Genomic DNA, 121,896 nt, shown 5'->3' with positions numbered 1-121,896 from the left:
TAGAGTTACAGCGCTAGGAACAATGGAAGCCAATGTTCCTCATCCCCAGTGGCTCCTCGGATGCCGGGGTTCAGGGCATATGCCACTCCAAATGGCCTTCAAGCTGGGCTTAATGGTATATCATGGAGATGTGCTCTTCAGAAGTCTTACCCAAAATGGCCTTCTGAGTCCCTTCAGTCAAGGCCCCCCCTAGGGAACCACTGCCCTAGAGAACACATAGCAAGGGGGCAGCGGTTGGGGGTGTATAAGTGACCCCTACTGGCTGAAGTGAGAGTGGGGCACTATGAGCTTGGGGTGGGGGTAGGAGCTTGACATTAGCTGGGGGGCTGAATGAGACCATGAATTCTGTGAGAGCAAAAATGGGGGGGGGGGGGGGGTAACTAAGTGCTGCCCCCTCCCTGACCCAGAGCAGAACCCCTTTGTAATTAGGAAGGAATTGTTTTGATTTTCTGAAAATTTCTTATGAGTCCAAATTTACTCAGTTCTGAGAACCAAGTGCCCAAAGCCACAAGGACCCCAAAGATGATGGTATCAGGGGGCATCACCCCCTACTTACTGGCAACATTCTCAGCACTTACCCCCATGTCTACAACTTTCCCTGCGCAGCAATACAACAGCGCCCCCTACTGGGAATGTACCATGTGACACAATGAGGGGAGCGGCCTGTCTTATGAGAACACACGGACAGAGGGGGTCAAGAGCATTACTTGCTAACAAGACCCCACTAGGGATAATAAAATTATTGTTGGCCCCCGATTTGCCCCCAGCCAATCCCCCGGGGGGGATCATAAGATCAGGTTTCTGCAGGCTCCATATTTCCCAGGAGTGCGGTGTGTGAATAGCGGATCCGCTTGCAGTGTGACCAATGGGGGCCTATAAGTCACTCATTGCAGGGGCTGCGCTAGTGGCTCAAGCCTGTTAGTTCTAATCCTACAGACCCGCTATGAACATGGGCCCTGGGATCTGCCTTGGGGGGGGGGGGATTGTTATGTGAGAACAGAAATGCAGTTTGGGCCAAGTGCTGCCCAATATCTCATTCATGGGGAACAGCATGGCTGCTACGGTGATACTGCTCAGCCGGTTCCGCTCAGTCTCGTTACTTTCTGTGTATTTGGGTTGGGCAGCAAATGTCCCTGTGTGGAAAACTCCCAACCCCCCCATATTGGCACCGTGCATGCTCTGTCACTGGGTCAGGATCTCCCACCTCCCTGCAGGTATTTCCTCAAGGCCAATCACATGCTTTGGGTCTCAGTCTCTCAGCTGGAGGGACCAATGGCGAATGAATGTGCCCCAGGAACTTTGGACCCAAGTGGTGGCTCCATCATGGCCACATTAGCCACTAGAGAACCAGACCTGATGGTCCGGGACCAAAAGTAAATCTATTGCAGATCTCCTATCATTCAGTGAGGGACCTACAAGGGATCTCCAGCCTCAGTTCCACGTTAGGGGGAGATCCCAGAAGATTTCATTGGTGAAGGAATTGATGTTTTACTCATACAGAGAATGTGAAGCCTCGTCTCAATTACCCCCTGCCCCTCTATCGTTCCAGAGCATAGAATGGAACATTCTGAAGATACTGAGATCCCACATCAGGTTCCACCCAACCATCTCTAGAAGATACGTCCTGGCTGTGTAACGTGTTGTAGAACTCAACCCAGCAACCGAATGCTGAACTGCCCAGAGCTGCCCCTTTGGTGCAGTCGCTAGAACATTCCACAATAAATGAACCAGGAACTGGAACATCTGGAATAAAAGAAAGGCCCTACTGGTTACAGCGGGAAGGCACCGAAGGACACCCCAGAGTCACCGATTGTAGGTCTATTTATCCTTATTTATCAAACTACAATACACCTTATTACTGAGCTCTAATCCTTCATTTCCACAGAAATCGGCCATTTTTGCACCTTGAAATCCCGGAGCCCAGAGTTGTATTGTTCCCCCTTATCCCAGGAGGCAGTGACCCCTCAGGGAACATTAATGATAAAGGTGATTGTGGGTGTAAAGCAGAGGGGGGCGTAGGAGCAGGACAAACTGGCCAACCGGAAACAAATTAACTGCCCAAGGCTGCTCTTTCCCTCCTGTTGTTGGGCTTCAGCTCCTGGTGCCTATCAGTTCTGTTGGGTTTCATCGCCTCATGCCTACCAGTTCTGTTGGGTTTCATCGCCTCCTGCCTACCAGTTCTTTTGGGTTCCATCTCCTTGTGCCTACCAGTTCTGTTGGGTTTCAGCTCCTCGTGCCTACCAGTTCTGTTGGGTTTCAGCTCCTCCTGCCTACCAGTTCTGTTGGGTTTCAGCTCCTCCTGCCTACCAGTTCTGTTGGGTTCCATCTCCTCCTGCCTACCAGTTCTTTTGGCTTCCATCTCCTCGTGCCTACCAGTTCTGTTGGGTTTCAGCTACTCCTGCCTACCAGTTCTTTTGGGTTTCAGCTCCTCGTGCCTACCAGTTCTGTTGGGTTTCAGCTACTCCTGCCTACCAGTTCTTTTGGGTTTCAGCTCCTCGTGCCTACCAGTTCTGTTGGGTTTCAGCTACTCCTGCCTACCAGTTCTTTTGGGTTTCAGCTCCTCGTGCCTACCAGTTCTGTTGGGTTTCAGCTCCTCGTGCCTACCAGTTCTGTTGGGTTTCAGCTCCTCGTGCCTACCAGTTCTGTTGGGTTTCATTGCCTCATGCCTACCAGTTCTTTTTGGCACCTCATTCCTACCACTTATGTTGGGTTTTGGTGCCTAACCCAGTGTGTCATTCAGTACCTTGTGCCAGCTCATTGGTTTGGGGTTCAGTGCCACATTGTACCCTTTAGTTTGGGGTTCGGTGCCCACATTGTACCCTTTAGTTTGGGGTTCGGTGCCCACATTGTACCCTTTAGTTTGGGGTTCGGTGCCCACAGTGTACCCTTTAGTTTGGGGTTCGGTGCCCACAGTGTACCCTTTAGTTTGGGGTTCGGTGCCCACATTGTACCCTTTAGTTTGGGGTTCGGTGCCCACATTGTACCCTTTAGTTTGGGGTTCAGTGCCCATTATATTTGGATTTGCCACCTTGTGGGCGCTTATTGCATTGGAATTCATACCCCCCCCAGTTCTTACCTGTCAGTCAGTGTGGGGGGCAGTGCACCCCATAACAGTACAGAACCGGTGCTGGAACGGTCTCATACATTTATTGGATAATTTTATTTGAGGGCGTCGGCCAATCTAGGTCTAATCTGTAAGTGCTCAGCCTACATGGGAACCTGAACATCACATGGACAATGAGCCGTCGGTGGGGAACCCGGGGTTCAAGCACAAATGGATCGGCCGATTAATATTCTCTCCAGTGCCACCGGGCCCGACCCGGAATGGGCCTCACAGTGTCCCGGGCCTCTCGTTCATGGACGGGATGAATAAATTAAATAAAGCAGCAGATTTGTTCAACATTACAAAAGCCTCATCAGCCGCACACTCACACTCACTCTCTGTGGTTCACAAGCGCACACTCACACTCAGTCTGGTGCATGTTTGACACACGCCTTCTCTCTCAAGCTTCTTCATGGGCGTGGCAGGATCACGACGGCAGGATGTCACACCGAGATCCCAGCATGCACTAACAAAGGTACAATGTCTGTGCCCTTCTGCCCGAGCCCGTCTACCTCACCGGCTCCGTCGCCGCCGGATGGCGGCGGTTGGAATGGTTTCTCAGAAGTACATGGGGATTTTAGAAGTCACTGTGCCTGGGAAAGAGAACAAGAGTGAGATGAGGGCACGGCCCTACGGCGAGACCTACAGAGACAGCCTTCTCCTGAGACCTACAGAGACAGCCTTCTCCAGAGACCTATGGAGAGAGCCTTCTCCAAAGACCTACAGAGACAGCCTTCTCCTGAGACCTACAGAGACAGCCTTCTCCAGAGACCTACGGAGAGAGCCTTCTCCAAAGACCTACAGAGACAGCCTTCTCCAGAGACCTACAGAGAGAGCCTTCTCCAGCCTCCATCATGGACCTCCCAAAGCTGCTATAACAAACGTTCCTTGCCAACATCTCTGTTACTGGCTCGGCCTCGTACAGTGCAGATTGGACACCCCCAAAGTCCAACACTGTTATATAAGACCTACAAAATGGGAGGGCACTATGACAGGGTTTAGCATGTGGGGGTTGAGTAAAGAAATTGCTAACTGGTTGAGGATGATTGGAGATGAATTCTGATTGGACGCTGATGCTCTGTATGTTGATGACCAAGGGACCAGAGTGGGATGAGAAGAACCAGCGGATCCGCACTTCCTTGGATCACCCTTCTGGTTCTGGATAGTGCCCATTGCTCGGGCAGCTCTCCTGTACTCTGGGAATCAGTGCCCGTAGGTGGCGCCACTTTGGCCAATGATCCATGCAGGAGAGAGACCGCCCTGTGTATTCACTGCTGTGGCCCCACATAGGCTCTAGTCCCCCATATTTATATCTATACAGTGCAGGAAGGGCTGAAGCTCCCACAGAAGGTGGAATTTCTGGAAGGATCCGCCCATAAGGACTTGGGTTTTACTGACCCAGTAACAAAGCCTGAAACACCGATAGATCCGGAGGAACTTGCTGGGGTCACATGATCACTGTTGGCCAATGTACCGGATCATTCTTTGGGGGGGGGGGTGACTTATCATTGTTACAATGGATAGATAGATTTGGGGTTCAATATCAAACCCAACACTGGGGGGCCTGTAACTGGACAGTGGGGTCACGGCTGGGAAGCTGAAATCAATGGAGGATTCACAATGGACACAAAAGGGGGGGTAACGAGGGAGGGGGGGCTAATTGGGGTCGTTATGAGTTGAATTAATGGGGGTCACATGGTCTCTTCTTACCGCGATCTTTCCCATTCTGTATCTTTTCTTCCTCATCATCGGCGCCTTCCTCAGCTGCAACAGAAAGAAAGGGGTTAAACTCATAGATACTGGGGGCATTTATAGGCAGTCCTGCCCCCAGGGGGGACGGTAGGGGAGCCAGGGGCAATTACCTGAGTGCAGTTCCTTGACCAGCGAGGACATTGTGTTGGTGATGGAATCGGCTGCTACTAATAAGTCGTTGCGGAGGTTTCTTCTTGTACCTGAGGGACATGGGGGGGGGGGAGAGTGGGGTAAGTAAGGGGCCCCCCATGTGTCCGTACTCACTAATCTCATTCAGCAGGGGGCAGCACTCACCTTGTGCAAAGGCATCTTGTACTTCTCCCAAACCAGCGAAGGAATCCTGAGGTACATGGGTGGGGGTGGAGCCGGCCGAGGTGGATCTGACGGGCATGGGCATTGGCCGATTGGAACCGTGACTTGGGGAACAGTGAGGGGATCCCGTGGCCTGTGCCTGCGAATGAGGAGATAATTACTAACTGGGACCCCGGGTACCCCTAAAACTAGTACCCCAATGTTTCTATATATCTGTAACCTTGTTATGGGCTAAGGGGGCCCAGCCTGAAGGCCAGTTAGGGGGGATTTGGGGTGAGTGCTTATTTGTGCCCTGGGTACCCCTGGAACTATAGCGGGGTGACTGTTACCCCAATGTTTCTATATATCTGTAACCTTGTTATGGGCTAAGGGGGCCCAGCCTGAAGGCCAGTTAGGGGGGGATTTGGGGTGAGTGCTTATTTGTGCCCTGGGTACCCCTGGAACTATAGCGGGGTGACTGTTACCCCAATGTTTCTATATATCTGTAACCTTGTTATGGGCTAAGGGGGCCCAGCCTGAAGGCCAGTTAGGGGGGGATTTGGGGTGAGTGCTTATTTGTGCCCTGGGTACCCCTGGAACTATAGCGGGGTGACTGTTACCCCAATGTTTCTATATATCTGTAACCTTGTTATGGGCTAAGGGGGCCCAGCCTGAAGGCCAGTTAGGGGGGGATTTGGGGTGAGTGCTTATTTGTGCCCTGGGTACCCCTGGAACTATAGCGGGGTGACTGTTACCCCAATGTTTCTATATATCTGTAACCTTGTTATGGGCTAAGGGGGCCCAGCCTGAAGGCCAGTTAGGGGGGATTTGGGGTGCTTATTTGTGCCCTGGGTACCCCTGGAACTATAGCGGGGTGACTGTTACCCAATGTTTCTATATATCTGTAACCTTGTTATGGGCTAAGGGGGCCCAGCCTGAAGGCCAGTTAGGGGGGGATTTGGGGTGAGTGCTTATTTGTGCCCTGGGTACCCCTGGAACTATAGCGGGGTGACTGTTACCCCAATGTTTCTATATATCTGTAACCTTGTTATGGGCTAAGGGGGCCCAGCCTGAAGGCCAGTTAGGGGGGGATTTGGGGTGAGTGCTTATTTGTGCCCTGGGTACCCCTGGAACTATAGCGGGGTGACTGTTACCCCAATGTTTCTATATATCTGTAACCTTGTTATGGGCTAAGGGGGCCCAGCCTGAAGGCCAGTTAGGGGGCACCTCCCCATATAACCCCGTAGCTCCTGGCACTGATGGGGGGGCCCCAGATGTGGGTCGGCCATGATGCAGAATGTGGGCCAGACAGGCCGGCTCAGCACTTTAGTTATGGGGGGGGGAAGGTTCCCCAAAGCCCCCAGTAAACTCCCTGGCGCAGTCGGTGCTCATGGAAACCCCATGAAAGGGGCAATTTATCCGGGAGGGCGTCTCCCCCGCACATGGAGCGCAGCCAGGTAACAGATGGTTCTGCAGGACAATTGGGCCCATTCTGCTGCCTGAGTGGGAATAAGGCCCATCCTCGCAGGTTATTAAGCTCGGCCGGGGGGAGGATAAAGGTGCTCTCTGCCCCCCCACCTCCCGGTTTAGTTCATTCTGGGAGGCGGAACTCTATTCCCAATTCCTGGCAATGGGACAGGGGGACTATTTTAAGCTCTTCTGGCTGTTTGGTCTGTGAGCGGCGCAGCTGTTTGGCCCGGGGGGGGGGGGGGGCGGTTCTGCTGAATCCACATATTTACTCTGCGCTTTACTCCCCGGCCCACACGGCGGCACCCCCACACCGGCCTGAAAGCTGCTTGAGAGATCCCCCCCCATGTGGGGGCCCTCCCTCCGACCCCCACACACTGTGTCTATAGGCTGCGCATCTCTGTGTTTCCCGACTCATTAACCCCCACCCCCATTGGTCTCTTCCTACAGCCAAAATATTTGGCAGCCGGACCTTTCTCAGCGTTTCCTCTGCCAAACCTTCCCCTAGTAACCCCCCCCCCCACAGTCACAGGTCCCCCCTTATGGTTGCCATGGCAGAATAAATAAAGAGAAACTTGGAGCCCCTCCTTCCACTCATGTACAGGTCTCAGTATATTCACTTAGTGTGGGAAAAATTCATCTTCTAACCCCCCCTCCTGCCCCTCCCCAGAGTCCTCCTCCTCCTGCCCCTCCCCCAGAGACCCCCCTCCTGCCCCTCCCCAGAGACCCCCCTCCTGCCCCTCCCCAGAGACCCTCCTCCTGCCCCTCCCCAGAGACCCCACTCCTGCCCCTCCCCAGAGACCTCCTCCTCCTGCCCCTCCCCAGAGACCCCCCTCCTGCCCCTCCCCAGAGACCCCCCTCCTGCCCCTCCCCAGAGACCTCCTCCTCCTGCCCCTCCCCAGAGACCTCCTCCTCCTGCCCCTCCCCAGAGACCCCCCTCCTGCCCCTCCCCAGAGACCCCCCTCCTGCCCCTCCCCAGAGATCTCCTCCTCCTGCCCCTCCCCAGAGACCCCCCCCTCACCTCCAAACTAGGGATCCACCAAATCCATTATTTTGGGGCTCAGTTCAACCCCGAATCCTTTGTGAAAGATTCGGCCGAAGGGTTAAATAGAAGCACAAGCTTAAATTTTTTTTGACTTCTGTTCTGTGAAGAAAAAGCGGTTCCGGAAGAGAAGAGAACGTGGTTCCGGAAGAGAAGGGAAAGCGGTTCCGGAAGAGAAGAGAAAGCGGTTCCAGAAGAGAAGGGAAAGCTGTTCTGGAATAGAAGAGAAAGCGGTTCCGGAAGAGAAGGGAAAGCTGTTCTGGAATAGAAGAGAAAGCGGTTCCGGAAGAGAAGGGAAAGCGGTTCCAGAAGAGAAGGGAAAGCTGTTCTGGAATAGAAGAGAAAGCGGTTCCGGAAGAGAAGAGAAAGCGGTTCCAGAAGAGAAGGGAAAGCTGTTCTGGAATAGAAGAGAAAGCGGTTCCGGAAGAGAAGGGAAAGCTGTTCTGGAATAGAAGAGAAAGCGGTTCCGGAAGAGAAGAGAAAGCGGTTCCAGAAGAGAAGGGAAAGCTGTTCTGGAATAGAAGAGAAAGCGGTTCCGGAAGAGAAGGGAAAGCGGTTCCAGAAGAGAAGGGAAAGCTGTTCTGGAATAGAAGAGAAAGCGGTTCCAGAAGAGAAGGGAAAGCTGTTCTGGAATAGAAGAGAAAGCGGTTCCGGAAGAGAAGAGAAAGCAGTTCCAGAAGAGAAGGGAAAGCTGTTCTGGAATAGAAGAGAAAGCGGTTCCGGAAGAGAAGGGAAAGCGGTTCTGGAAGAGAAGGGAAAGCGGTTCCAGAATAGAAGGGAACGCAGTTCTGGAAGAGAAAAGCGGTTCCGGAAGAGAAGAGAAAGCGGTTCCAGAAGAGAAGGGAAAGCTGTTCTGGAATAGAAGAGAAAGCGGTTCCGGAAGAGAAGGGAAAGCGGTTCCAGAAGAGAAGGGAAAGCGGTTCCAGAATAGAAGGGAACGCAGTTCTGGAAGAGAAAAGCGGTTCCGGAAGAGAAGAGAAAGCGGTTCCAGAAGAGAAGGGAAAGCTGTTCTGGAATAGAAGAGAAAGCGGTTCCGGAAGAGAAGGGAAAGCGGTTCCAGAAGAGAAGGGAAAGCTGTTCTGGAATAGAAGAGAAAGCGGTTCCGGAAGAGAAGGGAAAGCGGTTCCAGAAGAGAAGGGAAAGCTGTTCTGGAATAGAAGAGAAAGCGGTTCCGGAAGAGAAGAGAAAGCGGTTCCAGAAGAGAAGGGAAAGCTGTTCTGGAATAGAAGAGAAAGCGGTTCCGGAAGAGAAGGGAAAGCTGTTCTGGAATAGAAGAGAAAGCGGTTCCGGAAGAGAAGGGAAAGCGGTTCCAGAAGAGAAGGGAAAGCTGTTCTGGAATAGAAGAGAAAGCGGTTCCGGAAGAGAAGAGAAAGCGGTTCCAGAAGAGAAGGGAAAGCTGTTCTGGAATAGAAGAGAAAGCGGTTCCGGAAGAGAAGGGAAAGCTGTTCTGGAATAGAAGAGAAAGCGGTTCCGGAAGAGAAGAGAAAGCGGTTCCAGAAGAGAAGGGAAAGCTGTCCTGGAATAGAAGAGAAAGCGGTTCCGGAAGAGAAGAGAAAGCAGTTCCAGAAGAGAAGGGAAAGCTGTTCTGGAATAGAAGAGAAAGCGGTTCCGGAAGAGAAGGGAAAGCGGTTCTGGAAGAGAAGGGAAAGCGGTTCCAGAATAGAAGGGAACGCAGTTCTGGAAGAGAAAAGCGGTTCCGGAAGAGAAGAGAAAGCGGTTCCAGAAGAGAAGGGAAAGCTGTTCTGGAATAGAAGAGAAAGCGGTTCCAGAAGAGAAGGGAAAGCGGTTCCGGAAGAGAAGGGAAAGCGGTTCCGGAAGAGAAGGGAAAGCGGTTCCAGAATAGAAGGGAACGCAGTTCTGGAAGAGAAAAGCGGTTCCGGAAGAGAAGAGAAAGCGGTTCCAGAAGAGAAGGGAAAGCTGTTCTGGAATAGAAGAGAAAGCGGTTCCAGAAGAGAAGGGAAAGCGGTTCCGGAAGAGAAGGGAAAGCGGTTCCGGAAGAGAAGGGAAAGCGGTTCCGGAAGAGAAGGGAAAGCGGTTCCGGAACAGAAGGGAACGCGGTTCCGGAACAGAAGAGAAAGCGGTTCCGGAAGAGAAGAGAAAGCGGTTCCGGAAGAGAAGGGAAAGCTGTTCCGGAATAGAAAAGAAAGCGGTTCCGGAAAAGAAGGGAAAGCGGTTCCGGAATAGAAGGGAACGCGGTTCCGGAATAGAAGAGAAAGCGGTTCCGGAAGAGAAGGGAAAGCGGTTCCGGAAGAGAAGAGAAAGCGGTTCCGGAAGAGAAGGGAAAGCGGTTCCGGAAGAGAAGGGAAAGCGGTTCCGGAAGAGAAGGGAAAGCGGTTCCGGAAGAGAAGGGAAAGCGGTTCCGGAAGAGAAGGGAAAGCGGTTCCGGAAGAGAAGGGAAAGCGGTTCCGGAAGAGAAGGGAAAGCGGTTCCGGAAGAGAAGGGAAAGCGGTTCCGGAAGAGAAGGGAAAGCGGTTCCGGAAGAGAAGGGAAAGCGGTTCAGGAAGAGAAGGGAAAGCGGTTCCGGAAGAGAAGGGAAAGCGGTTCCGGAAGAGAAGGGAAAGCGGTTCCGGAAGAGAAGGGAAAGCGGTTCCGGAAGAGAAGGGAAAGCGGTTCCGGAAGAGAAGGGAAAGCGGTTCCGGAAGAGAAGGGAAAGCGGTTCCGGAAGAGAAGGGAAAGCGGTTCCGGAAGAGAAGGGAAAGCGGTTCCGGAAGAGAAGGGAAAGCGGTTCCGGAAGAGAAAGCGGTTCCGGAAGAGAAAGCGGTTCCGGAAGAGAAGAGAATTTGGGCCGAGAAGCACAGAGAGGTGGAGGTTCATATGGTTCTGGCTGCGGAGGTGCCAGTTGGGCTCAGTAAGTGCCATGTGTCGGACCCTGGAGAATCTGGGGAGTATTTACTAAGAGGAACCAGAGCTGCGGTTTGACCCGCTGTTTCCAAGCAGCCAATGAACTGGGGCAACTTCACCCTACTTATTTACCCCCTGCCCCACCCCTCTCATTATATCTGCCACAGCTGATTGGACAAGTGCCCCATATTAGACCTGCTGTACCTGTATCTGTGATGTCTCCCTGGGGGGCCGCGCTGATGCTGGGGGGCTACGCCAAAAGGGCCCTTATAGCAGACGCTGAATGTTTCTCTGGGAGACAGAGGGTTAATGGTGCCACAGAGACAGCTGCACGGAGCGAGACCGGCCCGAGACTGCCCACAGCATGGACACGGGGGGAGAAGAATTTGGACCTAATGTACCCCCCTACTGTAAATGATAAGGATATTAGCAGTCACTGAGGGGTTCTGTGCCCCCCATATAAAGGCACAAGGCTGCAGGCTGAGTTATACAGGGAACTCTGAGTATCACTCATGTATTATAAGGGATAATGTACCCCCTACTGTAAATGATAAGGATATTAGCAGTCACTGAGGGGTTCTGTGCCCCCCATATAAAGGCACAAGGCTGCAGGCTGAGTTATACAGGGAACTCTGAGTATCACTCATGTATTATAAGGGATAATGTACCCCCTACTGTAAATGATAAGGATATTAGCAGTCACTGAGGGGTTCTGTGCCCCCCATATAAAGGCACAAGGCTGCAGGCTGAGTTATACAGGGAACTCTGAGTATCACTCATGTATTATAAGGGATAATGTACCCCCTACTGTAAATGATAAGGATATTAGCAGTCACTGAGGGGTTCTGTGCCCCCCATATAAAGGCACAAGGCTGCAGGCTGAGTTATACAGGGAACTCTGAGTATCACTCATGTATTATAAGGGATAATGTACCCCCTACTGTAAATGATAAGGATATTAGCAGTCACTGAGGGGTTCTGTGCCCATATAAAGGCACAAGGCTGCAGGCTGAGTTATACAGGGAACTCTGAGTATCACTCATGTATTATAAGGGATAATGTACCCCCTACTGTAAATGATAAGGATATTAGCAGTCACTGAGGGGTTCTGTGCCCCCCATATAAAGGCACAAGGCTGCAGGCTGAGTTATACAGGGAACTCTGAGTATCACTCATGTATTATAAGGGATAATGTACCCCCTACTGTAAATGATAAGGATATTAGCAGTCACTGAGGGGTTCTGTGCCCCCCATATAAAGGCACAAGGCTGCAGGCTGAGTTATACAGGGAACTCTGAGTATCACTCATGTATTATAAGGGATAATGTACCCCCTACTGTAAATGATAAGGATATTAGCAGATTCGTGGGAACAGAAACACATTTTCCAGGTTAATAATAATCAGGTATCTTTGCAGGGAAGGAGCTGATTGGGCGAATCTATAACTGGGTTTTGGCGCATGTATTGGGGGCAGGGCGGGGCTGATGGGAACAAGATGCGCGGCTGCGGTTACGGCGGCTCCGGTACGACAGAAGCTCCGTGTTTATACAGAGCTCGTTATTTTCCCCTGAATATTAATTAAAACACCAATAAAAACGCCGCAGCCCCAGGGCCCCACTGTGGTTCCCCATTAAAGAGCCAATTAGAAGCAGAGTTGGGCCGGGCCGCCATTGTGGGACACAGCTGCCCATTCACAGGGTGCCAGCCAATGGGGATCCAGGGGCATTATATGCGCTGTTTGGGGCCATTAGAGAGGGGGGGGGGGGCAATACATCATCGTTACTGAAATAATAACAAATCTACTGAGCGACTTCTGTACAAACATGGGGGGTAAATGCCTTCATGCCGGGCTAACTGCCCCAGTCCTGTAACCCATAGCAACCAATTACCAAGTGGTTGCTACTATCGAGGGCAGTGCCAACGAACCAGTAGGTCAGACTGGGCTGGTACTGGGAGAAACCGCAGTGGGCACAGGTGGGGGGGGGTACTTTTGGTACTTTGGGCCCCTAAATGTAGTATTAGCCGCCGGGGCAGGTAGAGATAATGGGGCCGGTGCTCTGGCATCGCTACGAGGAGCTGACACTCCTAAAATCTGAATTAAATGATTTGTTAATAAAAAAAAACTAAAAATGGAGCAGGGAATGAGGGCCCCAGAGGATGCTGGGAGGTACCAGACCTGCCGTAGGTGTATTTATACTTTATATATTTATGTCAAATTTATATAAAATCTCCCACAATGCAGCTGAGTTGGTTCTAACTGACAGTTCATGGTGGGAATGAATGGGAAGGAAAGCGGAGAGCGCCCTCTGCTGGGGGTGGGTGGGAAGCGCTGTTTATTGCTGTATGGAGGGTTTGAGAGGCAGAACCGTGCAGATCTGAAAGCAGAATAAATGGGGGGGGGGGGGGGGGTCGCACAAGGAACCCCAGTAAGGGCCCATCACTCTATAGGGGACCCGGGGGCTCCTGCTGAACCTTCCAAACATATTCCTGTTCCAACAGCAGCTGAAATACAACAAATGCACCAATTACAGCCCTGCACCCCCCCAGGCCTGACCGCCCGGCACTGAGGGGTCCCCAAGATCCAAACCAAGCAGAACCTACCAACCTGACTAAATGGTTATGGACTGCCCCCCCCCCCCCCACTGAGCCTCGGGGGGTGCTGGGCAGGAGAAAGGGGGGGTGCCGGGCAGAAGAAAGGGGGGGTGCCGGGCAGGAGAAAGGGGGGGGTGCCGGGCAGAAGAAAGGGGGGGGGGTGCCGGGCAAGAGAAAGGGGGGGGTGCCGGGCAAGAGAAAGGGGGGGTGCCGGGCAGAAGAAAGGGGGGGTGCCGGGCAGGAGAAAGGGGGGGGTGCCGGGCAGAAGAAAGGGGGGGGGGTGCCGGGCAAGAGAAAGGGGGGGGTGCCGGGCAAGAGAAAGGGGGGGTGCCGGGCAAGAGAAAGGGGGGGGTGCCGGGCAAGAGAAAGGGGGGGGTGCCGGGCAAGAGAAAGGGGGGGTGCCGGGCAAGAGAAAGGGGGGGGGGGTGCCGGGCAAGAGAAGGGGGGGGTGCCGGGCAAGAGAAGGGGGGGGGGGTGCCGGGCAAGAGAAAGGGGGGGGGGGTGCCGGGCAGGAGAAAGGGGGGGTGCCGGGTAAGAGAAAGGGGGGTGCCCTTTACCCGCCCGCAGGGCTCCCAGTTACTGTCACTCTGCCAACTCCCAGAATACAATTAGCTCGGGGTAACTGTCGGCACGTGAGCTCCCAATCAGAAACCCAGAGACACCCCCCCCCATACAGTAAGTTCTACAGAATTCAGCGCCAACGAGGAAACGATGCCCAGGCAACGTGGGCAGAGAAGGAGGCGGAGTTTGAGGGATTATGAAATACAGACTATAACTCAGGCTGCTGATTGGTGCATGCAGTATAACACACGCGTGTCCTACACACGGCTTCTGCCAATAAACAAGGCATGTTCTGCGTGTGGCACAGCGACTCCTGTGCAAGCTGCCATTTTGCCAATAACTCCGCCTACTATTAGCTAGTGGAATGCAATTGGCTGTGCAGATCATGTGACTGTGTGCAGAGGGAAAACGTTACAGCAGTGGGAGCACAGATATACAGACTGGTGGGCACGGCCCCTTCCTTTCATTCCTAGTGGTCTGACCAGACGGCGGCCATCTTGTTCCAGTCATAGAGAAAAGAAGAGCAATTGCAACGTTACTCACAGAACATTCCATCCAGAACCAACACTTACTGCCTGTTTGTGTTCCTCCTCCTTTAGCAGCAGAGACAGAGCGAGAGCAAATGGGAAAAGAGAAAAGGAACAACAGTCACAAAGTGAATCCCACAGCGAGCAGCCCCCCAACTTCTACTGTCCCCCAATACTCACTGCCCACAGCGCTACTGTCTCCCATACACAGTGACTGAGCTGATAAAGGGAATGGGCTCAGTTATGGGGAAAGGCTGGCCCAGTTGGGATTGGTTACACTGGGGAAGGGGCAGTTAAGGGGGGGGGGGGTCACTATATATAAATATGTAAGGGGGGATGCCCCCAAGGGAAGGGTGCTGCTGGGGCTCAAGGCGATGATGGTACAAGGAGTGGTGCAAGTTCTCAAGAAGACCAACATCTAATCAATAAAGAGCTTATGAGCAGAGAGGGGGCAGGGAACCGGTGATGTGGTTGGGCACCCAAGTTATGACTCATACAAACTACACACGTGTGAAGCCTCCAATCCTACACTCTGTAACAGACTGGCATATGAAGGAGGTATTTATTCTTCCTTTGCCAACCAATAAGCTCCCATCTGTATGGCACGTGTGTGATTGGACATACACACTCAGAGTCCATCGGTGGCTACTGAATGAACTTCAAGTTCAGCTTGAGTAGGAGGGACACAGCTGTGGAAAATGACAGTGGCCCACCAAGAATCGGAAGAGGTCCAACTCTCTTCTCCACCATGCTTGGGTCTGTCACTGAAGATGTAACAATGACCAAGGGGGGTTCTAGTGATGCCCAGCTACGAGATCCTCATCCCTGAAGGCACCGTTGGTGGGCGGTGTTGCCTAGAGGCTGCCCCTTCTGACTTTGGTCGCTAAGTCCCTTCTCACCCCAGGCCCTGGGTTCAGTCTTTTCTGCACCACAAGAATGACCAGTCATAGAATGAGTTGCAGTTGGATAAGATATTGCTCTGGCCAGGACCAATAAGATGCTGTGTTACAAGTCAATGATAAATCTGTCTTATATTCCAACTCCAACCTTTTTTCGAATGAGGCAATCCGTGATATCTCTACTGGAAAATTCCGAGAGATGTTCTTTTCCTGTGTCGGATACGGAATCATGGCGGCAGTGAGAATGATACTCGCCACACTACTCTGGTCTCTGTACGACTGCCAATATTAGCGACAAATGCCCCCAGTGCACAAAAGGCCCAATGCCCCCTGCTGGATCCGCTCAACGTGAGGCTCTTTCTGTATCTTCTGCCTCAGAAACGTATTGAAGAGAAAAGTAAATGTTGGTTGTTTTGGGAAACAAAAGGATATTTGGAACAAGAGGAAGAATAAGTGGGGGGGGGGTGCAGGTTTCCATTCTACTTATGTGCAGCTGAATTAAGACTGGCCAGAGGGACCCCACCATACCGAGCCTGCCCTGGGCATTGAGTGTTGGGTTGGGCAATAGATGGGGGAGGCCTTGGCTGGAGCTAGAGGAGGGGATGAGAAGGTAGGAGGAAACCAACACTCCCATAACAGCACTTTATCCTCCATAATTGTCCCATTCCATACAGGAACTTTGTATTAATAGCCTGCCTAGCCGAAGGTAAGATCCCCAGGCCCTGGGGGAAAAGACCCTCTTATCATCGGGCCTGGCGTATATTCTCATTGGCTTAGTGAAATGTATCTGGAAGCCCGACCCGACGGTCAGTTAAGGTTCAGTTTAAGGCCATATCCTGGGATTATATAACAGGGTGACTGACATGGAACTCATATGAGGTATGTTTGTGACCTTCCCATGAGATTTAGGGGGGACCCAAACTGTCTGACCAATACTGGTGTAGAACAGCATTGGACTTGCCTTTGTTTGCTCCATAGAACAATATACACCTATAACATTTAACACAATTTACATAAAACTGTGGTGAGGTTCTCCAGTAGGCCTTCGGTCACTTTCTCCAGTGGGCCCTTGGTCAGCTTCTCTAGTGGGGCCCTTGGTCAGCTTCTCTAGTGGGCCCCTTGGTCAGGTTCTCTAGTGGGCCCCCTGGTCAGGTTCTCTAGTGGGCCCCTTGGTCAGGTTCTCTAGTGGGCCTTTGGTCAGGTTCTCTAGTGGGCCCTCGGTCAGGTTCTCTAGTGGGCCCTCGGTCAGGTTCTCTAGTGGGCATTTGGTCAGGTTCTCTAGTGTGCCCCTTGGTCAGGTTCTCTAGTGTGCCCCTTGGTCAGGTTCTCTAGTGTGCCCCTTGGTCAGGTTCTCCAGTGTGCCCCTTGGTCAGGTTCTCCAGTGTGCCCCTTGGTCAGGTTCTCCAGTGTGCCCTCAGTCAGGTTCCCTAGTGGGCCCTCGGTCAGGTTCTCTAGTGGGCCCTCGGTCAGGTTCCCTATTGGGCTCTCAGTCAGGTTCCCTAGTGTGCCCTCGGTGAGGTTCTCTAGTGGGCCCTCGGTCAGGTTCCCTAGTGGGCCCTAGGAGGGTCAGTCTGACACTGGTAGGCAAACATTATGCCAAGTAGCCAACCAGAAGGTCTGATTGACCTTGGGATTATATAACAGGGTGACTGACATGGAACTCATATGAGGTATGTTTGTGACCTTCCCATGAGATTTAGGGGGGACCCAAACTGTCTGACCAATACTGGTGTAGAACAGCATTGGACTTGCCTTTGTTTGCTCCATAGAACAATATACACCTATAACATTTAACACAATTTACATAAAACTGTGGTGAGGTTCTCCAGTAGGCCTTCGGTCACTTTCTCCAGTGGGCCCTTGGTCAGCTTCTCTAGTGGGGCCCTTGGTCAGCTTCTCTAGTGGGCCCCTTGGTCAGGTTCTCTAGTGGGCCCCTTGGTCAGGTTCTCTAGTGGGCCCCTTGGTCAGGTTCTCTAGTGGGCCTTTGGTCAGGTTCTCTAGTGGGCCCTCGGTCAGGTTCTCTAGTGGGCATTTGGTCAGGTTCTCTAGTGTGCCCCTTGGTCAGGTTCTCTAGTGTGCCCCTTGGTCAGGTTCTCTAGTGTGCCCCTTGGTCAGGTTCTCCAGTGTGCCCCTTGGTCAGGTTCTCCAGTGTGCCCCTTGGTCAGGTTCTCCAGTGTGCCCTCGGTCAGGTTCCCTAGTGGGCCCTCGGTCAGGTTCTCTAGTGGGCCCTCGGTCAGGTTCCCTATTGGGCTCTCAGTCAGGTTCCCTAGTGGACCCTCGGTCAGGTTCCCTAGTGGGCCCTTGGTCAGGTTCCCTAGTGTGCCCTCGGTGAGGTTCTCTAGTGGGCCCTCGGTCAGGTTCCCTAGTGGGCCCTAGGAGGGTCAGTCTGACACTGGTAGGCAAACATTATGCCAAGTAGCCAACCAGAAGGTCTGATTGACGGAAAAAAGTCTATAAATAGTGCCTGTGCTAATGACAAGGACAGAAACTCCCCCAACAGAAATGGCTTTTAATTGGGCAGATGTTTAGGGTCTATGTTACCTTCAGCAGCTTCATGAGTCCTTCCAGCTGGACCATAAGTTCTCGCCGGCTCTCCTGCAGCGCTGACATCCTCTGCTCCAGCTCATCCTTCCGTTGCCTAATAAAATAAAACAAGGTTTACAGACCTGCAGTCTATACAGAGATAGAGAAAAACTGGGGTGTGCGGCGACCCACAGACCCACCTCTCCTGCCCACGGGTCAAGTACCATCCGAAACCCAACCGCCCTTGACGTCCAATGTCCTGCCCATTTACTGTAATGAGATCAGCACAATGGCTGCAATCAGACTTACAGGAAAGCAGCAGATAAAATGACGAGTCCCTATTGATCCGATCCTTTTTTTCTGCCAACAAGATGCGCCTACGGATCATATTCCGCCCCACCTTGGCTCCCCCTCCCAGCGCATTTTCCATGTCAGCATTTCATCAGCTTCTATTGCAAGATCGGTGGTCCTCAACCTTCCTAAAGCCGTGACCCTTTAATACAGTTCCTCGTGCTGTGGTGACCCCCAACCATAACATTATTCCTAAAACCATCAGAAATATGTGTTTTCCGATGGTCTTAGGCGACTCCTCATTCAACCCCCAAAGGGGTCCCGACCCACAGGTTGAGAACCGCTGCTGTAGATAAACAACTGGACTGTAAGCTCAGAAGTCTCCTTCCTTCTTCTGGATTCCTGGCTCTTATACTGAGGGGCAACTTTAGGATGAGAAAATATTAAATCAGGCCAATCAACTCCTTCGTATCTAATCTGTTTGAGAGTCCGACCTTGGAGTTCCACAGCTAAGAACTGGGCCAGTCCAGCCTATAAACAGGGACCAAGGGCAGAAGAACAGAGCTCTGTGCAGGGAACAGATGTGCGTGACCAACGAAGGTCGAGCCCAGGACCTATATTTGTTCTATTCTGAGTCAGCAGGAGGAGCCACCTCTACCGTCATAGAGCGTCCTTGGCATATCCCGCTGATCTGCTGGAGCCGGAGCTGGATACGGGATGCTCCACCAATGATTAACTGTCAAGCTGACTTCCCACCAGTTGAAATGACCCCTCTAGGAAAGACAGAACATGGCGGGCGTGCAGCTGGCTTTGAGCCCATCAGAGACCCCTGTGTACGAAGGGCAATGAGCCCAACTGCATTCTGGGAAATGTAATGATGCAATATATCATCATAAATAATAGAGACATTAAGGTCTCATGTTCATCCTTGAATGAAACCCCCCCAACTCAGCGATGCTTCCCGACCATCTGGGGCCACACTAAATGATTCTAGGGATGCACCCAATCCTGGCCTTTTTTTAAGGATTCAAAAAGGACACAAAAGTAGTGAGTTTGGGGCATCCATAAATGATTCTAAAAATGTGTCTGTTTGGAGTAGAATTGTATGTTAATAAACAGAAATATTTATCTGGGTGCGAGTGGCTAAGTAATGGGAACAAATACGGGGAGCACCCCAGGGAACTCGGGGAGCCTCCTGCAACGGAAGGAAAGGAGCTTTAACTACTAGAAAAGGAAAGAGCTCTTCGGGCAAAATAAGGTCAATACGATGCCTTGTTTGGTGGTGGAAAGGGCTCGTTCTGTGGATAGAGTTAACTAGTTAATAAAATACTACTGGTTAATAAAATACTACTGGTTAATAAAATGACTATTTTGGCGGCTGAAGTTGCACAAGGTTCCTGATGCAAAGAGAAACCAGATTGACCCGTTGGGTAATTGTTCAATATAAATAGACACGGGGTCCATGTTGGGTTGAACTTGGTAGCCTCGTGCCTCTCCGCACCCCCACCTGCTGTTAGTAACTCATTATGAGCCCCAACGGAACATCAGAGTGGAGAATCGGAGGTCGGCATTGGCTACGCTGCTGCCCGCCCATCACTTACAGCCCATTAAAGTCAAATTAAGGAGTTTGCCTCTGTGTCAGGCCCGCTGACCTTCTAAATGGGGGTTTTATGTGAGGGTTTATGAAGAGCTTAGCCGCCTTCTGTCTGAATTATACACGCCTCTCTTCTTCTCTGATTCCCCAGGAAGGCGCTTGTCAGTTAGAATGCATGTGACTCTCATTAATACAGGACGGCCATCTTTAATTAGCGGAACTCTGCTCCTTCCCCGGAAAGACTAGAAGGGAGTGCGAGACTGACATTTGCGAGGGGCACATAGCTGTGAGCCGGTCTGGGCTGCCATAGAGGAAATATTGCTGTGATTAACCTTCCTGGGGTCGTACCACTGACCTACACTCAGCAGATCAAATGAGCAAACCATTAAGGGAGGGGGGGGGGAGATGTTCCACCAAAGCACAGCCACGTGCAATAATAATGGCAGCTCCCATTACACGGCCATTCCAAGATTCCAAGATCTCCGAGATTCCCTATAAAACACTCGCTGAAGCTTCTAGAAATCCGAGGAACCTACTCACCGCAGAAGCCGTAACTCTGCCAGAAGGGTTGGGTTCTGTTGGGCCTTCTCTGGTGTTGGCTGCGAGGCCTGCTCATGCTCTAACCTCAGGCGCTGGATCTCTTGCAGTATTTCCCTATAGGAGTAATCAGGACATTAGGTTCAGGTGAATTGGGTTACAACCTGCATATTATTGTGTTTCCCCCTATAATAAAACCTTTCACTTCATCAATCATTCTTCCCAGGGGGCAACAGCATGAAGAACATGGAGTAGGACCTATACATGGGTGACACCTAGGCGAGTAGGTGCTGTGCTGTAACCCATAATACCCCCAACCCATGATACACCCAACCTGAAGTTCATTCACAATATAAGATACCAACAAACTGGTCAATGTAGGTACATGAAATCGATATCGGGTCTAATTAAGATGTTTATATGTATATATATATATATCCCTATTGTGTGTGGTCTACCTGCAGCTTGTATGCACCCTATGGTGGCACCTATAGAACCCACCCAGAACCTGCATCTGGAGCTATCAGCCTTCTCTTAAAGCATCAGTCCCAGGTACTATGTTCCTACTGTGGCTACCATAGGGCCAAACCCTGGTACTACTGTAATATAAACCCAGCCGTGCATTCGTACTGCAGATACCCTCTAGACCAGCGGTTCTCAACCTGTGGGTCGGGACCCATTTGGGGGTCGAACGACCTTTCAGAGGTCGCCTAAGACCATGGGAAAACACATATTTCTGATAGTCTTAGGAATAATTTTATGGTTGGGGGTCACCACAACATGAGGAGCTGCAGGGAAGTGATATAAGGAAACCGTAGGAGGGGGGTTCATAGCAAATCACTCACCTGTTCTTGTTCTCCAGCTCGGCGATGAGTTGTCGCTGTTGCTTATTTGCATCAAAGTTAAAGCTGAGCTCGGTTGGAGGACGCGGCTGGAAACAGAGCAGGCAGCTTGTTAGTAACGTGACTGTAAGCTCTTTGGGTGAGCATTTGTCTAGCTCGGGCTCATGTTTCCCAGTGGATCTGTAGCCATGGGGAAGGAGATCCATGCTGAACACAAATGCAATATTAACTGACTCCCCGCCCAGTGCAACAGAAGACTCACTGGCCAACTTCTAAGTAGGAAAACCATAAGAGCCTCACCAGAGCGAGGCCTCACAGTCTGAGAGATAATATTGTATAAAACTGATGGACGGGGCACTACCACACAGTTACTTAGTGCATTATGGGAAGCATAAGCCGGGGCAGGTAAAGTGGTTGGATTGGTACCTACCCCCTACCTCCTTCTTCCATACTTCCAGGGGCATCTAAGTAACTGATCCCATCTTCTCTGAAAGTCTTACCAGGACCTAAACATCTCTGTGGGGCAAATACCCATTACAGGTACTGCATACCCCTAGGGCCACCATGTTCTGTAACCCAGTACTCTGCTACTGGTGCTGCAACGAAGGGCCTGAACCTGAAACCAGTAGAGGGCTGCTAGGCCTACAGTAAGGCACTTCGACCTGTCCACGTGGCAAACAGATCAGTTGAAGATAGGGAAGATCCAAGAAGCCCAATTAGCTGTAGGCGGCCCTTATGTACACACCTACTGGGCTTCACTGCACTTAACCTAAAATCAGCCCTCCATTTTGGATTTTGGATGCCACAAATACACAGGAGGAACCCAAAAAGAAGAAAATGGGCAGAGGGCCCCGCACTTGGGACGTAACTCACTGAATTCCCAGCTTCTGCTGCTAACCGGGCGGCGTATCTGGCAATCAACCGATGTTCTTCATCCAGTCGGCTGGGACTGTCCAACACACTGAGAAGACAAAGGAGCAACGTCAGGCCACAAGGTTACAAGGCTGCTATAGGCAAGGGGAATCATACACATCAGTGAGCTCCCTAATGTTCCCTCGGGAGAGTCACAAGATCCCACAGAAGGAGGGTCACGAGGAGTCACAGACCCCACCGTCATGGACATGATCCATCTCAACCCACAGGAGATGGTGCAAACCAGGATATTCCCATCCAGCTGAGCAGGAGATATCCAGACACTTACATGCTGGAGGAGCTCCACTAGTTGGACTGGAGGAGACGTGGGGCAAGTACTGGGATATGGATGGAAGAGTATGGGATGTAACCCACCCGTGTATCTGTTCCCAGCCACAGAGGGTGCATAGGAAGAACATCAACAAATATGCCCAGTGGCATAGAGAAGATTGAGGGATACTCAGTACAGCTCTACACCATGTGCTTATATACCCATGAAACAATATTTTAACAGACGCTACGCATAAAGTATAGGGTTTATATATATATCTAAACCACCCAAAAACCATGTATTGGGGGGACCTCATTGGCTGCTATGCCCTATAAGCCTGCTGTGTTACCTTAAAAACTCATTTCAGTGCCAGCCGGGGAGCCCCATTCTCTTCTACTTCATTATAAACATTATTATTGTAACTGCTACCGACTGGGGAGTCTCCTATACTCAGTATCCCCAATGTCTCTATATCTGTAACCTTGTTATGGGCCAAGGGGGCCCAGCCTGAAGGCCAGTTAGGGGGGGATTTGGGGTGAGTGCTTATTTGTGCCCTGGGTACCCCTGGAACTATAGCGGGGTGACTGTTACCCCAATGTTTCTATATATCTGTAACCTTGTTATGGGCTAAGGGGGCCCAGCCTGAAGGCCAGTTAGGGGGGGATTTGGGGTGAGTGCTTATTTGTGCCCTGGGTACCCCTGGAACTATAGCGGGGTGACTGTTACCCCAATGTCTCTATATCTGTAACCTTGTTATGGGCTAAGGGGGCCCAGCCTGAAGGCCAGTTAGGGGGGATTTGGGGTGAGTGCTTATTTGTGCCCTGGGTACCCCTGGAACTATAGCGGGGTGACTGTTACCCCAATGTCTCTATATCTGTAACCTTGTTATGGGCTAAGGGGGCCCAGCCTGAAGGCCAGTTAGGGGGGGATTTGGGGTGAGTGCTTATTTGTGCCCTGGGTACCCCTGGAACTATAGCGGGGTGACTGTTACCCCAATGTTTCTATATATCTGTAACCTTGTTATGGGCTAAGGGGGCCCAGCCTGAAGGCCAGTTAGGGGGGGATTTGGGGTGAGTGCTTATTTGTGCCCTGGGTACCCCTGGAACTATAGCGGGGTGACTGTTACCCCAATGTTTCTATATATCTGTAACCTTGTTATGGGCTAAGGGGGCCCAGCCTGAAGGCCAGTTAGGGGGGGATTTGGGGTGAGTGCTTATTTGTGCCCTGGGTACCCCTGGAACTATAGCGGGGTGACTGTTACCCCAATGTTTCTATATATCTGTAACCTTGTTATGGGCTAAGGGGGCCCAGCCTGAAGGCCAGTTAGGGGGGGATTTGGGGTGAGTGCTTATTTGTGCCCTGGGTACCCCTGGAACTATAGTGGGGTGACTGTTACCCCAATGTTTCTATATATATATCTGTAACCTTGTTATGGGCTAAGGGGGCCCAGCCTGAAGGCCAGTTAGGGGGGGATTTGGGGTGAGTGCTTATTTGTGCCCTGGGTACCCCTGAAACTATAGCGGGGTGACTGTTACCCCAATGTTTCTATATATCTGTAACCTTGTTATGGGCTAAGGGGGCCCAGCCTGAAGGCCAGTTAGGGGGGGGATTTGGGGTGAGTGCTTATTTGTGCCCTGGGTACCCCTGGAACTATAGCGGGGTGACTGTTACCCCAATGTTTCTATATATCTGTAACCTTGTTATGGGCTAAGGGGGCCCAGCCTGAAGGCCAGTTAGGGGGGGATTTGGGGTGAGTGCTTATTTGTGCCTTGGGTGCCCCTGGAACTATAGTGGGGTGACTGTTACCCCAATGTTTCTATATATCTGTAACCTTGTTATGGGCTAAGGGGGCCCAGCCTGAAGGCCAGTTAGGGGGGGATTTGGGGTGAGTGCTTATTTGTGCCCTGGGTACCCCTGGAACTATAGCACTGTTACCCCAATGTTTCTATATGTCTGTAACCTTGTTATGGGCTAAGGGGGCCCAGCCTGAAGGCCAGTTAGGGGGGGATTTGGGGTGAGTGCTTATTTGTGCCCTGGGTACCCCTGGAACTATAGCACTGTTACCCCAATGTTTCTATATGTCTGTAACCTTGTTATGGGCTAAGGGGGCCCAGCCTGAAGGCCAGTTAGGGGGGGATTTGGGGTGAGTGCTTATTTGTGCCCTGGGTACCCCTGTAACTATAGCGGGGTGACTGTTACCCCAATGTTTCTATATATCTGTAACCTTGTTATGGGCTAAGGGGGCCCAGCCTGAAGGCCAGTTAGAGGGGATTTGGGGTGAGTGCTTATTTGTGCCCTGGGTACCCCTGGAACTATAGCGGGGTGACTGTTACCCCAATGTTTCTATATATCTGTAACCTTGTTATGGGCTAAGGGGGCCCAGCCTGAAGGCCAGTTAGGGGGGGATTTGGGGTGAGTGAATGTACAGCGCAGGTGGTGCTTTATACATAAACCCTATAAATATTCTATTCGTTGGGCAGAAGACAAGTCTATAACACACGGAGGAAGATGGGGGAGCGCAGATGAATTAATCAGTGGCGGCTAAAGGCTCATTTACATTGCACATAATAATATCGGGGAAGAAAGACAAATTGGCAACAAATAAGCGAATTGGCGGATGTTTTGCTACAGACGCGCAGTATTTATCAGTCTGGCACAGACAGGGCTAATAAGTCATGTGGGAGCCGCAGTGCGAGAGGATTTCCTTTCCCTATTAAATTCCAATCCCGGCTGTCACAGCTGATTGATGGCACCGAGGCTTCAGCCCCGGCTCCTCTCCCCCCAGCACTTAAAGGGTTACACTCCCTGCCCAATAAGATAAACATGATACCCTGACAGGCCAGCCGGGGACTGAGACAAGCGGCAGCCAATAGAGAGCAATGAGGGAGTTATTATGGGCCACAAACACAGCACGACATTGGGGAAGGGTTCTGTATCTACATGGCCGGTGTATTAAGACACACTGAGCTGGAAACACTACACTGGGCCAGACACTCTCTCTATACAGACACACAAGGAGATACACTCAGGCGTTGAGTCAGGGGACATGAACAATATGGCTCCCACCATTCAAAGAAGACTTTCCAAACCTTAGGCTTATGGCACAGGGAGTTTTGCCCAGTGTGGCTCTCTGAATAAGAATCACAGTGATCAAAAAACCCAGTTTACGGCAGTGCTGGGAGATAACATACAAATGGCTGACAATCTAAAACAGACCCTAATATGATCTTGGGGGAGAAGAACTAAATTTGGGCCATCAGCTTGGTATGGGAATAGTTAAGCTGGCCAAGGTAGAAAGTATACAGAGAGAATACTAAGGGGACTAGGACTGAGCTTAGAAGACCTCAGTTACTTTATTGTAGGCGACACCAAAACATCAATTTAAAAGGTAAGAGGAAAACCAGGAGATGGCAGAGGCATGAAGAGCAAGACTATGGAGAGACTGTAGGTTACTGATGGTAGTAAAGCTGCTAAGAGATGAATAAGTATAAGGACTAGTGATTTTTTGATTTTGTAGAGTGCAGTTCATTGGCGAGTAGAGTAAAAGTAGAGTAAGAACACACTTTAGGGCTGGAGGGACCAGAAGAGAGATTTCTATGGGGGTAATTAGTCCACGTTTGACTCCAGGAGAAGACTCCAGTTGAGAATGAAAGGAAAGATCTGTTAGAGCTTTGATTAAACATGAGAGATTAAATTGCTTGGTTTTAATTAATTCATTCAGGTTCCATTCCTGTAAGTGTGAAGGACAAGGACTTACCCACCATGTGTACCAACCCCAACCTATTGGCAGATTTATCTCTTCATGGCCACCTCTAAGGCAATGTCAATGTGGTAGTTCCAAGTCTCATCCAAAAGAAATGATCAACTGCTCTGGTGTCTATCTGCCTTCACTTGGGGCAAGAAACCTCAGGGTTATACTTGGGCTTGGACTTATCCTGCACTGGATCACAGGGGCACCAAACTGGTTCTGAGCTTGATGGGTGGAAGATTTGTCAATAGGAGAACGATGAAGAGTATATTAAGCAGAAGGAGACATGGTTTTGCCAGGGTTTCCGGTATAGAGAAGATCAGAGATCAGAAGTAGAAGAAGCTGAGGGGTTGCCATGCGCAGATTTCCTTTATTCAAAGAGCCGCTAAAGGGATTTGTAGAAAGGAGTCCCAGAAGCCGGGACTGAGAAGAAGATAATGTGAGAGTATTATTATTAATGTGCCAGGGTTACAGACTGAGTGGAAGAGGAAAACCAGCAGCAGAAGGGCAGATGTTGGCATAACCGGCAGGAAAACATGGAAGAGAGGGGCTTGTTACAAGTAGGTTACAATGGTCAGGGTGGGAAATCCTAAGAGCAGAACCTCATTTACAAGTAGATGAGAAAGTTTGGAGGTAGAAAATCACAGAGTGCCAGATATTTGTAGTAGAAGAGACTTGAGGATGTGGAGCAATAAAGAAGGAAAAGGGCATGTAGATGGGGGAGTAAGGCAAGGAATAGCCAAAGGGACATCATCTCATTTCCAAGCAGCGCCGAGCTCAAGGTAAGGGCAGAGTAAGGTCCTTGCTCAAGCTCTGTCTGTAGCAGTTGACTCATATATACTTATCAATAACACAGCAACTTGTAGGCGCGGGCGGCCATTTTGGTCTGAACTAAGGTTCCTAACACTAACCGTGTGCCGAAGCGGAGTCGTGCCACATACTCTGCTATCAGCGCGTGCTCGTCTGGTACCCGACTGGCCGTGTCTGCACTGTTGTGCAACCTAGTGACAACCAGGGTAAAGAAATGGAAGAAAATGTTACAATGAATGGAGCCATCGCTTGCCCGTCGGCTGTACCTGCAAAGAAAGAAGATCTACAGATGGAGCAAACCTGTTGGCACCACAACGCCCACCCATCAACGAAAACAGACATTTACATGGAGAGATACGGAATAGAGTTTGCTCCATCTGTACTGCAGAACAACCAGTCGGCAAAGGACAGAACAACGACACAAATGAATAAAATGATTAGACATAATGAAAAGCAGATGGAGCAATTCTGGGGATGGACTTACTGAGGAGCAATGACGTTTGGTCATGGATTCTGTATTTACTGAAGATAATAATAATAATAAGAGGCACAGGAGGTACCGAGAGCAGTTGGGTAGGCCTGGGATTTGCTGATAGGCTACACACAGGCTGAATATATCTTCTCCTTTGTGCCCCCCGGAGATGTGCCCCCCGGGGTCCTGCCGCTCACTATGGCTTCCTCACACTCCATATTTGTATTCCATGCGTATATACAATACATCTTCCCACGAGCAGGCTCCGGCCCATCCCCTCCATGGAGCAGATGGGAATCATTTGTTTGTTATGAAACTGTTTTCGGAGACATCTGCTTTTGTGCAAGCGATGAAAAGGAACAGCGGCGGTTCCCACCCCCGGCCAGGGAGCCAATGGTGCCCGTCTCTAGGGATACAGCCAACTAGGGCAAGATACTCACACCGCTCACACTGAGCTGACGCTCTACGGGTCACCTAGGCTTACTTTGATTTACCCCGCTGCGCTTCCCTTCCCAAAATATTACCCTGAATTATACCAGAAAAGAAATAAATAACAGTCCATGCAAGGGCGCTGTGTGCTGGGTGGGCTAGTACAGGGGGAGGACAGTAGCCAACAGCCATCACTAATAGTGGGAAGAACAAGGAGGGTTCGTTGGAAGGACCGGAGCCCAAGGACTATGCTGAGACAGCAGAAGACGACCATGGGAACGGAATGTCCCTTAGTGGCTTGCACTTGGCTCAAAAGAGGAGTCCACAAGAGGCAGAAAGTCAGCAAGTTACAGTGGTCTCAGGTTGGGATGGTTTAGATCAGGGAAAAATCATTAACCCCCTAGAGCAGCTCAACTTATATAAAAATACTCAGTAAGCTTTATCAGAAATACAGCCATAAGCACTCACAGAAACGCTGCACTGCGTCCTCTATCAAGAGAAACACGGGATTTCTTTCTTTTGTGTCACATGTTCTTCTGTATCAGACTTCCTGCTCTCAGAAATATCCTTCAAGGAACGGCACAAGTCTGCACAGCTCTCTCCTCTCTCCCATCTCAACTCACTCCCCCTTCCATCTCTCCTCTCTGCCCCTCCCATCTCAACTCACTCCCCTCCCATCTCAACTCACTCTCCCTCCCATCTCTCCTCACTCCCCCTCCCATCTCTCCTCTCTGCCCCTCCCATCTCAACTCACTCCCCCTCCCATCTCTTCTCTCTGCCCTTCCCATCTCAACTCGCTCCCCTTCCCATCTCAACTCGCTCCCCCTCCCATCTCAACTCGCCCCCCCCCTCCCATCTCAGCTCGCTCCCCCTCCTAACTGCGCTGTGTAATCTGAGCTACCAGCAGCCAGAGCTGCAGCAGGAAGCTACTGAGACCAAACTAAAATGGGAGCTGCTATCTTAAACAAACAAAGGGAGCTTCTAGGGGAGGTAAAGTTTTCTGCAAAATAAATATAGGGTTCTAGCTTGCACTTTTGTGGTGAATCTATTGGTAGTAAAATGCCAAAATGCCTTTCCTTCTCCTTTAACTTTTATTTAAAAAAACAAAAATGTTTGGTGGGAGGGAAAAGCATAACTGGGGGAGAAGAGAGTCACCTTCCACAGAGACTTTCTAAGCTAATGTCTATCCCAAATTGCCGAGCAAACAGGCTCCAAGTCAGAATGGTGGTGTATCTACGTGTCATGATGACTGAGGATTTGGTTTCTCTGCTATTATTAACCTTTCTTATCTACCTCCCATGGCTCCTGTCTGTAACTAATAGCCAATGAAACGATACAGGAGACCGACCAATGGAGGCTCCAGACTCTTTTCCAAGAGCTAAAGACCTGAATAAACAAAGGTGGTTGTCAAAAGCTGCCATTTTTGTAACCAAATAGGCCAAACCATTGGCAACGTGATAGGTGTGAGCATATAAATATATGGAAAATGGTTTATGTTTATCTATTTGTTCTGGGCTTAGGTCTAAAATCATGTAGCACAGAAATCCCTGTTGATGTTATGGTGGTTATGGTCCTTGTCCGGCCTGGAAGTGCGAAGAAGAAGACTTCTCCTGCAAATTAAGATGGAGATATTGGATGTGGGCAATGTGACTGCACTCCATGGGTTAGCCCAGAGGCGGCGTATAATGGACAGCACAATCATTGGCCAATGAGGGGTCACATGTACGACCCCACGACAGGAAGGAAACAGATAGAACCGTTTGCTCTACTAACATAAAAACTCCCCTACACCTGTAGGTGTCTCTTTTCCCTTCTGGGATCTCCATCTACAGAACCCCAACATTTCCCTACAAAACCTCTTTGGATATAAATGAACCTCAGACCTGGAAACAAATGATATTACTGCAAAGAGTTGTCCTGAAACAGATGCAGCAACTGAATCCTGGCGGGGCCAGGGCACATCAATGCAACATGTCGATAGGTCTGCCGTACCTTTTTGTGGGTGTGGGAGCACCGGATGATATGTGAGTTACCAGGGCATCATTCATGTTGGTTAAGGGCCGCGCGGGGCTGAATGGAGACAAAACAGAGAGAAAGGCCATTAGCACAGAGGAGAGGAAGGGCTTCTCCTTGGCACAGACAATATGGCGCCCGTCCTGTAGCCTGAGCCGAGCCCTGAGTCCTTGACCCGCGCAGGAAATGTACCAGATGGGATAGGATAACAAAATCCTAATAAAACTGCATTCTCTAATCACAATATTGATTGTATGGGAACATTACGCGTGGGCTCTGGGTGCCATTAGATCCAAGCGCTTTCCTGTTGTCTTAGCAATTGATTTACCTAAAAGCAAGGGATATAAATTACACTCAATCCCTGGCAAAGCCGTATTGTAACTCTAGTAACCTGCGCTGTGTGCACTCAATGAGATCTTGCCTTTACCCACACACCCCCACCAGGCACCGGGGCACATACCCCAGGGTGCAGGGCAATTTACAGACCAATTGCAATTGCTGGTGCCACAAACCTACATCTCAAACCTCAGGTCAAGCAGGTCAATCAATTTGGCATTAAATGGAAAAATGAACAGAGATCTTGGCTGCGTAGGGTCAATCTATATATAAGTGACGCTATACTAACATCTTCCAGATTATATTCCAATTAAAATGAAAAATTCCACTACAAAATGAATCACATTGGCAACTGGAACAATCAAACCACCCAATCACAGACCTCGAGGGATAGGTTATATGGTATCTAGGGTTAGAGCCACTGTGTATGTAGGACATGGTATAGGGATAATGTGTAGGGAATGTTGGGGGAATACCCTCAGGGGATGGGGAGGAATACTATCAGGGTTGGGGTAGATTAGTGAATACCCTCAGGGGATGGGGAGGAATACTATCAGGGTTGGGGGAGGTTAGTGAATACCCTCAGGGGATGGGGAGGAATACTATCAGGGTAGGGGAGATTAGTGAATACCCTCAGGGGATGGGGAGGAATACTATCAGGGTAGGGGGAGATTAGTGAATACCCTCAGGGGATGGGGAGGAATACTATCAGGGTTGGGGGAGATTAGTGAATACCCTCAGGGGATGGGGAGGAATACTATCAGGGTAGGGGGAGATTAGTGAATACCCTCAGGGGATGGGGAGGAATACTATCAGGGTAGGGGGAGGTTAGTGAATACCCTCAGGGGATGGGGAGGAATACTATCAGGGTTGGGGGAGATTAGTGAATACCCTCAGGGGATGGGGAGGAATACTATCAGGGTAGGGGAGATTAGTGAATACCCTCAGGGGATGGGGAGGAATACTATCAGGGTTGGGGGAGGTTAGTGAATACCCTCAGGGGATGGGGAGGAATACTATCAGGGTTGGGGGAGATTAGTGAATACCCTCAGGGGATGGGGAGGAATACTATCAGGGTAGGGGGAGATTAGTGAATACCCTCAGGGGATGGGGAGGAATACTATCAGGGTTGGGGGAGATTAGTGAATACCCTCAGGGGATGGGGAGGAATACTATCAGGGTAGGGGAGATTAGTGAATACCCTCAGGGGATGGGGAGGAATACTATCAGGGTTGGGGGAGGTTAGTGAATACCCTCAGGGGATGGGGAGGAATACTATCAGGGTTGGGGGAGATTAGTGAATACCCTCAGGGGATGGGGAGGAATACTATCAGGGTTGGGGGAGATTAGTGAATACCCTCAGGGGATGGGGAGGAATACTATCAGGGTAGGGGAGATTAGTGAATACCCTCAGGGGATGGGGAGGAATACTATCAGGGTAGGGGGAGATTAGTGAATACCCTCAGGGGATGGGGAGGAATACTATCAGGGTTGGGGGAGGTTAGTGAATACCCTCAGGGGATGGGGAGGAATACTATCAGGGTTGGGGGAGGTTAGTGAATACCCTCAGGGGATGGGGAGGAATACTATCAGGGTAGGGGGAGGTTAGTGAATACCCTCAGGAGATGGGGAGGAATACTATCAGGGTTGGGGGAGGTTAGTGAATACCCGCAGGAGATGGGGAGGAATACTATCAGGGTTGGGGGAGGTTAGTGAATACCCTCAGGAGATGGGGAGGAATACTATCAGGGTTGGGGGAGGTTAGTGAATACCCTCAGGAGATGGGGAGGAATGCTATCAGGGTTGGGGGAGGTTAGTGAATACCCTCAGGAGATGGGGAGGAATGCTATCAGGGTAGGGGGAGATTAGTGAATACCCTCAGGAGAGGCGGGAGGGTGGCATTCAGTAGAGGAGGAGATGTTGAGTATTCGGGTTGGGGAAAGGGTGGAGGATCCTTTCTGGAAAGAGGAAGGTAAGGGAATACTCTCATGGGAGGAAGAGGCGGGGTAAATACTCCTTTATAAGAGGGAAGGTGGGCAGTACTCAGGGCCATGGAAAATAACAGGGGTGCAAAAAAAGGGAAAATGGGATTAAACTATTGCAAATGGGGAAATGCTCTGAAGGGTCAAATGCACTCCCCGAGCCTCATGTCTATGGTTGAACTAATACAAAAGTCTATCCCAGTTTTATATGTCAGAATGAGACCTAAATCTAAAGGGAAATTTGTTTCCCAGACCTGTACAATATGGGGAATAAATGGGACCCTGAGGCACAGCCTGGAAAGGATAATAGGAACATATTGTGAAAAATATTACTGAAAAACCAACAAAAGGCAAAAAAGCTTTACAATATTGGGCATAAACAGAAGGAAAAGCTGAATCGGAGCAACAAGAAGAGCAACCAACACCCTCACATGAAGGCTTCGTTGGGTTACAGCCAAGGAAAAGCACAATTCTAATGTTGGTCTCCTACAGAGTATCATTTCATCAAGGATTAGGTACAAAATTGAGATGGAACATATGGTGGAAGACAAGTAGCCTGGAGGGGGTAAAGACATCACGAAAAGGTGGTGGTCACGAAAAATTGAAAAGCCCAGGAGATGGTGAAGAGAAGGCAAAGATGTCCAGAGAAGTTGGAGAGAAGAAAAGATGCCAAAAAGGATAGAGATAGAAATACCTTGTTACAGGCCAGAAGCAGAGATAAGTAGAAAACATGCCCAGGACATGGTGTAGAGCAGCGATAACAAGATGAAGGCTACCATGAAGAAAAACTACAGGAAGGAGGATAAAGGACCACCAGAGGGGTGTAGCAACACTTTAAATGGAAGAAAAAAGGTTGTTCAGGAAAAGATTCTAGAAAAGGAAATATCCCATGGAAGTAAAGGTACCCGGGACATGGTGGAGGCTTGCAAAGGTACCCAGGAGATAGCTGCAAAAAGAATTCCATGTCCATAAGGAGGTATAATGGCGACAGAGTTACCTTTCAAGACGTTTAGGAAGAGGTCCCATGAGGAGACATAGTTATTGATGGAAGGTAAGTTGGGGTAGTGGGAAGGAACATGCCCAGGAGTAAAGAAAAATAAGTCATTGGTTGGTGGAAAGTTTGAAGTCTACAGCAGTTTGGAGGGAAGAAAAGGTTTTACCAGTAACATCAGTGAGAGGAACTGTGTTTGCCGGATAATTAACCTCAGATAAGGTCGGAGAGCTCGTTTGCCTTTACAACTTCAGGGTTAATCAACTAGTGCTACCTGGGATTTTGTTTGGGCGGCCCCTCAGTGGGAGAGCTGGGTATAGAGTCCTTAATAATCTGGGGTCATGTTTATTGACAGAAAATGAGAGAAGTATGTGAGCAGATTGGCCGAGATGTATCCATGGAACTGCTATAACCAGTAACGGCCCGTGAGCTAATGAGTAATCATCTCTTTCCCTCCCTCCAATTAACCCTAAATCCCGCCGCTCGCTAATCAACCCATCTGCTGTTATACACTCATTTAGCACACAGGGCAGGGATATTTCATTGCTGATTTATCTGAATGGGAGAACAGCTTGGCTTCCCACCAATAACGAAGGGGAAGAGGGAAAGTCACGCTACACAAATGGCGCCACAATATGGCGGCTACTACTAACAACTTGAATGCTGACCATTACATTACATTAACATTTATTTATAAAGCGCCAACATACCCCGCAGCGCTGTACAATAAGTGGGTTACATACATTGGGCATACAGAGTAACATATAAAGCAATCAGTAACCGACCATGCTACGGCACGCACATGAATGATCTCCATCTATAACCACCATCTTTTTTATTTTTGTTTCACCTCAAAAACAGCGAGAAGAACCAAAACCCGACAGATGGCAAGGAGCTGCGGAGGCCCAGTCCAATCCATCACACAGCCAGGTCCCAAACACCGGCCATTCATTATCATTGGCCGCCAAGAGACAACTCTCCAACCTTTACTTTATTATTTGGGACCCATCGAGTCCTTGTGTTGCTTTTAGAATGCTGACACGTTGGAAGATCCAGTCCTGTTGGACCTGAATGAAGAACTTGTATCGTGGCTAGTTCCCCTTCATGTAACTATTAGATACACTTATGGTAAGTGATGTTACTACCCTAGGGGGGGGGATAATGGTAGGGCTGAGTGCAATTTGTGCCTCCGGAGGAGAGAGACGAAATATTAATGTGAAGTTTAACAGTAATGGAACCCAAACCCAAAGTGATATACAATACATGGGTTTTATAAAATGGCTTCCATATCGTAGATAGAGAAACTGACCATTCTGGGCACAGATAGGTCAGGTACCATAGGTCTTTCTGGGTACATTCACCTACTGACCAATTGGAATTCTCCAACAAATGGTCCCCGATCAACATTCTTGAACAGAACCTTGGTGACCCAACAGCCAGTGTTGTCAAACATGTCCTATGTAGGGGGGGGGGGGGGGAAATAGATAGTATTCTATGGACACATATATTCCTATTCAATTAAATAGGAATAAGTCATGTACCGAAGTACTGGGGGAGGGGCTGAGGTCTCTACATGGCCAATGGGATGAATCTAATCCCTATGTAATGGTCTAGTTGTGTTCCCTGCTCTCCCTGGGGTTCCCTCAGTGTTCTGTGCATGTCAACAGACTCATGCGTGTGGGTTATTACCTTCTCTGTATGTTCTTTGTATTCTTGGCACAAATGGAAATGGGCTTCACTCTTCAGTCTACAAATGGGTAGTGCCACAATTATATCTACTCATTCTCGTGGAACTTACACTCCACTCCAGTTTTGTCTAAGAAAGCTAATGAGAATCCGCAGATCTACCCTCTATTGGGCAAAGTACAGACGCAGCTCAGAGAAGCCCCCAGACCCTCTGTGGGAGCTAATAATGAGGATATAAACCCACGGATCAGCAAACATGGCAGTACAAGTATACAACAGCGTAGGGCTTTTATGATTTTTTGCACTTTATTCCCATCAAGCACGACGGCAGTAGTTACAGGCTGCCCCACTGCCACTCATACCTACAGGCTGCCCACTGCCACTCATACCTACAGGCTGCCCCACTGCCACTCATACCTACAGGCTGCCCCACTGCCACTCATACCTACAGGCTGCCCACTGCCACTCATACCTACAGGCTGCCCCACTGCCACTCATACCTACAGGCTGTCCCACTGCCACTCATACCTACAGGCTGCCCACTGCCACTCATACCTACAGGCTGCCCCACTGCCACTCATACCTACAGGCTGCCCCACTGCCACTCATACCTACAGGCTGCCCACTGCCACTCATACCTACAGGCTGCCCCACTGCCACTCATACCTACAGGCTGCCCACTGCCACTCATACCTACAGGCTGCCCACTGCCACTCATACCTACAGGCTGCCCCACTGCCACTCATACCTACAGGCTGTCCCACTGCCACTCATACCTACAGGCTGCCCACTGCCACTCATACCTACAGGCTGCCCCACTGCCACTCATACCTACAGGCTGCCCCACTGCCACTCATACCTACAGGCTGCCCCACTGCCACTCATACCTACAGGCTGCCCCACTGCCACTCATACCTACAGGCTGCCCCACTGCCACTCATACCTACAGGCTGCCCACTGCCACTCATACCTACAGGCTGCCCCACTGCCACTCATACCTACAGGCTGTCCCACTGCCACTCATACCTACAGGCTGCCCCACTGCCACTCATACCTACAGGCTGCCCCACTGCCACTCATACCTACAGGCTGTCCCACTGCCACTCATACCTACAGGCTGTCCCACTGCCACTCATACCTACAGGCTGTCCCACTGCCACTCATACCTACAGGCTGCCCCACTGCCACTCATACCTACAGGCTGCCCCACTGCCACTCATACCTACAGGCTGCCCCACTGCCACTCATACCTACAGGCTGCCCCACTGCCACTCATACCTACAGGCTGCCCCCCATACCTACAGGCTGCCCACTGCCACTCATACCTACAGGCTGCCCCACTGCCACTCATACCTACAGGCTGCCCCACTGCCACTCATACCTACAGGCTGCCCCACTGCCACTCATACCTACAGGCTGTCCCACTGCCACTCATACCTACAGGCTGCCCCACTGCCACTCATACCTACAGGCTGTCCCACTGCCACTCATACCTACAGGCTGCCCACTGCCACTCATACCTACAGGCTGCCCCACTGCCACTCATACCTACAGGCTGCCCCACTGCCACTCATACCTACAGGCTGCCCCACTGCCACTCATACCTACAGGCTGCCCACTGCCACTCGTACCTACAGGCTGCCCCACTGCCACTCGTACCTACAGGCTGCCCCACTGCCACTCGTACCTACAGGCTGCCCCACTGCCACTCGTACCTACAGGCTGCCCCACTGCCACTCGTACCTACAGGCTGCCCCACTGCCACTCGTACCTACAGGCTGTCCCACTGCCACTCGTACCTACAGGCTGTCCCACTGCCACTCGTACCTACAGGCTGTCCCACTGCCACTCGTACCTACAGGCTGCCCCACTGCCCCTCATACCTACAGGCTGCCCCACTGCCACTCATACCTACAGGCTGCCCCACTGCCACTCATACCTACAGGCTGCCCCACTGCCACTCATACCTACAGGCTGTCCCACTGCCACTCATACCTACAGGCTGCCCCACTGCCACTCATACCTACAGGCTGCCCCACTGCCACTCATACCTACAGGCTGCCCACTGCCACTCATACCTACAGGCTGCCCCACTGCCACTCATACCTACAGGCTGTCCCACTGCCACTCATACCTACAGGCTGCCCCACTGCCACTCATACCTACAGGCTGCCCCACTGCCACTCATACCTACAGGCTGTCCCACTGCCACTCATACCTACAGGCTGCCCCACTGCCACTCATACCTACAGGCTGCCCCACTGCCACTCATACCTACAGGCTGTCCCACTGCCACTCATACCTACAGGCTGCCCCACTGCCACTCATACCTACAGGCTGCCCCACTGCCACTCATACCTACAGGCTGTCCCACTGCCACTCATACCTACAGGCTGCCCCACTGCCACTCATACCTACAGGCTGCCCCACTGCCACTCATACCTACAGGCTGCCCCACTGCCACTCATACCTACAGGCTGCCCCACTGCCACTCATACCTACAGGCTGCCCCACTGCCACTCATACCTACAGGCTGTCCCACTGCCACTCATACCTACAGGCTGCCCCACTGCCACTCATACCTACAGGCTGCCCCACTGCCACTCATACCTACAGGCTGCCCCACTGCCACTCATACCTACAGGCTGTCCCACTGCCACTCATACCTACAGGCTGCCCCCAGGGCAAATAAAGTCTTACCCCAGTGATAAATACCCCCATGACCCCAATAACAACACCTTTTCTGAATGAGAGTGGGGCTGTTCGGAGGCTATGGCTGAGCAACTCCCTGTATCATAACAGTCCCGTGAAGCCCATCTAATCCATATAATCTAATAGGAAATTCCCCCCCGGGCCAATTAACCCACCGGGATGAGAGAGAGACACACAGGGAGAGACAGACACAGGGAGAGACAGAGAGACAGACACAGAGAGACAGACACAGGGAGAGACAGCGGGAGAGACAGACACAGGGAGAGACAGAGGGAGAGACAGAGGTAGAGACAGAGAGACAGACACAGGGAGAGACAGAGAGACAGACACAGGGAGAGACAGAGGGAGAGACAGAGAGACAGACACAGAGAGAGAGCACAAACCTTTGGAGCGAATGCTTCTCGCTTGCCCTCTTGGATGAGCATAGTAACGCAGTACATAGTGCGGGCGTCTCTAAGGAAACGGTCACATGATCAGGGGGGGCTGGCGTTCATGGGATACGTTATCCCGGAGCAGGTGCATGGGGGGGGGGGGCATTCGCTGGGCACTCAGTGTATGTGCATGGGGGGGGGGATTGATCTGTGCCAATGTCAGTGTATCATTAACCCTTTCCTTCCTGAGATGCCTGACATGCTGCGTGGCACAGAGGCACCTGGGGGGGGGGGGGGGGGGGCAATAATGACAAGCAGGGAGCTGCCCCCCTGGGATGCTGCTGCACTATAAGGATAACTGAGCAAGCGATAGGGTAACTCCTACTCACACACAAACTATTCAGCTGTATTCTGTATATGCAGAAGAACATGAACTAAACTGACAAACTGGCCCCGACACAGGCATTGCCCATGGCATAGGTCAAGCCTAAGATTGGTGGGTTTTATTCAAGCCTGAGACTGGAGGTATTAGTCAAGACTAAGGTTGGAGGATAAAAATCAAGCTTAAGATTGGAGGGTATTAGCCAAGCCTAAAATTGAAGGGTATTAGTACAGCCTAAGATTGGTTACTAGTCAAGGTTTAGATTGGAGGTTACTAGTCAAGACTAAGATTGGAGGTTATTTGTCAAGACTAAGATTGGAGGTTATTAGTCAAGACTAAGATTGGAGGGTATAAGTCAAACCTAAGATTGAAGGGTTTTAGTACATGCTAATATTGGAGGGTATTAGCCAAGCCTAAGATTCCAGGGTATTAGTACAGCCTAAGATTGGAGGTTATTAGTCAAGGTTTAGATTTGAGGTTACTAGTCAAGACTAAGATTGGAGGTTATTAGTCAAGACTAAGATCGGAGGTTATTAGTCAAGACTAACGTTGGAGGGTATAAGTCAAGCCTAAGATTGGAGGACATAAGTCAAGCCTAAGATTGGAGGATATAAATCAAGCCTAAGATTGGAGGTTATTAGTCAAGGTTTAGATTGGAGGTTACTAGTCAAGACTAAGGTTGGAGGGTATAAGTCAAGCCTAAGATTGGAGGTTATTAGCCAAGCCTAAGATTGGAGGTTATTAGTTAAGTCTAAGATTGGAGGGTATTATTTAGGACTAAGATTGGAGGTTATTAGTCAAGACTAAGATTGGAGGGTATTAGTCAAGACTATGATTGGAGGGTATTAGTCAAGACTTAGATTGGAGGGTGTTAGTCAAGCCTAAGATTGGAGGGTATTAGCCAAGACTAGGATTTGCAGGGTATTAGTACAGCCTAAGATTGGAGGTTATTAGTCAAGGTTTAAATTGGAGGTTACTAGGCAAGATGAAGATTGGAGGGTATTAGTCAAGACTAAGGTTGGAGGGTATTAGTCAAGCCTAGGATTGGAGGTTATTAGTCAAGACTAAGATTGGAGGGTATTAGTCAAGACTTAGATTGGAGGGTATAATTTAGGACTAAGATTGGAGGTTATTAGTCAAGACTACGATTGGAGGGTATTAGTCAAGACTTAGATTGGAGGGTATTAGTCAAGCCTAAAATTGGAGGGTATTATTTAGGATTAAGATTGGAGGTTATTAGTCAAGACTAAGATTGAAGGGTATTAGTCAAGCCTAAGATTGGAGGTTATTAGTCAAGACTAAGATTGGAGGGTATTATTTAGGACTAAGATTGGAGGTTATTAGTCAAGACTTAGATTGGAGGGTATTAGTCAAGCCTAAGATTGGAGGGTATTAGTCAAGACTAAAATTGGAGGGTATTAGTGATGCCTAAGATTTGAGGTTATTAGTCAAGACTAAGATTAGAGGGTATTATTTAGGACTAAGATTGGAGGTTATTAGTCAAGACTTAGATTGGAGGGTATTAGTCAAGCCTAAGATTGGAGGGTATTAGTCAAGACTAAGATTGGAGGGTATTAGTGATGCCTAAGATTGGAGGGTATTAGTCAAGACTTAGATTGGAGGGTATTAGTCAAGGCTAAGATTGGAGGGTATTAGTCAAGACTAAGATTGGAGGGTATTAGTGATGCCTAAGATTGGAGGGTATTAGTCAAGACTTAGATTGGAGGGTATTAATCAAGACTTAGATAGGAGGGTATTAGTCAAGGTTTAAATTGGAGGTTACTAGGCAAGATTAAGATTGGAGGTTATTAGTCAAGCCTAGGATTGGAGGTTATTAGTCAAGACTAAGATTGGAGGGTATTAGTCAAGACTTAGATTGGAGGGTATTAGTCAAGACTTAGATTGGAGGATATAATTTAGGACTAAGATTGGAGGTTATTAGTCAAGAATAAGATTGTACGTTATTAGTCAAGACTAAGATTGGAGGTTATTAGTCAAGACTAAGATTGTACGTTATTAGTCAAGACTAAGATTGGAGGGTATTAGTCAAGACCTAGATTGGAGGGTATTAGTCAAGACATAGATTGGAGGGTATTAGTCAAGGCTAAGATTGGAGGGTATTAGTCAAGACTTATATTGGAGGGTATTAGTCAAGGCTAAGATTGGAGGGTATTAGTCAAGACTTATATTGGAGGGTATTAGTCAAGGCTAAGATTGGAGGGTATTAGTCAAGGCTAAAATTGGAGGGTATTAGTCAAGGCTAAAATTGGAGGGTATTAGTCAAGACTTACAGTAGATTGGCAGGTATTATTTAGGATTAAGATTGGAGAGTATTAGCCAAGACTTAGATTTGAATGGATTCAAGACCCCAACTAGAATGGGCCAAGTTCAAGTGAAGGCTCTGCTGGGTCAGGCAATAGTAAAGACTACAACTGAAGGAGGTAATATTTCAGTGAGGACAACAGTTCCTTTTGCCCGTGTCACGGCCTCAGCTGGAGCTGCCATGTCTCATAGTCAGGAACTTGCTACAGTTGGTCCCCTCTGGGCCAACATCCCAACCGGAGGGGCTCAAGCCCAATACTGCTCAGCCCAATACAATGGCAGCCCATAGCAAATAGTAACACGTTCTATCCACTCACACACAGGTGCTCGTTTCCATAGCAACAGCTAGAAGTGTTCTGTTGCTCCTATGACAATAGAAAAATGCCAAGGCCATGTTGCCGTGGTAATGCGATGACTTATGTTATATTTAAAGCACAAGGAATATTTAGAGAAATTCACTGCATTGGGGGACATGCTGGTCTGTCCCTGGGCGGTACCCCCATATCTGTGGCCCCTCTACTTGCCTATAGCAGGGTGACTGTTACCCCAATGTTTCTATATATCTGTAACCTTGTTATGGGCTAAGGGGGCCCAGCCTGAAGGCCAGTTAGGGGGGGATTTGGGGTGAGTGCTTATTTGTGCCCTGGGTACCCCTGGAACTATAGCGGGGTGACTGTTACCCCAATGTTTCTATATATCTGTAACCTTGTTATGGGCTAAGGGGGCCCAGCCTGAAGGCCAGTTAGGGGGGGATTTGGGGTGCTTATTTGTGCCCTGGGTACCCCTGGAACTATAGCAGGGTGACTGTTACCCCAATGTTTCTATATATCTGTAACCTTGTTATGGGCTAAGGGGGCCCAGCCTGGGGGCCAGTTAGGGGGGGATTTGGGGTGAGTGCTTATTTGTGCCCTGGGTACCCCTGGAACTATAGCGGGGTGACTGTTACCCCAATGTTTCTATATATCTGTAACCTTGTTATGGGCTAAGGGGGCCCAGCCTGAAGGCCAGTTAGGGGGGGATTTGGGGTGAGTGCTTATTTGTGCCCTGGGTACCCCTGGAACTATAGCGGGGTGACTGTTACCCCAATGTTTCTATATATCTGTAACCTTGTTATGGGCTAAGGGGGCCCAGCCTGAAGGCCAGTTAGGGGGGATTTGGGGTGAGTGCTTATTTGTACCCTGGGTACCCCTGGAACTATAGCGGGGTGACTGTTACCCCAATGTTTCTATATATCTGTAACCTTGTTATGGGCTAAGGGGGCCCAGCCTGAAGGCCAGTTAGGGGGGGATTTGGGGTGAGGGCTTATTTGTGCCCTGGGTACCCCTGGAACTATAGCGGGGTGACTGTTACCCCAATGTTTCTATATATCTGTAACCTTGTTATGGGCTAAGGGGGCCCAGCCTGAAGGCCAGTTAGGGGGGATTTGGGGTGAGTGCTTATTTGTGCCCTGGGTACCCCTGGAACTATAGCGGGGTGACTGTTACCCCAATGTTTCTATATATCTGTAACCTTGTTATGGGCTAAGGGGGCCCAGCCTGAAGGCCAGTTAGGGGGGATTTGGGGTGAGTGCTTGTGCCGTGGGTACCCCTGGAACTATAGCACGGAGCGGAGGAGAGCAGTGACGTACAATAGACACCCCACATTACATACAGGGCAGGTTACATGTCGCCCCATATACTTCTCATTTGTGCAGTTTAATGACCCAGGCAGAGGCCGCAGACACAATCAATAGTGAGGATATAAATACCCCAGCCCGGGGGAGTTTATTTGCGGAGGTGCATAAATATTAAAGACCGGCGAGTCGCACGCAGACAAATCAAATGAAATTACAGGGGAAGATGCTGCTGGAACCAAAAACATAATGAAGAAATAAAAAAGCTGCTTGATCAGAACCCAAGTTGTTTTTAACTCAGTTTTATACTTTTATATAAAATATTGTCCTTGTCCTGCCCCCTCACATTCTGGCAGGAAAACACCCATGTGACTGGCAATGGGGCCGTGGCACCCTACTCAAGTCTGAGGGTCCTTCCACCCTACACAAGTTTGGGGGCCCTTCCACCCTACACAACTTTGGGGGCCCTTTCACCCTACACAAGTTTGGGGGCCCTTCCACCCTACTCAAGTCTGAGGGTCCTTCCACCCTACACAACTTTGGGGGCCCTTCCACCCTACACACCTTTGGGGGCCCTTCCACCCTACACACCTTTGGGGGCCCTTCCACCCTACACAAGTTTGGGGGCCCTTCCACCCTACTCAAGTCTGAGGGTCCTTCCACCCTACACAAGTTTGGGGGCCCTTCCACCCTACACAACTTTGGGGGCCCTTCCACCCTACACAAGTTTGGGGGCCCTTCCACCCTACACAAGTTTGGGGGCCCTTCCACCCTACACAAGTTTGGGGGCCCTTCCACCCTACTCAAGTCTGAGGGTCCTTCCACCCTACACAAGTTTGGGGGCCCTTCCACCCTACACACCTTTGGGGGTCCTTCCACCCTACACAACTTTGGGGGCCCTTCCACCCTACACACCTTTGGGGGCCCTTCCACCCTACACACCTTTGGGGGCCCTTCCACCCTACACAAGTTTGGGGGCCCTTCCACCCTACTCAAGTCTGAGGGTCCTTCCACCCTACACAAGTTTGGGGGCCCTTCCACCCTACACAACTTTGGGGGCCCTTCCACCCTACACAAGTTTGGGGGCCCTTCCACCCTACACAAGTTTGGGGGCCCTTCCACCCTACACAAGTTTGGGGGCCCTTCCACCCTACTCAAGTCTGAGGGTCCTTCCACCCTACACAAGTTTGGGGGCCCTTCCACCCTACACAAGTTTGGGGGCCCTTCCACCCTACACACCTTTGGGGGCCCTTTCACCCTACACAAGTTTGGGGGCCCTTCCACCCTACACACCTTTGGGGGCCCTTCCACCCTACACAAGTTTGGGGGCCCTTCCACCCTACACACCTTTGGGGGCCCTTCCACCCAACACACCTTTGGGGGCCCTTCCACCCTACACACCTTTGGGGGCCCTTCCACCCTACACACCTTTGGGGGCCCTTCCACCCTACACACCTTTGGGGGCCCTTCCACCCTTAACACCTTTGGGGGCCCTTCCACCCTACACAAGTTTGGGGGCCCTTCCACCCTACACACCTTTGGAGGCCCTTCCACCCTACACAAGTTAGGGGGCCCTTCCACCCTACACACCTTTGGAGGCCCTTCCACCCTACACAAGTTTGGGGGCCCTTCCACCTTATACACCTTTGGGGGCCCTTCCACCCTACCCAAGTTTGGGGCCCTTCCACCCTACACACCTTTGGAGGCCCTTCCACCCTACACAAGTTTGGGGGCCCTTCCACCCTACACAAGTTTGGGGGCCCTTCCACCCTACACACCTTTGGAGGCCCTTCCACCCTACACAAGTTTGGGGGCCCTTCCACCCTACACACCTTTGGGGGCCCTTCCACCCTACACAAGTTTGGGGGCCCTTCCACCCTACACACCTTTGGAGGCCCTTCCACCCTACACACCTTTGGGGGCCCTTCCACCCTACACAAGTTTGGGGGCCATTCCACCCTACACAAGTTTGGGGGCCCTTCCACCCTACACAAGTTTGGGGGCCCTTCCACCCTACACAAGTTTGGGGGCCATTCCACCCTACACAAGTTTGGGGGCCCTTCCACCCTACATAAGTTTGGCGGCCCTTCCACCCTAAACAAATTTGGGGGTCCTTCCACCCTACACAAGTTTGGGGGCCCTTCCACCCTACACAAGTTTGGGGGCCCTTCCACCCTACACAAGTTTGGGGGCCCTTCCACCCTACACAAGTTTGGGGGCCCTTCCACCCTATAGAAGTTTTAGAGCCATGACACCCTACACAAGTTTAAGGCTCTTGGCAGGCTCTCTGAGGGCCATGGCACTGTAGCCAGTCTCCCTTTGGAATATTTACCCCCGTGTTACAAGGCTGGCTCTTCATCCCGGATCATGGAACATGGACAGTGACCCAAAGCGCATTTCAAAAAGACTAAAGCCTGGACTGTGGGCAGAAATAAACCCAGCTCTGCATAAAAGTGACTCCAAGCTGCCGGTTCCGCCCGACTGGGGCTCAGGCCCCGGCCCAGTGTAAAGGCTACACAGTAGGGAAGAAGCTCTCAGTGTGCGCGGCTGTGGGCTTCTCCGCAGACTGGGCGGCCCCAGGGTTTGATGAATATGCAGGGATCAGCGCCGCACATATTCATATTCCTGCTGTATAATAGCATCTCTAGCAGGTCGGCTACAGGCGCCGCTCATTAATTCTCTGTGCGTTCCTATTGCAAACTGCCGCGGCAGCCAAGCAAGTCAGTTGGTGAATGAACAGCACACACAGTATATTGGCGCTACTAAAGGGTTACAGCCCCCCTGAGCCATTGTGCCTGAGTCTGAGCTTTCAGCCAGCACTACACATTAGAACTGCTTTCAGCTAACCTATTGTTTCTCCTACTCCCATGTAACTGGAGGAGTCCCAAGCCGGACTTGGATTTCTTACTATTGAGTGCTATTCTGATACCTACTGGGAGCTGCTATCTTGCTCCCTTCCCATTGTTCTGCTGATTGGCTGCTGGGGGTGAGGGGGGGAATATCACTCCAACTTGCAGCGCAGCAGTAAAGTGTGCCTGAGTCTGAGCTTTCAGCCAGCGCTACACATTAGAACTGCTTTCAGCTAACCTATTGTTTCTCCTACTCCCATGTAACTGGAGGAGTCCCAAGCCGGACTTGGATTTCTTACTATTGAGTGCTATTCTGATACCTACTGGGAGCTGCTATCTTGCTCCCTTCCCATTGTTCTGCTGATCAGCTGCTGGGGGTGAGGGGGGGGGATATCACTCCAACTTGCAGCGCAGCAGTAAAGTGTGCCTGAGTCTGAGCTTTCAGCCAGCGCTACACATTAGAACTGCTTTCAGCTAACCTATTGTTTCTCCTACTCCCATGTAACTGGAGGAGTCCCAAGCCGGACTTGGATTTCTTACTATTGAGTGCTATTCTGATACCTACTGGGAGCTGCTATCTTGCTCCCTTCCCATTGTTCTGCTGATTGGCTGCTGGGGGTGAGGGGGGGAATATCACTCCAACTTGCAGCGCAGCAGTAAAGTGTGCCTGAGTCTGAGCTTTCAGCCAGCGCTACACATTAGAACTGCTTTCAGCTAACCTATTGTTTCTCCTACTCCCATGTAACTGGAGGAGTCCCAAGCCGGACTTGGATTTCTTACTATTGAGTGCTATTCTGATACCTACTGGGAGCTGCTATCTTGCTCCCTTCCCATTGTTCTGCTGATCAGCTGCTGGGGGTGAGGGGGGGGGATATCACTCCAACTTGCAGCGCAGCAGTAAAGTGTGCCTGAGTCTGAGCTTTCAGCCAGCGCTACACATTAGAACTGCTTTCAGCTAACCTATTGTTTCTCCTACTCCCATGTAACTGGAGGAGTCCCAAGCCGGACTTGGATTTCTTACTATTGAGTGCTATTCTGATACCTACTGGGAGCTTCCTTTCAGAAGGAGCCCCGACTTCTAAAGCTCAGTTGTGGCGACTAACTGGCGATTCAGCTCCCATAGTTTAATATATAAGAGGCTGCAACCAATTGGTTTGTGTCATGCCGATTGGGTATTAAAAAGCGTCGGTGACCCACGGTAATTGCCCTGTGTGTCTTCACCCTAAAAGTAAACATATATGGAGTATATACCCCCCTTTGCCCCAGCTGCGCCTCATTCTCCTGGGGCCGGGAGATACTGACAGTCAGACTGGGAAGAGCACGTAGCGTCTCCTCGCGCCCCCGTGCCCCCCTCTGCATTCGCTTATTAATGAGGACCCGACGCGGCGCCGCTGGTTCATTAGGGAGAGCTCCTCGCTGTTTGTCAGGCTTCGTACCGACGCATTAATATTTCATGCATTGGAGCAGTGAGAATGGAGAAGCCGTAATGGAAGCACAAATAACATCAAGCGGGAAGCGCCGACATCTCCCTGCCTTATGGGCCGCAAACTATCAACTGCCCCCAATATAATCAGCGCTCACTGCCCGACTGTCAGCTCTGTGCCCCACTAATGAAACCTGATGTGATGAAGACAAATATCCCAATCCTACACTGAATGCTGCTTTTATTTATCCAACTCTCAGCCTGCAGCCTTGTGCCTTTATATGGGGGGCACAGAACCCCTCAGTGACTGCTAATATCCTTATCATTTACAGTAGGGGGTACATTATCCCTTATAATACATGAGTGATACTCAGAGTTCCCTGTATAACTCAGCCTGCAGCCTTGTGCCTTTATATGGGGGGCACAGAACCCCTCAGTGACTGCTAATATCCTTATCATTTACAGTAGGGGGTACATTATCCCTTATAATACATGAGTGATACTCAGAGTTCCCTGTATAACTCAGCCTGCAGCCTTGTGCCTTTATATGGGGGGCACAGAACCCCTCAGTGACTGCTAATATCCTTATCATTTACAGTAGGGGGTACATTATCCCTTATAATACATGAGTGATACTCAGAGTTCCCTGTATAACTCAGCCTGCAGCCTTGTGCCTTTATATGGGGGGCACAGAACCCCTCAGTGACTGCTAATATCCTTATCATTTACAGTAGGGGGTACATTATCCCTTATAATACATGAGTGATACTCAGAGTTCCCTGTATAACTCAGCCTGCAGCCTTGTGCCTTTATATGGGGGGCACAGAACCCCTCAGTGACTGCTAATATCCTTATCATTTACAGTAGGGGGTACATTATCCCTTATAATACATGAGTGATACTCAGAGTTCCCTGTATAACTCAGCCTGCAGCCTTGTGCCTTTATATGGGGGGCACAGAACCCCTCAGTGACTGCTAATATCCTTATCATTTACAGTAGGGGGTACATTATCCCTTATAATACATGAGTGATACTCAGAGTTCCCTGTATAACTCAGCCTGCAGCCTTGTGCCTTTATATGGGGGGCACAGAACCCCTCAGTGACTGCTAATATCCTTATCATTTACAGTAGGGGGTACATTATCCCTTATAATACATGAGTGATACTCAGAGTTCCCTGTATAACTCAGCCTGCAGCCTTGTGCCTTTATATGGGCACAGAACCCCTCAGTGACTGCTAATATCCTTATCATTTACAGTAGGGGGTACAGTATCCCTTATAATACATGAGTGATACTCAGAGTTCCCTGTATAACTCAGCCTGCAGCCTTGTGCCTTTATATGGGGGGCACAGAACCCCTCAGTGACTGCTAATATCCTTATCATTTACAGTAGGGGGTACATTATCCCTTATAATACATGAGTGATACTCAGAGTTCCCTGTATAACTCAGCCTGCAGCCTTGTGCCTTTATATGGGGGGCACAGAACCCCTCAGTGACTGCTAATATCCTTATCATTTACAGTAGGGGGTACATTATCCCTTATAATACATGAGTGATACTCAGAGTTCCCTGTATAACTCAGCCTGCAGCCTTGTGCCTTTATATGGGGGGCACAGAACCCCTCAGTGACTGCTAATATCCTTATCATTTACAGTAGGGGGTACACACATGGTGCCTGGGTGCAAGGGACAAGGGTAGAACGGATCACTCAGAGGAACTTGGCAGCACACGTGATACTTGGAGCCAGAACCCATTAAAGCAATTACAGACCTGAGAAGTGCAGATAAAGCCGCGCGCCTGAGTCGGTGCCAATTCTCCTTATCGTTAGCCATGATGCCTGTGCCCCACTTGGCGCTTAATCATAGGCCAATCATAGAATCTCTATTATAATATGTCAAACCCTTGAGCAAATCCCCTGTCCTATTGGTCCAGGAGGAAGAAAGAATCGGTGCCCATTGTTATTCTTGTCCAATAAACACAGACGCTTGGCCATGGGAGGTGGTGAAATCTCGGCGATGGGGCAAGAAGGAATGATGGCACCCACCCATTCACTCCATAGGGCAACTGGGCTCCACACTAGGGAGTTAACCCTCAAATAAATAGGAAGCAACTGGCTGCCAAGACATCTATCTCCTGGAAAAGAACCGGCACTCACTATCATTATATAGTTGGGCCGGCTCGTGCCAACAAGTGGCACAATAACTCTGCCCCAGGCAAGGGGTATTTGGGTAGAACACAGGGATAGGGTTGTGCTGCTGGGGGTTTAGGGATGGATGAGGGTGGGTGAGTAGCCCCAGGCAAGGGGTATTTGGGTAGAACACAGGGATAGGGTTGTGCTGCTGGGGGTTTAGGGATGGATGAGGGTGGGTGAGTAGCCCCAGGCCAGGGGTATTTGGGTAGAACACAGGGATAGGGTTGTGCTGCTGGGGGTTTAGGGATGGATGAGGGTGGGTGAGTAGCCCCAGATGGGGGTATTTGGGTAGAACACAGGGATAGGATTTTGCTGTTGGGGGTTTAGGGGTGAATGAGGGTGGGTGAGTAGCCCCAGGCCAGGGGTATTTGGGTAGAACACAGGGATAGGATTTTGCTGTTGGGGGTTTAGGGGTGAATGAGGGTGGGTGAGTAGCCCCAGGCAAGGGGTATTTGGGTAGAACACAGGGATAGGGTTGTGCTGCTGGGGGTTTAGGGATGGATGAGGGTGGGTGAGTAGCCCCAGGCCAGGGGTATTTGGGTAGAACACAGGGATAGGGTTGTGCTGCTGGGGGTTTAGGGATGGATGAGGGTGGGTGAGTAGCCCCAGATGGGGGTATTTGGGTAGAACACAGGGATAGGATTTTGCTGTTGGGGGTTTAGGGGTGAATGAGGGTGGGTGAGTAGCCCCAGGCCAGGGGTATTTGGGTAGAACACAGCCCCCCTTTACTCCTGAACAAGGGGCTAAAGGAACGGGGCAACTGGAATATATTAACCCTGTGAGAGGCAGAAGAGCCCTGGGCTGTGGCTCCTGTACCTGCAGATATTTCATGAAGTATTGGGGTTCGGCCTATTCCCACACTAGTGGATTCGGTGCACCCCTATTAGCCAGTAAATTGACATTTCCCATGAGTGAACCTGCTGCCGCTAGTAATGCCAACCTGCCGGGTGATTTCCGGTTAGAGGTGAGCCCATTACCCCCAGATCATGACCAGCTCTGCCCAGACCCCGCTCCCTGCCCCTCTGGGGCTACAGATACAGAGTACATGAGCCAAAGTCCCATACACCCATACAATATAAACTGCCTGGCAGTGCCACAGGCTCCCTAGGGTGGCGCCGGCCCATCTACTTACACAATATGTGCCAGGTCGAGCGGTTTCTCCGGGTGCTCGGGGAACACGGGGTGGGGCAGCTCCCTGCTCGGGACGCAGCCGAGGGATTTGCTGATTGCGTGACTCAACTTTTTTGCCGGGGATTTCTGCAAAGAGACAAAAACACAAAATAATCAGCTTGGTGCTGAGGGTCCCAATGTTAGAACCCAGTTCCCCTGCTGGGAGGCCCCTCGTGTAGGGGTGTCTCTTGGGGTACCCTCTATACCCACTCCCCCCAGCCAGCAGCACAACACAAAGGAGAAACCAGTCCTGCCGGCATTTCTATCCCCAATAGCACTGGCGTCAGGATTCCCTGGTACAGGGGGCTACAATACCCCCCACACTGTTTGCTTTATGAAGGTGAATGTGGCCACAGCCAATGATATTCACGCAGAGAGCGTCCCAGAAAATGGTTGTACAAGCAGGGACTTGCTCAGTACTTTGCTGCCCCCTTCTGTTCAAAGTAAGGAAGTGAAAAATCTGAGATATTCACTCATTTATTCGAACGAGTTTTCCTTATTAATAAATAATTCGACCATTTGATATGCAAGTTTATTCTATTTAGAAAAACAGACTCGAATTCACAAACTCAAAAACTGCTAAATAAGTGGGGGCTGATGGGAATTGTTCTAGGGATTTACTGTGGGAAGTCTGACCCAGGTGGCTTATCCTTTTCAGTTACAGAAGCCGAGGGCAAAACAAGCCCATTGCCTGTTACCAGTGAATGAAGGGGGCTGTACAATATGGCAGCCATGAGGGGGCAACACAGGAAGGATAAGTTAATTGGTGCTGCTGCATCTGAAATGTGTACAGCAGTCCTGTATATCAGTGTAACTAGATTTTACTGGGCCCCACAGCAAATTCAGCTTGGGGCCCCTAAGGCTGAATTGCTCTATAATAAGGACCCTACTGGGGCCCCTACATTCCAGAGATGATGGTGGAGGTGAGCAGTGTAGGAAGTTGGCAGCCAGCAGTACGAATGGACTGTAGAACTGACAGTCTGTTTAGGGGAGAGCCAGTTAAAGAAGGTTGCTGCCCCTGATGGCCGGTGGGGCCAGTGATACATTAGGGGTGGGGCAAGTGATACATAAGGGGGGAGGGGCTCACAGGGCCCACGTGTAACTTCTCCTATGTTGCTATATAACCCTGTTTATCTTACCCACGAGGAATGCTCCTTCATTTGATGCTGGTTGCTATGGGGACCGTTGGCGTGACCCCGCCAAAAGCAATTCTGGCAAAGCTGGTAGTTGTGGCACTGCTGGCATCGATAGCGAAAGCCCATCATACTCTCAGAGCGGCAAAAAGAGCATTCTACCGGATGGAAGACTGGGGGGGGGGGACACAAGGGAATTACATGGTCAGGAACATACCAAATGCAGGGGGGAACTGAGCAAAGGAGGGAGAAAAGTAAAAAGGAAAGAGCTGATATGAGATTGGGCCAATGGAAGAGAAGGAACCACTGTGAGAACTGATAGAAGAAAGGAAATAGATAATAAAGCAAAATAAGAGAGAAAAAAGAGATTAAGGCAATTATAGACGAGAAGGGGTTATAGAGAGAAATGATAGAGAAGGAAAGGATTTTAGAGAGGAATGATAGAGAACTAAGGGATTATAGAGAGGAATGATAGAGAACTAAGGGATTATAGAGAGGAATGATAGAGAAGGAAGGGTTTATAGAGAGGAATGATAGAGAAGGAAGGGGTTATAGAGAGGAATGATAGAGAAGGAAGGGGTTATAGAGAGGAATGATAGAGAAGGAAGGGATAATAGAGAGGAATGATAGAGAAGGAAGGCATTATAGAGAGGAATAATAGAAAAGGAAGGGATTATAGAGAGGAATGATAGAGAAGGAAGGTGTTATAGAGAGGAATGATAGAGAAGGAAGGTGTTATAGAGAGGAATGATAGAGAGGGAAGGGTTTATAGAGAGGAATGATAGAGAGGGAAGGGATTATAGAGAGGAATGATAGAGAACGAAGGGATTATAGAGAGGAATGATAGAGAAGGAAGGTGTTATAGAGAGGAATGATAGAGAAGGAAGGGATTATAGAGAGGAATGATAGAGAACGAAGGGATTATAGAGAGGAATAATAGAAAAGGAAGGGATTATAGAGAGGAATGATAGAGAAGGAAGGTGTTATAGAGAGGAATGATAGAGAAGGAAGGGATTATAGAGAGGAATGATAGAGAAGGAAGGGATTATAGAGAGGAATAATAGAAAAGGAAGGGATTATAGAGAGGAATGATAGAGAAGGAAGGTGTTATAGAGAGGAATGATAGAGAACGAAGGGATTATAGAGAGGAATGATAGAGAAGGAAGGGATTATAGAGAGGAATGATAGAGAGGGAAGGGTTTATAGAGAGGAATGATAGAGAACGAAGGGATTATAGAGAGGAATAATAGAAAAGGAAGGGATTATAGAGAGGAATGATAGAGAAGGAAGGTGTTATAGAGAGGAATGATAGAGAACGAAGGGATTATAGAGAGGAATGATAGAGAAGGAAGGGATTATAGAGAGGAATGATAGAGAAGGAAGGTGTTATAGAGAGGAATGATAGAGAAGGAAGGGATTATAGAGAGGAATGATAGAGAAGGAAGGTGTTATAGAGAGGAATGATAGAGAGGGAAGGGTTTATAGAGAGGAATGATAGAGAGGTAAGGGTTTATAGAGAGGAATAATAGAAAAGGAAGGGATTATAGAGAGGAATGATAGAGAAGGAAGGTGTTATAGAGAGGAATGATAGAGAGGGAAGGGTTTATAGAGAGGAATGATAGAGAAGGAAGGGATTATAGAAAGGAAGGATAGAGAAGGAAGGGGTTATAGAGAGGAATGATAGAGAAGGAAAGTATTATAGAGAGGAATGATAGAGAAGGAAATTATTATAGAGAGGAATGATAGAGAAGGAAAGTATTATAGAGAGGAATGATAGAGAAGGAAGGGATTATAGAGAGGAATGATAGAGAAGGAAGGGATAATAGAGAGGAATGATAGAGAAGGAAGGGATAATAGAGAGGAATGATAGAGAAGGAAGGGATAATAGAGAGGAATGATAGAGAAGGAAGGCATTATAGAGAGGAATGATAGTGAAGGAAGGGATTATAGAGAGGAATGATAGAGAAGGAAGGGATTATAGAGAGGAATGATAGAGAAGGAAAGGATTATAGAGAGGAATGATAGAAAAGGAAAGGATTATAGAGAGGAATGATAGAGAAGGAAGGGGTTATAGAGAGGAATGATAGAGAAGGAAGGGATTATAGAGAGGAATGATAGCAAAGGAAGGGATTATAGAGGGAAATGATAGAGAACTAAGGGATTATAGAGAGGAATGATAGAGAAGGAAGGGGTTATAGAGAGGAATGATAGAGAAGAAAGGGGTTATAGAGAGGAATGATAGAGAAGGAAGGGATTATAGAGAGGAATGATAGCAAAGGAAGGGATTATAGAGGGAAATGATAGAGAACTAAGGGATTATAGAGAGGAATGATAGAGAAGGAAGGGATTATAGAGGGAAATGATAGAGAACTAAGGGATTATAGAGAGGAATGATAGAGAAGGAAGGGGTTATAGAGAGGAATGATAGAGAAGAAAGGGATTATAGAGGGAAATGATAGAGAACTAAGGGATTATAGAGAGGAATAATAGAGAAGGAAGGGTTTATAGAGAGGAATGATAGAAAATGAAAGGATTATAGAGAGGAATGATAGAAAAGGAAAGGATTATAGAGAGGAATGAAACAGAACTAAGGGATTATAGAGAGGAATGATAGAGAAGGAAGGGATTATAGAGAGGAATGATAGAAAAGAAAAGGATTATAGAGAGGAATGATAGAAAAGGAAAGGATTATAGAGAGGAATGAAACAGAACTAAGGGATTATAGAGAGGAATGATAGAGAAGGAAGGGATTATAGAGAGGAATGATAGAAAAGAAAAGGATTATAGAGAGGAATGATAGAGAAGGAAGGGATTATAGAGGGAAATGATAGAGAACGAAGGGATTATAAAGAGGAATGATAGAGAAGGAAGGGGTTATAGAGAGGAATGATAGAGAAGGAAGGGATTATAGAGAGGAATGATAGAAAAGGAAAGGATTATAGAGAGGAATGATAGAGAACTAAGGGATTATAGAGAGGAATGATAGAGAAGGAAGGGGTTATAGAGAGGAATGATAGAGAAGGAAGGGATTATAGAGAGGAATGATAGCAAAGGAAGGGATTATAGAGGGGGAATGATAGAGAAGGAAGGGATTATAGAGGGAAATGATAGAGAACTAAGGGATTATAGAGAGGAATGATAGAGAAGGAAGGGGTTATAGAGAGGAATGATAAAGAAGGGATTATAGAGGGAAATGATAGAGAACTAAGGGATTATAGAGAGGAATGATACAGAAGGAAGGGGTTATAGAGAGGAATGATAGAGAAGGAAAGGATTATAGAGAGGAATGATAGAGAAGAAAGGAGTTATAGAGAGGAATGATTGAGAAGGAAGGAGTTATAGAGGGGAATGATAGAGAAGGAAGGGATTATAGAGGGGAATGATAGAGAAGGAAGGGGTTATAGAGAGGAATGATAGAGAAGGAAAGGATTATAGAGAGGAATGATAGAGAAGGAAGGAGTTATAGAGGGGAATGATAGAGAAGAAAGGGATTATAGAGGGAAGGGAAGCTGTGGTTGGCCAATGGCAGGGCACTTACCATTTTCTACGTGGGCGAGTCTGTGCATGAGAGGTAACCATACAAGGCACTGGGGAGGAGGATCCGCCATTATTGTGTCTAAAAACATGTTCAGCGCAATCTTTTTCTGCAAGAGAAAAGCACAGACTCCAGTCTGGAAACAGTAGGATAAATACCCCTCCTGTCCCACTCAGCCCTACAGCCCCTATCATATCATATATTGGCGTAATAAGGAGAGGGTATAAAGCTTCCCAGGGTAACTGGTGGGTGTAGGTGCCCCTGCCCCTCAGACTGCTGGAATATCCAGTCATACAGACCAACTGCAAGACTTCTGTCCGTATACGGATATTCCCTGTCCTGCTCTTTCTGCCACTGACTTTGCTCTCAGCATCCCTAGGGTCTAAGCCCAGCCAGCTGCCCTATTGTGTAGGTTTCAGGCCCAATAAGGTACAGGTATGGGATCCGTTTGGATAAGGGGACTTTCTGTGATTTGGATCTCTGCAGCTTAAGTCTACTAATAAATCATTTAACCATGAAATAAACCCAATAGGGCTGTTCTGCCCCTATGAGGGGTAATTATATCTTAGTTGGGATCAAGTACAGGTACTGTTTTATTATTACAGAGAAAAGGGAATCATTTAACCATGAAATAAACCCAATAGGGCTGTTCTGCCCCCAATAAGGGGTAATTATATCTTAGTTGGGATCAAGTACAGGTACTGTTTTATTATTACAGAGAAAAGGGAAACTGATTTAATTTTTTTTTAATTATTATATTAAAATGGAGTCTATAGGAAAAGGACTGTAATTTGGAGTTTTCTGGATAACAGATCTCATATCTGTAACATACATGAAAGTCAAGGTGCCCCCTATTAATTAGAGTTGGGACCCCCAGACAGAGGTAGAAGAAATAACTAAGTCAGGGTTTATGTAGTTTTTATTATCCGGATAGATTCCATTATTTACTTTATTAACTGGATATAATTCTTTATTTACTTAATGATCTATTCTATTATTTGTATATATAGCTCTTTATTTAGTTTATTATCTAGATATATATATATATAAGTAGAAAAAGGCTGAGGCACAAACTTATAGGGATTACAACCTGGGTGCAAATCAGAAAAACTATCAATATGTGCAATGAGTGCATCAGCATTTTCTACATATATATATATATATATCTTTATCATCTGAATATATTTATTTATTTATTATCTGGATATATATCTCTTCATTGACTTTATCATCTAAATATATTTACCGGTAATTATCTGGATATATTTATTTTATTATTTGTATATATATACAGTGGAGGAAATAATTATTTGACCCCTCACTGATTTTGTAAGTTTGCCCAATGACAAAGAAATGAAAAGTCTCAGAACGGTATCATTTCAATGGTAGGTTTATTTTAACAGTGGCAGATAGCACATCAAAAGGAAAATCGAAAAAATAACTTTAAATAAAAGATAGCAACTGATTTGCATTTCATTGAGTGAAATAAGTTTTTGAACCCCTACCAACCATTAAGAGTTCTGGCTCCCACAGAGTGGTTAGACACTTCTACTCAATTAGTCAACCTCATTAAGGACACCTGTCTTAACTAGTCACCTGTATAAAAGACACCTGTCCACAGAATCAATCAATCAAGCAGACTCCAAACTCTCCAACATGGAAAAGACCAAAGAGCTGTCCAAGGATGTCAGAGACAAAATTGTAGACCTGCACAAGGCTGGAATGGGCTACAAAACCATTAGCAAGAAGCTGGGAGAGAAGGTGACAACTGTTGGTGCGATTGTTCGAAAATGAAAGGAGCACAAAATGACCATCAATCGACCTCGCTCTGGGGCTCCACGCAAGATCTCACCTCGTGGGGTGTCAATGATTCTGAGAAAGGTGAAAAAGCATCCTAGAACTACACGGGAGGAGTTAGTTAATGACCTCAAATTAGCAGGGACCACAGTCACCAAGAAAACCATTGGAAACACATTACACCGCAATGGATTAAAATCCTGCAGGGCTCGCAAGGTCCCCCTGCTCAAGAAGGCACATGTGCAGGCCTGAAGTTTGCCAATGAACACCTGAATGATTCTGTGAGTGACTGGGAGAAGGTGCTGTGGTCTGATGAGACCAAAATAGAGCTCTTTGGCATTAACTCAACTCGCTGTGTTTGGAGGAAGAAAAATGATGCCTATGACCCCCAAAACACCGTCCCCACCGTCAAGCATGGGGGTGGAAACATTTTGCTTTGGGGGTGTTTTTCTGCTAAGGGCACAGGACAACTTATTCGCATTAACGGGAAAATGGACGGAGCCATGTATCGTGAAATCCTGAACGACAACCTCCTTCCCTCTGCCAGGAAACTGAAAATGGGTCGTGGATGGGTGTTCCAGCACGACAATGACCCAAAACATACAGCAAAGGCAACAAAGGAGTGGCTCAAGAAGAAGCACATTAAGGTCATGGAGTGGCCTAGTCAGTCTCCGGACCTTAATCCAATAGAAAACCTATGGAGGGAGCTCAAGCTCAGAGTTGCACAGAGACAGAAACCTTAGGGATTTAGAGATGATCTGCAAAGAGGAGTGGACCAACATTCCTCCTAAAATGTGCGCAAACTTGCTCATCAATTACAAGAAACGTTTGACCTCTGTGCTTGCAAACAAGGGTTTTTCCAGTAAGTATTAAGTCTTTTTTTGTTAGAGGGTTCAAAAACTTATTTCACTCAATGAAATGCAAATCAGTTGCTATCTTTTATTTAAAGTTATTTTTTCGATTTTCCTTTTGATGTGCTATCTGCCACTGTTAAAATAAACCTACCATTGAAATGATACTGTTCTGAGACTTTTCATTTCTTTGTCATTGGACAAACTTACAAAATCAGTGAGGGGTCAAATAATTATTTCCTCCACTGTATATATATATATAGCTTTATTTAGATTATTATCTGGATATATATCTTTATAATCTGGATATATATCTATTTACTTTATTATCTGAATATATTTATTTTATTATTTATATATACATCTCTTTATTTAGTTTATTATCTGGATATATTTATTTATTATCTGGATATATATCTCTTTATTGACTTTATCATCTGAATATCTCTTTATTCCGATTATTATTGGGATATATTTCTTTTTTAACTGGATTTAATTCTTTATTTACTTAATTATCTGGCTATATTTATTTTATTATTTATCTTTAGTTTATCTGGATATATTTCTTTATTATCTGGATAAATTTATTTTATTATTTGTATATATGTATATATATATATATATATAGAAAATAATCATCTGTGGCCAGCACACCCTTCAATGTTTCATCAAAAAATTTTTTATTGCAGATATATTGTTAAAACCAACGTTTCGGTCCTTGTTAGGACCTTTCTCAAGGATATATATGTATGTATGTATATATATATATATATATATATGTATATCTTTATTTACTTTATTATTTGTATATATATATCTCTTTATTTACTTTATCATCTGAATATATTTATTTACTTATATATATTACCTGGATATATTTCTGTATTATGGCCCTTACCCCGGGCGATGCAGCTGTAGTTGCTGCCAGCGGGTGTCAGTAGAGGAGTGTGCCAGGCTGTAATGCCAGGGTGGCACCAATCAGGCACAATGAGCAGCCGCCTCACATTCATATGAAATATTATTCCCACGGAATGAAACAGCTCCATCACCAATCGTATGGCGGTTTTATGTATTTCCCTCCTTTGAGACCCAAACATTAGCCCCTGCGGCTCCCACAGCCCATACAGAATCCCACAGTGTATAACTAAGGGCAGGGCAGATGTTCCCCCCAGTTTGGGGGTTCCCTGTGAGTGGCCAGGTAAGTACCTACCTGTGGGGGGAAACAGGTGCGGGCGGAGTGGCCAGGTAAGTACCTACCTGCAGGGGGAAACAGATGCGGGCGGAGTGGCCAGGTAAGTACCTACCTGTGGGGGAAACAGGTGCGGGCGGAGTGGCCAGGTAAGTACCTACCTGCAGGGGGAAACAGATGCGGGCGGAGTGGCCAGGTAAGTACCTACCTGTGGGGGGAAACAGGTGCGGGCGGAGTGCTCGGTGTAGCCAAAGGAGGGCCCCTCAAACACAGTGGTGGGAAGCTTGAGCACCTCTCGGAGGAACTGGTCGAACTTTGTATAAACCATGAGCCCCGTGGAGTCCGACACCTGGGAGAAAATATCTGCGGAGGGGAGACGGGGAGTTACAGGCGGCTGCATCTGGCGCTACGCTCACAGGGCTTCCAGGGGCTCGTTAGTGACACCTTAATGATTAATGACCCAGGCAGGTACAAACCAGTAGGAACCCAATCAGCAGTACTGTTACTGGGCCGCAGTTCCAGGTTATCTAATTAGGGGCAACTGCCAGGGCGCACAACATGGGACCCCCCCACACACAGCACTTGTGCCCCCCATTGTAGATAAGCCCCATAGTCCCTTACTGACATTCATACATGTGAATGAGACCCTGGGATCAATCCCAGCCAGGGACACTTGCCTGCCTCCCTCCAACTGCAGCTATAGGGGGCGCCGGCACTGGCCAATCAGTAAGGCTCCTCAGTACTATGGGAGCTGGTACCATTAAGTACTGGTTCTGTAGCTGGTTATACAGGGAATATATAGGGGCAGATCCTACTGACAGGGGGAGCAGCTGCACACAGTAAGGATTATATCACCAAATATATATATATATACATTCCACTGGAAACCAGTTTACCCCAGTGTATAGTATCCCTTTAATAGCCCCAGTGGTATAATATCCCATTAACAACCCCAGTGGAATAGTATCCCTTTAACAGCCCCAGTGGTATCATATCCCTTTAACAACCCCACTGTATAGTATCCCTTTAATAGCCCCAGTGGTATAATATCCCTTTAACAACCCCAGTGGTATAGTATCCCTTTAACAACCCCAGTGGTATAGTATCCCTTTAACAGCCCCAGTGGTATAATATCCCTTTAATAACTCCAGTGTATAGTATCCCTTTAATAGCCCCAGTGGTATAATATCCCTTTAATAACTCCAGTGTATAGTATCCCTTTAATAGCCCCAGTGGTATAATATCGCTTTAACAGCCTCAGTGCTATAGTATCCCTTTAATAACTTCAGTGTATAGTAACCGTTTAAAAGCCCCAGTGGTATAGAGTCCTTTTAACAACCCCGGCGTATAGTATCCCTTTAACAGCCCAAGTGTATAGTATCCCTTTTATTAGCCCCAATGGTATAATATCCCTTTAACAACCCCAGTGTACAGTATCCGTTTAACAGCCCCAGTGCTACAGTATCCCTTTATTAGCCCAAGTAGTATAGTATCCCTTTAATAACCCCAGTCTACAGTATCCATTTAATAGCCCCAGTAGTATAGTATCCCTTTAACAGCCCAAGTGTACAGTATCCATTTATTATCCCCAGTGGTATAGTATCCCTTTAATAGCAAGAGATCATGAAGGAGAGGCCAGGCAGAGGGTGCCATGAGATTAGACCGGGGGTAGGTGTTAGTGCCCCTTGTCCAGTTTAATCAGAGAAAGTGAAGCCGTGGCTAGTGTGCCCTTGATGTGGGTTAAATTGTTACAGCCCAGAGAGCGGATTAGGGTGTGGGTGGCACGGTGCTGTTAGTAACATCATGTACTTCTATCTCACACGCCATGGCGCACACCAACCTGACCACAGTTCCGCCAGCAGGGGGCACTAGCTGTTTGCAATTGTTCTGGAAGCAAGATAAAATAGCAGTTAAGTGATATTTGGACGGGGAAATTCTTGCACCTCATTGGATTCCTTCTGCAGCACCCTGCGGGGTTTGATACAGTGCCCTGTGACTGCTAAAAAACAATATGGCAGCCCCACCCATATACATACCAATAGGAACAGAAGGAATGCAGAGCCCATATATATATATATATATATATAATGGGGGGCACATTGGGACGGATAGGGCTGCATGACACAGATTAGAAAGCCCAAAACAATGACTTACATCTGAGCTTATCGAGGATCTTCCCGCCGCACATGGTTGCTAAGATCGCCTTTACTGAAAACACAGTGAGCTTCCCGTGGCCTTCACTGGAACAACAAGATGCTTTAATACTCAAGCTGATTGGTCAGAGCAACAAAGTGTTAAGCTGTGATAGGTTATAGGAGTGCCCAGGACAGACCCAGTGATACACAGGGATCCCCCCCATCTCCCCTCAGTAATACAGGGATCCCCCTATCTCCCCTCAGTAATACAGGGATCCCCCCATCTCCCCTCAGTAATACAGGGATCCCCCTGTCTCCCCTCAGTAATACAGGGATCCCCCATCTCCCCTCAGTAATACAGGGATCCCCCCATCTCCCCTCAGTAATACAGGGATCCCCCCTATCTCCCCTCAGTAATACAGGGATCCCCCCTATCTCCCCTCAGTAATACAGGGATCCCCCCTATCTCCCCTCAGTAATACAGGGATCCCCCTGTCTCCCCTCAGTAATACAGGGATCCCCCCTCAGTAATACAGGGATCCCCCCTATCTCCCCTCAGTAATACAGGGATCCCTCCTATCTCCCCTCAGTAATACAGGGATCCCCCTGTCTCCCCTCAGTAATACAGGGATCCCCCCTATCTCCCCTCAGTAATACAGGGATCCCCCTGTCTCCCCTCAGTAATACAGGGATCCCCCCTCAGTAATACAGGGATCCCCCCTATCTCCCCTCAGTAATACAGGGATCCCCCTATCTCCCCTCAGTAATACAGGGATCCCCCCTATCTCCCCTCAGTAATACAGGGATCCCCCTGTCTCCCCTCAGTAATACAGGGATCCCCCCTCAGTAATACAGGGATCCCCCCTATCTCCCCTCAGTAATACAGGGATCCCCCCTATCTCCCCTCAGTAATACAGGGATCCCCCCTATCTCCCCTCAGTAATACAGGGATCCCCCTGTCTCCCCTCAGTAATACAGGGATCCCCCCTCAGTAATACAGGGATCCCCCCTATCTCCCCTCAGTAATACAGGGATCCCCCCTATCTCCCCTCAGTAATACAGGGATCCCCCCTATCTCCCCTCAGTAATACAGGGATCCCCCCTATCTCCCCTCAGTAATACAGGGATCCCCCCTCAGTAATACAGGGATCCCCCCTATCTCCCCTCAGTAATACAGGGATCCCTCCTATCTCCCCTCAGTAATACAGGGATCCCCCCTATCTCCCCTCAGTAATACAGGACCCCCCCCCATCACCCCTCAGTAATACAGGACCCCCCCCATCACCCCTCAGTAATACAGGGAACCCCCTCCATCAGTAATACAGGGATCCCCCCTATCTCCCCTCAGAAATACAAGACAGATGCAGTGATACACAGTGAGCTTTTCTGCCCCTACACCAGGGCTCAGCATATAATACCCCCAGGTACAGTGCCACACACTCAGAGCATTTCTATCCCAGCCTGCTTGTCTTACGCAACCTCTCAGCTGAGTGGATCTCGGCCAAAATATTACAAATTGAGTCTCACCACAGATTTCCTAATTCCTTGTGCAGTTGGAATGTTTCTGCACAAGAACAACTCCTAACTCCTCCTTGGTTAGGCTGGCACCCTAGCCCTGTGACACCCTAGCCCTGAGGCAACATAGCCATCTGGCACCCTAGCCCTGTGGCACCCTAGCCCTGTGGCACCACAGCCCTCTGGCACCACAGCCCTCTGGCAACATAGCCCTGTGGCACCCTAGCCCTAAGGCACCTTAGCCCTCTGGCACCCTAGCCCTGAGGCACCCTAGCCCTGAGGCAACATAGCCCTGTGGGGTTATCTACAATCAGCTTCCCATTTCCCCTACAAACAGAGCTGTGTGCCTCCTTAGCCAAAGCCAGCTCTTGCCTTCCCAGGCTGCCCCAGTGCCTTATCCAGCCCCTAATCCTTACTTGTTAGCCCCCTTCTCTCCACCTTCCCCTTGTGGATGTGGCTTCTCTCCCAACCGGAGTTTCTGTTTAACCCCAGGGCATATAATTTAAGCTTCTTTCCCAATTTGCTCCCGAGACAAAACATAGGTTGGTTTCCAGTACAAGCCACTAACCACAACAACATGGATTTCTCTGTAGGCTGCCAATGCCTTGATTGGAGCTTCCCTCTGACTCCATCCGCCTTAGCAGATCTACAGGGCCTCTCCTGGCCTAAAGGGATAGTGAATTATTACTGCTAATAAGATCACTAGGTACAGTTCGGATGTGGAACAAACCCAGTATAACCAGAATCTCATATCTTTGCTGGTACTGTGGGCTCGGCGCTCGGTATAGAAGGCAACCCCCTGTATGTTTATTGCATGTGACTGGGGGGCTGAAATGTTGCAGCTTACCCAATAAACATGCAGGGGTATTGCCCCACTTGCCCTTGCTCTGTTACTGGGCCGGTATTACTGCAAAGTCTGCTTGCTGGCACTGAATAGGTTCTGTGTATATAGAACATTCCCAGCTGAGTCAGTAGTCGGAACCAGAAGGGAATCACTGCTGACACCCACACATACAGGGAAAGCCGACGGGACCGACCTGTCATAAGCAGCGATCATGAAGTTGAGCAGAAGGCTGATGGACTGGTCGACGCCGATCTGATGGGTGGAAGGGAGGCGCTTATTGAGCTGGTAGTATATGGACGATATGATGGTCTCTAGCCGGGACACGTTTATCTCTGTGTTGTGATCCAGTGTGTTAAGGCCGTTGTCCCGGAAAGCTTCTATCATATTCCAAATGTCAACCAGGTGAACTGAAAGAGAGAGGAGAAGGCAGGGAGTAAGTACAGGGGTGGGACAGAGGGCAGGGGGTAAGTACAGGGGTGGGACAGAGGGTAAGTACAGGGTTGGGACAGAGGGCAGGGGGTAAGTACGGGGGTGGGACAGAGGGCAGGGGGTAAGTACAAAGTTGGGACAGAGGGCAGGGGGTAAGTACGGGGTTGGGACAGAGGGCAGGGGGTAAGTACGGGGGTGGGACAGAGGGCAGGGGGTAAGTACGGGGGTGGGACGGAGGGCAGGTGGTAAGTACAGGGGTGGGACAGAGGGTAAGTACAGGGGGTGGGACAGAGGGTAAGTACAAGGGTAGGACAGGGCAGGGGGTAAGTACAGGGGTAGGACAGAGGGCAGGGGGTAAGTACAGGGGGTAGGACAGAGGGCAGGGGGTAAGTACAGGGGTAAGACAGAGGGCAGGGGATAAGTATGGGGGTGGGACAGAGGGCAGGGGGTAAGTATGGGGGTGGGACAGAGGGTAGGGGGTAAGTACAGGGGTAGGACAGAGGGCAGGGGGTAAGTACAGGGGTAGGACAGAGGGCAGGGGGTAAGTACAGGGGTAGGACAGAGGGCAGGGGGTAAGTACAGGGGTAGGACAGAGGGCAGGGGGTAAGTATGGGGGTGGGACAGAGGGTAGGGGGTAAGTACAGGGGTAGGACAGAGGGCAGGGGGTAAGTATGGGGGTGGGACAGAGGGCAGGGGGTAAGTACAGGGGTAGGACAGAGGGTAAGTACAAAGGTGGGACAGAGCGCAAGGGGTAAGTACAGGGGTGGGTCAGGGGGTAAGTATGGGGGTAGGACAGAGGGGAGCCCCGCCGAGGCGAAACTAACAAATCACTGAATCTTTATATCCCATCGGGGAAATAAAACAGAACAGGACAGTGTAGGAAATGGCACCTATGTATGTTGTGGATAAAGTGTTTCCGAATAACAGATCCTATCACAACGGACAATCTGAGAACAGTAGAAGTAGGAGTAAGAGTGTATAGAGGATAACCTGAGTATATTATGAGTATTTGGAGTATATGAGATTAATACATGGAGTGTATGAAGATAATGTGAGTATATAAAAAGCCTGTGCTTTGTATAGATGTTTATATTGGACTACACATAAGAGCATACAGGGTTATATGTTGTTTATCCTTGGATCAATAAAAGATATGAAAATAGAAGAACTCCGATGAAAGGTGTGTCTGTGCCAGTGGCCCCTAGCCTAACAAGGTGCCCAAGGTGCCACATCCCTGCGGGGGGAGAGCAGCCCACGCTTACTGATTTGACCTTGAGGATAACAAAAACTTTATTTTGGCCTATTTGGGCCACTCCAGTGCTTTATTGGCAAACTGCAGGCATACATTCACTTGGTCCTTTCTTTTGTGCCACCCTGCAGTGTGTGGGGGTATCTGTGCCAGGAACGGCTCAAAACTGCACCCCCACCGGATCTATTTTATCTTCTGGCAGCGAAGGCTCCATAGTAGGGTGTGGGGGGTAAACCTGGAGGAGTTAACCCTTGCCACTCTGAGAAAGTGGAGTCGCAGAAGGGGCATAGCCCCAGAAGGGAAGAAAAAGGCAGAGATTATTGCTTTACTGCTGCCCCTCCTACATTCAGATGCTGAGACTGTTACATCAGATGTTGCTATTGCTGGGGCCCCTGAAGCGGTCCGGGGGCCACCAGCCAACCCTACCCGAGACAGGGTTGGAGAGGTGTTTAAACAAAGGCTGGAATTGTTCCGTGAGGAGCTGACTGTGGCAGAAAAGATGGAGTTGATGAAAATGGTGCAGGAGGAGGTGGCCAGTGAAGGACATGGCTTAGGGGAGCATGGTAGGCTATCCGTGTCCTCAGTGGAGAGTCGGGCACGAGACATTCTGAAGCTTGCCACTGCCTTCCCCACATTTCACGAAGGGCAGGACAGCATTGATGCCTTTCTAGAGACATTTGAAATTATGTGCAGGGCCCATAACATCTCAGAAGAGGACTGGCCCCGAATCCTTTCTGGCAAGCTAACTGGAAGGGCCAGCGCTACATTTCGGGCCTTGTCTGATGAACAAAGACTGGACTATGAGGAGATTAAACAAGCATTGCTGATCCGTTATGCTATCACCCCAGAGTTTTACCGGCAAACATTCCGGTCACTGCTAAAGACCCCCCAGGATACTTACCTTGAGTTTGGTAACAAGTTATCAAGGGCCCTTGACAAGTGGGTTAAAGGGTCTGGGGCTGAAACAATGGAGGACTTAAGGCAATTATGCCTGAAAGAGCAATTTTTGGAGCGGTGCCCCCCAGGAGTCCGAGAGTGGGTTGTAGACCGTGAGCCACAGACAGTAGAAGAAGCTGCCCAGTTGGCAGACAAGTATATGGAAACCAGGATGCCTACAAAGAGAGGGCCCCAAGCACCAGGTACAACAGGTCCCAGGGCAAGAGAGCTGCCAGGCTCTCATCCGCATTCCACTGGCACTAATGCTGCTCCCCACCCACCGCTACCAGGGGCTGGACCTAGAAGCTGCTTTCGATGCGGGGCCCTGGGTCACTTTCAAGCTTCTTGCCCTCTAAACCAGCGATCTCCTTCTGTGTCAGGGGCTCCAAAGGTGACGCCTGCTCGACCTGTCGCCACTGTTCAGAAGGAAAGTGCAGAGTGTGACCTGCCTGAAATCAACCTAAGTGAGACCCCCGAATTTGCAGTAATGCAGATACACTGGGCAGATCAGTCCAAGAGAAAATGCCATGTGATTCCAGTGCAAGTAGATGGAAACCCAGTGGAAGGTTTCCTGGACTCTGGTGCCTTTATAACTCTGGCGGAACCTAGTGTGGTGACGTTAAATCGCATCGTTCTGGGGAAAATGGCCCGAGTGATTCTGGCTGGAGGACAGCGCAGAGAGGTGCCAATTGCACAAGTGACTTTGGACTGGGGAGAAGGGCCCGTGCTGCATGAAGTGGGGGTCATGGATCAACTTCCTGCTGATGTCCTGCTTGGAAATGATGTGGGAGACATTTGCTGCAGCATCACGAGGCGGCAGGCAGAGTCAGGCGAGCCACCGGCAGTTGTCCAGGAGGTAAATGGGCAGACAGATGTGACTGATGACTCATTTGACATAGGTAATTGGCAGGATTTTAGGGCTGAACAAGCAGCAGACCCTAGTCTTCAGCCATTAAGAGACAGAGCTGGGCAAGGGGTGGTAGGTACCGAAGCAGGGGAACAAATAGTGCAGGAGGATGGGTTGTACTATAGAGTCCTCAAAAGCCCTAGAGGAAAACAAAGGGAAGCATGCCGTCAGTTGTTGGTGCCTGCCAAATTTAGGACCCAGTTGCTGCACCTTGCACATGAGGTACCCCTCGCAGGGCACCAAGGGATTTCTCGCACGCGCTATCGCCTGCTACAAAATTTCTATTGGCCAGGGTTGTCACAACAAGTGGCACAGTTCTGCCGATCATGTGACAGCTGTCAGAGGGTTGGGAAAAGTGGGGAGCGGAACAAGCATACATTGCGACCCTTACCAGTGATAGGGGAGCCATTTCAGAGAGTTGCTGTTGATTTGATAGGACCCCTTAGCCGACCCAGCAGGACAGGCAAGCAATATATACTTACAATGGTAGACTATGCCACCCGGTACCCAGAGGCGGTGGCTTTACGGAGAATTGATGCCCCAGCCGTTGCAGATGCACTGATTCAGATTTTTTCACGAGTAGGGTTTCCTAGTGAGATCCTATCCGATCAAGGGCCACAGTTTATGTCCCAATTACTTCAGTGTCTATGGCAGCGCTGTGGGGTCACCTCTCTTCGCTCAAGCCCGTACCACCCTCAAACTAATGGCCTGTGTGAGCGTTTCAATGGGACTCTTAAAAATATGTTACGAACTTTTGTGGAGGCTGGAGAAGGTGACTGGGAGAAGTTTCTGCCCTGTCTTTTGTTTGCATATAGAGAAGTTCCCCAAGAGTCTACTGGGTTCTCTCCTTTTGAGTTGTTGTATGGGAGGCGGGTTCGAGGCCCCCTAGACTTGCTAAGGGAGTACTGGGAGGGGGGAGCCCAATTCCCTGAGTTTCCTGTAGTTCCTTATGTTCTACAATTTCGTAAACGTCTAGAGAAAATGACCGCTCTGGTGAAGGAACATCTGACAGCTGCTCAAACCAAACAAAAAGTTTGGTATGATAGGAATGCCAGGGACCGGCGATTCGGTCCGGGGGACAAGGTGTTACTACTGACACCAATGAGGTCAGACAAGTTGCAAGCAGCCTGGGAAGGGCCCTATGTGGTGGTACAATCCATTCATGATACTACTTACGTGGTCTCCCCTCTTGATAACCAGGACCAGTATAAGACGGTCCATGTAAATATGATGAAACCGTACGTAGAAAGAGAAGGCACCGTGGCTGCCATTTGTAGTCTGCTGGAAGAGGGGCGCCATGAGGAGGCTCTCCCTGACCTCTTACAAGAGGCACTGGGGGTTCAGACTTTGGAGGATGTTGCTATTAGTGAGCAGCTAACCAATGAGCAAAGTAAGCAGTTGTTTCAGCTGCTCCAAAGGTTTCAGTATCAGTTTTCTGAGCGGCCAGGCTGCACCAATTGGGTTGTCCATCAAGTAAATACAGAGGGACATGCCCCGGTTCGCACCCCAGCATACAGGATAGCAGAATCCGTACGGGCTGCCATGAAAAAGGAAGTAGAGGAAATGTTGGCATTAGGGGTGATTGTTCCCTCTCAGAGCCCTTGGGCATCACCAGTAGTATTAGTTCCCAAGAAGGATGGCAGCACTAGGTTTTGTGTAGACTATAGGAAACTGAACCAAGTGACAGTTACAGACGCCTACCCAATGCCCCGGGTGGATGAACTCCTTGACCACCTGGGGAATGCCAAATACCTCACCACCCTAGACCTAAGCCGAGGATACTGGCAGATTCCCTTGGCACCAGGGGACCAAGAGAAGTCGGCTTTATCACTCCCTATGGCTTGTTTCAATTTACAGTCATGCCATTTGGAATGAAAAACGCACCAGCGACATTCCAGAGGGTAGTAAATCAGCTGTTGGAGGGGTGCCAAGAGTTTGCTCAGGCATATCTGGATGATATAGCCATATTTAGCAACACCTGGGAGGAACATGTGCAGCACCTGCAGAGGGTGCTGGAAAGGATTAGGCAGGCTGGGCTTACCCTTAAACCAGGGAAATGCCACTTTGGGATGGCTGAGGTCCAATATTTGGGTCATCGGGTGGGAAGCGGGCGAGTGATGCCAGAACCGGCCAAGGTTGAAGTCATAGTAAACTGGCCTACTCCCACAACACAGAAACAGGTGTTAGCCTTTTTGGGGACAGCAGGGTATTACCGACGCTTTATCCCTAACTACAGTGCTATTGCTAAACCCCTGACAGATCTGACGAGTAAAAGACGCCCACGAGTGGTAACCTGGACACCCGAGTGTGCTACCGCCATGTCTGCACTCAAATCTGCCTTAGTGAATGCCCCTGTTCTGTCTGCACCTGACTTTAGCCGGGGATTCATTGTCCACACTGACGCCTCCACCTATGGGATTGGTGCTGTGTTGTCCCAAGTGGATGAGAAGGGAGGTGAGCACCCCATTATATACCTGAGCCGGAAGCTGCTTCCCCGGGAAGTTGCATATGCTACAATTGAGTGTCTGGCCATTGTGTGGGCCTTAAAGAAACTGCAGCCCTATCTGTTTGGAAGTGCATTCACTGTGGTAACTGACCATAACCCTCTGAGCTGGTTGCAACGCGTTTCTGGAGACAATGGGAAATTGCTGAGGTGGAGCCTAGCTTTGCAGCAGTTCAACTTTACTATACAGCACCGCAAGGGGAGCCACCATGGGAATGCGGATGGACTCTCAAGAAGGGACGGTGAAGACTGTACAGGACAAGGGCGTCCTACGGTCTTCCCCCCGTCTGGGGGGAGACCGGACGGCCGCCCTCTGGGGGGGGAGAGATGTGAAAAGACTCCTAATAGCTGTGGAAGCTGCTGGCTCAGGAGGGAGGGGCCGGGAGGTCCCAGGGACAGGAAGCAGTTGGCTCAGAGAGGTCAGAGGGAAGAGGAAGTGGCTGTTGAGAAAGAAGCTGCTGGAAAGGCTGCAGTGGGAACTGGTGACTGCAAAGCAGAGTGGGATAAGCTGCGGCGTCCCCTCATTTTGGATTGGATTTCCCCAGCACTGACCCCTGAGTTACACTCCAGCACCTGAGTCACACTCCAGCAGTTAAGTTAATCTGCCAGTTATACCCCCCACCTACAGAAGTGCAACTGGGAGCCTCACTGTGAGGGGAGCTGTTACTGGGCTGCCTGGGAGCTGCAAGTGACTAATATAAGGGACTGGGCCACAAATACCCCCTACAGTTGTGCCTTTGTTGGGCAGTTACACCTTGTTTGTGCCTAAGGGATTGCTTGTTATTAAAGCTGTGTTGTACCGTTACCTGCCCCTGTGCTGCTTATGTGCCCATAGTCTGGTCCCGTGCTCAGGGACGTCACAGGTAGCACTCTGTGCAGTCTGTGAGGCAACTCCCAGTAGGCACGGGATCCCATTCCCAGGTAGCCCCGGTGGGTAGCACTCTGTGCAGCCTGTGAGGCAACTCCCAGTAGGCACGGGATCCCATTCCCAGGTAGCCCGGGTGGGTAGCACTCTGTGCAGCCTGTGAGGCAACTCCCAGTAGGCACGGGATCCCATTCCCAGGTAGCCCCGGTGGGTAGCACTCTGTGCAGTCTGTGAGGCAACTCCCAGTAGGCACGGGATCCCATTCCCAGGTAGCCCCGGTGGTTAGCACTCTGTGCAGTCTGTGAGGCAACTCCCAGTAGGCACGGGATCCCATTCCCAGGTAACCCCGGTGGGTAGCACTCCTGGCTGCACACAGAATACACAATAAAAGGCTGTGCGCAGAATATAAATGATGTTGCTGGAGATGTTGCCTGGGTGGCTGTAACACTCCTGGCTGGCACGCCCGGCAGCATCGCAGATCCCTAAGGCATTACTGGGCAAACACTCCTGCAGGCATGGCCTCCTTTTGTCTCTCCTTGTGCAAAGCACTGTCACTGTATCAAGGATTCTAAAGAATATTAGGCCCATGTTTTCCTTTTCCCATGAAGTAGTTGCTCAGCTGTGCAGACTTATCTTTAGGAGATACAGGTTCCACAGGATATGAGCAGGGGTATGGCCAGGCAGGGGTATGGCTAGGCAAGGGCATGGCTAGGAAGGATATGGCTAGGCAGGGGCATGGCTAGGCAGGGGCATGGCTAGGCAGGGGCATGGCCAGGCAGGGGCATGGCCAGGCAGGGGTATGGCTAGGCAGGGGTATGGCTAGACAGGGGCATGGCTAGACAGGGGCATGGCTAGGCAGGGGTATGGCCAGGCAGGGGTATGGCTAGGCAAGGGCATGGCTAGGAAGGATATGGCTAGGCAGGGGTATGGATAGGCAGGGGTATGGCCAGGCAGGGGCATGGCCAGGCAGGGGTATGGCCAGGCAGGGGTATGGCTAGACAGAGGCATGGCTAGGCAGGGGTATGGATAGGCAGGGGTATGGCTTGACAGGGGCATGGCTAGGCAGGGGCATGGCCAGGCAGGGGTATGGCTAGGCAGGGGTATGGATAGGCAGGGGTATGGCTAGGAAGGGTATGGCCAGGCAGGGGTATGGCTAGGCAGGGGCATGGCTAGGCAGGGGCATGGCCAGGCAGGGGTATGGCTAGGAAGGGTATGGCCAGGCAGGGGTATGGCTAGGAAGGGTATGGCCAGGCAGGGGTATGGCTAGGCAGGGGCATGGCTAGGCAGGGGCATGGCCAGGCAGGGGTATGGCTAGGCAGGGGTATGGCTAGGCAGGGGTATGGCTAGGCAGGGGTATGGCTAGGCAGGGGTATGGATAGGCAGGGGTATGGCCAGGCAGGGGTATGGATAGGCAGGGGTATGGCCAGGCAGGGGTATGGCCAGGCAGGGGTATGGCTAGGAAGGGTATGGCGAGGCATAACTTACGGTTACACCGTTTCTGCACAAATCGGAGTTTGCAGGCCGTCCGATACGTCGAAAGTCTAATGACGTCGAAGTTCTGCGCCCCTATAGAGGGAAATGGTAAATGGTTAGACAAGTTGCACAGTAAGAACCAAAGGGCACGTATAGAGGATTCCCCTCAAAAAAAAAACCCCCATACTCATTTCCATGAAGAGCTGCCGCTTCTCCGCCATCGTCCTCCTCCTTTTGCCACTCTCTTCAATCATTCTGCGGAAGAAAGAGACAACTGAGACATCAGGGCATCACAGCGCCACCCTGTGGTGGGTACATAACAATGAATGTGCTGCCCTTCTACAGTGGCCACCATGGCCCCAAGTTTTATTATATATGGTATAGAAGCTATGGGATACGGGGCCCACCTATGGTATAGAAGCTATGGGATACGAGGCCCACCTATGGCATAGAAGCTATGGGATACGGGGCCCACCTATGGTATAGAAGCTATGGGATACGGGGCCCACCTATGGTATAGAAGCTATGGGATACGGGGCCCACCTATGGTATAGAAGCTATGGGATACGGGGCCCACCTATGGTATAGAAGCTATGGGATACGGGGCCTACCTATGGTATAGAAGCTATGGGATACGGGGCCTACCTATGGTATAGAAGCTATGGGATACGGGGCCCACCTATGGTATAGAAGCTATGGGATACGGGGCCCACCTATGGTATAGAAGCTATGGGATACGGGGCCCACCTATGGTATAGAAGCTATGGGATACGGGGCCCACCTATGGTATAGAAGCTATGGATACGGGGCCTACCTATGGTATAGAAGCTATGGGATACGGGGCCTACCTATGGTATAGAAGCTATGGGATACGGGGCCTACCTATGGTATAGAAGCTATGGGATACGGGGCCCACCTATGGTATAGAAGCTATGGGATACGGGGCCCACCTATGGTATAGAAGCTATGGGATATGGGGCTATGGGATACGGGGCCCACCTATGGTATAGAAGCTATGGGAAAGGGGCTATGGGATACGGGGCCCACCTATGGTATAGAAGCTATGGGATATGGGGCTATGGGATACGGGGCCCACCTATGGTATAGACGCTATGGGATATGGGGCCCACCTATGGTATAGAAGCTATGGGATACGGGGCCCACCTATGGTATAGAAGCTATGGGATACGGGGCCCATCTATGGTACAGAAGCTATGGGATACGGGGCCCACCTATGGTATAGAAGCTATGGGATACGGGGCCTACCTATGGTATAGAAGCTATGGGATACGGGGCCCACCTATGGTATAGAAGCTATGGGATACGGGGCCCACCTATGGTATAGAAGCTATGGCATACGGGGCCCACCTATGGTATAGAAGCTATGGGATACGGGGCCCACCTATGGTATAGAAGCTATGGGATACGGGGCCCACCTATGGTATAGAAGCTATGGGATACGGGGCCCACCTATGGTAAAGAAGCTATGGGATACGGGGCCCACCTATGGTAAAGAAGCTATGGGATACGGGGCCCACCTATGGTATAGAAGCTATGGGATACGGGGCCCACCTATGGTAAAGAAGCTATGGGATACAGGGCCCACCTATGGTATAGAAGCTATGGGATACGGGGCCCACCTATGGTATAGAAGCTATGGGATACGGGGCCCACCTATGGTATAGAAGCTATGGGATACGGGGCCCACCTATGGTAAAGAAGCTATGGGATACGGGGCCCACCTATGGTAAAGAAGCTATGGGATACGGGGCCCACCTATGGTAAAGAAGCTATGGGATACGGGGCCCACCTATGGTATAGAAGCTATGGGATACGGGGCCCACCTATGGTATAGAAGCTATGGGATACGGGGCCCACCTATGGTATAGAAGCTATGGGATACGGGGCCCACCTATGGTATAGAAGCTATGGGATACGGGGCCCACCTATGGTATAGAAGCTATGGGATACGGGGCCCACCTATGGTATAGAAGCTATGGCATACGGGGCCCACCTATGGTATAGAAGCTATGGGATACGGGGCCCACCTATGGTATAGAAGCTATGGGATACGGGGCCTACCTATGGTATAGAAGCTATGGGATACGGGGCCTACCTATGGTATAGAAGCTATGGGATACGGGGCCCACCTATGGTATAGAAGCTATGGGATACGGGGCCCACCTATGGTATAGAAGCTATGGCATACGGGGCCCACCTATGGTATAGAAGCTATGGGATACGGGGCCCCACCTATGGTATAGAAGCTATGGGATACGGGGCCCACCTATGGTATAGAAGCTATGGGATACGGGGCCCACCTATGGTATAGAAGCTATGGGATACGGGGCCCATCTATGGTACAGAAGCTATGGGATACGGGGCCCACCTATGGTATAGAAGCTATGGGATACGGGGCCTACCTATGGTATAGAAGCTATGGGATACGGGGCCCACCTATGGTATAGAAGCTATGGGATACGGGGCCCACCTATGGTATAGAAGCTATGGCATACGGGGCCCACCTATGGTATAGAAGCTATGGGATACGGGGCCCACCTATGGTATAGAAGCTATGGGATACGGGGCCCACCTATGGTATAGAAGCTATGGGATACGGGGCCCACCTATGGTAAAGAAGCTATGGGATACGGGGCCCACCTATGGTAAAGAAGCTATGGGATACGGGGCCCACCTATGGTATAGAAGCTATGGGATACGGGGCCCACCTATGGTAAAGAAGCTATGGGATACGGGGCCCACCTATGGTATAGAAGCTATGGGATACGGGGCCCACCTATGGTATAGAAGCTATGGGATACGGGGCCCACCTATGGTATAGAAGCTATGGGATACGGGGCCCACCTATGGTAAAGAAGCTATGGGATACGGGGCCCACCTATGGTAAAGAAGCTATGGGATACGGGGCCCACCTATGGTAAAGAAGCTATGGGATACGGGGCCCCACCTATGGTATAGAAGCTATGGGATACGGGGCCCACCTATGGTATAGAAGCTATGGGATACGGGGCCCACCTATGGTATAGAAGCTATGGGATACGGGGCCCACCTATGGTATAGAAGCTATGGGATACGGGGCCCACTATGGTATAGAAGCTATGGGATACGGGGCCCACCTATGGTATAGAAGCTATGGCATACGGGGCCCACCTATGGTATAGAAGCTATGGGATACGGGGCCCACCTATGGTATAGAAGCTATGGAATACGGGGCCCACCTATGGTATAGAAGCTATGGCATACGGGGCCCACCTATGGTATAGAAGCTATGGGATACGGGGCCCACCTATGGTATAGAAGCTATGGGATACGGGGCCCACCTATGGTATAGAAGCTATGGGATACGGGGCCCACCTATGGTAAAGAAGCTATGGGATACGGGGCCCACCTATGGTATAGAAGCTATGGGATACGGGGCCCACCTATGGTAAAGAAGCTATGGGATACGGGGCCCACCTATGGTATAGAAGCTATGGGATACGGGGCCCACCTATGGTATAGAAGCTATGGGATACGGGGCCCACCTATGGTATAGAAGCTATGGGATACGGGGCCCACCTATGGTAAAGAAGCTATGGGATACGGGGCCCACCTATGGTAAAGAAGCTATGGGATACGGGGCCCACCTATGGTAAAGAAGCTATGGGATACGGGGCCCACCTATGGTAAAGAAGCTATGGGATACGGGGCCCACCTATGGTAAAGAAGCTATGGGATACGGGGCCCACCTATGGTAAAGAAGCTATGGGATACGGGGCCCACCTATGGTATAGAAGCTATGGGATACGGGGCCTACCTATGGTATAGAAGCTATGGGATACGGGGCCCACCTATGGTTTTTATTGTATATAATGAGGAATTACATGAACCGGAGAGTTACCCAAATATCTAAGATTCCATACAAGTCATATCTTGTCTCAAATGAGCAAAAATAGTTTGTGCCGCCGGCTGAATTAATCATGAACCACCTACAGGGATCACCCCAAGTGCAACCTGCCATTCATACCACCCGGTCCTGCCATTCATACCGCCCGGTCCTGCCATTCATACCGCCCGGTCCTGCCATTCATACCGCCCGGTCCTGCCATTCATACCGCCCGGTCCTGCCATTCATACCGCCCGATCCTGCCATTCATACCCCCCGGTCCTGCCATTCATACCACCCGATCCTGCCATTCATACCACCCGGTCCTGCCATTCATACCACCCGGTCCTGCCATTCATACCACCCGGTCCTGCCATTCATACCACCCGGTCCTGCCATTCATACCACCCGATCCTGCCATTCATACCACCCGGTCCTGCCATTCATACCACCCGGTCCTGCCATTCATACCACCCGGTCCTGCCATTCATACCACCCGGTCCTGCCATTCATACCACGGCTGCCACCTAGTTCTGGGCAATACAGGACTACTTTAAGAGGATGGCACATTAGTGGGCACGTAGGGTTACCATGCCCTGGCACCATTATTTCAGCATTATTAATATTTCAACGTCATTAAAAAAACCAAACATTGACCGACTGGCAAAGAAAAAGGGAATTTATGTCCCAAGTACAACAGCAAAGTCCTGGTTTGATGGGGCAACATGGGGTCAGTAAGGCCAACGAGGCACATGAGGTTCTTCTCCTTTCCCAGATGCAGGGCTGTCTCACCTCCCACTCTAGCTTGTCTCAATGCAGTCTCCACTCTGGTAGAGTGACCTCTCTCCCTGCAAAGACCATTAAATGGGGGTCTCCAACCCAAAACGGTTACTGAATCAGGAAAGAAAATGTCTCGCTAAGCAACCAACAATTTATTAGCTGTATCTCCAGCTGTCTCATGACTGTCTATGTCCCGGAGCTGTCTGTCTATTTGTCCCCTTTCTTTTTTGAGGGCCCCTGGCTAATGAACCCCCAGTGATGCATTCTCCCAGTGATGCAGTGAGAGACATGGTGGCACTGCGTATTTGGCCACAGCGAGAGAGAGCAGCGTGGCACAGATCTGCAGATGCCAGCGAGTGCCCTGCTACTAATTCACTAATTAGTTATGTAATGAAATCTCCGGGGTGAGCGTGCAATTTCCCTCCCTATGCCGAGCTGATTGCGGCTCCTTATATAAAATGCTTACTGTAATAGATTCTTAGTCATTTACCCCAGAGTGCCGTAATGTGCCGGAATCTGCTCCCCGGCTAATAGCTGCCCGGCCGATCCTCCTATCAGCACAATCCCTTCCATTACTGATGGGCACCGGCATTCTGTATTCTGGCTTTTAGGGCGGCCCTCCTGCCCCACCCTTAGGCACAATAGCCTGATATACTGGCACCCACGGCACCTCTGTACCCTGTCCTGCACCTGATATACTGGCACCCACGGCACCTCTGTACCCTGTCCTATAACTGATATACTGGCACCCATGGCACCTCTGTACCCTGTCCTACACCTGATATACTGGCACCCACGGCACCTCTGTACCCTGTCCTATACCTGATATACTGGCACCCACAGCACCTCTGTACCCTGTCCTATACCTGATATACTGGCACCCACGGTACCTCTGTACCCTGTCCTATACCTGATATACTGGCACCCACGACACCTCTGTACCCTGTCCTATACCTGATATACTGGCACCCACGGTACCTCTGTACCCTGTCCTATACCTGATATACTGGCACCCACGACACCTCTGTACCCTGTCCTATACCTGATATACTGGCACCCACAGCACCTCTGTACCCTGTCCTATACCTGATATACTGGCACCCACGGTACCTCTGTACCCTGTCCTATACCTGATATACTGGCACCCACGACACCTCTGTACCCTGTCCTATACCTGATATACTGGCACCCACGGCACTTCTGTACCCGGTCTTATACCTGATATACTGGCACCCACGGTACCTCTGTACCCTGTCCTATACCTGATATACTGGCACCCACGACACCTCTGTACCCTGTCCTATACCTGATATACTGGCACCCACAGCACCTCTGTACCCTGTCCTATACCTGATATACTGGCACCCACGGTACCTCTGTACCCTGTCCTATACCTGATATACTGGCACCCACGACACCTCTGTACCCTGTCCTATACCTGATATACTGGCACCCACAGCACCTCTGTACCCTGTCCTATACCTGATATACTGGCACCCACAGCACCTCTGTACCCTGTCCTATACCTGATATACTGGCACCCAAAGCACCTCTGTACCCTGTCCTATTCCTGATATACTGGCACCCACAGCACCTCTGTACCCTTTCCTATACCTGATATACTGGCACCCACAGCACCTCTGTACCCTGTCCTATACCTGATATACTGGCACCCACAGCCAGGAACAGCCTCCAAGTTTGCCCATAGCCTGTACAGAGAGATACCATAAAACTATGGCACATAGGGATTCCCCTGTACTAAGCACAATTCAGCAGGAACAGCCCCCTAAGTTTGCCCATAGCCTGTACAGAGAGATACCATAAAACTATGGCACATAGGGATTCCCCTGTACTAAGCACAATTCAGCAGGAACAGCCCCCTAAGTTTGCCCATAGCCTGTACAGAGAGATACCATAAAACTATGGCACATAGGGATTCCCCTGTACTAAGCACAATTCAGCAGGAACAGCCCCCTAAGTTTGCCCATAGCCTGTACAGAGAGATACCATAAAACTATGGCACATAGGGATTCCCCTGTACTAAGCACAATTCAGCAGGAACAGCCCCCTAAGTTTGCCCATAGCCTGTACAGAGAGATACCATAAAACTATGGCACATAGGGATTCCCCTGTACTAAGCACAATTCAGCAGGAACAGCCCCTAAGTTTGCCCATAGCCTGTACAGAGAGATACCATAAAACTATGGCATATAGGGATTCCCCTGTACTAAGCACAATTCAGCAGGAACAGCCCCCTAAGTTTGCCCATAGCCTGTACAGAGAGATACCATAAAACTATGGCACATAGGGATTCCCCTGTACTAAGCACAATTCAGCAGGAACAGCCCCCTAAGTTTGCCCATAGCCTGTACAGAGAGATACCATAAAACTATGGCACATAGGGATTCCCCATGTACTAAGCACAATTCAGCAGGAACAGCCCCCTAAGTTTGCTCATAGCCTGTACAGAGAGATACCATAAAACTATGGCACATAGGGATTCCCCTGTACTAAGCACAATTCAGCAGGAACAGCCCCCTAAGTTTGCTCATAGCCTGTACAGAGGGATACCATAAAACTATGGCACATAGGGATTCCCCTGTACTAAGCACAATTCAGCAGGAACAGTCCTTTGTACATAAAATATTATAGTAACATCCAGTACTCTGGGGCAATAACCCCATTCTAATAGCCCCTTTTCATTATTGGCGAGGGCAATGTGGGAAAGAAACATAGAAAGCTGAATAGATGGTGAGCTCCCCATTGGGTGGGTGAGCACTGTGGGCCTGTGCTACAGACTGTATTTAGGCAGAAGGAAGGGACGTTGGCCAAGAAGCGGAAGAGGTTACATAAGCTCGGCGTGAGTCACTCAGCACAAGAGAGGGATCACTACCCCGGCGCAGAGACTGCAAAACCGGCTCTTAAGCAAAGAGACAGTGCTCTAGAACTCAAAGGAACCTTAATCCGGCAGCCAGAAGCTTGTAACCAGTAATCCCTTACGGCACCGGGCCAGAGACTCAAGGCCCCCTGTACCAATAAAAAAAAACAACTGTCCTAGACTGGCCAGCTTCTCTAAGACATTCACAGACCAAAAAGCCCACCTAAAGCCTCACACACTAGAAAGCAAATATCCTAACCCTTTAAGACCCACCTAGATACAATAGACTGTAGGCATCTCATAAGACAGCACACTTTGGTTTAGTAAATAAATTATTCCTGACTAAAGAGCTGTCCTAAAGCCTCGCAGAATGACCTAAATACTAGATACCTAGATGGTGACATCTCCTAAGAGCCCACACATTGGCCTACAAACCAACTATACTAGACTGCAGACATCTCCTAGAAGCCCACACATTGGCCTACAAACCAACTATCCTAGACTGGAGACATCTCCTAAGGGCCTACACATTGGCCTACAAACAAACTATCCTAGACTGGAGACATCTCCTAAGGGCCTACACATTGGCCTACAAACAAACTATCCTAGACTGGAGACATCTCCTAAGGGCCTACACATTGGCCTACAAACAAACTATCCTAGACTGGAGACATCTCCTAAGAGCCTACACATTGGCCTACAAACCAACTATCCTAGACTGGAGACATCTCCTAAGAGCCCACACATTGGCCTACAAACCAACTATCCTAGACTGGAGACATCTCCTAAGAGCCCACACATTGGCCTACAAACCAACTATCCTAGACTGGAGACATCTCCTAAGAGCCCACACATTGGCCTACAAACAAACTATCCTAGACTGGAGACATCTCCTACAAAGGCCACACACTGGAATACAAACAAACTATCCTAGACTGGAGGCAACTCCTAAGAGCTCACACATTGGCCTACAAACCAACTATCCTAGACTGCAGACATCTCCTAAGGGCTCTCACATTGGCCTCCAAACCAACTATCCTAGACTGGAGACATCTCCTAAGTGCTCTCACATTGGCCTACAAACCAACTATCCTAGACTGCCCAACCAGAGCTTCACACATTGACCAAGAAACCAAATATCCTGGACAGGCGATTTCACGTAAATCTTTACTTACTGACCAAGGGATTGACTTGCAATAAGCCCAGTTTCTGCTGGGCACGAGGAGATTGTCCCAGAATGCCAGAATGTTCAGACTTACATGCCTTGTGCCAAAGGCTGTGGGGCCAAACGCTCTCTCTAATATGTTGTTCCTGCCACACAATACAGCTATGTGACGAGGTGCCGGGTGAAACTAACCCGCCCCCAGGTGGTGCTGTTTGTACTGGGAAACAGATGTTGGTGCCAATAAGAAGCCGCTCGCTTCCTGCTGACGTTCCTGCTGGATCGGGTTCAGAACACGTGAGTTTCCCAAGACAGCAGTGTATATATTTTAGCGCCGTAGGAGCAATAAACACCAATCCCCCCCCCCTCCCCGAGTCACGACACAGCAGACATATGATGAGCGCGCAGGGATTCCAAATGGTTTCCAGACACCTCCATATGGAACCCCTGGAACTCCCCGCACCCTGTGACACTCTCTATCCCCCCGCTCCAGTGAATGTGTAACAGCCCCGCTCCATTCTATAACCCCACACCTAATACTGGCACTTACACTAACATGCTCGGGGTCTGACAGGCTGGGAGACTCCTTAAAGGGGACTCAAACGGAAAAATAATATTTTCCATAAAGAAAGAAAATCCAATTTATTCCCCATTTGCACTGGAGTTATAGTTGTTTTTAAGTGTAGTTGCTATTGAAATCAGTTTATTCTGCAGATAATCCCTCTATTCTGACTTCTAAGAGGAGGAGAGGTGCCGGGAGGTAAGGGCTGAGTTTGGCGGGGAATGCTTTAAATGCTGCGCATAGCTAAGAGGCAAAGCATGGCAAGCTCCCCTTTGTTCTATGGCTAGGGGGGTGGGGGGGCTACACACCATAACCTGTACATTAGTCTATGGCTAGGGGGGTGCGGGGTGGGGGGGCTACACACCATAACCTGTACATTAGTCTATGGCTAGGGGGGTGCGGGGTGGGGGGTCTACACACCATAACCTGTACATTAGTCTATGGCTAGGGGGGTGCGGGGTGGGGGGGCTACACACCATAACCTGTACATTAGTCTATGGCTAGGGGGGTGCGGGTGGGGGGGCTACACACCATAACCTGTACATTAGTCTATGGCTAGGGGGGTGCGGGTGGGGGGGCTACACACCATAACCTGTACATTAGCCTATGGCTAGGGGGGTGCGGGGTGCTGGGGTGCTAAACACCATAACCTGTACATTAGCCTATGGCTAGGGGGGTGCGGGGTGGGGGGGCTACACACCATAACCTGTACATTAGCCTATGGCTAGGGGGGTGCGGGTGGGGGGGCTACACACCATAACCTGTACATTAGCCTATGGCTAGGGGGGTGCGGGTGGGGGGGCTACACACCATAACCTGTACATTAGCCTATGGCTAGGGGGGTGTGGGGTGGGGGGGCTACACACCATAACCTGTACATTAGCCTATGGCTAGGGGGGTGCGGGGTGGGGGGGCTACACACCATAACCTGTACATTAGCCTATGGCTAGGGGTGTGCGGGTGGGGGGCTACACACCATAACCTGTACATTAGTCTATGGCTAGGGGGGTGCGGGGTGGGGGGGCTACACACCATAACCTGTACATTAGTCTATGGCTAGGGGGGTGCGGGGTGGGGGGTCTACACACCATAACCTGTACATTAGTCTATGGCTAGGGGGGTGCGGGGTGGGGGGGCTACACACCATAACCTGTACATTAGTCTATGGCTAGGGGGGTGCGGGTGGGGGGGCTACACACCATAACCTGTACATTAGTCTATGGCTAGGGGGGTGCGGGTGGGGGGGCTACACACCATAACCTGTACATTAGCCTATGGCTAGGGGGGTGCGGGGTGCTGGGGTGCTAAACACCATAACCTGTACATTAGCCTATGGCTAGGGGGGTGCGGGGTGGGGGGGCTACACACCATAACCTGTACATTAGCCTATGGCTAGGGGGGTGCGGGTGGGGGGGCTACACACCATAACCTGTACATTAGCCTATGGCTAGGGGGGTGCGGGTGGGGGGGCTACACACCATAACCTGTACATTAGCCTATGGCTAGGGGGGTGCAAGGTGGGGGGGGGGCTAAACAGCATAACCTGTACATTAGTCTATGGCTAGGGGGGTGCGGGGTGGGGGTCCCCATGAGAGTCCCTACGAGACAGTCCCCATGAGAGTTCCTATGAGAAAGAGCCCCCACGAGAGAGAGTCCCCATGAGAGTCCCTACGAGAGAGCCCCTATGAGAAAGTCCTTACGAGAGAGCCCCTAAGAGGAGTCCTTACGAGAGAGCCCCTATGAGAGAGTCCTTACGAGAGAGCCCCTATGAGAGAGTCCCTACGAGAGAGCCCCTATGAGAGATTCCTTACGAGAGAGTCCTTACAAGAGAGCCCCTATGAGAGAGTCCTTATGAGAGAGCCCCTATGAGAGAGTCCTTACGAGAGACCCCTATGAGAGAGTCTGTACGAGAAAACCCCTATGAGAGAGTCCTTACGAGAGAGCCCCTATGAGAGAGTCTGTACTAGAGAGCCCCTATGAGACAGTCTGTACTAGAGAGCCCCTATGAGAGAGTCTGTACGAGAGAGCCCCTATGAGAGAGTCTGTACGAGAGAGCCCCTATGAAAGAGTCCTTACGAGAGAGCCCCTAAGAGAGAGTCTGTACAAGAGAGCCCCTATGAGAGAGTCCTTACGAGAGACCCCTATGAGAGAGTCTGTACGAGAAAGCCCCTATGAGAGGGTCCTTACGAGAGAGCCCCTATGAGAGAGTCTATACGAGAAAGCCCCTATGAGAGAGTCCTTACGAGAGAGCCCCTATGAGAGAGTCTATACGAGAAAGCCCCTATGAGAGAGTCCTTACGAGAGAGCCCCTATGGGAGAGTCTATACGAGAAAGCCCCTATGAGAGAGTCCTTACGAGAGAGCCCCTATGGGAGAGTCTGTACGAGAAAGCCCCTATGAGAGAGTCCTTACGAGAGAGCCCCTATGAGATCCCACAGTAGCAAACAGGAAGGCCAAGCCAATCAGATAAAGAGATTTATCTCCCAGTTGCACTGATGGAAAATTCTCCCATACGGCGCAGTTTATTCCGTGACAATGAGAGTGGCGCCCGGCCCTGATCTTAACTGGGATCCATCTCCCCGGTACAGACAGATCCGTGTCAGCACTTCTGCGCTCTCATACGAGACACTCGCATTTACTGCTTCTGTTCCGCACAATAACAACTGAGCGCTAATGTGATTATACTGAGTGTGATCCACTCCCTGAGTATCTACTCAATCAGATCTCCCTGAGTATCTACTCAATCAGATCTCCCTGAGTATCTACTCAATCAGATCTCCCTGAGTATCTACTCAATCAGGGCTCCCTGAGTATCTACTCAATCAGGGCTCCCTGAGTATCTACTCAATCAGATCTCCCTGAGTATCTACTCAATCAGGGCTCCCTGAGTATCTACTCAATCAGATCTCCCTGAGTATCTACTCAATCAGATCTCCCTGAGTATCTACTCAATCAGATCTCCCTGAGTATCTACTCAATCAGATCTCCCTGAGTATCTACTCAATCAGATCTCCCTGAGTATCTACTCAATCAGGGCTCCCTGAGTATCTACTCAATCAGGGCTCCCTGAGTATCTACTCAATCAGGGCTCCCTGAGTATCTACTCAATCAGGGCTCCCTGAGTATCTACTCAATCAGATCTCCCTGAGTATCTACTCAATCAGATCTCCCTGAGAGACACCCACTGCCAGAGACCCAAATACTCAGCCCTGAGAGACACCCACTGCCAGAGACCCAAATACTCAGCCCTGAGAGACACCCACTGCCAGAGACCCAAATACTCAGCACTGAGAGACACCCACTGCCAGACACCCAAATACTCAGCCCTGAGAGACACCCACTGCCAGAGACCCAAATACTCAGCACTGAGAGACACCCACTGCCAGAGACCCAAATACTCAGCCCTGAGAGACACCCACTGCCAGAGACCCAAATACTCAGCCCTGAGAGACACCCACTGCCAGAGACCCAAATACTCAGCCCTGAGAGACACCCACTGCCAGAGACCCAAATACTCAGCCCTGAGAGACACCCACTGCCAGAGACCCAAATACTCAGCACTGAGAGACACCCACTGCCAGACACCCAAATACTCAGCCCTGAGAGACACCCACTGCCAGAGACCCAAATACTCAGCACTGAGAGACACCCACTGCCAGAGACCCAAATACTCAGCCCTGAGAGACACCCACTGCCAGAGACCCAAATACTCAGCCCTGAGAGACACCCACTGCCAGAGACCCAAATACCCAGCACTGAGAGACACCCACTGCCAGAGAGCCAAATACTCAGCACTGAGAGACACCCACTGCCAGAGACCCAAATACTCAGCCCTGAGAGACACCCACTGCCAGAGAGCCAAATACTCAGCACTGAGAGACACCCACTGCCAGAGACTCTCCCATCACATCCCAGACTTCCCCTCTATAGAAGAAGAGAGAAAACTCCGCATCCTACTGAGAAGAGGCACCAACAGTAACAATGGCAGCACAATACATAACTGACTGTCATAGACTGAGAGAGACAGGACTTTCCCCTGTCCCCATATACTGACCCCATATCCCCACCCCTTAAACCCCCCCATTCCCATATACTGACCCCCTAACCCCACCCCTTAAACCCCCCCATTCCCATATACTGACCCCCCTAACCCCACCCATTACACCCCCCCCATTCCCATATACTGACCCCCTAACCCCACCCCTTACACCCCCCCCATTCCCATATACTGACCCCCTAACCCCACCCATTACACCCTATACCTGCTTTGGCAATGCTAAATGTATTTGGTCCTGCCAATAAAGCTCATTTGATTTGATTTGAGAGAGAGGGAGGTTATACTCGGCCTTGGCTCGCCCAAACCTTACCCGCCTCCCTTACTTACTAAGAGGTTATACTCGGCCTTGGCTCGCCCAAACCTTACCCGCCTCCCTTACTTACTAAGGGGTTATACTCGGCCTTGGCTCGCCCAAACCTTACCTGCCTCACTTACTTACTAAGGGGTTATACTCGGCCTTGGCTCGCCCAAACCTTACCCGCCTCCCTTACTTACTAAGGGGTTATACTCGGCCTTGGCTCGCCCAAACCTTACCCGCCTCCCTTACTTACTAAGGGGTTATACTCGGCCTTGGCTCGCCCAAACCTTACCCGCCTCCCTTACTTACTAAGGGGTTATACTCGGCCTTGGCTCGCCCAAACCTTACCCGCCTCCCTTACTTACTAAGGGGTTATACTCGGCCTTGGCTCGCCCAAACCTTACCCGCCTCCCTTACTTACTAAGGGGTTATACTCGGCCTTGGCTCGCCCAAACCTTACCCGCCTCCCTTACTTACTAAGGGGTTATACTCGGCCTTGGCTCGCCCAAACCTTACCCGCCTCCCTTACTTACTAAGGGGTTATACTCGGCCTTGGCTCGCCCAAACCTTACCCGCCTCCCTTACTTACTAAGGGGTTATACTCGGCCTTGGCTCGCCCAAACCTTACCCGCCTCCCTTACTTACTAAGGGGTTATACTCGGCCTTGGCTCGCCCAAACCTTACCCGCCTCCCTTACTTACTAAGGGGTTATACTCGGCCTTGGCTCGCCCAAACCTTACCCGCCTCCCTTACTTACTAAGGGGTTATACTCGGCCTTGGCTCGCCCAAACCTTACCCGCCTCCCTTACTTACTAAGGGGTTATACTCGGCCTTGGCTCGCCCAAACCTTACCCGCCTCCCTTACTTACTAAGAGGTTATACTCGGCCTTGGCTCGCCCAAACCTTACCCGCCTCCCTTACTTACTAAGGGGTTATACTCGGCCTTGGCTCGCCCAAACCTTACCTGCCTCACTTACTTACTAAGGGGTTATACTCGGCCTTGGCTCGCCCAAACCTTACCCGCCTCCCTTACTTACTAAGGGGTTATACTCGGCCTTGGCTCGCCCAAACCTTACCCGCCTCCCTTACTTTACTAAGAGGTTATACTCGGCCTTGGCTCGCCCAAACCTTACCCGCCTCCCTTACTTACTAAGAGGTTATACTCGGCCTTGGCTCGCCCAAACCTTACCCGCCTCCCTTACTTACTAAGGGGTTATACTCGGCCTTGGCTCGCCCAAACCTTACCCGCCTCCCTTACTTACTAAGGGGTTATACTCGGCCTTGGCTCGCCCAAACCTTACCCGCCTCCCTTACTTACTAAGAGGTTATACTCGGCCTTGGCTCGCCCAAACCTTACCCGCCTCCCTTACTTACTAAGGGGTTATACTCGGCCTTGGCTCGCCCAAACCTTACCTGCCTCACTTACTTACTAAGGGGTTATACTCGGCCTTGGCTCGCCCAAACCTTACCCGCCTCCCTTACTTACTAAGGGGTTATACTCGGCCTTGGCTCGCCCAAACCTTACCCGCCTCCCTTACTTACTAAGGGGTTATACTCGGCCTTGGCTCGCCCAAACCTTACCCGCCTCCCTTACTTACTAAGGGGTTATACTCGGCCTTGGCTCGCCCAAACCTTACCCGCCTCCCTTACTTACTAAGAGGTTATACTCGGCCTTGGCTCGCCCAAACCTTACCCGCCTCCCTTACTTACTAAGAGGTTATACTCGGCCTTGGCTCGCCCAAACCTTACCCGCCTCCCTTACTTACTAAGAACTACAAACCAGCAAAGCAATATATAACTGGTATTTATGAAACGATATAGACGTAGCTAATGAGTGTTATTACACAGCAGTGTGAGGCAAAGGAAGTGGGGGGGGGGGCACACATTTATCTTATCTGAGTGTTACTTCCGGTCTGCGTTACCCACACGAGTGTGACCTTCCTGTTCTATGCACTCTCCATATTTACTATCAGTGCAAGTGGCAGCAGGAGCAATGGGCCCTTTAGTGAAGCCCCCCCCCCCCCAGGGTTTGGCAGCCAATATGATATAAAGGGACACATCCCATAGGACACTGTTTCAGTACTTTGTCACTTTGTATCTCACTCTCCCAGCTGAATCTTTGTTTTCCAGTTTGGAAGTTACTGCTAACTGGTTGCTACGCTAAAAGACCCTAGCAACGCGGCTGACACACCAGAGCTGCAGATACATCTATAGCATAACACCCTTTTAATGAATGAAATCAGTCACCACTATACATATCCCAGCATTGCTAAAGTCTAGGGTCCGACTGGGAAAAACCCTAATTCCCAGAATGCTCTCTTAAAGGGGTGGTTTGAACCTTGAAGTCAACTTTTACAATGTTAATGTTAATGGAACAGCCAATAGTAAGTAACTTTCCAATTGGTCTTCATTATTTACTTGTTATAGTTTTGGAATTATTTCCCTTCTTCTTTCAACTCCCTGAAGTTTTTAAATGGGGGTCACTGACCCCAGGAGCAAAAACACAATTGCCCCGTGATGCTCCAGTTTTATTGTTATTGTAACTTTTCATTAACTTTCTTTTCTATTCAGCCCCTCCCCTATTCATATACCAGTCTTTCATCTAAACCACTCCCTGGTTGCTAAGGTAACTTGGACCCTAGCAACCAAATAGCTCCTGAAATCTCCAATCTGAAAATCTGAAATAACTAAAAAAAAACTACAAATAATAAAAAAAATGGAGACCAATTGCAAATTATGTCAGAATACCACTTTCTACGTCATACTAAGAGTTAACTCAAAGGAGAAAAACCCCTTTTACTTAGCTCTTCCGTTTGGAATTTTAGCAGCTATCCGGTTGCTAGGTTCTTGTTTACCTTAGCAACTAGGCAGTAGGTTCAATGAGAGATGGGAATATGATTAGCACAGGGACCAAACAGAAAGATAAAAAATAAAAAGTGATAATAAAAAACTTGTAGCAATTGGTCTCCATTGCCGGGGTCAGTGACCCCCATTTGATAGATAAAGAGATGTAGCAGGGGAAGGCAAATCATTTAAAAACTATAAATTACTTTAAATAATAAAGACCAATTGCAAATTTGGTAGGAATAGGACTTTCTATAATATAGTAAATGGGCAGCCAATCGTGAGATCCTAAGCAATAACGTCATAATAACATGAACAAAGCGACTCAGTCACAGTTACTTCCCCTTTAAATCCCACAAAGGGAACAGACGTAACACCATTGTTCCTGGGAGAGACTGGGCTGTTGCTGCGTACAATGTGCATGTTGCAGTTGCACAACATCCCGGTGCTACAGTTTGGCCCATGCAGAATTAAGCAGGGAGTTTCTGTAGCCAACGCTCTCCTGCCATCGCTCAGATTTAGAGCGGAATGTAACGACGCCGATGAGAGCTGGGGCAATATTTATAATAAAATGTTTGTGTGACCTTTAATTACATCTGTTGCAACAGCTGCCCCATTCCCCCGGCCAATAGCGTTTCCCTTCCAACGGGAACATTTGTGTGAGCTTAGTAAATACACTCCGACAGGGGAACTACTTACTAACAGCACTCACTGCCTGTCCTTAGGGCATACTGTACCCCCTACTGTATATGATAAGGATATTAGCAGTCACTGAGGGGTTCTGTGCCCATATAAAGGCACAAGGCTGCAGGCTGAGTTATACAGGGAACTCTGAGTATCACTCATGTATTATAAGGGATAATGTACCCCCTACTGTAAATGATAAGGATATTAGCAGTCACTGAGGGGTTCTGTGCCCCCCATATAAAGGCACAAGGCTGCAGGCTGAGTTATACAGGGAACTCTGAGTATCACTCATGTATTATAAGGGATAATGTACCCCCTACTGTATATGATAAGGATATTAGCAGTCACTGAGGGGTTCTGTGCCCCCCATATAAAGGCACAAGGCTGCAGGCTGAGTTATACAGGGAACTCTGAGTATCACTCATGTATTATAAGGGATAATGTACCCCCTACTGTAAATGATAAGGATATTAGCAGTCACTGAGGGGTTCTGTGCCCATATAAAGGCACAAGGCTGCAGGCTGAGTTATACAGGGAACTCTGAGTATCACTCATGTATTATAAGGGATAATGTACCCCCTACTGTAAATGATAAGGATATTAGCAGTCACTGAGGGGTTCTGTGCCCCCCATATAAAGGCACAAGGCTGCAGGCTGAGTTATACAGGGAACTCTGAGTATCACTCATGTATTATAAGGGATAATGTACCCCCTACTGTAAATGATAAGGATATTAGCAGTCACTGAGGGGTTCTGTGCCCCCCATATAAAGGCACAAGGCTGCAGGCTGAGTTATACAGGGAACTCTGAGTATCACTCATGTATTATAAGGGATAATGTACCCCCTACTGTAAATGATAAGGACACACACAGGGCACGCTCATTACCAGTCACTATTAGCACTGGGCACGGGTACAGGGCACGCTCATTACCAGTCACTATTAGCACTGGGCAGGGGTACAGGGCACACTCATTACCAGTCACTATTAGCACTGGGCACGGCTCATTACCAATCACTATTAGCACTGGGCAGGGGTACAGGGCACGCTCATTACCAGTCACTATTAGCACTGGGCAGGGGTACAGGGCACGCTCATTACCAGTCACTATTAGCACTGGGCAGGGGTACAGGGCACGCTCATTACCAGTCACTATTAGCACTGGGCACGGGTACAGGGCACGCTCATTACCAGTCACTATTAGCACTGGGCACGGGTACAGGGCACGCTCATTACCAATCACTATTAGCACTGGGCAGGGGTACAGGGCACGCTCATTACCAATCACTATTAGCACTGGGCAGGGGTACAGGGCACACTCATTACCAATCACTATTAGCACTGGGCAGGGGTACAGGGCACGCTCATTACCAATCACTATTAGCACTGGGCACGGGTACAGGGCACGCTCATTACCAATCACTATTAGCACTGGGCAGGGGTACAGGGCACACTCATTACCAATCACTATTAGCACTGGGCAGGGGTACAGGGCACACTCATTACCAATCACTATTAGCACTGGGCACGGGTACAGGGCACGCTCATTACCAATCACTATTAGCACTGGGCAGGGGTACAGGGCACGCTCATTACCAATCACTATTAGCACTGGGCAGGGGTACAGGGCACGCTCATTACCAGTCACTATTAGCACTGGGCACGGGTACAGGGCTTGCTCATTACCAATCACTATTAGCACTGGGCACGGGTACAGGGCACGCTCATTACCAGTCACTATTAGCACTGGGCACGGGTACAGGGCACGCTCATTACCAGTCACTATTAGCACTGGGCACGGGTACAGGGCACGCTCATTACCAGTCACTATTAGCACTGGGCACGGGTACAGGGCACGCTCATTACCAATCACTATTAGCACTGGGCACGGGTACAGGGCACGCTCATTACCAGTCACTATTAGCACTGGGCACGGGTACAGTGCCCGCTCATTACCAATCACTATTAGCACTGGGCAGGGGTACAGGGCACGCTCATTACCAGTCACTATTAGCACTGGGCACGGGTACAGGGCACGCTCATTACCAGTCACTATTAGCACTGGGCAGGGGTACAGGGCACGCTCATTACCAATCACTATTAGCACTGGGCACGGGTACAGGGCACGCTCATTACCAGTCACTATTAGCACTGGGCACGGGTAGAGGGCACGCTCATTACCAGTCACTATTAGCACTGGGCAGGGGTACAGGGCACGCTCATTACCAGTCACTATTAGCACTGGGCAGGGGTACAGGGCACGCTCATTACCAATCACTATTAGCACTGGGCAGGGGTACAGGGCACGCTCATTACCAATCACTATTAGCACTGGGCAGGGGTACAGGGCACGCTCATTACCAGTCACTATTAGCACTGGGCACGGGTACAGGGCTTGCTCATTACCAATCACTATTAGCACTGGGCACGGGTACAGGGCACGCTCATTACCAGTCACTATTAGCACTGGGCACGGGTAGAGGGCACGCTCATTACCAGTCACTATTAGCACTGGGCAGGGGTACAGGGCACGCTCATTACCAATCACTATTAGCACTGGGCAGGGGTACAGGGCACGCTCATTACCAGTCACTATTAGCACTGGGCACGGGTACAGGGCACGCTCATTACCAGTCACTATTAGCACTGGGCAGGGGTACAGGGCACACTCATTACCAGTCACTATTAGCACTTGGCAGGGGTACAGGGCACGCTCATTACCAATCACTATTAGCACTGGGCAGGGGCACAGGGCACGCTCATTAACAGTCACTATTAGCACTGGGCAGGGGTACAGGGCACACTCATTACCAGTCACTATTAGCACTGGGCAGGGGTACAGGGCACGCTCATTACCAGTCACTATTAGCACTGGGCAGGGGTACAGGGCAAGCTCATTACCAGTCACTATTAGCACTGGGCAGGGGTACAGGGCACGCTCATTACCAGTCACTATTAGCACTGGGCACGGGTACAGGGCACGCTTATTACCAGTCACTATTAGCACTGGGCACGGGTACAGGGAACGCTCATTACCAATCACTATTAGCACTGGGCACGGGTACAGGGCACGCTCATTACCAGTCGCTATTAGCACTGGGCAGGGGTACAGGGCACGCTCATTACCAGTCACTATTAGCACTGGGCAGGGGTACAGGGCACGCTCATTACCAGTCACTATTAGCACTGGGCAGGGGTACAGGGCACGCTCATTACCAGTCACTATTAGCACTGGGCACGGGTACAGGGCACACTCATTACCAGTCACTATTAGCACTGGGCAGGGGTACAGGGCACGCTCATTACCAGTCACTATTAGCACTGGGCACGGGTACAGGGCAAGCTCATTACCAGTCATTATTAGCACTGGGCACGGGTACAGGGCACGCTCATTACCAGTCACTATTAGCACTGGGCACGGGTACAGGGCAAGCTCATTACCAGTCACTATTAGCACTGGGCAGGGGTACAGGGCACGCTCATTACCAGTCACTATTAGCACTGGGCACGGGTACAGGGCACGCTCATTACCAGTCACTATTAGCACTGGGCAGGGGTACAGGGCACACTCATTACCAGTCACTATTAGCACTGGGCAGGGGTACAGGGCACGCTCATTACCAGTCACTATTAGCACTGGGCACGGGTACAGGGAACGCTCATTACCAATCACTATTAGCACTGGGCACGGGTACAGGGCACGCTCATTACCAGTCACTATTAGCACTTGGCACGGGTACAGGGCACGCTCATTACCAGTCACGATTAGCACTGGGCAGGGGTACAGGGCACGCTCATTACCAATCACTATTAGCACTGGGCAGGGGTACAGGGCACACTCATTACCAGTCACTATTAGCACTGGGCAGGGGTACAGGGCACACTCATTACCAGTCACTATTAGCACTGGGCAGGGGTACAGGGCACACTCATTACCAGTCACTATTAGCACTGGGCAGGGGTACAGGGCACACTCATTACCAGTCACTATTAGCACTGGGCAGGGGTACAGGGCACACTCATTACCAGTCACTATTAGCACTGGGCAGGGGTACAGGGCACACTCATTACCAGTCACTATTAGCACTGGGCAGGGGTACAGGGCACGCTCATTACCAGTCACTATTAGCACTGGGCAGGGGTACAGGGCACGCTCATTACCAATCACTATTAGCACTGGGCAGGGGTACAGGGCACACTCATTACCAGTCACTATTAGCACTGGGCAGGGGTACAGGGCACACTCATTACCAGTCACTATTAGCACTGGGCAGGGGTACAGGGCACACTCATTACCAGTCACTATTAGCACTGGGCAGGGGTACAGGGCACACTCATTACCAGTCACTATTAGCACTGGGCAGGGGTACAGGGCACACTCATTACCAGTCACTATTAGCACTGGGCAGGGGTACAGGGCACACTCATTACCAGTCACTATTAGCACTGGGCAGGGGTACAGGGCACGCTCATTACCAGTCACTATTAGCACTGGGCACGGGTACAGGGAACGCTCATTACCAGTCACTATTAGCACTGGGCACGGGTACAGGGCACGCTCATTACCAGTCACTATTAGCACTGGGCAGGGGTACAGGGCATGCTCATTACCAGTCACTATTAGCACTGGGCAGGGGTACAGGGCACACTCATTACCAGTCACTATTAGCACTGGACAGGGGTACAGGGCACGCTCATTACCAGTCACTATTAGCACTGGGCACGGGTACAGGGCACGCTCATTACCAGTCACTATTAGCACTGGGCACGGGTACAGGGCACGCTCATTACCAGTCACTATTAGCACTGGGCACGGGTACAGGGCACGCTCATTACCAGTCACTATTAGCACTGGGCAGGGGTACAGGGCACACTCATTACCAGTCACTATTAGCACTGGGCACGGCTCATTACCAATCACTATTAGCACTGGGCAGGGTACAGGGCACGCTCATTACCAGTCACTATTAGCACTGGGCAGGGGTACAGGGCACGCTCATTACCAGTCACTATTAGCACTGGGCAGGGGTACAGGGCACGCTCATTACCAGTCACTATTAGCACTGGGCACGGGTACAGGGCACGCTCATTACCAGTCACTATTAGCACTGGGCAGGGGTACAGGGCACGCTCATTACCAGTCACTATTAGCACTGGGCACGGGTACAGGGCACACTGATTAACAGTCACTATTAGCACTGGGCAGGGGTACAGGGCACGCTCATTACCAGTCACTATTAGCACTGGGCACGGGTACAGGGCACACTGATTAACAGTCACTATTAGCACTGGGCAGGGGTACAGGGCACGCTCATTACCAGTCACTATTAGCACTGGGCAGGGGTACAGGGCACACTGATTAACAGTCACTATTAGCACTGGGCAGGGGTACAGGGCACGCTCATTACCAGTCACTATTAGCACTGGGCACGGGTACAGGGCACACTGATTAACAGTCACTATTAGCACTGGGCAGGGGTACAGGGCACGCTCATTACCAGTCACTATTAGCACTGGGCAGGGGTACAGGGCACGCTCATTACCAGTCACTATTAGCACTGGGCAGGGGTACAGGGCACGCTCATTACCAGTCACTATTAGCACTGGGCAGGGGTACAGGGCACGCTCATTACCAGTCACTATTAGCACTGGGCAGGGGTACAGGGCACGCTCATTACCAGTCACTATTAGCACTGGGCAGGGGTACAGGGCACGCTCATTACCAGTCACTATTAGCACTGGGCAGGGGTACAGGGCACGCTCATTACCAGTCACTATTAGCACTGGGCAGGGGTACAGGGCACGCTCATTACCAGTCACTATTAGCACTGGGCAGGGGTACAGGGCACGCTCATTACCAGTCACTATTAGCACTGGGCAGGGGTACAGGGCACACTCATTACCAGTCACTATTAGCACTGGGCAGGGGTACAGGGCACACTCATTACCAGTCACTATTAGCACTGGGCAGGGGTACAGGGCACGCTCATTACCAGTCACTATTAGCACTGGGCAGGGGTACAGGGCACACTCATTACCAGTCACTATTAGCACTGGGCAGGGGTACAGGGCACGCTCATTACCAGTCACTATTAGCACTGGGCAGGGGTACAGGGCACTGTGGCTATAACACACACATATAACGCACATTGTGGCCTATTTCTCACACAGATACACTAGTATATAACACACACACACAGATAATACAGAGTTTGGCCAATGTCTCACACACACACACACACACACAGATACATCACCTGTCTCACACACACACTACCTGTGCCTAACTTACACACAATTCCTGTCACACACACACATATACAATAAATGGCACACACACACACATATACAATTCCTGTGACACACACATACAATAAATGGCACACACACACATATACAATTCCTGTGACACACACACACACATGCAATAAATGGCACACACACACATATACAATTCCTGTGACACACACACACATATACAATAAATGGCACACACACACATATACAATTCCTGTGACACACACACACACATGCAATAAATGGCACACACACACATATACAATTCCTGTGACACACACACACATACAATAAATGGCACACACACACACATATACAATAAATGGCACACACACATATACAATTCTTGTGGCACACACACACATATACAATAAATGGCACACACACATATACAATTCCTGTGACACACACACATATACAATTCCTGTGACACACACACACATACAATTCCTGTGACACACACACACATATACAATTCCTGTGACACACACACATATACAATTCCTGTGACACACACACATATACAATTCCTGTGACACACACACACACATATACAATTCCTGTGACACACACACACATATACAATTCCTGTGACACACACACACATATACAATTCCTGTGACACACACACACATATACAATTCCTGTGACACACACACACATATACAATTCCTGTGACACACACACACATATACAATAAATGGCACACACACACATATACAATTCCTGTGACACACACACACACACACATATACAATTCCTGTGACACACACACATATACAATTCCTGTGACACACACACACATATACAATAAATGGCACACACACACATATACAATTCCTGTGACACACACACACACATATACAATAAATGGCACACACACACATATACAATTCCTGTGGCACACACACACATATACAATAAATGGCACACACACACATATACAATTCCTGTGGCACACACACACATATACAATAAATGGCACACACACACATATACAATAAATGGCACACACACACATATACAATAAATGGCACACACACACATATACAATTCCTGTGACACACACACACATATACAATAAATGGCACACACACACATATACAATTCCTGTGACACACACACACACATATATACAATTCCTGTGACACACACACATATACAATAAATGGCACACACACACATATACAATTCCTGTGGCACACACACACATATACAATAAATGGCACACACACACACATATACAATAAATGGCACACACACACATATACAATTCCTGTGGCACACACACACATATACAATAAATGGCACACACACACATATACAATTCCTGTGGCACACACACACATATACAATAAATGGCACACACACACATATACAATTCCTGTGACACACACACACATATACAATAAATGGCACACACACACATATACAATTCCTGTGACACACACACACACATATACAATTCCTGTGACACACACACACATATACAATTCCTGTGACACACACACACACATATACAATTCCTGTGACACACACACACATATACAATTCCTGTGGCACACACACACATATACAATTCCTGTGACACACACACACACACACATATACAATTCCTGTGACACACACACACATATACAATTCCTGTGACACACACACACATATACAATTCCTGTGGCACACACCACACATATACAATAAATGGCACACACACACATATACAATTCCTGTGACACACACACACACACACATATACAATTCCTGTGACACACACACATATACAATTCCTGTGACACACACACACATATACAATAAATGGCACACACACACATATACAATTCCTGTGACACACACATATACAATTCCTGTGACACACACATATACAATAAATGGCACACACACACACATATACAATTCCTGTGACACACACACACATATACAATAAATGGCACACACACACACACATATACAATTCCTGTGACACACACACACATATACAATAAATGGCACACACACACACATATACAATAAATGGCACACACACACACATATACAATTCCTGTGACACACACACACATATACAATTCCTGTGACACACACACACATATACAATTCTTGTGACACACACACACATATACAATTCCTGTGACACACACACACATATACAATTCCTGTGACACACACACACATATACAATTCCTGTGACACACACACACATATACAATTCCTGTGACACACACACACATATACAATTCCTGTGACACACACACACATATACAATAAATGACACACACACATATATACAATTCCTGTGACACACACACACATATACAATTCCTGTGACACACACACACACACATATACAATAAATGGCACACACACACACATATACAATTCCTGTGACACACACACACATATACAATTCCTGTGACACACACACACATATACAATTCCTGTGACACACACACACATATACAATTCCTGTGACACACACACACATATACAATAAATGGCACACACACACACATATACAATTCCTGTGACACACACACACACATATACAATTCCTGTGACACACACACACATATACAATAAATGGCACACACACACATATACAATTCCTGTGACACACACACACATATACAATTCCTGTGACACACACACACATATACAATAAATGGCACACACATATACAATTCCTGTGACACACACACACATATACAATTCCTGTGACACACACACACATATACAATAAATGGCACACACACACACATATACAATAAATGGCACACACACATATACAATTCCTGTGACACACACACATATACAATTCCTGTGACACACACACAGATATACAATTCTTGTGGCACACACACACATATACAATAAATGGCACACACACATATACAATTCCTGTGACACACACACATATACAATTCCTGTGACACACACACACATACAATTCCTGTGACACACACACACATATAATTCCTGTGACACACACACACATATACAATTCCTGTGACACACACACATATACAATTCCTGTGACACACACACACATATACAATTCCTGTGACACACACACACACATATACAATTCCTGTGACACACACACACATATACAATTCCTGTGACACACACACACATATACAATTCCTGTGACACACACACACACATATACAATTCCTGTGACACACACACACACATATACAATTCCTGTGACACACACACACATATACAATAAATGGCACACACACACATATACAATTCCTGTGGCACACACACACATATACAATAAATGGCACACACACACACATATACAATTCCTGTGGCACACACACACATATACAATAAATGGCACACACACACATATACAATTCCTGTGACACACACACACACACATATATACAATTCCTGTGACACACACACATATACAATTCCTGTGACACACACACACATATACAATAAATGGCACACACACACATATACAATTCCTGTGACACACACACACATATACAATTCCTGTGACACACACACACACATATACAATTCCTGTGACACACACACACATATACAATTCCTGTGGCACACACACACATATACAATAAATGGCACACACACACATATACAATTCCTGTGACACACACACACACACACATATACAATTCCTGTGACACACACACACATATACAATTCCTGTGACACACACACACACATATACAATTCCTGTGACACACACACACATATACAATTCCTGTGGCACACACACACACATATACAATAAATGGCACACACACACATATACAATTCCTGTGACACACACACACATATACAATTCCTGTGACACACACACATATACAATTCCTGTGACACACACACACATATACAATAAATGGCACACACACACATATACAATTCCTGTGACACACACATATACAATTACTGTGACACACACATATACAATTCCTGTGACACACACACACATATACAATAAATGGCACACACACACACATATACAATAAATGGCACACACACACACATATACAATTCCTGTGACACACACATATACAATTCCTGTGACACACACATATACAATTCCTGTGACACACACATATACAATTCCTGTGACACACACACACATATACAATAAATGGCACACACACACACATATACAATAAATGGCACACACACACACATATACAATTCCTGTGACACACACACACATATACAATTCCTGTGACACACACACACATATACAATTCTTGTGACACACACACACACATATACAATTCCTGTGACACACACACACATATACAATTCCTGTGACACACACACACATATACAATTCCTGTGACACACACACACATATACAATTCCTGTGACACACACATATACAATAAATGGCACACACACACACATATACAATTCCTGTGACACACACACACATATACAATTCCTGTGACACACACACACACATATACAATTCCTGTGACACACACACACACATATACAATTCCTGTGACACACACACACATATACAATTCCTGTGACACACACACACATATACAATTCCTGTGACACACACACACATATACAATTCCTGTGGCACACACACACATATACAATAAATGACACACACACATATATACAATTCCTGTGACACACACACACATATACAATTCCTGTGACACACACACACATATACAATTCCTGTGACACACACACACATATACAATTCTTGTGACACACACACACATATACAATTCCTGTGACACACACACACATATACAATTCCTGTGACACACACACACATATACAATTCCTGTGACACACACACACATATACAATTCCTGTGACACACACATATACAATAAATGGCACACACACACACATATACAATTCCTGTGACACACACACACATATACAATTCCTGTGACACACACACACATATACAATTCCTGTGACACACACACACATATACAATTCCTGTGACACACACACACATATACAATTCCTGTGACACACACATATACAATAAATGGCACACACACACACATATACAATTCCTGTGACACACACACACATATACAATAAATGACACACACACATATATACAATTCCTGTGACACACACACACATATACAATTCCTGTGACACACACACACATATACAATTCCTGTGACACACACACACATATACAATTCCTGTGACACACACACACATATACAATTCCTGTGACACACACACACACATATACAATTCCTGTGACACACACACACATATACAATTCCTGTGACACACACACACATATACAATTCCTGTGACACACACACACATATACAATTCCTGTGACACACACACACATATACAATAAATGGCACACACACACACATATACAATTCCTGTGACACACACACACACATATACAATTCCTGTGACACACACACACATATACAATTCCTGTGACACACACACACACATATACAATTCCTGTGACACACACACACATATACAATTCCTGTGACACACACACACATATACAATTCCTGTGACACACACACACATATACAATAAATGACACACACACACATATACAATTCCTGTGACACACACACACATATACAATTCCTGTGACACACACACACATATACAATTCCTGTGACACACACACACATATACAATTCCTGTGACACACACACACACATATACAATTCCTGTGACACACACACACATATACAATAAATGACACACACACACATATACAATTCCTGTGACACACACACACATATACAATTCCTGTGACACACACACACACATATACAATTCCTGTGACACACACACACATATACAATAAATGGCACACACACACATATACAATTCCTGTGACACACACACACATATACAATTCCTGTGACACACACACACACATATACAATTCCTGTGACACACACACATATACAATAAATGGCACACACACACATATACAATTCCTGTGGCACACACACACATATACAATAAATGACACACACACACATATACAATTCCTGTGACACACACACACATATACAATAAATGACACACACACACATATACAATTCCTGTGACACACACACACATTTACAATAAATGGCACACACACACATATACAATTCCTGTGGCACACACACACATATACAATAAATGGCACACACACACATATACAATTCCTGTGACACACACACACATATATACAATTCCTGTGACACACACACATATACAATAAATGGCACACACACACATATACAATTCCTGTGGCACACACACACATATACAATAAATGGCACACACACACATATACAATTCCTGTGGCACACACACACATATACAATAAATGGCACACACACACATATACAATTCCTGTGGCACACACACACATATACAATAAATGGCACACACACACATATACAATTCCTGTGACACACACACACATATACAATAAATGGCACACACACACATATACAATTCCTGTGACACACACACACACATATACAATTCCTGTGACACACACACACATATACAATTCCTGTGACACACACACACACATATACAATTCCTGTGACACACACACACATATACAATTCCTGTGGCACACACACACATATACAATAAATGGCACACACACACATATACAATTCCTGTGACACACACACACACACACATATACAATTCCTGTGACACACACACACATATACAATTCCTGTGACACACACACACACATATACAATTCCTGTGACACACACACACATATACAATTCCTGTGGCACACACACACACATATACAATTCCTGTGACACACACACACATATACAATTCCTGTGACACACACACACATATACAATTCCTGTGGCACACACACACATATACAATAAATGGCACACACACACATATACAATTCCTGTGACACACACACACACACACACATATACAATTCCTGTGACACACACACATATACAATTCCTGTGACACACACACACATATACAATAAATGGCACACACACACATATACAATTCCTGTGACACACACATATACAATTCCTGTGACACACACATATACAATAAATGGCACACACACACACATATACAATTCCTGTGACACACACACACATATACAATAAATGGCACACACACACACACATATACAATTCCTGTGACACACACACACATATACAATAAATGGCACACACACACACATATACAATAAATGGCACACACACACACATATACAATTCCTGTGACACACACACACATATACAATTCCTGTGACACACACACACATATACAATTCTTGTGACACACACACACATATACAATTCCTGTGACACACACACACATATACAATTCCTGTGACACACACACACATATACAATTCCTGTGACACACACACACATATACAATTCCTGTGACACACACACACATATACAATTCCTGTGACACACACATATACAATAAATGGCACACACACACACATATACAATTCCTGTGACACACACACACATATACAATTCCTGTGACACACACACACATATACAATTCCTGTGACACACACACACACATATACAATTCCTGTGACACACACACACATATACAATTCCTGTGACACACACACACATATACAATTCCTGTGACACACACACACATATACAATTCCTGTGGCACACACACACATATACAATAAATGACACACACACATATATACAATTCCTGTGACACACACACACATATACAATTCCTGTGACACACACACACATATACAATTCCTGTGACACACACACACATATACAATTCTTGTGACACACACACACATATACAATTCCTGTGACACACACACACATATACAATTCCTGTGACACACACACACATATACAATTCCTGTGACACACACACACATATACAATTCCTGTGACACACACATATACAATAAATGGCACACACACACACATATACAATTCCTGTGACACACACACACATATACAATTCCTGTGACACACACACACATATACAATTCCTGTGACACACACACACATATACAATTCCTGTGACACACATATACAATTCCTGTGACACACACACACACATATACAATAAATGACACACACACACATATACAATTCCTGTGACACACACACACATATACAATTCCTGTGACACACACACACATATACAATAAATGACACACACACACATATACAATTCCTGTGACACACACACACATATACAATTCCTGTGACACACACACACACATATACAATTCCTGTGACACACACACACATATACAATAAATGACACACACACACATATACAATTCCTGTGACACACACACACATATACAATTCCTGTGACACACACACACATATACAATTCTTGTGACACACACACACATATACAATTCCTGTGACACACACACACATATACAATTCCTGTGACACACACACACATATACAATTCCTGTGACACACACACACATATACAATTCCTGTGACACACACATATACAATAAATGGCACACACACACACATATACAATTCCTGTGACACACACACACATATACAATAAATGACACACACACATATATACAATTCCTGTGACACACACACACATATACAATTCCTGTGACACACACACACATATACAATTCCTGTGACACACACACACATATACAATAAATGGCAAACACACACACATATACAATTCCTGTGACACACACACACACATATACAATTCCTGTGACACACACACACATATACAATTCCTGTGACACACACACACACATATACAATTCCTGTGACACACACACACATATACAATTCCTGTGACACACACACACATATACAATTCCTGTGACACACACACACATATACAATAAATGACACACACACACATATACAATTCCTGTGACACACACACACATATACAATTCCTGTGACACACACACACATATACAATTCCTGTGACACACACACACATATACAATTCCTGTGACACACACACACACACATATACAATTCCTGTGACACACACACACACACATATACAATAAATGACACACACACACATATACAATTCCTGTGACACACACACACATATACAATAAATGACACACACACACATATACAATTCCTGTGACACACACACACACATATACAATAAATGACACACACACACATATACAATTCCTGTGACACACACACACATTTACAATAAATGGCACACACACACATATACAATTCCTGTGGCACACACACACATATACAATAAATGGCACACACACACACATATACAATTCCTGTGACACACACACACACATATATACAATTCCTGTGACACACACACATATACAATAAATGGCACACACACACATATACAATTCCTGTGGCACACACACACATATACAATAAATGGCACACACACACATATACAATTCCTGTGGCACACACACACATATACAATAAATGGCACACACACACATATACAATTCCTGTGGCACACACACACATATACAATAAATGGCACACACACACATATACAATTCCTGTGACACACACACACATATACAATAAATGGCACACACACACATATACAATTCCTGTGACACACACACACACATATACAATTCCTGTGACACACACACACACATATACAATTCCTGTGACACACACACACATATACAATTCCTGTGACACACACACACACATATACAATTCCTGTGACACACACACACATATACAATTCCTGTGGCACACACACACACATATACAATAAATGGCACACACACACATATACAATTCCTGTGACACACACACACATATACAATTCCTGTGACACACACACACATATACAATTCCTGTGACACACACACACACATATACAATTCCTGTGACACACACACACATATACAATTCCTGTGGCACACACACACATATACAATAAATGGCACACACACACATATACAATTCCTGTGACACACACACACACACACATATACAATTCCTGTGACACACACACACATATACAATTCCTGTGACACACACACACATATACAATTCCTGTGACACACACACACATATACAATAAATGGCACACACACACATATACAATTCCTGTGACACACACATATACAATTCCTGTGACACACACATATACAATAAATGGCACACACACACACACACATATACAATTCCTGTGACACACACACACATATACAATAAATGGCACACACACACACACATATACAATTCCTGTGACACACACACACATATACAATAAATGGCACACACACACACATATACAATAAATGGCACACACACACACACACATATACAATTCCTGTGACACACACACACATATACAATTCCTGTGACACACACACACATATACAATTCTGTGACACACACACACATATACAATTCCTGTGACACACACACACATATACAATTCCTGTGACACACACACACATATACAATTCCTGTGACACACACACACATATACAATTCCTGTGACACACACACACATATACAATTCCTGTGACACACACACACATATACAATAAATGACACACACACATATATACAATTCCTGTGACACACACACACATATACAATTCCTGTGACACACACACACACACATATACAATAAATGGCACACACACACACATATACAATTCCTGTGACACACACACACATATACAATTCCTGTGACACACACACACATATACAATTCCTGTGACACACACACACATATACAATTCCTGTGACACACACACACATATACAATAAATGGCACACACACACACACATATACAATTCCTGTGACACACACACACACATATACAATTCCTGTGACACACACACACACATATACAATAAATGGCACACACATATACAATTCCTGTGACACACACACACATATACAATAAATGGCACACACACACATATACAATTCCTGTGACACACACACACATATACAATTCCTGTGACACACACACACATATACAATAAATGGCACACACATATACAATTCCTGTGACACACACACACATATACAATTCCTGTGACACACACACACATATACAATAAATGGCACACACACACACACATATACAATAAATGGCACACACACATATACAATTCCTGTGACACACACACATATACAATTCCTGTGACACACACACACATATACAATTCTTGTGGCACACACACACATATACAATAAATGGCACACACACACATACAATTCCTGTGACACACACACACATACAATTCCTGTGACACACACACACATATACAATTCCTGTGACACACACACATATACAATTCCTGTGACACACACACATATACAATTCCTGTGACACACACACACACATATACAATTCCTGTGACACACACACACATATACAATTCCTGTGACACACACACACATATACAATTCCTGTGACACACACACACATATACAATTCCTGTGACACACACACACATATACAATTCCTGTGACACACACACACATATACAATTCCTGTGACACACACACACATATACAATAAATGGCACACACACACATATACAATTCCTGTGGCACACACACACATATACAATAAATGGCACACACACACATATACAATTCCTGTGGCACACACACACATATACAATAAATGGCACACACACACATATACAATTCCTGTGACACACACACACACATATATACAATTCCTGTGACACACACACATATACAATTCCTGTGACACACACACACATATACAATAAATGGCACACACACACATATACAATTCCTGTGACACACACACACATATACAATTCCTGTGACACACACACACACATATACAATTCCTGTGACACACACACACATATACAATTCCTGTGGCACACACACACACATATACAATAAATGGCACACACACACATATACAATTCCTGTGACACACACACACATATACAATTCCTGTGACACACACACATATACAATTCCTGTGACACACACACACATATACAATAAATGGCACACACACACATATACAATTCCTGTGACACACACATATACAATTCCTGTGACACACACATATACAATAAATGGCACACACACACACATATACAATTCCTGTGACACACACACACATATAAAATAAATGGCACACACACACACATATACAATTCCTGTGACACACACACACATATACAATAAATGGCACACACACACACATATACAATAAATGGCACACACACACACATATACAATTCCTGTGACACACACACACATATACAATTCCTGTGACACACACACACACACATATACAATTCTTGTGACACACACACACATATACAATTCCTGTGACACACACACACATATACAATTCCTGTGACACACACACACATATACAATTCCTGTGACACACACACACATATACAATAAATGGCACACACATATACAATTCCTGTGACACACACACACATATACAATTCCTGTGACACACACACACATATACAATAAATGGCACACACACACACACATATACAATAAATGGCACACACACATATACAATTCCTGTGACACACACACATATACAATTCCTGTGACACACACACACATATACAATTCTTGTGGCACACACACACATATACAATAAATGGCACACACACACATACAATTCCTGTGACACACACACACATACAATTCCTGTGACACACACACACATATACAATTCCTGTGACACACACACATATACAATTCCTGTGACACACACACATATACAATTCCTGTGACACACACACACACATATACAATTCCTGTGACACACACACACATATACAATTCCTGTGACACACACACACATATACAATTCCTGTGACACACACACACATATACAATTCCTGTGACACACACACACATATACAATTCCTGTGACACACACACACATATACAATTCCTGTGACACACACACACATATACAATAAATGGCACACACACACATATACAATTCCTGTGGCACACACACACATATACAATAAATGGCACACACACACATATACAATTCCTGTGGCACACACACACATATACAATAAATGGCACACACACACATATACAATTCCTGTGACACACACACACACATATATACAATTCCTGTGACACACACACATATACAATTCCTGTGACACACACACACATATACAATAAATGGCACACACACACATATACAATTCCTGTGACACACACACACATATACAATTCCTGTGACACACACACACACATATACAATTCCTGTGACACACACACACATATACAATTCCTGTGGCACACACACACACACATATACAATAAATGGCACACACACACATATACAATTCCTGTGACACACACACACACACACATATACAATTCCTGTGACACACACACACATATACAATTCCTGTGACACACACACACACATATACAATTCCTGTGACACACACACACATATACAATTCCTGTGGCACACACACACACATATACAATAAATGGCACACACACACATATACAATTCCTGTGACACACACACACATATACAATTCCTGTGACACACACACATATACAATTCCTGTGACACACACACACATATACAATAAATGGCACACACACACATATACAATTCCTGTGACACACACATATACAATAAATGGCACACACACACACATATACAATTCCTGTGACACACACACACATATAAAATAAATGGCACACACACACACATATACAATTCCTGTGACACACACACACATATACAATAAATGGCACACACACACACATATACAATAAATGGCACACACACACACATATACAATTCCTGTGACACACACACACATATACAATTCCTGTGACACACACACACACACATATACAATTCTTGTGACACACACACACACATATACAATTCCTGTGACACACACACACATATACAATTCCTGTGACACACACACACATATACAATTCCTGTGACACACACACACATATACAATTCCTGTGACACACACACACATATACAATAAATGACACACACACACACATATACAATTCCTGTGACACACACACACATATACAATTCCTGTGACACACACACACATATACAATTCCTGTGACACACACACACATATACAATTCCTGTGACACACACACACATATACAATTCCTGTGACACACACACACACATATACAATTCCTGTGACACACACACACATATACAATAAATGACACACACACATATATACAATTCCTGTGACACACACACACATATACAATTCCTGTGACACACACACACATATACAATAAATGACACACACACATATATACAATTCCTGTGACACACACACACATATACAATTCCTGTGACACACACACACATATACAATTCCTGTGACACACACACACATATACAATAAATGGCACACACACACACATATACAATTCCTGTGACACACACACACATATACAATTCCTGTGACACACACACACATATACAATTCCTGTGACACACACACACACATATACAATTCCTGTGACACACACACACATATACAATTCCTGTGACACACACACACATATACAATTCCTGTGACACACACACACATATACAATAAATGACACACACACACATATACAATTCCTGTGACACACACACACATATACAATTCCTGTGACACACACACACATATACAATTCCTGTGACACACACACACATATACAATTCCTGTGACACACACACACACATATACAATTCCTGTGACACACACACACATATACAATAAATGACACACACACACATATACAATTCCTGTGACACACACACACATATACAATAAATGACACACACACACATATACAATTCCTGTGACACACACACACATATACAATAAATGACACACACACACATATACAATTCCTGTGACACACACACACATACAATAAATGGCACACACACACACACATATACAATAAATGACACACACACACATATACAATTCCTGTGACACACACACACATATACAATAAATGACACACACACACATATACAATTCCTGTGACACACACACACATATACAATAAATGACACACACACACATATACAATTCCTGTGACACACACACACATACAATAAATGGCACACACACACACACATATACAATAAATGACACACACACACACATATACAATTCCTGTGACACACACACACACACATATACAATAAATGACACACACACACATATACAATTCCTGTGACACACACACACATATACAATTCCTGTGACACACACACACATATACAATAAATGACACACACACACATATACAATTCCTGTGACACACACACACATATACAATTCCTGTGACACACACACACACATATACAATAAATGACACACACACACATATACAATTCCTGTGACACACACACACATATACAATTCCTGTGACACACACACACACATATACAATAAATGACACACACACACATATACAATTCCTGTGACACACACACACATATACAATTCCTGTGACACACACACACATATACAATAAATGGCACACACACACACATATACAATTCCTGTGACACACACACACATATACAATAAATGGCACACACACACACACATATACAATTCCTGTGACACACACACACACATATACAATAAATGACACACACACACATATACAATTCCTGTGACACACACACACATATACAATAAATGGCACACACACACACATATACAATTCCTGTGACACACACACACATATACAATAAATGGCACACACACACACATATACAATTCCTGTGACACACACACACATATACAATAAATGGCACACACACACACATATACAATTCCTGTGACACACACACACACACACATATACAATAAATGACACACACACACATATACAATTCCTGTGACACACACACACATATACAATTCCTGTGACACACACACACATATACAATTCCTGTGACACACACACACATATACAATAAATGGCACACACACACACATATACAATTCCTGTGACACACACACACACATATACAATAAATGACACACACACACATATACAATTCCTGTGACACACACACACATATACAATTCCTGTGGCACACACACACATATACAATAAATGGCACACACACACATATACAATTCCTGTGGCACACACACACACATATACAATAAATGGCACACACACACACATATACAATTCCTGTGACACACACACACATATACAATTCCTGTGACACACACACACATATACAATTCCTGTGACACACACACACATATACAATAAATGGCACACACACACACATATACAATTCCTGTGACACACACACACATATACAATAAATGGCACACACACACATATACAATTCCTGTGACACACACACACAATGCACCCTGTATATATATATATATAAATGACACACGGCGCATTGCTCCCTGCACACAATGTCCCACACAATACACACACACACACACACACAGATGCACAGCACATACCTACACATCCCAGCTGTGCCACACACACACACACACACACACACACACACACAGCCTGAGGCCCCTCCCCGTTACAGATAACACGCCCCCGGTGGGGTCTCACCTCCTCTCTGACTCCGGTCCCGTTACCCGCTTTCTTTCTCTCTCTCCCGTGCGCGCTCCCTCCTTCCTACCAGCTTCAGCTGCGCGTCCCCCTTTGCGCGCTCCCGCACTCACCGCCTACGCGCCCCAGCCGCCTGCGCACTCCTTTCTCGCACTCCCGCGCCGCCATCTTTGTTACTGGCAGTTGCCGCTTCTCCCTGTATGGGCAGGAATGCCCCTGTGCGTTTGTGTAACCCTGGCAACGCCAGCACAGTATCCCTCAGTGCTCTGTAAAAGAACATTACCCGCCCCTCAGGGGCAGCCCTACTCCTATTGGTGCATTTATCTTGCGCTCACAGGATTGTCTATAGACGGGGAGGAGCCACACACTGTGCCCAAATAGGGCTCATATCATTCAGCTGGTTAGGTATGGCTAGAGGGGCATTAGGGCTGCCATCTTGTCCCACCTCATGTTACCTGACTAGAACTCATTTAGCTTCCTGTCACCATCTTGCCCTGCTATTAGTTACTGTTATTCCCTCCTGCTGTTCTTTGGGGCCCTAACTTGTGTGGGTTTTTCCACAGAAAAAGTTTGCCCGGGAGCAGTAACCCATAGCAACCAATAAGATGCTTGCTTTTAAACAAGTGACCAGTAAATGCTGCCTGCTGATTGGTCGCTATAGGTGATAAGAAGTGAAGCAAACTTTTCTCCTCATGGTACATATCCCATAATATACAGAGATTGCTCCACGTTGCCATGGGGGCAGCACAATTTTACCCGACTTTGAGCCAACTACCCCTGAGGGGCAGTTGTGGAACATGTGACCCATAATTGTATCCCACGAGGGACCTGGACCAACACACAGTATTAGCTTTAAACCTCATGTTCCAAATACTCTCCTGTCTTCTCCGGGGCATTTTCAGGCCATTATTGCCCCTGTATGCAGTGACAGGTGGGTCTCCTATATGCCCCTTCCCACATACACACGGGGGCATGATCTGGGGGGATCAGTGGGATCAGCAAAGAGACCAGAGAGATTTATATAGCGAGAGAGAGACCTGCCATCAACCCTCCTAGTCTCCAGGGACCCACCAAATACACTTTTTGCCACGTGATTTTTCGGATTTGGTTCGGCCAAGAGCGTATATTTGACCGAATCTGAATCCTGCCGAAAGAGGCCGAATCCTGAATTCGGCGCATCCCTACTATTTTCCCGGGAATTACCCGACTTTTTACTCCCTCCCCCTTTATTCCCTCCCCCGCCTCCCGTCACTCTGCCTCGTTCCCCTGGTTTTCTAGCTTCCCCCCAATTTTCCGACTTCCGTGGATAAAACGACCAATGAACAACGTGCACTTGGGCGTCAGGTGACGTCACTTCCGGCTGTGGCGGCACGGTCATGTGACCCACAATGCAGTAGGCTGGCAGCTCTGTATATGTATATATTTTATTCAGGGTTGTCTAATGCATCTCCAGGTTCCATAATGCTGAATCCAATCTCTTGGATTTACCCATCATCCTTTCTGCCCTTGATAGCTCTGCCCCGTATGTTGCTATTTATCATTATGGATGGAGTCGCTGTGAGTCACTGCCTGAAAGACAAAGCACTTACTGCCTTTTATTATCTAAAGGTTCATTAACATTTGCTGCACTGCTGCCTGGGAAGGCTATGGCTTGTAGTTATAGAGATAAGGAGGCCCAGCTCAGGCAAAGTCCTTGGAAGCACTTGTAAGGGGCCACACTAGGCGGAGAAACGCATGCCGAGACTCCGCCCCTGTGGTTGAAAAATCCTATAAACCAATTGGAGGTGCTGTACCAATAAATAAACACGTGACTGTGGGTCTCTGGGATGGGTCCTTGACAAGTTAGTAGAGGAAAGGTGTTGCTGAACTATAACCCTCTGGATTGATAAAGCAAGTGGACGCCGGTGGTTCTGAAAGCAAATTATAGATCTTTATTGATAGAAATGTAGGACAAACTCCACAAGGACACAGATAGATGCAGCACGTACTGATGAACAGAAGCTACAGAAGTGTTGCCCCAATCTGGGGTCAGTGATCAGCCTGCGAGTCTACTCCAAAGCGCCCAACTCCAAGTACAGGCCCAACAAGCCGGACCTAGGCAGACTACCTATTCCCCTAGGTCTGTACCATTGAGTCTCTTCCCTGCAAGTGACACCCGGGACTCTTAATTCTTCTAATTCCCCTCGGTGGAGCATCATGCTGCTCACTAGTTACATACACAGCTATCCTCCCACTGTCTCCTCCTATTGGGCCTACTCCCACCCAGACTCTGAGTAGTTCCATCCTCCTCCTCCAACAAGCAGGATCCAATGAGGCTGAGCGCATGTTGATTTCCCCTTTTAAAGAAAAGAATAGTGACATCTACTGGCCAGTTACTGAACTGTCAGGAGAATACTTTAACCTGAGGATAGGGAAACAGCTTCCCCTTCACCGCCCGCCCCCTGTGACATCATTGCCACCGGCAGATGTGGGCCCTGCGACCCCGAGATGTGGGCCCTGTGAGCCCGAGACGTGGGCCCTGTGACCCCGAGACGCGGGCCCAGTGACCCAGAGACGTGGGCCCAAGTGACCCAGAGACGTGGGCCCTGTGACCCAGAGATTTGGGCCCTGTGCCCCTGAGACGTGGGCCCAGTGACCCAGAAACCTGGACCCTGTGACCCAGAGACTGTGCTGAGAGAGGCATAAGGAACAGAACTTGCACATAGGATTAGCTACACAAATGCAGATTATTTCTTTCCATGACTAACAGCTCCTTGGATCGGCCTTGGTCAGAGCTGTCGGCCCGGGTGAATGTGACAGTCAGAGCTGTCGGCCCGGGTGAATGTGACAGTCAGAGCTGTCGGCCCGGGTGAATGTGACAGTCAGAGCTGTCGGCCCGGGTGAATGTGACAGTCAGAGCTGTCGGCCCGGGTGAATGTGACAGTCAGAGCTGTCGGCCCAGGTGTATGTGACAGTCAAAGCTTTCGGCCCAGGTGTATGTGACAGTCAGAGCTGTCGGCCCGGGTGAATGTGACAGTCAGAGCTGTCGGCCAAGGTGTATGTGACAGTCAGAGCGGTCGGCCCGGGTGTATGTGACAGTCAGAGCTGTCGGCCAAGGTGTATGTGACAGTCAGAGCGGTCGGCCAGGTGTATGTGACAGTCAGAGCGGTCGACCGGATGTATGTGACAGTCAGAGCTGTCGGCTCATCTAGAGGTACCTCTATGCCCTATGGCTCAGCCTCCGACACATGCCGCAGACTGTAGTGTTTATAAGTAGCCATGCACTTACGTATCAGAATCATTAAATATATCAGGGACACAGAGATTCTTTGTTGAACTGGGGGAGACGCGCAGCGAGGGGGCTTTTCCAAGAAATATTCTACGTACTAATTGCGCATCTCACAAGAAGTGTCGTTTGTTTTCCTTTCGCATTAATGGCTGAAAAGATGGATTTGTTCTTCTGAGAAGGAAGCGCAGCTGTCGGGGACTGAGTTGTACCAACACGGCGCGCTTCCCCTTTAATTGGGAACCTGGAGCAGGAATAATTAGCCTGATCAGCAGAGCTGGGCCCCATCCAGAAGGCAGCGGTATAAAGCTGATGCGGGCAGGCGGAGGGGCTGATTAGATGGGAGACAGCGGCGGAGATGTTGAGTTTATAAAACAATTGATTAAATGTTACTTGGGAGGAAATTAATGAGATGCAAAGAGGCCTGCGGTGCCCTGTTATATGGGAACCCATTAAACCAGTTCGGCAGGAACGTGATGGATAAACAACAGCGGCAGCTAATGAGCTTTAGTTCCTGCAGTCATGGGGGGGCACCTTCTGTAGCTCCGCCCCCCGCGCCCATCTACTGAGTCCTGCCCCCGGAATTATATAGAATTCCAACCCCCTGGCACCTACAGCGGGGTGACTGTTACCCCAATGTTTCTATATATCTGTAACCTTGTTATGGGCTAAGGGGGCCCAGCCTGAAGGCCAGTTAGGGGGGGATTTGGGGTGAGTGCTTATTTGTGCCCTGGGTACCCCTGGAACTATAGCAGGGTGACTGTTACCCCAATGTTTCTATATATCTGTAACCTTGTTATGGGCTAAGGGGGCCCAGCCTGAAGGCCAGTTAGGGGGGGATTTGGGGTGAGTGCTTATTTGTGCCCTGGGTACCCCTGGAACTATAGCGGGGTGACTGTTACCCCAATGTTTCTATATATCTGTAACCTTGTTATGGGCTAAGGGGGCCCAGCCTGAAGGCCAGTTAGGGGGGGATTTGGGGTGAGTGCTTATTTGTGCCCTGGGTACCCCTGGAACTATAGCAGGGTGACTGTTACCCCAATGTTTCTATATATCTGTAACCTTGTTATGGGCTAAGGGGGCCCAGCCTGAAGGCCAGTTAGGGGGGGATTTGGGGTGAGTGCTTATTTGTGCCCTGGGTACCCCTGGAACTATAGCGGGGTGAGTGTTACCCCAATGTTTCTATATATCTGTAACCTTGTTATGGGCTAAGGGGGCCCAGCCTGAAGGCCAGTTAGGGGGGGATTTGGGGTGAGTGCTTGTGCCCTGGGTACCCCTGGAACTATAGCAGGGTGACTGTTACCCCAATGTTTCTATATATCTGTAACCTTGTTATGGGCTAAGGGGGCCCAGCCTGAAGGCCAGTTAGGGGGGGGATTTGGGGTGAGTGCTTATTTGTGCCCTGGGTACCCCTGGAACTATAGCGGGGTGACTGTTACCCCAATGTTTCTATATATCTGTAACCTTGTTATGGGCTAAGGGGGCCCAGCCTGAAGGCCAGTTAGGGGGGGATTTGGGGTGAGTGCTTATTTGTGCCCTGGGTACCCCTGGAACTATAGCGGGGTGACTGTTACCCCAATGTTTCTATATATCTGTATGGGCTAAGGGGGCCCAGCCTGAAGGCCAGTTAGGGGGGGATTTGGGGTGAGTGCTTATTTGTGCCCTTGGTACCCCTGGAACTATAGCGGGGTGACTGTTACCCCAATGTTTCTATATATCTGTAACCTTGTTATGGGCTAAGGGGGCCCAGCCTGAAGGCCAGTTAGGGGGGGATTTGGGGTGCTTATTTGTGCCCTGGGTACCCCTGGAACTATAGCGGGGTGACTGTTACCCCAATGTTTCTATATATCTGTAACCTTGTTATGGGCTAAGGGGGCCCAGCCTGAAGGCCAGTTAGGGGGGGATTTGGGGTGAGTGCTTATTTGTGCCCTGGGTACCCCTGGAACTATAGCGGGGTGACTGTTACCCCAATGTTTCTATATATCTGTAACCTTGTTATGGGCTAAGGGGGCCCAGCCTGAAGGCCAGTTATGGGGGGATTTGGGGTGAGTGCTTATTTGTGCCCTGGGTACCCCTGGAACTATAGCGGGGTGACTGTTACCCCAATGTTTCTATATATCTGTAACCTTGTTATGGGCTAAGGGGGCCCAGCCTGAAGGCCAGTTAGGGGGGGATTTGGGGTGAGTGCTTATTTGTGCCCTGGGTACCCCTGGAACTATAGCGGAGTGACTGTTACCCCAATGTTTCTATATATCTGTAACCCTGTTATAGGCTAAGGGGGCCCAGCCTGAAGGCCAGTTGTGGGGGGATTTGGGGTGAGTGCTTATTTGTGCCCTGGGTACCCCTGGAACTATAGCGGAGTGACTGTTACCCCAATGTTTCTATATATCTGTAACCTTGTTATGGGCTAAGGGGGCCCAGCCTGAAGGCCAGTTAGGGGGGGATTTGGGGTGAGTGCTTATTTGTGCCCTGGGTACCCCTGGAACTATAGCAGGGTGACAGTTACCCCAATGTTTCTATATATCTGTAACCTTGTTATGGGCTAAGGGGGCCCAGCCTGAAGGCCAGTTAGGGGGGGATTTGGGGTGAGTGCTTATTTGTGCCCTGGGTACCCCTGGAACTATAGCAGGGTGACTGTTACCCCAATGTTTCTATATATCTGTAACCTTGTTATGGGCTAAGGGGGCCCAGCCTGAAGGCCAGTTAGGGGGGGATTTGGGGTGAGTGCTTATTTGTGCCCTGGGTACCCCTGGAACTATAGCGGGGTGACTGTTACCCCAATGTTTCTATATATCTGTAACCTTGTTATGGGCTAAGGGGGCCCAGCCTGAAGGCCAGTTAGGGGGGGATTTGGGGTGAGTGCTTATTTGTGCCCTGGGTACCCCTGGAACTATAGCGGGGTGACTGTTACCCCAATGTTTCTATATATCTGTAACCTTGTTATGGGCTAAGGGGGCCCAGCCTGAAGGCCAGTTATGGGGGAATTTGGGGTGAGTGCCCTGGGTACCCCTAGAATTATAGCTGCCTGGTCCCATGGTTTCATTACACAGTGTAGCAGAGCTACGGCTAATGATACGGTTATTATAGTCGCCTTGGGGATAGAGCTGTCGTACACCCAGGAACTGAGCGGCACCGGCAGCCCGAGTCGGAGCGGATCAGCCAGGACATTGGGCTCAGTGTTGGGGAAATGCTCCCTGCTATTCTGTACAATTCTCTTCCCAATGAAAAGCATATTCTGCTCATATCAACAGCCCCCAGCGCCGGTGGTCTCTGAGGTGTGAAAGGGAAAGGAGGGGGGGACATAATTAGATTTAATTACAGCCGCAGGGCCTGGTGAGGAGGATGAAATAACCCCATGCGTTTAACCCCTTCCCTGCAGGACAGGCTGGTTTGGGCAGCAGTGACAGGTCTGTACTAATGTCGAGCTCCGACCCCCTCCTCTCTGGTGACTCTCTGTCACTTCCCATGAGCGACTGAAAGCTCCACACTAGGAAAGTCACTCGGTGAGAAGAACCCGGACCCTCGGGATGGGCAGAGTGGTCAAATTCTTTCATATTTCTCTCTGTCGGCAATGTCATTGGAGGGGTCCGATCTTAGGCAACTGCCCCATCACAGCGCTCTAACAGTTAATTAAAACATTAATGATGAAGACAATAGGACAAAATGAAGACAGGAGGTCAAGATGGAGGCAGTAAGGCAAGATGGAGGCAGTAAGGCAAGATGGATACAGTAGGGCAAGATGGAGACAGTAGGGCAAGATGGAGACAGTAGGGCAAGATGGGGACAGTAGGGCAAGATGGGGACAGTAGGACAAGATGGGGACAGTAGGACAAGATGGAGACAGTAGGGCAAGATGGGGACAGTAGGGCAAGATGGGGACAGTAGGACAAGATGGAGACAGTAGGGCAAGATGGACACAGTAGGACAAGATGGAGGCAGTAGGGCAAGATGGAGACAGTAGTACAAGATGGAGACAGTAGGGCAAGATGGAGACAGTAGTACAAGATGGAGACAGTAGGGCAAGATGGAGACAGTAGTACAAGATGGAGACAGTAGGGCAAGATGGGGACAGTAGGGCAAGATGGGGACAGTAGGGCAAGATGGATACAGTAGGGCAAGATGGAGACAGTAGGGCAAGATAGAGACAGTAGGGCAAGATGGATACAGTAGGGCAAGATAGAGACAGTAGGGCAAGATGGAAACGGTAGGGCAAGATGGAGACGGTAGGGCAAGATGGAGACGGTAGGGCAAGATGGAGACGTTAGTACAAGATGGAGACAGTAGGGCAAGATGTGGACAGTAGGGCAAGATGTGGACAGTAGGGCAAGATGGATACAGTAGGGCAAGATGGAGACAGTAGGGCAAGATGGATACAGTAGGGCAAGATGGAAACGGTAGGGCAAGATGGAGATGGTAGGGCAAAATGGAGACGGTAGGGCAAGATGGAGACGGTGGGGCAAGATGGAGACGGTCGAACAAGATGGAGACGGTAGGGCAAGATGGAGACGGTAGGACAAGATGGAGACAGTAGGGCAAGATGGAGACAGTAGGACAAGATGGAGACAGTAGGGCAAGATAGAGACAGTAGGGCAAGATGGATACAGTAGGGCAAGATAGAGACAGTAGGGCAAGATGGAAACGGTAGGGCAAGATGGAGACGGTAGGGCAAGATGGAGACGGTAGGGCAAGATGGAGACGGTAGTACAAGATGGAGACAGTAGGGCAAGATGTGGACAGTAGGGCAAGATGTGGACAGTAGGGCAAGATGGATACAGTAGGGCAAGATGGAGACAGTAGGGCAAGATGGATACAGTAGGGCAAGATGGAAACGGTAGGGCAAGATGGAGATGGTAGGGCAAAATGGAGACGGTAGGGCAAGATGGAGACGGTGGGGCAAGATGGAGACGGTCGAACAAGATGGAGACGGTAGGGCAAGATGGAGACGGTAGGACAAGATGGAGACAGTAGGGCAAGATGGAGACAGTAGGACAAGATGGAGACAGTAGGGCAAGATGGAGACAGTAGGACAAGATGGAGACAGTAGGACAAGATGGAGACAGTAGGGCAAGGTGGAGACAGTAGGACAAGATGGAGACAGTAGGGCAAGGTGGAGACAGTAGGACAAGATGGAGACAGTAGGGCAAGATGGAGACCCTTGCGGTGCTGTTCTCCTGCGCTTTACAGCCCCATAGGAAAGAAGTGAATGCATTTCCTCCTGTGAACCCCTGGGGTGGAACACAGGACAAAACACTTATCATTATGAGCCCTAATGGGCAATTTTTATTTGCTGGTGATAACTGAAATAAAAAGGGATTTGCCACCTGCTGGTAAATAATAGGAACTACATAATGAGAGCAAATAAACTGTTTTGGGTCCGCGCTGCGGTACTGATTGGTGAATCTCTAGTGACTCCTAGAGGCAAATTTGCATAACTACATTGTTATTGGTTGTTTATTATACAGGTATGGGACCTGTTATCCAGAATGCTCGGAACCTGGGGTTTTCCGAATAAAAGATCTCCATACATTAATTCTAATTAAAAGATCATTCAAACATTAAAAGTGTATGTGGCCATACACTCTATGTGGTATCCCAGAGCCCCCAGGACAAAAATGTCATTAATGGCCCCAACTGCCCCAAGAAATTTGACCCTCAAACCCAAGTTCAATATAGTAAGGCAGGCAGTGAAGCTGAAATGGTCTGCGCTTACTGAAGAGGGCATGATGCCCGGGCGTGCCAACCTGGCCCAGCAGGAGATTCCTTAGATATTTCTGTAGCTGAATGGATTTATCCAGTGTTCTCCCTTACACCTAGTTTTCCTTTTCTCCCTTCTCTTTTCCATCACCTTCCAATCCTTCTCCCACTCTGTACTGTCCTTGGGGGATCAATGTATGTATGTATATGTATATATGTATGTATGTGTGTATATGTATACATGTATGTATGTGTGTGTGTATGTGTGTACATGTATGTATAGTGTAGGGGATCAGGGAAACATTTCTTCTGTTTTTTCATCTGTGACATCATCCAGTTACAGACTAGAGAGAATTTCGATTGGCTGGGGGCTCCAGTGCACTTCTGGGAAAAGAGGAGGATCAAGGGAGTTTCTTGATTTGGAACCAAAACGAGGTGGTGGGCCAGCAGGTTATAAAGGAACCCCTGCTGCAGTGCCAGCCAGAGCCAGAAAAACAGAGAGCAGCAGAGAAGTAAAAGAGTTGCCCATAACCAGAGAGGCCGCAGGCGCTCAGCTTGGTTCAAGCCTTGAGCTCCAGCCCTAGGGAGAGATTGTTCTGCATCTTGTTCAGCTGCCTGTGGGTGCTGGTTGCCAACAGGTTATAAAAGAATCCCTGCTGCACAACCAGCCAGAACCAGTGTAATAGAGACTGTCCAGGAGATCAGAAAGGCTTCATCTTCATCCCGTGTGGAGCTTAGCCAGGAGGAAAGGCCTAGAGCCCCAGCTGTAAAGAGAAAGCCCACCCTGTTCCTGCCAAGCTTCTAGAGATCCAGGAGGTGCCCGGTGTGGAGAGTGTCTCTGAGAGCCCCCCGGTGAGTGGCCCACCAAAGGGAAGATACTGGCAAGGATACAAGTCAGTTCATCCCTAATCTCTACCTCGTCAGTATTACTGGCACCCACAGATTCATGCTGAATGGGGATAGATTTGGAAATGTTTGATATTTGTCTCTTCTCAGGTCTCAGACAATTTAGTGACAAAGGGAATAGCAGTTCCATACAGTCTCTCCATATTGTCTCTGTGCATGGGTTTGTGGGACCAGTTTCATCTGCCCCCCCCCCCAGCCCCACAACAAACACATCAACACAGATTCCATTTTCAATTTCACACATTTTTCAACACATTTACTACATAGCTTTGATTAATACATCTCCATTGTAAATGATCTAAATAGACAGGCAGGTAAAATAGTAAATCTACACAGTGTGGGAGAACAGATAAAAGGAAACATTCTACATTCTCCTTCTGTTCTGTTCAGGTATAAAAATTATAATGTAACATTTAGGAACAAATATACAGGCCAATAACCCAGCACTGGAGGATAAGATGGCAAATATCTCAGCAGCCACCATTCTACTGCCCTTACTGCTCAGGTATGCAGGGACAAATGCCCCCCACACGCTACAGAACCCCAACATACTGAAAGTGATGTTTTTAGCCTCATTAAATCGGTCAGGGAAATCCTTGGCTAGAAATGCAGCAATGAAACTGAACAGAGCCAGAGCAGTCATGTAACCAATTACACTGAAGAAAAACAATACAGATCCTTCATTGCACATTAAAAATACTGTGTTAATATCAGTCAATGTATCAGCATCCAGAAATGGGGGGTTGGAGGCCATCCACACAGCCGAGATCATCATCTCACCCAAACAACATACAATGACTAATATGGTGGCCAGTTGGGTTCCTACATACTTCTTCAGCTTGCTCCCAGGCTTTGTGGCATTGAAGGCAATAATAACTGTGAGAGTTTTAGCCATCACAGAAGAAACAGAAGTAGTAAATACAATCCCAAATGTTACTTGTCGGAGGAGACAACATATCTGAGTTGGGCGCCCAATGAATAATAAAGTGCAGAGGAAA

At 48.4% G+C, this 121,896-nt stretch overlaps 1 protein-coding gene across 7 annotated transcripts; it reads right to left on the bottom strand.

Annotated features, from left to right (window-relative positions):
* Nucleotides 1–3,128: 3,128 nt before the first annotated feature.
* On the bottom strand, nt 3,129–111,148 carry dtnb (dystrobrevin beta). 7 transcript variants are annotated; one of them, XM_031901904.1, is made up of 20 exons: nt 111,034–111,148; nt 71,098–71,165; nt 70,923–71,003; nt 62,742–62,955; nt 60,209–60,294; nt 58,263–58,417; nt 54,221–54,326; nt 50,689–50,855; nt 49,512–49,636; nt 29,497–29,574; nt 26,705–26,794; nt 21,736–21,823; nt 20,866–20,951; nt 20,024–20,137; nt 17,617–17,713; nt 14,222–14,242; nt 5,150–5,306; nt 4,966–5,055; nt 4,814–4,867; nt 3,129–3,696 (listed from the first exon to the last, which is right to left on the bottom strand). In XM_031901904.1, exons 2-20 carry the CDS (start codon nt 71,162–71,164, stop codon nt 3,662–3,664), a joined length of 1,911 nt encoding a protein of 636 aa, XP_031757764.1. In that variant the 5' UTR covers nt 71,165; nt 111,034–111,148; the 3' UTR covers nt 3,129–3,661. The 7 variants fall into 7 exon arrangements, with proteins under 7 accessions (XP_031757764.1, XP_031757767.1, XP_031757766.1 ...); XM_031901907.1 differs by lacking the exon at nt 26,705–26,794; XM_031901906.1 differs by lacking the exon at nt 29,497–29,574.
* Between the last annotated feature and the right edge of the window lie 10,748 nt (nt 111,149–121,896).

Source organism: Xenopus tropicalis, chromosome 5 (genome assembly GCF_000004195.4).
Source record: "Xenopus tropicalis strain Nigerian chromosome 5, UCB_Xtro_10.0, whole genome shotgun sequence".
NCBI classification, from domain to species: domain Eukaryota; kingdom Metazoa; phylum Chordata; class Amphibia; order Anura; family Pipidae; genus Xenopus; species Xenopus tropicalis.
The sequence above is the reverse complement of the archived record's forward strand: the minus strand, read 5'-3'. Positions and strand labels throughout refer to the sequence as shown.

Coding starts and splice junctions, on each gene's coding strand:
- dtnb (XM_031901904.1), bottom strand. CDS start 71,164: ATGATTGAAGAGAGTGGCAAAAGGAGGAGGACGATGGCGGAGAAGCGG. Junction 71,004..71,097: donor GCAGCTCTTCATGGAAATGA/GTATGGGGGTTT, acceptor TTCCCTCTATAG/GGGCGCAGAACTTCGACGTC. Junction 62,956..70,922: donor TGTGCAGAAACGGTGTAACC/GTAAGTTATGCC, acceptor TCTCTCTTTCAG/TTCACCTGGTTGACATTTGG.